At 40.9% G+C, this 144,179-nt stretch overlaps 1 protein-coding gene across 2 annotated transcripts; it reads left to right on the top strand.

Annotated features, from left to right (window-relative positions):
- Positions 1-84,724: 84,724 nt before the first annotated feature.
- Positions 84,725-143,677, top strand: ACSL1 (acyl-CoA synthetase long chain family member 1). Of its 2 annotated transcripts, none has more exons than XM_063076553.1 (21): positions 84,725-84,852; positions 105,199-105,425; positions 116,808-116,922; positions 120,134-120,198; positions 123,027-123,128; positions 125,442-125,541; positions 125,871-126,049; positions 127,476-127,508; positions 127,670-127,721; positions 128,261-128,334; positions 130,699-130,776; positions 132,440-132,574; positions 133,982-134,116; positions 134,795-134,890; positions 135,851-135,923; positions 137,820-137,908; positions 138,535-138,651; positions 140,258-140,401; positions 141,363-141,464; positions 141,580-141,651; positions 142,006-143,677. In XM_063076553.1, the coding sequence occupies exons 2-21, from the start codon at positions 105,231-105,233 to the stop codon at positions 142,144-142,146; spliced, it is 2,097 nt and encodes a 698-aa protein (XP_062932623.1). In that variant the 5' UTR covers positions 84,725-84,852; positions 105,199-105,230; the 3' UTR covers positions 142,147-143,677. The 2 variants fall into 2 exon arrangements, with proteins under 2 accessions (XP_062932623.1, XP_062932625.1); XM_063076555.1 differs by lacking the exon at positions 84,725-84,852 and adding an exon at positions 84,894-84,972.
- Positions 143,678-144,179: the final 502 nt, after the last annotated feature.

Below are 144,179 nucleotides of genomic sequence, written 5' to 3'. Positions count from 1 at the left end.
TTGTCCTCTGTGTTTGGGTTTCTTGTCTAAAAAAGCAGGATGGATTCCATGAGCTCTAATGTCACTATCCTCTCACAGAGTGATGGAGATGCAAAAGATTACTCAGAGCCCATGTGTTCAGAGCAATGAGAAACCAGAAGGGACTGCACCAAGGGAAAACTCCTTCCAGCGAGGACAGCCCAGACACAGCCCCAAGTCAGGTTTTGCTTCAGTTTTTATTGTAAGGACAATAAAGTTACAGAAGGAAAACAGGTGGTTAATCAATCATAGTGAAAACATAAACAAACTGGTTATGTGACAATTAAAGCACGTGTAACTTAAAATAGTTCAAGCAATTTACCATGAAAAGGAGTCATAAAACTAAGCTATGTGACATACTAAAAAAAAAAAAAAAAAAAAAAAAAACCCACGAGATAATCACCATAGCGCTTAGCTCCCCAAGAAACTCAAAGAAACAGCTTAGGGCAAGATGTGGAATGTTCCCCAAGCACTAACTGGCAGAATATCCGTGAAGATTTTAGCTCACATACTTTCCCATCATTTAGGTTTAGCTGAACTAAGGGCAACTGCCCCCAGAGCAATCACTTTTTGCTGTTCTTCAATTCTCTTATCTATATAAAAGTCTTTAGTCCTATGAAAGTTTTTTGGGCTTTTCCAATCTTAGCATTTCTACCTGCTTTCCTAAAGAGTTGGGCTTCGGCCCCCTAAGCTAGGGGCTCTGGCCTCCTGAACTACAGGACTTTGGTCCTTCTAAGCTACACGCTTTGGCTTAAAACTACAGGACTTTGGTCTTTCTACACTACAGGCTAAACTAAGGAATTTGGTCCTTCTATGCTATAGGCTTTGGCCATGTGAAATACATGTATTTTATTTCTGTCTCATTAATGTCAATATCCTCCACAACCTAAGTCCTCTTTAATCACTCACATCTCATCATTCTTTTTTTCTTTGAGCAAGTGTTTGGTATGGGGATCCAAACCCATAACCTTGGTGTTATCAGCACCCCACTCTCCCAAGTGAGCTAATAGGTCAGCCCCCATATCTCACCATTCTTAACAGTAGCTGAAAGTACAAAACAAAAATTATACCCATATTTACTTTTAGAAGCAATATTTTATCATTTTTTGAAACCTAATTTATGATGATTCATAAGAATGCATAGAGGGCTGGCCAGTTAGCTCACTTGTTAGAGTGTGGAGCTGATAACACCAAGGTCAAGGGTTCAGATTCCCATACCAGCCAGCCACGGGGCAGGGAGAAAAAGAATGAATAGATATTTAAAAAGTTAGAAAAGGAAATTATTTTAATCCTTGGAGGGAAGTGACAAAATATGAAATAAATATTATTGTTGATTAATTTAACAAATATTTACTGAGTGCCTCCTATGTTCTAGGTAATGTACTAGGCACTGAAGATATAGGAGCAAACAAAACCAACAAAAATCCTTTCCCTGATGGCCTTTTTAGTGGGAGTAGGTAGATGATAAATGTACCTAAGTAAATAAAACTTGATGATAAGTGCTAAAAATAAAAATAAAACATGGAAAGGAGATAGAGAATGATTATGGTGTAAGGCCAAAAATTAAGGCCCAGTATCATGTGATGCCTTGACATCTGGTGGAACTGAGAGGACTCTGAATGGACTAACTTCAAATTCCCCTACCCACCCTGTTCCCATGGATAAGATCCCCTAGCCAAAGAGCCCTCCTTATTGAGAGAACCAAGGAGAGTAGTGGGCTTTGATTTCCTGCCAACCCACGAGATTATTGAAACAATCCAATCACATCCTCCTTCAGGAACCAGGGGTCACCTCACCCTCTTGCTACTACAAAGCCTGCCTCCTGCAGCCCCTGGTCCTTCACTCTGTTCCCAAGTGCAACGCCCACGTGCAGTGTGGTGTTCTTCTCCCCCAGGCTGTGACTAACAAATTGCTGTCAATCTCATTCTTCCAGTGTCATGTGTCATGCCATCCCCATAACCCTAGGGTAGGAATCCCCCTTCACTAACAGGGTGAATAGGAGGCAATCAAAATAGTGAGGAAGAACAGAGTTTCTGTTTGGGATGGTGAAAAAGTGCTGGAAATGGATAGAGGTGATGGTTGCATAACACTGTGAATGTACTTAATGTCACTCTTAAGCATGGTTCAAATGGTAAATTTTATGTATGTATATTTTGCCACAACAAAAATACCGTAATACATAATGATGAAGGGTGAGAGTAACATTTTGAATAGGATGGAAAGGAAAGACCTCTTTGAGGAGATGACATTTGAACAAAGATATGGAGAGGGAGCAAGCCATTTGGACATCTGTGGTAAACGTATTCCAGGGGAAAGTAAGAGCAGGTGCAAGACTGAAGCCAGAAGAGTAACTGGTGTGCTTGAGGAACAGCAAGTAGGACTATTCAGGAGTGGCAAGGGGAGAGTAGGAGATGAGCTGGAAGAAGTCATGGGGGAAACAAATGGTGTCACTGTCAAGCCAACTAGGCCTTTGTAAGAACTTTGGCATTACCTGGCTGAGGCACAGATGTGACATAATCTGACTCAAATGTTAAATGATCACTCTGACTGCTGCATTGGGTATAGACTGCAGGGGACATGGGTAGAACTGAGACCAGTTAGATGCTATTGCAAAATCCAGGTGAGAGTGGATGCTGGCTGGGGCAAGGGTGGTGGCTCAGCTGATGCTGAGAAATGGTTCTGAATGTATTTTTAAGGTAAAACTGACAAGATTTGCTGGCAGATTGGACATCTGGTATGAGAAAAAGAGGGAAGAGGATCAGTTGCCTTAAGAGAAATGGGGTTGGCAACAGGGGGAGCAATTAGTAGAGGAGAGATCAGGACCTCTGCTGCATTCCACCCGTCAGGAGTGAGTTGCAAAGTCCAGCCACACTCATGGGAAGGGGAATTAAACTCCACCTCTTAAAGAGAGGGTCATCCAAAAAGTTATAGACTTTTTTTTAAAAAACCACCACAACACAGGAGATAAAAACAAGACACATTAGCATTTTTCATAATAAACTCAGAGAACGGATGCCTCTAATGAATTTGCTGAGACCACCTGAGTCACTGCAGGTGGAGTGAACCATTACCTGCATGGGACAAGTCTGGCTCATCACTAGGTCCACTGTGTTCCTCTGACAGGGAATATGGAAAGACATGCACAAAAGGAGAGCCTGTAAAAATTGACCTGAAAATGTGTGTGAGTTCCTGTAGAACATATTTTGTGGTAAGGAAACCATTTTAAAATAATACACATTGAGAGCTCACTAGAACATTAAATAGCAAAATAATCTCTGACACCGTAAGCAGAAAAATAAACTACAGTGAAAGGAAGCCTCCTACTTGTTAATCAAGTCCACCATGGATTGAAAGAGAGATTTCAAGTTTTTTCTTATCTCCATTTCCTTTCTGTTTAGCTTCTGAGTAGTGTCTTCAGGTAGATATTTCTCAGTATTAAATAAAATAACTACAGAGCCTTATAACACTAAGCTCACAAGTTCAGATCCCTGTACTAGCCAGCTACTAAAAAAATAAAAATTAAAAATAAAAATAAAAACGCAACAAGTGTGGTTAATACATATAGAGTTCAAAAGAAGATAAAGTAGGTGAAAAATCGCTACTTTCAACTCATGTAGGATGGGAACAGAATTATACTGATCTTCAAGGACAGAGAATGAGAAACATCTCTGACCGTAATATTAACCACCACTACTATCACCATTTATTTATAACCCATGTTTCAGACTATACTTTACCATTTGTCTTAGTCCTTTTGGGCTGTAACAAAATAGTAGAAATTGGGTGGTTTATAAACAACAAAAATTTATTTCTCACAGTTCTGGAGCTGGGAAGTCCAAGATGACAGCACTGGCAGATTCTCTGTCTGGTGAGGGCCCGTTTCCTGCTTAACAGATGGCACTGTCTAGCTGTGTCCTCACCTGGTAAAAGGGGCCAGGGGTCTCTCTAGGACCTCTTTTATAGGGGCACCCTCCTATTCATGAGGGCAGAGCTCTCTGACCTAATCACCTCCCAAAGGCCCCACTTGCAAACACTATCACCTGAGGATTAGGATTTCAGCATATGAATTGGCAGAGGAACACAAACATCCAGATGATAACACTATTCTATTCTTTTTTACCCTGTTCTACTCTATGTGTTTTACATACAAAACTGCTTTTATTTTTCACCACAATAGTACAAGGTGGAGAATTAAACCCATTTCACAGATGGAGAATCTGAAGTGTAGAGAAACGAAGTGACTTGCCCTAGGTCACACACTGATAGTAGCATGTTATTATGAAAAAAGTACTGGAAAAGGACTCCGGAGACCCTGACTCGGGCCTGACTTTGACAATAATGAGCACTGTCAGTTTGAGCTCATTTAATTAAAGTCAAAGTTTCATTCCATCTCTGAAACCCTAAGCATTTTGTTGGTTTGCCCTGGTGCCAAACATCAGGCAGGGCTAAACCAAGATATGTGGATGCATGAGGCACACTGATAAGTTGATGTCCCTTCAAATTTGTACTCTCTAACTAGTTGTTCAACACTGTCAGCCAACCCTGGATACTGCCCAGGAGAAGAGCAAAGCTGGTGTGAGCGTTCAGCCTCTCCTTCCTTTTTCTGAACAGTTCCGCTCACACCCAAACTTGCATAACAGAAGCCTCAGCTCCCTGAACCCACCCTCACTGAAAGACACTTTGAAACAACCCTTGACTATCACTTCTTCTCCCATGCAAATTACCAAAGAAATTTTGACAATCACAGACCATCAGGAGAGTTCAATAAATACAATTTTTCCCACCTTGCTACATTTCTATAATGTTTTCATACCCATGATGTTTTAGGGAGAAAAAACTTTTTTAAGTTGGCTTCCATTAACATAGTTCTCCCAGGACATTTTAGGGAGATTCCATAAATATAGTTTCACAATTATAGATGGTATTCTCTATTCATTCATTGATCCATTCAGCAGATATGTGTCATTTCAATGTATTAAGGTCTGTGGTTGGCCATAAGGCAGTGCTCCCCAGAGTGTGGACTGTGAGTCACCTGGGGGTTTGTTACAAGTTCAGATTCCCTAGCCCTACCTCAGATCTGAATGAGCAGCTCTAGGGAGTGGGGCCCAGCAACATGTATTTTACCAGGCTTCCCAGACCGTACTTATATTCTGCAAGGTTGGAGACTCTTACTGTAATGGAACATGTAAGACACCAGATTTTTGTCCACAAGGAGCTCAGTCACATCCTTCCTGCAACTTTGTGATGAAAAGTCAGATCCTAAAGTAAGTAATGGCACTGATTATGCAAACAGTTTTTGATGTTTCTCTTCCTTGAATTTTTTTTTTTTTTTTTGGTCGCTGGCCCGTATGGGGCCTCTTTGAATTTATATTTTAGTTTTGAAATTGTTTTTAAGTTTAGAGGCAATATAGATGGATGCCAAAATCATTACGGATAATAAGATAAGATTAATTTAATATCAGTGAGGACTAATAACTTGATGTCCCTTCCAATTCATATTACTATCCATAAATCATAACATTAAAAGATTGAAATTAAGAAATTAAAATTAAAAGAATGGATACTGATAAGATTATAGATAATAAGTTTACTGATAATAAGATAATAAATTAAAAGAAATTTATGATGCAGAGATATTATCAGTGACAGAATAATTGATTGAATGTCCTCATTTGCCTCATTTTGTAGCCATGAAGGTAAAGGGGAAAGATGAAAATTGGTGTTTCTCACAGAAGACATAATAACAACAGATATCTGTAAAATAAAAATGCAGCTTTCCCTTACTGCCAACTTTCTTTATTACTGCCTTGCTAAGCAGAAAATGGCATGCTATCATTTCAGGAAATTTTGAAGAAAAAAAAAAGAAAAGGCAATAGTTTATATTCACTTTACAATTTGCAAGGGACATTTCATGCATTATTATCTCCTGTAATCTTCACAAAAATCTCTGATGGTGAAAGAGATTGAATTAACATCTATAAAATGTGTCCTAAATGCTAAGAGCCCTATTATAAGGATATTACACAGGGCTGGCGCCATAGGCATGGGACAAGTATGGGTCATTGGGGAGGTCAGCTTGGAGCCTGGGCTGACGCGGTCCCACGTGTCCCCTCCCTGGCCAGCAGGTGGATTGCTTCTGCCCTCCGGGGCCTGGGCCTGGGTACCAGGCAGGCACACCCCATGCATGGACTTGCAGGGTGAGGTCCTGGGAGCTTGTGGGGGTCTTCTCTCACACCTGAGGGAGCTTGTCACCAAACAGTAAACAAAAAACAGCACGACAGATTAAAACAGCAGCCAGAGGAGAAGAAAAAAACTTTTTTCCTGCTTTTTGAACAAGAGGCCTGTAGTTTTATTTTGCGCTGGCCCTGCAAAATATGTAATGGGCTCTGACCTTACAAATACTGTCTCACATAACCAATTCACAGTTACAGGTAAAAGAGGGTCTAGAGCTCTGAAAAGTTAAGTAATTTGCCAAAGTACACAACTGACTGTTGGAGCTAAAACTTGAACTCAAGTCTTCTAAATTCAAATGATTTTTTCACTTCACCTCACCTGCCAGGAAAAACATACATGAGAATATTGAATAGTAAGTGAATTTAATTTTAAACATTTTTAAATTTAATTTTTAATCTATATTCAGAGAACAGAGATATGATTCTTCTGACTTGAGGTATTTATATTGCTCAAGTGGTTTCAGTTAGGCTGGTTTTGTTCATATTATTTGGCAGTCTGTCTGTTGTTTAAATAAAGAAAATAGTGCGCCTATAATCTTGTAGACCATATCAAAGATTCAGGACTCAAAATAAAGTGACTTATTAGATTTTTGCCCAATATGCCTGGAACATATGCCCTGCCTCTGTGTTTTGTGTTTGACATCTAAAGGTATCTGCAACCTGGTTTACTTATTGCAGGATAAAGTCTGAGCCAGCTCCTGGGTTGCCCCACATTATAAGTCAACTTCAAATACTGTTAATTCTTATGTGTCAGTCTTTGTAATTAAGTTTTTTATTTTATTTTATTTTTGTTGTTTTCTTTTTTTTAACTTCGTATTTAAGGTTTTTAGAGATAAACATAACTGATTCTGATATCCAGAGGTTGGTAGGTTATTTAAGACCTGTGAGAATCACAACTATCCTGTTGTTTTGAAGGCACTAAGTTGAGTTACTGCTTAGTTTGTGAAATGAACCTCTTCAACCTGAGCACTGCTACAATTCTATTATGGGCTTATATAAAAAGTCAGATCACACAGAACATACACAAATTGTGGTTTCATGGGAAAGGCTGGGAACATTTCACAGAGGACTGCTGGTTGCCTTGGTAACCTGATATCCTTCTAGGACAAGGCTCCAAATAGACAGGAAGCGAGGACACCGCGACCAGGGTCTGTAGGAACACTGCTTTCTGTGCTTGAGGCTTCCCTGACAGCACTCATGTCTAAAACACCAACATCCTGAGGCCATGTTCAGGAAGCTTGTGTAACACTTAACATGGCACCAAATCACGGATCTGGTGTGATTTGCCTGAGTAGAGGAACACACAGCCCTTGTTTCCTATTACACAGCCCTACCATTTGTAGGAATCCAGAAGAAGAAAGCACTCGGAATAATATCGTTCTTGTCCAGTGGACTTGCTGCCTCCCTGAAAAGTATGATTTTAAAAATCATGGGAGATGATTCTTTTAACAAACACATCAGAACTTACCTCTCCACAGGATGGCTGTCCTTCAAAGAAGTGGGGTGGGGTGGGGTGAACGTACAGCAGCTGTTCAAAATATAAATGGTCTCAAGGTACTCCTATATGGAAAATCTAGTATGTGATCACTAGACATACAATACAATCAATCTGATTAGGTTTTTGTCACCCTTCAAGTGTACGTGTTTGTTTTTATCTACAAATTGAACTCTATCGACGCTCCTCTCCTCAGTGCCCAGCACATACTAGCAGTTCACTAAGTGTTTGAGGAAGGTCCATTGACCCATCCACTCCATCACTGGATTTCCCCCAAATCAAATCCACCTGTAAAGGTGAAGACTCACCACCAGCAGTTAGTCCAAAGGATGTTCAGCAGAGTCTAGACGAGTTTCCATAAAAGCATCCTAGAAAGCTGTAAGGAAGTGTAGTGGATTGAATCATGTCCCCCCAAAACTCCCTGAAGCTTGAATTGTGTTTCCCAAGTTTTATGTATTGGAAACTTAGCCTCCATTGTGACTATTAAGAGGGTGGGAAATCCTATTATGGTAATTGAAAGGTGGAGCCTTGAAAAGGTGACTGGATTGTTGGACCATGCAGTAGTGAATGGATTAAACATGGTGGTCAGGGGCCTGGTTCTGAGGACTTTAAAAGAAGAGGAGAGTCTGCCTTTTGCTCTCTCTGCTTCCACCATCTTGCAATATGAGACCCCTGGGTCACTGTCACCACCACCAGATGGACTTTGGACTTCCTAGCCTCAGAAACTGTAAGCAATAAATTTCATTTTCTTTATAAATCACCCTGTTTCTAGTATTGTGTTATAAGCAACAAAAACGGACTAATACAGGAAGGATAGTTACATGGTATCCCAGCGGGTTTCCATGTACCCAACAAGTCTGTTTCCATGGTCATACAACTAGAATATGATAGAACCAGGATTTAAACCCAGGCCTCCTGGCTCTGGCATCCCTACTCCAAACCACTATAATATTCTGTCATCTTGATTTTTTTATTAATTTCTCAGATTATATAGAAGTTTACTCACTTGTATATTTAAAAATCATTGCTTAAGTATATGCATATTTTCAAATATGATATACGTTTTCATGTTAGTCAACGAAGATAAACACAAGTATTGGGAATAGACCCAATAAAATGACTTTCAAAGTAAGTCACTGCAAAATTGTGAACCTGGGCCGGCCCCGTGGCTCACTCGGGAGAGTGCGGCGCTGGTAGCGCCGAGGCAGCAGGTTCAGATCCTATATAGGGATGGCCAGTGTGCTCACTGGCTGAGCGTGGTGCAGACAGCACCAAGCAAGGGTTGCAATCCCCCTACCAGTCAAAAAAAAAAAAAATTATGAACCAAGAAATAATCCAGCAGGACTAAATTCAGTCAAAAAAAAAAAAAAATTATGAACCTAAGAAATAATCCAGCAGGACTAAATTCAGTCAAAAAAAAAAAAATTATGAACCTAAGAAATAATCCAGCAGGACTAAATTCAGTCCCTTTCAAATGCCTATGAAAACAGCGGTGAAGAAAAAAAAGAATCCATCCTGTTTGGTATCCTGCAGGTGAAAAGAAATGAGGACAGTAAAGTCCCTAGTGCAGCCCCTGTGGGGTTATGGAGACAAGAGAGGCCGTTCTTCACATACTAGCTGATTATTTGTGGTTCCTGCTCTGTTGAGGCAATGAAGTGTGGGACCACAAGCATTCCCAGGTGTGTCCTCACTGCTTCCTGCAACTTCTATCCCACCTGCCTACCTGAACCCAGGTCCTATGGCACTTTCAGAGACGCCCAGCTGCAGAGAGAAGTTTCCTGTCGTAAGGGTCTAAACCTGGTTCCAGGGGAGCCCATCATGAGCAGACTGATGCCTGGTGTGGACAAGGTTTCTAGACCCAGCTCTGCCACCACCACTAATTGATTTTAAGAAAACTACAGACCTTATCCTGCCTCCATTTTTTCATCAGTCAGATGAGTAATAACATTTGTTTTTTCTTCATATAAAGCAGCTGTGAAAAACAATGTGATAATGACACGGCATTGCATGGAGGTTACAAGTATATTTTCCAAAATACATTGTTACGTCATCTGGAAACAGAAGTAGAGAGTCAAGATTATTGATTTGTTATTATTATTTTGTTGTTGTTGGCAACTGCCCCAGTATGGGGATCTGAACCCTTGACCTTGGTGTTACCAGCACCATGCTCTAACCAACTGAGCTAACTGGCCAGCCCTGATTTGTTAATTTTAAATTAAAAAAATATTTCATACTATTTTCTTTCTTGCTGCAGATGATTCAAATCTCATCAACATCACTAAATGGCTTCATGGTTCTCTTTCTTATGTGAATATATTAGCTTAATAGTTGTGGATATATCAGCTTAATCATTATCTAATCCTTGGGCTAAAAGCCTCAGGTTGGAGCAAATGCACCTTGTACACAGAATTGATTTCAACTCACTAAATTTGTATTAGCTGACAATAAAAATTCAGATTTCCAACTTTGTTCAAAGTATCAAAAGATTTGATTTCATTCCCACATTGCAACAATTGGCTGGTGCAGAATGGTAGCTGCCCCCTTAGATAGGGTACATATTCTTGAGTTTGCCACAGTCTCCAAAATTCCCTATTACAGCCCTCTCACTGAGGCCAAGTATCAATTGTGGTTTATCATCTACACTTGCAAATCTATTCTCCTTCCTTAAATTGCCTGCCCCCCTACCCCCACCAAAGTCTTTTGAGTCTATTATCTCTTCTTTTCAAAAGTGCCAGACTAATGTCTTAGCCAATGCACTCAAAAGCACTTGTTCTTAGGTTCTTAGGCTTGTGATAACCCCAGTGCTCTTAACTGAGTTGGTTCAGGAACTAGGATTTGTGTGCCTGAAGGACTAATAGGCGATTTGCAGTCTTTAAGATTCAACTTTGAGACATCTCAGATATACTTGGATATACTGGTTGTTTCTGTTAGTTGATGGCACCCTAAAGCAATCATCACATGAATGTCTTTGAGGACAGTGCTACCTCAGGATAATCTCCCGAGCCTTGCTCTGTTTCCTCATTCCTATTACCACCAGCCATAATTAACGCCCTCGCCTTGTCCCTCTACTATTACATCACTGGTCCTTTTGTCTCATCTCCAGTCCATCTGTTTTACTGGAACTTAAGTTAATCTTCTAACAAAACAAATATAATCTGCTCTTTCCTCTACTTAAAAACTCCTAATGGTTCCTGCTTCCTAAAGGATGAAGTCTAAGCTCCTACAGAAACCCTCCTTCCATCTAACCTTAGACTGCTGCCCTGTCCCCATCTTCCACCACACACTCCATTCCTCCCAGATCTCCACGTGCACCGTGGCCTGTCCCAGCAGGACAGCCTTTGTACCAACCATTACCTCGGGCTGGAATGCGCTGCCCCCAGTTCTCAAACCTTTGGATTTCAAAGATCAGTGCGTTTTTTAAATATGGGAAATATGTGTTGTTTTTATTAGGCCAAGTATGAGAGAATACAAATTTTAATAATGCCATCTATTTTCACCTTGATTTCATAAGAGAAAGAAAAAAGGCAATGCTCCCAAAACAGAATACGTCATTTCAAACCAAAGTTCCTTTAAATTGGATAAATTAAGCTTTTTGAAAATCTCACTGCCTTGCCCTTGTATTCCTCATGTCCCCTCAAACCAGTGCAAATTTAATTACTAGCATCTCTCTTGGGCTTGCTTTTTTAATTTTTTAAAATTTATTTATTTATTTATTTTTAAAAGATGACCAGTAAGGGGATTTCAATCCTTGGCTTGGTGTTGTCAGCACCACGCTCAGCCAGTGAGCTAACCGGCCATCCCGATTTGGGATCCGAACCCGTGGCCTTGGTGTTATCAGCACTGCACTCTCCCGAGTGAGCCACAGGCCGGTCCTTGGGCTTGCTTTTGAGACCCATCTTTTTCTTTCTAGAAAATTTCCACCCATCCTTCAAGATCAAGTTCGAATGCTGCTTCTTGAGTGGAGTTTTTCCTCATTCCCCAAGGCAGAGGTAGTTCCTATCCCTTGTTTATAACCTTCTGACAGTATTATACACATGGGATTTTTCTGTTTGTTTGTTTGTTTGTTTGTTTTGGCGGCTGGCCGGTACAGGGATACGAACCCATGACGTTGGTGTTATCGGGCTGTGCTGTAACCAACTGAGATAATTGGCCAGCCTATATATGGATTTTTAATGGCGGTTTCTTGGGCATATGGAAGAGGGAATTATACCACAAATCACTAAAACTCCTTTAAAAATCCTCTTAAACATGCTCTCTTTTCCCAAATTTCCATTCCCCATGGCAGCAGCTCTCCCCTCAGTCTCTCTTAAAAATTTCTTCATCCTTTCTGGGCACACTCCTACATCCTCCTTACCTAAAACTGCACTGGAAGAGAGTTAGTGAAACCTAACACAACAACAACAAACAACTGTACCTAAGTGTGCCCTTAATCCAGGGTGACATTTACCCATCTACTTAAGTAAACTGATTTTCTCAGGGCAGAAAGATCTAATACCTGGCACACATGCACACATGCACAGTACGTGTGTGTATAGGTATATGAGTATATTTAATGAAACACTGAATGAATGAATGAATAAAAGTTATACAGCCAGTAGTGATGCAGTCTATGAGATGCCACTGTTCAGTTCTCGGGGACATCCCTGGTACCTTCCCCAGTTTGATACTTTTCCTGTTATTATAACCACAGTCTCTACCTTCTCTGGAATGAGAAATAAAAAATTTTTTAACATGTCTGGGTGACTTCGCTGTGATACCAGCATTTGGCATCGTGGGAGCTGTGATGCTGAAACATGGATGAGTCAGGCTCTCTCCTAAGTCTAAGTAAAAGGCAGGGGTCTTTCATGGTGGAGAAGAATGGACCTGACGTGCTTGCCAAATGGGCTGATGTACACAGACTGCGTCAACTGCATTTGTTCCTTGTCCCTATGACCTGTTTGGCCTGCTTCCCTGTCTGTCAGTGTGGCTTGAGAGGTCAGAGAGGAGAAGGCAGGTGGCTTCATGCCCCCCGTTGGTGTTGGCCTGGGGAGCTGAAAATTGACACAAAATTGTGCTCTGGAGTTCCTAGAGACTGCCGACTGCTTAGCCAGGCCTGCTGGTGTGCAGAATCTCGTGCCAGGTGCACACACCAAGACAGCTGCTGCTTGGCAAATGAGCAATGAAATTCTGGGAAAACATCAGGCCCTCTGTGTTCTTTCTTCTCTTGCAAACAATGGGCACCATTTGGGGCTTCTTTGGTATGTTAAACCTGCTCTTTACCATGAGGGCTGCCCCAGCCATGCCCTGCGGCTCTGTGGTAAGATGCAAAGGAGCAGAGTGCGCATGGCATGTCTAGCCCTACTCTGGTCTAGCCCTTTCAGCAGGTTCTTTATGCTGGTGATTTAAACTACCAGGCAAATTGTTCTTATTTAATTCTTCATGAGTACTCTCCTTCCTGGGGTTCTTGGGCCCCAGCACGGAAGCGAGTCAGGGCACATCAACTACAACTTCCCACAGGCTCAGAGCCCAGGGCCCATCTTGCTGCAAGTGTGGCTCATTCAACCTTCTTCCTTCCACACCCGCAGGGAGTTAAGTCTTTTGGGGACCTTGTGCTCAATCCCTGCATCTTTCAGGACCTGCTAAGCCTTTCAGACATATCTACATATGTTAGAATCCAACCTTTGGATGGGATTCAAGTTCCTTCCCATGGAGCTTCTGGTAAATGAGGACTGTCACTAGACAGTTGCTCAAGTGTCTCCTGACCTCCTGTGTATCTGGACTGTCTCTGACCCTCCACCTCTCAGCAGATCTGAGTCTAAGCTTTGATCCAATCAAAACTCTTGCTGGTTTCTATGTTTATGTGATAGAAGAAACTGTCACCCTCCACCCACCTTTTATAAGAAAAGGCTCCAGAATCCTGAGACCATCCGCAGGGGGTAAGAAAGCGGACATTAATGGGGAATAAGGCCCTGTCTTGATTCCTGCAGGCCTCAGGAGGAGAACCTCAGAAACCAAACTCTCCTCTGTCTAGTGATGGGGACCCACTGACTTCAAGAGCAGAGCAGACGCCTTGCTAATTAAGGAATTCCTCACCATGGACTTAAACTATTTTCTCCAGGAAAAATGAGCAATACTTGTCTTTGGGAGATGTGTTTGTTTTAGCAGACCAGCTAATAGAAAGCCCAGCTGGCCTTCAGCCCTCTTGGCAGGAGGGTGAAAAGGAAGCCCTTACTGGATCACGCTGTCCACCCTGGCTCCCCAAAGAGCTGAGCTGTTCCTCTCCCCTGGGGCCTTTGCGCCTGGGTGGTGGCAAGATCCCGAGGCACTTGGCTGCAGCCAGAAGCAAAGAATTGGGGCCCTGTAAGACAGGAAGAATCCAGGAGTCCAAGAACATCCTGTGCAGAGGGGTGGAGCATTCACTCTCTTATACTGTAATTCTCTTTTTTTTTTAGCTTTTTAAAAATTGTGGTACAATATACATAACATAAGATTTGGGCTGACTGGTTAGCTCAGTTGGCTAGAGTGCAGTGTTATAACACCAGGGTCAAGGGTTTGCATCCCTATACCAGCCAGCAACCAACAACAAAAAAAAAAGATTTATCATTTTAACTATTTTGAAGTGTGTAATTCACATTCACCATATTGTCAACCATCACCTCTGTCCATTTCCAGAACTTTTTCATCATCCCCAACAGAAACTTTGTCCCCATTAAGCAGCAATTCCCCATTCCTCCCACCCCCCAGGCCCTGGTAACCTCTACTCTATTTTCCATCTGGATTTGCCTGTTCTGGGTTATTTCATATAAATGGAATCATAAAATATTTGTCCTTTTGTTTTTGGCTTATTTCACTTTGTGTATTTTCAAGGTTCGACCATATTGCAGTATATATTAGAATTTTATTCCTTTTAAAGACTGAAAAATATTCCAGTGGGTGTATGTAGCACATTTTGTTTATCCATTCATCTGCTGATGGATATTTGGGTTGTTTCCACTTTTGGAGTATTGTGAACAATACTCCCATGAACACTGGTGGGCAAATCAGTGTGATTTCTTTTACAATTGCCCTCACCTCGCAGTTTGCTGTGCTGCTTTTGTAGAGATTAAGAGAGTCAGGTGACAAAGGGGAAAGGAGACCTGTCCCAGCCCTCTGCCCCACCCAGCACCCGCTCCCAGGCTCCAGCTGGAGAGAATTCAGCTCAGAGTCTCCCACACCAGGATGGGCAAAGTTGGAAGCCCATGATGGCCGAGAAACATCCAGGACGGACATTTGCAGGAGAGAAAGTGTAACCAAGCTTCCAATTACTTGTCTGTGCAAGAGACAAGGAAGCTTGGTTACTGGAGAGAGGGTGTTGGTGGGGAGATCCTACATCTATTTGGCGATTGCGTATATAGTATATAGAAAAAGGTCTGGGAAGACACAAACCAAAATGTTTAAAGTGCTTATTTTGGAGATAAAGTTATTGGTGATATTTACTGTCATATCAGATAAAAATAGAACTATTTTTTGTTTGTTTTTTGTTTTTGCAGCTGGTCGGCACAGGGATCGAACCCTGGACCTTGATGTTAGCAGCACTGCACTCTAATCAATTGAGCTAAACAGCCAGCCCAAAATAGAACTGTTTCTATGTTTAAAAGATGGATGCCAGGTTTACTACTCAGATAAAAAATAACACAATATTATATTTTAGTGTTTGCACTCAAAATATAACCATTGTGAACACTTCTGTTCAACCATTCCTTCTTTTAGCTCTGTCCAGGAGAACATTTTTCTGCATCAAAATTATCAAAAATTTTATTGAGGGTTTTGATTTTTGTTTTTTGTTTTTGGCTGCTGGCCAGTACAGGAATCCAAATGGCGGGAGGGAGCTGATTATTGAGGTTTTTTAATGCCAGTCTTAAACACAGAGAATTCATGGCATTGAGTATCCATTGAAAACATAATGTTATGCTAAGAAACTACAAATAAAATGGGTATGTATTTATACCCTCCAGCTACTGCAACCAAAAAGAGACTTAGTTCATGTAATATACATAAAAATGTAAGATCCAAAATCAAATTTCCATCAATCTCAACAGAAATGCTGTGTACCTTTGGAAGGCAGGAAGTCTTATGCACCCCCATGAGCATAGTGTCCTTGGGGTGCAGTTTTAAGGAGACCCAGGAGGCCCAGCTGCTCCTAATCCCTGCAGGCTCTGGAGACCACTGCCCTAGAATGGGCAGGAGCAGGCATTGTCACCTAAAATGCCACCATGACAGGTAACTTAGATGAGTGAAGCAGGTGGGATATAGGATGATGACCAAATCGTTTATCTTCCAAATGCAAACATTTTTAACTGTGAAAAGAGGGTGCTCTTACTAATCGCACGGGGACAACTGGTATAAACCGGGACCATCTAGGCAAATCAGGATGTATGAGTCCCTCATATAAGGCATTCAGAATGATGGGACATCTAGCTCCAACTAGACAGTGCATCCTTTTTTTTTTTTTTTTAAAGATGACCGGTAAGGGGATCTTAACCCTTGACTTGGTGTTATCAGCACCACACTCAGCCAGTGAGCGAACCGGCCATCCGTATACGGGATCCGAACCCGGGGCCTTGGTGTTATCAGCACCGCACTCTACCGAGTGAGCCACGGGCCGGCCCCTAGACAGTGCATCCTTATCTAGAGGCAGTGAGACACAATATTTTTCAAAATCAGGGTCAGGGCCGAGCCCGTGGCGCACTTGGTAGGGTGCTGCGCTGGGAGCGCGGCGATCCTCCCGCCGCGGGTTCGGATCCTATATAGGACTGACCGGTGCACTCACTGGCTGAGTGCCGGTCACGAAAAAACGACAAAAAAAAAAAAAAAAAAAAAAATCAGGGTCAAACCATACACACATCCCCTCCAGCCACTGCTTTACAATATTTGAAGGCAAATTCACGCTCCATAGTTCCCCAAGAGAATCAGAGCAGGGCATCTAGGCACATGTTTCTTCTAGGTGTGCTGCAGAAGCTTAGCAACCGACATGACTCTCCCTCTTCTGTTATGTTTAAAACCAGAAATACCTGAAATGGCAAAAATAAGACATGATTGGGGAAATTGTAGTCCATTCTTATTAGCTTTTCTTTTCTTTTCTTTCCCCTTTTTTTCTTTATTATTTGTTTTTCATTAGCTTTTACAAATAATGTCCTTAAAGATTTTTCAGTGTGATGGGCAAAAAATCTCATGATATAATGGTAAATGAGAAAAAAGCAATGACAAAATGACATATATGACATATATAACATAATATTATATATAAATGAAAGCAGAAAGGAGATTAAAAAGAGATTAAAGTATAATTTACCTCTGGGAGATGAAGTGAGGAATGATTTTTATCTTTTTTTCTAAATTTTCCTTAAGTTTTTTTTTTTTTTTTTTTTACAGAAAGCATACATTATGTGCATAATCAGAAAAAAAGCACTTTATACTATGGTACTTCAAAAAGTTCATGGAAAAATCGAATTAAAAGACAATTCTATTCTTCATAGTATCTTTTAATTCTATGTTTCCATGAACTTTTTGAAGTACCCTCATACATGTATATGAAGCTGAATGTACCTATGTGTGTATATGTGTATACATCCAGCACTACTCCATCTGGCCAGAGAATCCCATGTCATCTTCTTACAATGGGCCTTGGGTGGAAGCCCATGTCAGGATCATGAGGGGCCCATGGAGGAGCCAAAAAGAATTATCAAAAAATATCTGCTCTCTAAATTTTCTGCACAACCTAGTGCCAGGAAGAAAAGGGGACAGAATCTTGGTACCATATTAGCAGGAGTAGCTGTGCACGTACTTGCAGTGAAAAGCTTTCCTATTATTATGTTATTTTTTTAAATGGGGCTTTCTTGTCCTTAATCTGTTTTATAAATGACCCGCCTCCCTGCCCCTTCTTACTTCCTCCCCCCTGCCTAAAGAGAGACATTTGCTGTTGTTTGTATTAATGGCAATTCTGCTGGTAAGGCTGGATCCCATCACTTGGACACAAAGGGGAACCCATTCCAGACCTCTGTACCCTGTGGTTCCATGGGTTGGGGACATGCATAGGAGAGCAGTCACCACACAGTCCAGGAAGAGAACCTAACTAAGTACTATTCAAAACAAACCACCGAGACCCAGTTTCATCCCATCAGGAGCTTGTCAAATCACTCAGCAGTTACTGAAGTCTCACTATGTGCATGGCTCTATGCTAGGCTCTCTGGGGACAGAAGAATTTAAATAGACGCATTTCAGAGGAACTCGCAGTCTAATTGAAGAGAGAGAACCTGAACATATAAAAAGGTTAACAACAAATTTGTTCAGTAATAAGCTATCTTCTCTCTGTTTAGCTATTGGCTTGATTATATTAAAAAAAAAATCATGAGGCAGACAGGCTGGCAAAGTTGTTGTGTTCTCTTTGGATTCAACAGTAATATATTTTATTTTAACATATTCATTTATGCATGTTGTACTTCATTAGAAAAGGCTTTGAGATAGTATACCAGCATTTCTATTTTTTTGTTTGCTTTCCTTTCTTGAATTTATAAGTTTACTGTATACTGCGATAAGATGTTTAAAATAATGAAATCAGAAAAAAAGAAAAAAAAAAATAGAAGAAGAGGTGGCCAGTGGGAAACTAACGCACAGAATGACTGCTGTAAGGTCCTTCAGAGTCACATATGTTGGGTGAGAAACTCAGCTGGGAGCTTCCTAATGGCTAGCAGGGATCCCAAACAGAAGATCACTTGATAGCTGATTCAGTGAAGAGAGGGCCATAAGCACCCTTGCTTTATTGGCTCGAATTGTTTTAAAACCTTATCCACAGAGCACTGAAAGCTCATCCAAGGTCCAATAACTGCCATGTGTAGACACAAACTCCTGGGGTGGCTGCAGAGGGCAGAGACATATCCAGGCTGCCAAATTCACTGCTGCTACCTTCTGAAAAAGCTTGGAGTTAAAGCTATGCACAGAACAGTGCCCAGAGAACACCAAATGAGAGTGGTGTGGGGAAAATAGGATAATTTAATCAGGCTCCCTCAACATTTCTTGTAAACAAGCTGTTTGTGACTGGAGTTAGTGTGCATGTACACCAATGTATCTTTCTAGTTTTTGCTATTGTGTGCTCTGCAGTTTGTGAAGCAGAGCTGGCCAGCAGAGCTCCATCTAAAAATAGAGCATGTTTACTCTGCTGGCAGCAGCTCAGTTTAGCAGTTGAGTTTCTGAGTTTCTCTGTGGACTGCTTAGCTCATAGTGTTGTGTGTGCTGAATAAAAACTATTCCTTCTTCAACCAAGCCTCCAAGGGCCATTTTGTCTTGTTACCTAATTCACAGACCTGTGTGTGAAGGGTTTGTGAATGGGCTCCAGGAGTCTGTGAGCTCCAGACCCTAGCCCTAGAGGTGGGTTTTAAGAAGTCTTTGCCCAACTTTATTTAATTTTTTTAATTAATAAATTTATTATTATTATTATTATATTCTAAGATGTTGCAGAGCAGTTGAGGTGGAGGGGGAGAGAGGTAAGGGGAGGGTAGATAGGGTGGGAGGATGGGGAAGGGGTTGTGTGGTCGAGGCCTGTGGCACCCCCATCATTTGAGCAGAGGAACCCAGGGGGCTTCCAGCGGTGGTTCAGTAATGGCTGGGCTGGATGAAGACGTCAGAGGGACATTGCTGAGGATCTTGGCATCCCCTGCCCAGCTCAGGAGCCCAGGGCTCTTCCAGTGGCGGCCTGGTCATTGTCAGTACTTTGCCCAATTTCAAATCTAGATGAAGAGTCTTTGGTTTTATCCTAAAATGTTGGTAAATTTCTTAGCCTGGCATTCAAGCCTGCCAAAACCCAATGCCAACAAAAAATTCTAGCCCTAGTCCCACTTCTCTGCATAAGCCTCTCATTTCAATCAAAATGGTGGACTCAGGTTCCCAATGCATGCTATGTGGTATTTCTTTCTCTTCTTTGCACAACTCTTTCCTTAAACCTCAAATGATCTGTAGGCAGAGTCTTTCAGGGCCCAGGTGAAGTCCCTCCAAGAAGAGAATGTTAGAGCATTGGCAATGACCACCAAAGTTCTTTGTAAGGCAACTGATTTGTTTCTCTTCTATTTCCGTTTCTTCTTCTAGGACCACAGCTACATTCCCTAACTCCTTTGTGGTTAAGTGTGGCCACATGCCTGAATTCTAGCCAATAGAATGTGGAAGAAAAGAAAAAAGGTGACTCGTCTCCCACGCAGGATCCCCTGCAGCTTCATCCCTTCTATCAGTTTGACACAGAAAAAACACAATAGTCTTGGAAACTGCATGTTGAAGATGGAAGAGCTAAAAGATGGCAAAAGACTGGGACCCTGAATCACCACCTGGAGGAAAACTGCCTACCTATCAGGAATTTTTGTTACACATTTGAGAGTTTGTGTATTAGAACGGTTAACCTGGCTGAAGTAATATACCCTAAGAGGGGAGCTAATTACTGCACAAATTCGTTGTTACATTTTTATATGTTTAGGTTCTCTCTCTTCAATTAGACTGTGCGTTTCTTTGGAACACATCTGCTTGAAATTCTTCTATCCCCAGAGAGCCTAGCATAGAGCCATGCACATAGCGAGACTTCAGTAACTGCTGAGTGATTTGCCAAGCTCCTGATGGGATGACACTGGGTCTCTGTGGTTTGTCCTGAGTCGTACTTAGTATAGGAATTTGTGCTATTGGCCACTTTTAATAAAAGTTCTTGCTGTTCAGGAATTTGAGACCCAATATACTCTTAAAGAGTGGAGATGTAGGGGAAAGAAATAAAGCAAATATGTCCAAAAATCCACATGCAATGTCATTGAGAGATATTACCTCTTTAATCCTGGAGGTTATTGAATGTAATGGAAGCTTCAGTAGAACTAAAACTGGACTGTGAGTTGAGAGGAGGCTCGTAATCTCTTGGCCCACCCCTCCACAAAGAGTGTGACCTTCCATTTCCTTGCCTGTAGAATGAAGTCAGTGGTTCCCAAAGGAAATTCTATGGACTCCTGGTAAGTTAGCTAGCATTAGATCGAATATCTATTTGTTCCCCATTTGATGTTGATGCACAAACCAGATTTGGGAACCACTGGGCGAGGTGATCTTCTCCTACGAGTCTTTTTTAACGTGGAAAGGTAAATTTACTTTGCTGAAAGAAGTTGGGAACTTAGAACTGGAAAAAGACATAGAACTGAATACTCCATCTCCATGGAGAAAAAAAATGAAACATGTTTAGCTGGTCTAAAGATGAAATGGAAAAATAAACATGTTTTAAGACAATTTGGTAGAGGAATTATTTTCTTTGACAGGATATTAGAGATACTAGAGAATTTGTCAAGAGTTATTAAACAGGGACGTCAAAGTTTCCATTGTAGGAACTTAATAAATATTTGTTGATTAACTGATTGATGTGCTAATTCAAGCAGAGAAGGAATTTTGTCTCTCTTTTAAGGTCAGGATTTCTAATTGCCCATTCAGGCTAAAAATATGCTTTGTGTTCAGCTAAGCAACCTAACCTGTCTATTCCATTTATTCAAACAAACACCAAAAGGGATTTAATGTATCCTTTGGCAACCAAAGATAGAACTCCCACGTCAAGCTTCTTTCAGGCAGATATTAATGGTTCCTTTAATTATGAGAAGTATTACATAATCCATGCACTCTGCTTGACAAAGTAGGTTTAAATTCTGGGTCCCCCAGGAATTTCAGAAAGAAATCCTTGCCCTTGGAGGGTCGCTTTGTTCCCCGCCCATGGGTGTTTATCATGCCTCTGAGTGAAGCCAGAGGATGACAATGGCAGAGCTTTTCAAAATAGAAAGGATCCAAGGCCCTTTCAAAAGTGCAGCAATCAGAACTATTGATTCTGAAATTGAGCCATTTTCAGTGGTTCCAAAGAGTTGGCATATTACAGTGATTAGAATGTCTTCTATTCAAACAGATTTCAAATTACTTTCTGTTCAAATATATTCAAAATCTATTTTTATTCAACATGTTCATCCTTCATAAAGTATTTCCCAATTAGCCAGGATTCTCCCTCCCCAGTCAGTTGTTCCCACCTTTATTCTGCAGACTCAGAAGTCATTTGACTGCTGTTTGCTCTGCGGAGGTGCCAATGCACTCACATTTCATGTAAATTTGAACTGTGCAAATTTTAAATAATGCTACATAAAATAGTAACAATATCACTGAATGGGCATCATTTGAAATAGTGCAAATTTTCTGAAATTGTATCACTTGTCCAGAATGACATAACAAAGCCAGAACACCAACGGAATAAATTTATACTACATTTAGTCCCTTGTCTGGTGGACGCCCCACGTTAGCAGTAAATGGAAAACCCCACAGACCTTGGTCAGTATGATTGGAAAACCATACTGAGAATACGAAGCAGAGACTTCTGTGTGATTTTGGTGAGTATAGTGCTGTTTTTCTAAACATTCCTTGTTTTAATAATTTAACATCTTTTCTAGCCTATGGCAGTATCATCTAAGCCTTTATAAAGTGCTAGTGCTGAAAATGTGCTGTAAATGACTGTAAAATGACCTTTGATGTGACAGACAAAGAAGGCGTGGCCCTGGCCATGATCCTCAGTGCCATTAACTTAGGAGGAAGACTCTGCAGAATAAAAGGGATAGTGCTAAGGCTTTTTTTTTTTAGCATCACTAAAGCAAAAATATGCTACTATGAGTATAGATTTGTGCACTCTGAGAACATATCCCCTCACCCATTTTGTGATTATATCAATAGGAAAATGAGAATTGAATTAAGCAAATTTTGCATGATGCAGTTCTTCAGGAATGCACTTGTCTTTAAAACATTTTCATATGAATATAGTGTATATCCGTCCTAGATTGTAATCTCTTTAGAAGGAAGCAGAAACCATCTGTTATTTTTCTATTCCACTCCCCAATTACCTAATACCAATAACGGTGACATTGTGATAGACGTTTACTATTTACAAACTGCTGTTGTCTCAATTAACCCTCATGACGTCCCTGTCCCTGCCAGGTGAGTTTTCTTGTTTTCCCGACTTGACAAGCCAGGACCCAGAGGTATAGAGAGAGACATTGATTTGCTCCTGTCATTCAGCAATGAGTGGTGGGTAAGAAAAGGATGGGATTTTTCACTAATCAATACAAAGGAGGTTTTGTGAAAAAAAAGAAAGAGAAGGATGGGTACGAGCGACGCCTGGAATGGGGACCTACAGGCATCGGCATGGACCAGCCACACTGGCCTCACTTGGAAGCGCTAAGGCTGACTCCATCCTCTGTGCACAGGCATGCTCTGGCGACACAGAGGATGGAAATCTCTCCCCACTCCTCCCTCCTGCACTATCTGTGACTGTCATCCCACACTTATTTCCCTGGAGAATCACTTAGTTAAGGCAACACTTTTGTTTGGGGCTGGCTTGTGATTAAGATGGGTTCCTCCTGTGCACTGATGTTCAATGCATGGAAATGTGGCCCCAGAGATGAGAGGAAAGGAGGGAAGGGGCACAGGCCATGGCAGAGCAGAACTGTCATAGCTACGAGTCCCCATGAGAGCAGCCAAAAAAGCCAGGGGACCACAGTCTGTTTCCAGCCGTAATGAATCATGAGATCTGAGACAAGCCCTTTAACGTCCCTGGCCCTTAATTTCCTCATCTGCAGAGTAAGAGCAACACTTGTCCAAACTACCTCACAAGACTGCTGTGAACAATGGGCATGTTTTCTCTCTGAGGCATGCCACAGTAGAGCCGGACAGAGCCAAGGGCCTACCATGAGTCTGCAGAAGGGAAGCCCCTTCTTCCCCTGCCCCCAACACCTGTCACCCATCCAGACCACACATACACACAGACTCTCCATATGCAGGACTTTTTTGTTGTTGCTGAGGAACAACTTTGCTTTTCGAATTCAGAGCACAAATAATGTGATAGCTAGTCAAAGAAACTGAAATGCATATTTATGTGCTAGGAGATTTGGCAGGGAAGTTGTCCTTGTCATACAGAAAACAGTGTGGCTGTGCAAGTAAGACAGGGGAGAAGGAGGTGTACTCCTGCGTGGCCAGTTAGCTCACTTGGGGGATCACGGTGCTGGTAACACCAAGGTCATGGGTTTGGATCCCCATCCCAGCCAGCTGCCAAAAGCAAATAAATATATACAACCCTGGCAAGGGGCTGGATGAGAAGCAAGAACACCCCCTTTGCCTGTCCCCAGTCTCCACCAGCCAGCGTGTTGTTCCTTGGTGGCAGCCCTGCCCCTTCCCAGGCTGCCTCTGGTGCATGTCTGATTTCACCTGAGTTAATGTATTTGCAGGCAATGGTTATTTGCTCTGGGGAAGAATAGCAATAATTTTATCTTGTGATCATTTGAGCTGCCTGGAATGCCATGCTGAAAATGAGTCTCAGGCCAGATCCGGCTGGGGGCAGAGGGTAAGGAGCACCCACTCCTTAGGGTGGGCTGCACATTCCCTTGGGATGGTCTTGGCTGGCCTCCTATGTCAACCAGTTATTTATTGTGTAAACGTGGAGTTTATAAAATCCTCAAGTTGCAGATAAGCTGGTGTAGTTCTAGATTCATCCCTCCTCCCCTCCATTTACACCTTTAGTAAACAGACCATTCTGAGGTTGAGGAGGGAGGTTCGGGGAAGTCAAGTGACTTGCCTGAGGCCACACAGCCAACTGGGGGAAGAGTCAGGACTAGAGCCCTTTCTCTGCACTCTCCTGTCTTGGGACATGGCTAGCATGAAGTGGTTATTTGTCAGATGGGTCAGACCATGAGGATCAGAATCTGGGACTAGTTGTACCTACTTGAATGAGACAGGCACATGGAGAACACACTGAGAAGCCTTTACCAAGAGCAGGTACAGTCTGGGAAACAGAATAAAATCTTTGAAGGTTGTGACTGCAGAAAGAGGTGGTATAATTGACAGCTGTTGGAATCTGAGAGGAGAAGCTGGGAGCAGGTGTTGTTGGGAGATTGTGCAGGCAGATGGTGTTTGGTGCTCAGTCCTCAGGCACTGGTCTCCATTTTGGGGAAACGGTCTTCTGTCTTTGGGAGGGTGTCTGGAACCGGAAAGCAGAATCTCAGCCCTGCAGGTACAGAAGTGGTTGGTCAGAGACAAAAATGGATATTCAAGTTTAAGAAATAGAGGTGGAACCTAATGATCAGGTCAAAGATGGGGTTCCTTTAGGGGCACAAAGCAACAAAGCAGGGGCCAGAAAAGGGTGCCAGAGTGTTGGGTTAAATCCACTAGACAGTATTTGTCCCAGAGGCCAGATGGGTTGAGTCTGCAGATTTGGGATGTTTAAAGGAGATGGTGCAGGGACAGAGGTAAAGGCTGTTGACCAGACAGAATTTTGCACTGACTTTTAGCCCAGTGCTCTTTTCTATTAAATATCTATCTGTGAGAAATTCTGCAAAGCTGGAGACTTTTCACCCTTGTACCTTCTATGAAAGGAAGGGTGAAGGGATATGCGGTTCCAATTTGCTCCTGATAGCTTGGGGAGAGCAGTTGTATTTACCCAGATTTGGCAATCACATATTGGATAACTGAAGCAAAGAGAAGTCATAGCCCTCAGATTCTTCCATGGCCAAGCTTCAAGTTCTTCATAAATACCGGGAAAATGGGATTGTAGAAAGTGTAACATAGGTCACCCTACTAAAAAGTCAGCTAGGGAGTAAAATGTGCAATTCAGTCACTGAGATGTTTGCCATGTACACTTGTGCAAGAAGAGGGGGGTTGAAGCTTATAACCAGAGCAGGATAGAAGAGGCGGAAGAATACTGTTCTTGGTGTCAGAAAGGCTGTCCTGACTCTGTCATTCCATTGCTCTGGGTGATGTCCTCATCTATAATCTGGGGATTATACATCCCAGAGAGGGACAGGATTAAACAGAATCATATTTCACAAGTGCACTGAAGGACTTGCAGAGGATCATTCTCCTATAATTTAAGTCTACCATCCCTTCCTTCTTTCTCAGTTATTCAGATATTCTTGGCTGAGTTGAGGTATGAGTACCCCACTTGATTTGGCATGTGTAGACTGAGCCTAGTGACTAACTCCACCATCCCTCAGGAGCTTGGTGGCTGATCCTTCTAGTAAAACATAGGAGAAACACTTCAGGATGTAGGACTGGGAGAAGACTTTATGAATAAGACCCCAAAGCACAGGCAACAAAAGAAAAAATTAACAATCATTATCATATCAAACTAAAAAGCTTCGGTACAGCAAAGGAAGAGAAAGAAAGGAACAGAAAGAAAAGACAGCCTACTGAATGGGAGAAAATATTGGAAAACTATACATCCAACAAAGGATTAATATCCAGAATATACAAGGAACTCAAATATGTATAATCAAAGGAGCTGAATAGACATTTTTCAAAGGAAGATATGCAAATGGCCAACAGACACATTTCTTTGTGTTGAGGACATTGGATCTCTTCTCTTCTAGTCATTTGATAACATGCAGTAAATTATTGTTAATTATAGGTGCCTAGCTTGACTGTATCTTTCTTTCTTTTTTTATTGAAACAGAGTCGATTATACATATTTGTGAAGTGTAGAGTTGAATATCAATACCTGTGTACAATATGTGATGATCATATCAGGATAATTAGTATATTTATCATTACAAAACATAACCATTCTCTGTGTTCCAGTTTTCTAGTTTCAGTTCTTATTTTTAAATCTTTAATCCATATTGAGTTGATTTAGTGTATGGTAAAAGGTATGGGTCTAGTTTCATTCTTCTATTCATGAATATCCAGTTTTCCTAGCACCAATTATTGAAGAGGCTGTCCTTTTCCCAATATATGTTCTTGGTCCCTTTATCAAAAATCGGTTGGCTGTAAGTATGTAGATTGATTTCTGGGGCCTCTATTCTGTTCCATCGGTCCATCTTTCTGTTTTTATGCCAGCACTATGCTGTTTTGGTTACCATAGCTTTGTAGTAAAACTTGAAGTCTGGTAGTGTAATGCCTCTGGCTTTCTTTTTTTTCCCCTCAGGGTTGCTTTCGCTATTTGGGATCTTTTGTTGTTACAGATGAATGTTAGGATTGTTTTTTCTATTTCTGTGAAGATTGTCATTGGTGTTTTGATGGTGATTTCATCGAATCTGTACATTGCTTTGGGTAATATGGACATTTTCACAACATTAATTCTTCCAATTCATGAACATGGGATGTTTTAACGTCTTTTTGTGCTCTCTTTAATTTTTTTCAGCAGTGATTTGTAGTTCTCTTTGTAGAGATATTTCACCTCCTTAGTTAAATTGATTCCTAGGTTGTTGTTGTTGTTTTATAGCTATTGTAAATGGGCTTGCTTCCTTGATTTCTTTTTCTGCTAGTTTGTTGTTGGAGTGTAAAAAACACTACTCATTTTTGTGTATTTATTTTGTATCTTGCAACTTTACTGAATTCATTTATCAGTTCTAAGACTTTTATGGAAGAGTCTTCAGGTTTTTCTATACATTGGATCATATAATCTGCAAACAGTCAATTTGACTTCATTTTTTCCAGTTTGGATACCCTTTATTTCTTTCTCTTGCCTGATTGCTCTATCTAGTACTTCCAATACTATGTAAAATAGGAGCAGTGAGAGTGGGTGTCCTTGTCTTGTTCCTGTTCTTAAGGGAAAGGCATTCAGCTTTTCCCCATTCAGAATGATATTGGCAGTTGGTTTGTCATATACGGGTTTTTATTGTGTTAAGATACTTTTCTTCTATACTTAACTTGTTGAGAGTCTTTATCATGAAAGGATATTGAATTTTGCCAAATGCTTTTTCTGTGTCTATTGAGATAATTGTATGGTTTTAGTCCTTGGTTTTGTTGATGTGATGTATCATATTTATTGACTTGCATATGTTGAACCATCCTTGCATCCCTGGGATGAATCCCATTTGATTATGATGTATAATCTTTTTGATGTGTGGCAGTATTCTGTTTGCTAATATTTTTTTGAGGAGTTTTGCATCTATGTTCATCAAGGACATTGGCCTGTAGTTTTCTTTTTTTGCTGTATCTTTGTCTGATTTTGGCATCGTGGCCTCACCCCTTCTTTGTGCCTTTTCTCTAATGTCATGTCCTCAGTCTGCTCTTCCCCACCACTTAACCTAAAATTGTATTACTCTTCCTTCTTGGCACTCTTACCCTTCCTTGCTTTAGTTTTCTTCATAGTGTTTATTATCATCTGATGTAATTACATATTTATTATATGTCTATCTCCTGCAACTAGGTTATAAGCTCTGTGATGATCTGGATTTTTGTCTGTTTTGTTTAGTACTGTGTATCTAGTTCCTAGAACAGTGCCTAGCACATAGTAGGAATTCAATAAATCTACGATGAATTAATAAATGAAAGATAGAAAACTTGGTCAGGGAGAAGGATGAAAGGAAATAAAAAGAACAGTAGTAATACTTTTTAATTTAAAATATTATCATTTCAGCTATTATCAAATAACCCAAGTTTAAACTCCACCTTCATTTAGAAAGATTCCCCTTAGCTTTGTTTCATTATCTGTCTTCCCCCTTTCACCACTGTCTGAAGATAGTGTTGCTGTTCAGTTGACAGAGAAAAGGTGTTTTAGATGATGTTATGGGTTGAATTGTGTCCCTCCCAAAAGATGTGAAGTCCTAACCCCCAGTACCTCAGAATGTGACTTTATTTGGAAATAGAGTCTCTACAAAGGTAATCAAGTTAAAATGAGGTCTTTAGGATGGGCCCTAATCCAGTATGACTGGTGTCCTTATAAAAACGGGACATTTAAACACAGAGACATGTCGGGTCCGCCAGCGGCTGACCTGAACAGCCCTTAGCCTCGTTCCTTTTGGTGGGCGAGCAAACGGCCTGGGATTCCTCTTTCCCTCCTGCCCTCTTTGGAAGGAGACGGGGGAAGAGAGCCCTGAAGAGAAGTGAGCACAGCTGCCGGCCCCCCAAAAACAGCCCGGTTAAAGGACACTCAGACGTGGCGGGGGTTCTGTCGAGCAGTTCCATTTATTATCACAAAAGCACTTGCTTTTATAGGCAGATAGGGAGGGGAGGTTTTAACATAATCCAATCAGCTTAAAGGTCAAGGGCATGCATCCTGTCTCAATGCCTAGCTATTGCAAACACGCAGTGTTCACGAGCGTGGAAGCGTGTATTTGGCCAATAAGGGCTAAGGCAAGGTTCCCGCAGACACCCCCACCCTACTTCCTCCTGGCGCTGTCTTAGGCTGCCACATTAATACGCCCTTGTGGGCCTATAATGGCACCACTTGCAATGTCACTTAAGGTGGCGTTAGTTTTTAAGGCCCGACAGAGACAGACATGCACAGAGGCAAGACAGGTGAAGACACGCACTAGGAGGAGACGGCCACGTAAAGATGGAGGCAGCAACTGGCATTGTGCTGCTACAGCCAAGGAACTCCTGGGGCCACTCCTGGGGCTATGAGATTCTCCCTCACAGCCTTCGGAAGAAAACAGCGCTGCTGACACCCAGTCTATCCTGGACTTCTAGCCTCCAGGACTGTGAGACAAAAACAATTCTGTGTTTAAGCCACCAAGCTCATGGTTCTCTGTTAGAGCAGCCTTAGGATTTTAACACAGATGGGAAGCTTCCTCTTTACCAGGCAGTTAGCCTGATTTGGGTAGAAAATAGGAAATCCAGACCTCATCTTGCCCAGATGGTGACAGGTGGGATGTGGAGATGAACCAGGGTAAATGCAGCAGGACACAGGCCTGACAGGCAGGGGGGCAGATGCACAGCAGGAGGGCAGGTGGGGCAGAGCAGACTGAGGTCTTGTTTGGTTCCCGCCTTGGCCACTGCTATGCCCTGTGCTGGAAGAAAATCACCCACCATTTAGGCCTCCATGTCATCACCTGCAAAATGAATTATTGGAGTGTATCTTGTCTACAGCTCCAGCTAGCGTTCCACATTCCATGGTTTCATGGCATTCTCAGAGGTCTGAACATCGGCAGAAGGCAAGAGGAGAGAACATTTGATGAAACAGTGACCGTGGAAACATTTTCAAAATAACTATTACTTTGCAGAGCCTAGTTAAACAATTTTAAAATGTTGTGTGTTCCTCTTAGCTGATGTTTCCTCAGTGCTTGTTTCTAGCTTGGGCTGATGTCATTGATAAAATGAATAGATGGTGAACCCACCGGGGTAACTGGGGGAAAGGACGAGAGAGCTTGTTCCACAGGGAACTGAGAGACAGCAAATGCCCACAGATAAGGTAGCATTTGCTTAGCTTTTCTTGGCCTATCCATTAACAACCGTAGCCAGAATAGCTTTGGCTGTTTTGGATACTTTGCTAATTGGATACTTTTCTGATTTAGGAGCCCCTTGTTCCTGTATACCACTGAAAAGCCTCCAGAGTTAAGAGTAACCAGTAACCTGATTGTTGGTTCAGAGGTCCAGAACCTTATCTAGAACCCAAGAATAATCTGAGGGAAACTGTAGGCCATGTTTCTGCTTAACTCCAGGGTGAAGTTAGAGGTCCGAGGAAAGAGCAAAGTGCATATAAATGGAATCCGATCCAAGTCTCTTAGAGGTCATCAGAAAGGGAATTTTTGAGTCTTGTAAAGCCTAGCTGTTCAAGTTAATATACAATCATTTTAGTCTTCCTAATAAAGCTGCTTTTATTGAAAAAAAAAGAAAGAAGTGCTTGAGTAGGTACTAAGTGACAAATACTAAATAAAGCTAGCCATAGCTTCTCAAGTTCAATTTAAAAGCAGAAGTTGGAAAAAAAATCACAAAAAGGAAGATGCCCAAAGGAAAATAATTTTTGGTCTGTTAGAGAATAGAGTTGTGCAGAAGGGCCCAAAATAATACATAATTGGCAAGCTCTTGTCAACTCTGCCACTTTAGTCCCAGAGGAATTACATGTCAGTTGTATAAAGTGCTATAAATAATTATTGGTTTCACAAAAATTATATCCAGACATAAAAACTAGTGTCCTGTGGGAGCTACATCTGTGAAATATCCAGATTTGGAAACAATTAACTGCCCCCGAAGTCTGCAATCCCCTCAGTGTTGCAGCAACACAAGAGGAAGCACTCCCCTCCCCCAAAATGAGTGTGGTGGGGATGGGGGATGGACTGTGCCTAATTAGTCTGGACAAGACACAGATGTTGTTTAAGCTGGAAACGGGGACTTTCAGGTTATCCATGCAGCTCCCCCCTCCCAACTCAAGAAATAAGAACATGACCAGATGAAAAGACTTGTTCAGCAATTCATTCAACACATCCTTTCCTGCACCTCCTGCCTCCCAGGTGCTAGAGTCTGGAGATACCAGAGAGACACTGTTCCTGCTTTCCTAAGCCTACGATTTCAGATAAAATACTGGAAATCATGATAAGAACTGTGAAGAAAATAGAAAGTAACAAGGACACTTTACTTTAATGGAGTGATTGGGCTTTGGTAGAAGGCCTCCTTGAAAAGGTGAAATTGAGGGCCGAGCCCGTGGGCACTCGGGAGAGTGCGGCGCTGGGAGCGCAGTGACGCTCCCACCGCGGGTTCGGATCCTACATAGGAATGGCCGGTGCACTCACTGGCTGAGTGCCGGTCACGAAAAAGACAAAATAAATAAATAAATAAATAAAAATTTTTTTAAAAATTAAAAAAAAAAAAAGGTGAAATTGAAACCTATCAGATGAGGAGGAGTCGGCCCTGTGCAGATTAAAAGCAAAGTCCATCCAAGCAGAGGCAAAAAGCGTGTGCAAAGGTGGGAAAATTAAATATCTGCTACTGAAGGAGAGGGAAGTATAGAGAAAACAAACCCATTACTGTATATATTCTAAACTTTAGAGAGGCTCATGACCTTCTCTAAAAGTCTCATGGCAAGTCAGTGGAAGAGGGGAACTGGAACCAGAACTTTGGACTATATCATATTACCAAAGCCTCTTTCCATACATTTTCTTTACAAAACCCTATCTAAATCTGCAATTCACTTGTTGCATGACACATAGTTTCTCATATTTTAGAAGAACAGGAATGGGGTAAATTCAAATTGCTCTGTTTGGTTGCTCTCTCTCTCTCTCTCTCTCTCTCTCTCTCTCTCTCTCTCACACACACACACACACACACACACACACACACACACACACACACACACACACACACTTTCTCTTACAGAAAATGTGCTCTATAAATGCAAAATGACCAAACACTCTCTCTAGCTAAGCAGAGCAATTTGAGTTTACCCCAGCCTTGTTCTTCCAAAATATTAGAAACTCTGTGTGTCACATGAATTGCAGATTTGGAAAGGATATGAAAGATCATTTTTATCTTATTTTATGCATTGATCAATTGATGCACTCACTCAGCTGGTCAGGGATCTCCTCAGGGAAGCCCCCGTGCCCACAGCTCTGCCACTTCTCTGGCAGCTGCTCTTTGCCACACCATTTTTATATCCTGTGCACTTGTCTGTGTGCCCCATTAGACCAAGAGTTTCACAAGGAGGGTGTGGATCTAACCTGAATACCAGAGAGTCCCCCATGCTTAGCACGGTGCCCAGCCTGTAAAAGTGTTTGGTTAATATTTGCGAAAGTTGAATGAGTGACTGAATGGATGGATGAATAAATAATGAAGGTTGAATACTCTCAGCTCTTAACTGGAAAACTCACTTCTGAGAAGTATGCTCCAGTCTTGTCTTCACACATTGCTGATAGGGAGTTCAGATACCATTAAATGCTTATCTACCATTAAAGACCATTAAAATCCAGCAACAAATCTTACATTGACCATGGTGCTCCAAACATCTTCTAAATTTTATTTCTTGTTGTTTTTAAATAAGCAGTACGTGTGCAGGATCCTAAACTCAAAGCAGTGTAACAATGTGTACTTTGTGAAGTCTCACTTCCACCTGTCCCCAGCTACTCTATTCTCCAAGCCCATCCCCTGTCCCCTCCAGGTAGAGCCACCACATGTTTGACTGGGACCAGTCCCAAGCTGTGCCTATTGTCTTGATATAAATATTAATACTGGCTCTCAAAATAGCCCATTTAGTGAAGAAATAATATGGTTACCCTGTTTATAGTTAACCACTTTCACTACTTCCTTCGAGCTTTTCTTTTTTATATTCTTAATGTATACTCCTATTTCCCCCTCTTTCTTATGTATCCTTTTTAACACCTTGTTTTCCTTGTTAACAACATGGAGTCCTTTCCATAGAGAAGGTCCTCATCTTTCCTTTCTTTTTTCTTTCCTTCTCTTTCCTTTTCAGCTACATGTCACCCATTGTGTGGACAACTGTTGCTTATTAACCAGTTTGCTATTAATGGGAAATTGGGTTATTTCCAATTATTTGTTATTACAATCAATGTGGCAGTGCTGTCCATTTACACATGTGGGGTTGCATATGTAGAAAAATACTCAGAACTAGGCTTGCTGGGTCAAATGGAAAATGCATCTCTAACTTTGATAGATACTGCCAAATTTCCTTCCATTGCAGTTGTGACATTCTGCAGTCCTAAAATAAGATAGGAGAAGTCATGTTTTCTTATAGCCTTGCTCTTTTTTTTTTTTTTGTCAGTATACAATGTGGTTGATTATTGTGGCCTATTACTGAAACCTCCCTCCCAAATGGTATGGAGGTTTCTCAAACAATTGCAGATAGATCTACCACATGACCCAGCTATCCCACTGCTGGGAATATACCCAGAGGAATGGAATCATCAGGTCAAAGGTATACCTGTTCTCCAATGTTCATTGAAGCACTATTTGCAATCGCTAAGAGTTGGAACCAGCCCACATGTCCATCATCAGATGAGTGGATACAGAAAATGTGGCATAACCTTGCTCTTAAATGTCTCATAGACAACATGACTTGATTCAAAATTAGAAACTATCACCCAGAGGGGAACATTCTTGGCTTATCCCTTCCCCAGAAGCAGACCTGGCTCCCTAGATCTGCCAAAGAAATGCTAGCACATTAATAGCTCATTCCAATGGTGATAGAGTTTTTAAAAACATTCTTCATGTCAAATGATTTCATTGACACTAAGAACTTTCAGTATTTTCCTATCCTTTTTTCGCAATGATTGACAGTTAGTTTTTCGATTAACTCTCCTAACAGGTTTGGCTAGTTAGCTCAGTTGGTTAGAGTGTGGAGTTATAACACCAAGGTCAAGGGTTTGGATCCCTGTACTGGCCGTTTGCAAAAAAATATTCTAACAAATGTTTGCTAACCATATTGTTAGAAAGAGGTGCATAAAGAACATTAAATTCTTTAGTCTGATGCATAAAGAACATTAAGAACTATGGAAGATTGTTCTGTTGATAAATGTGCTGGGATTGCAGTAATTAGGGATGTAGTATTAGGGAAGTACCTACCTCTCATCATACTTTCAAATCATTCGGGCTAATGAAGTAAGCTGAGTTAATTGCCCACCTTTTGCTGTTAGAGGCCTTGCTAGAATAAAGGAAATGAGCCTAATTGGAAACTAGAAATGAGGCTAAATTATATAACTGTTTAGTGAAGAGTTTCTGAAACTGTGGTCCTTGGGCCACCTACATCTGAATTATGTGAAGTGCTTGATAAAAGGGTGGGTTCCTTGACTGCACTTTAGATCACTCAGTTTCTCTTTGCTAGCCTCGTCATAGGCCACTATTCTGAACATTGTCACTGTTGTCACCATCATTGACCAAAACCCACATACAGGACACCAGACCAATGCTCTGTGGGAAGCTCCTAGCTTCTCTCACCCTGATTTTTACAGACTGTTTCATTTTATTTCTTTCTTCTCTCCCCCACTATCTCATGATTTTTAAAATATGTTTTGTTAGGAAAACTTTCAAACATGAGTGAAAGTAGAAAGACTAATATAGTAACCTCCATGTATGTATCATCGACTTTAACCATGATCAACCCACGATCAATCTTGTTTCATCTAGATCCCCACCCCCCTGAAAATCCTAGACATCATGTTTTTATCTGGAAATACATTTTAGTATGTGTCTAGAATTCCTCCTGATCCCACAGAGGAGCAGCTGATGTGAGAGGGGGTCTGAGGGGCTCCAGGAGTAGGTGGAGGGAGGGCAACTTGAGGGAAGGAGGGCCCAGCTGTGTGTCTGGTGCATCTCCTCTGGGCTGTGTTATCCTGCTATGAGGAGTTTGTACTAGAACATATAACATCCCTCTTGGCTCTAAAACACAGGTTCTGTCATATCTCCTGAAGGGGCTATCCCTGCTCAGTTATTACCACTTAACTATTTTGCTAGATTTTTTTCACCCTTTGATAGGTTTGGCTTCTGAATTCCACCAGCATTTTGCCCTTATTCCCATGCCCTGTATAAGCCTTTAAATTCCCAAAAGCACCCACTCCCCTACAGTCCTCAACCTCCTGCCTGAATTGGAAGTAGATCTTTTTTCTCCCTTTTAAAGAAACAGATGGCCATATGCAATATAATAATTCATTTCATAGAGAAACCCAAGCACTTCATTAACTGTTATAAAATGTTACTTTATGATTTTATAGCTGTGATAAGCTATTGTTCCTAATCCTCTAAAGCCCTAAACGCCTCCAACCGGATTGTGTTATCAACCTAGCTAAACTTTGAGGAAGAATAGACAACAGTGAAACAGAAGCACTTGATCTAAACAGATGCCCACATCACTTTGAATCAATAAGCAGAGATGACAAGGAGATGGCAAGAAAACACAACACAGCAAAACTGCAGGCACTACAGAAGAAACTTTTTAATCATTTCAGAGTTCCAAAGTTTCCTACTAAATTGTTAGAGAGAATGTTGGAAGATTAAACGCGAATGATCTTTGGCCCAGATACCAAAGTGCTTCTTACTGTTGAAACTGCTTTTCATGAAACTGGCAATTTCACATTCTTATTTCTACAGATTCTCTTTACTCCAATAAATTCCCATTAGTAAAGATCGTTCATTACTAGGTGAACCTCTGCTTAAAGGAGATAAATTTCTTCAGTCTTAAGATGCCATGGATGTCTTGCGAAAGACCTTGGTTTCGGGGCAAGAGGCAGAGTTGAGACACAAAGCTCCCACTTCTCAGCCTGGCTAGTGCCTTGCTTTGTGACTGCCTGGGCACGTGGGTGTTAAGACCACTTGGTGGAAGCCTGTTGAATAAAATCAGTCACTGTAATAGGAATCCTGGACAAAAGAGGCACTGGGTTCCATTTTCCTTATCGCATCTTTAACAACTTGATAGGTTGGACCTGAATAAAACTGTGAAAAACGCAAGCAAAGAAAAGTAAATTCCAGCAGCAATCAGTTACCTTTTTAATCCATAGATTGACAAATATTTCAAAGAATGATAATACCCTAGGTTAGCAATGGTGTCGGAAAACGGGTCACTGATAACAAGAGTCCAAGTTGTCACAATATTTCTGAAGAGTAGTTTGGCAGTACATGTCAACATGCTTTTAAAATGCATATTCTTTAATGTAATAATTCTTTTTTTAGGAATTCAGCTCAAGAAATCAGACTGGAGTTCAAAACTGTCTACAGATGATGTTTATAATAGGAGAAAATTAAATGTCCAAGAATGTAGATTAGATTAAGTGAGTTGTTGTAAAGTCATAAAATGGAAATCTCCAAAGTCATAAAAAAAAAAAAAAAAGAGGTGGAGCTACATTGATTGGTATAAAAATATTCTACAGTACATTTTTCTTTTGCATATATTTCTTACCTGTTGTTTGTTTGTTTTGTTTTGTTTTTTTCCTTGCTGCAATGATGCATGCTACCATCAACTGCTGCTAACATCAATATACAGTCAGGTGCACTACTCCATTGTGATCTGAGTAGACATTAGAATTCTGAGAGGACTGTGTGTTGTGAACACTTACAGTAAAATAGTACAAGGAAAACTGCAGGTTCCTTTAATGAAATCAAACTTGGAGGTCATCACGGAGATCAAATCTCCATTCAGGAAAAACTAGCTGGATGGTGCATGTAGCTGTGACTCTCATCTTTGCATAGTCACCTCCCATTATCATCCTTGGAGGAGTCCTTGGAGGGAGTATTTCCTTATTCAGTATTTTCCAGAAAAAGGTGTTGATGGAAAAGTGAAGTTAGTGCAGCTGGAGAATTAGAAATAAGACGATAAAATGCTGACTTAATATTGAGGTAGGTGAAAAGGAAGGATGTTCCTTATTGTTTGAATTCAAAGGCACATTTGTAGGCATTACTTGCAAAAAGAGCAAAATGGAGAGCGAACATCAGAGGCGGGTGGAGAATGTGCTTCACAACAGTTGGTCTAAATTCTCCCCAAACAATGGAAAGTTTATTCATAAGTTTATAAATGTATTCATTAAACAAATATTTATTGGACTGATCAGTTAGCTCACTTGGTTAGAGTGTGGTGCTAATAACACCAAGGTCAAGAGTTCAGATCCCGTCCTGGCCAACCCCCCCCCCCCCCAAAAAATAAACAAAAGAACAAATATTTATCAAGCACCTATTGTGTGGCAGCTTGGAGATATAAAAATGAGCAAATACAGTCTCTTTTCTTTGACAAGATCCCAGCCGATCTAGAGGCAGTGAAAGCAGTTTCAGAAGTACAGACAGGTTGCAGTGGGAACAGGAGAGAGGAAGTGGCCCCTGGCCGAGGGAGGCAGAGGGTGACACTCGAATGTAACTGTCAGGAGAGGTGGAGGAGGATGGCTTGTTGGCAAACAACGCACTGTTTGTGTCAGCTGAAGGCCAGGAGCCAGTGAAGGAGAGAGTGGCCAATGAGACCACAGGGAAAGGTAAGGATTGGTTTGTAAAGGCCTCTGTATATCAGCCAAGGGGTTTAGGCTTCATCCCGTAGGGAACAGCCAACAGAGTTCTTTTTGGCAGTGTTTATTGTTATCCTGCGTAAGAACATTATTTCTGCCAGTAGCATCAACCATTTAACCAAGACGTGATTCTGCCTACACCAGGAGTCAGAAACTTTCCAGTGACCCTAAGGCAAGCCTTCATTTATTTCCTTCTGTGAGTAGGGTCTGAGAACAGGCTATGGCCATCCCAAGAAGTCAGTGATTTGACAAGTGTCATTGGTAAGATATAATTAGTTATAGGTGTCTTAAGCCTCAGGTAGTATAAGACTAGATTTATAATTCATTCATTCATTCATTTCTTCAAAGTAATATTTGTTGACACTCACCAAGTGCTAGGAACTGTGCTAGAGCTTGGGGATATAACAATATGGTCTCTACCCTTTCTCAGCTTACAATCTAATGGGAGAAACAAATGAAACAAGTAATAGAAATATAGTGGGATACTGTTGGGCTCTAATCAACCTTTCTTCTCAACTCCACGTGAATCTTTCCCTACAGCCCTGGGTTGAGACCATCACTAAATGAATGTAGACCAAGAAGCTCCCTATAAAAATATTAACACTAATTCTTACTATCCCAGAATGGTGGTTTTATTCCTTTAAATTGCAAAAGATATTTAGTCTTCAAACGTTCCCCGATTGGTATGGTTGATGCCAAATGGAAGCAAAATCCTTGGTAGATTAAAGTTTTATGGCTGAATAGGTAATAACTAGTCCTATTTTTGCATATTTTTGATAAAATAATTATGATTAATTAAATACAAGTTCATTTGAAAATGTTACTGAATTCATTGCAACTTTTGATTATTTTGCCATTTTTCAATCACCAGGTTCCAAAGGTACAATTACTAACTTTGGGGTGAAATTCTCAAGTTTGGTTTCATGTTAAGCAGTGACCTTTCTTCATGTAAATGTTGTGAATTACAGTATGAAGGATAAATTCTTAGTGGAGTGGGAAGGTGTGTTATCAGTCAGGGTTCTCCAGAGAAACAGAAGTAGTAGGATATGTATAGAGAGAGATATAAAAAGAGGTGTATTATAAGGGATTTGCAAACATGATTATGGAGGCTGATAAGGTCCTTGATCTGCAGTCTGCAGGCTGGTGACCCAGGAAAGCCAATGGTATAGTTCTAGTTTAAACCCGAATGCCTGAGAACCAGGGGAGCCAATGGTGTAAGTTCCAGTCTAAGTCCAAAGGCCTGAGCCCCAGGAACACTGATGTCCAAGAACAGAAGAAGATGGATGTTGCAGCTTAAGCAGAGAGCAAATTCACCCTTCCTCTGTTTTTCTGTTCTATTCAGGCCCTCAGTGGATTGCATGATGCCCACCTGCATTTGTGATGACAGATCTTCTTTACTCAGCTTGCTAATTCCAATGCTAATTTCTCCCAGAAACACTCTCACAGATACACCTGGAAAAAAATGTTTTACCAGCTCTCTGGGCATTGTTTAGCCCAGTCAAGTTGATACATAAAATTAACCATAACAGGAGGAGAAAAGGAAGAGGTAAGAGTGTGTAGGAAAGCAGGATTCTTAGGAAGGAGAAAACAGGTGTTGTGTTGCCGCCCAAAGCTAATGTATTTAATACAATTATGTATCACTTAATATTGTGGATACATCCTGAGAAATGCATCTTTATTAGTTTGTTTCTGTTGCTTATACTATAAATACTCTAAACTGGGTGATTTATAAAGAAAACAAAATTTATCACTTAACGTTTCAGAGGCTGGGAAGTCCAAAGTCCAGGAAATACAGCTAGCAAAGGCCTTGGTGGTGATGACGGTGACCCAGGGGTCTCACATGGCAGAAAATGGCAGAGCAGAGAGAGACTAACCTCTCATGTGCTCTTTTAAAGCCCTCAGAACCACACCCCAACCATCATTATTAATCCATTCACTACAGCATGGTCCTACAATCTAATCACCTCTTCAAGGCTCCACATTTCAATGACCATAATAGGAGTTCCCACCCTCAACAATTAGCAGAGGGGATTAAGCTTCAATGAAGTTGGGGTGGGGCATCCAAACTACATCAGCATCATTAGGCAATTTTGTCATCATATGAACATCACAGGGCATACATACACAAACCTAGATGGTATAGCCTATTACACACCTAGGTTATATGGGATAGCCTATTGCTCCTATGTGAGTAATGCAGTGCACCATATTATGACAGCAGTGATGTTACTGAGTGATAGGAATTTTTCAGCTCCAGTATAATCTTATGGGACAACCATCATATATGTAATCCGTCATTGACTGAAACATCATTATGTGGTGCATGACTGTGTTTTTATGCCAGACTGTCCTAGATTTGCTAGATGGACTAGAAAGTGTTTCAGTTATGTTCTAGGTGGGCAATCCTCATTTACCTAACCTTCAATGATTCAATTATTTTTTTCACTAAATTGATTGAACTAATTTAAATAATTGGTTGCTTCAGTGTCACATAGATATAACCTGGCCTCCAAATGATGGGATGCTCTAGGAGCCAAGATCAGGCTGGCTCACTGCGTGTTATAACTCAGGTTCCCTAAACTCAGAGTTCCTTCCTGTAATGCAACATACTGCATGTCTGGGTGTCACCTAGTTCTCATTGTACTGTCCTGTGGGCTTTGGGGTTCAGGGGATTGGCACCAGAAAATGATGATACTCAGCCTAATGCTTTTGCTGTGAGTAATAAGGTCCCTGGTCCCTGACATATCTTCATATATGTTATAGCTTCTGCCAGCATCCATGAAACTGTGGCAAACTAACTAGTTAGATTGCAAATAGGGCACAATCTCAGATTCTTCACAGTTCTTGATATTATTCCATTATACTTATCCAAAGTCTCAGTCCTAACCATTTAGGTCCTTGAGATGGCCCCATTTAACCAACAGACCACAGTACTCATGGGGATGTAGAAAACGCTATTTTAGTCTATGAAATGTTCATCCATATTGAAAATAAAGTCAATTTTCTGTTGCTCATAACAAAATACCTGAAATGGGGTAATTTATACAAAAATAAAATTTATATCTTAAATTTTTAGAGACTGTGAAGTCCAAGGTCAAAAGGGCACATCTGGTGAAGGCCTTCTTCTTGGTGGGGACTCCCTATGGAGTACCGTGATGATGCAGAATATCACATGGAAAGAATGGGAAGGAGTGTTTAAATGCGCTCATGTGCTCTCCATACAAAGCTACCAGTCTATGCCCATGACAGCCCATTAAACCAGCAACCCCTTGCTCCTCATAGCCCTCATGATCCAATCACCTATTGTGTTAGTCCATTCCTGTTGCTTATAACAAAATACCTGACACTGGGTAACAATAAAGAAACAAAATTTATTTCTTACAGTTTTGGAGGCTGAGAAGTCCATGGACCAGGAGCGCATCTGGTGAGGGAACCTTGTTAGTGCTCGCTCTCTACAACAATGCAGGGTATTAAATGGTGAGAAAATGGCATGAGCAAGACAGAATTAACCTCTCTTGCCCTCCTCATAAAGCCATCAGAACCACACCCATTACTCCATGAACGGATCAATCTATTCACCAGGGCATAGCCCTCACAATCTAATCACCTCTTAAAAGCTCCACCTTTTAAACACCATAATTGGATTTCCCACCCTCTTAGCACTGTTACAATGGGGATCTAGTTTCCAAAACATGAACTTTTAGGGGACGCATTCAATCCATAGCATTCTTCCCCAGCCCCCAAAATTCATGTCCTTTCCATGTGTAAATTATATTCATTCCATCTCCATAGCCCCAAAGTCTAAACTTGTCCCAGCACCAGCTAAAAAGTCCAAACTCTCATCTGTGAAATCAAAACAAGTTATCTACTTCCAAGATACAATGATGGGAAAAGTATAGGGTACATATTCTTGTTCAAAAGGCAGAAACAGGCCAAAAGAAAGGGTAACAGGTCTTAAGAATATCTGAAACTCAGCAGGGCAGGTATTAAATATTATGTCTTGACACCATGTCTGACATCTTCTGTACACTGGTGCAGAGGTCAAGCTTCCAAGTCCTTGCATAATAGCCCTGCCCCGCTTTCCTGGGCTCAGTCTGTGCCTCACTTCTTCCAGATTGGTGTTGCACATTGGTAGCTCTACAGTTCTGGGGTCTTGGTGGTGGTTTTGCTGCCACAGCTCCACTAGGCGTACCCTTGGTGGGGGTTCTTTACTGCAACTCCAAGCCTACATTTCTGTTTGGCATTGCTCTAGTGGAGGCTCTCTGTGGTGACTCTGCCCCTGCAACAAATGTCTTCCTGGGGCCCCAGGCTTTACCTTGCATCCTTTGAAATTGGGGTGAAAGCTGCGATGCTTTCACAGCTCTTGCATTTCACAGACTGCCAGTCTGCAGACTTAACACCACATGGATGCTGCCAAGGCTTCTGGCTTTTATCTTCTGAAGCAGTGGGTCCAGCAGCACCTGGGGCCAATTTGTCCATGGTTGGAGCAGCTGGAATAGTCAGGGTGTAAGAGCAGCATCCTGAGGTGGCCCTGGGCAGCAACTCCATGGAGTGGGCCCCAGGCTTGTTACCCAAAACCATAGTCATTCTAGGCCTCTGGGTCTGTGATGGGAGGGGCAGCCTCAAAGATCTCTGGAATGCCTTCAGGGTCTTTCTTCCATTCTCTCAATGATTCCTTATCTCTGTACTATTCTCCTTAGTGGATGGTTGCTGGACTATATCCTTGTTTTCCTCTCCTGAATATACTTTTTCGCTTTTTACATAGCCAGGCTGACAATTTTCCAATTTTTTTCTCTCTGCTTCCTTTTTGCTGCTTTGCCCCCCATGCATTTGTCACCCCACTTCCCCTGGGTGATGGAGCCACAAAGGATTACTCAAAGCCCATCTCTTCTGAGCAGTGAGAAGCCCCGAAGTGGTTAACTTCCCTGGAACCCTCAAGCAAGAGGCATCCCTTCCTTGGGAAATTAACCCTGAATTGGGGTTCTCTTCCTGCATTTATTTTCCAGACCCGGAAGTTACAGGAAGAGAACATAGGTGGGGTTATAGTTTAACAATATAGGCTGGTAACTTTCAGTGAAACAAGTCAAATGACATTCCATTAGACAATTAAGTGATCTTATAGCAATTTCTCAGTATCTTTACATAACAATCAGTAACTAGTCTGTCCTTGAGCTAGCAACCTTGCTGTGCCACAAATCTTTATCATACACCAGAGACTTTATAGCCTGAGGAAAATTTCCAGTCTTCCACAAGGTCAATATTTGAAACTGCAAGGCTTTGGAAAACCAGGCCCTGTGAAGTACATTTGCTTTAAGAATCCTCTACACTTTTTAGCTATAAATTTCAGCTTTACTTCATGCCCTTACTGCCCTAATTCAGCATAGGCTGTTGGAAGTAGCCACATAGTTGCCTGAATGCTTTGCTATTTAGAAATTTCTTCCTCCAAATACCCTGGTTCATCACTCTTAAGTTCCACATTCCCTAAGGCCCTCAGGCATGGATACAATCTAGCCAAGTTTCTTGCCAGTTCATAACAAGGATGACCTTTGCTCCAGTTTCCAATAAGATTCTTCTTATTTACATCTGTGACCTCCTCAGAATGATCTTCATAATCCACATTTCTATCACCATTCTGGTCACCATCATTTAACAAATCTCTAAGACACTAAACTTTCCCAGGACTTTTTGCCTTCTAAGTCCTCACCAGAAACTAGTTTTTTTCTAGGCTTTTTCCTGCTCCTCCAAGTTCTTCCAGCCTCTTTCCATTACCCAGTTTCAAAGCTGCTTCCACATTTTCGAGTATTCATTATAAGCAACATTGCAGTTCTTGATACCAATTTTCCATACTAGTCCATTTCCTGTCACTGATAACAGAGTACCTAAAACTTGGTAATATATAAGAAGATGAAATTTATTTCTTAGCTTTGGAAGCTAAGAGGTCCAAGGTCCGGAGGATGCATCTGATGAGGGCCTTCTTGGTGGAAACTCTCTGAAAAGTCCCATGGCAATGCAGGCAATCACATGGAGAGGGAAACAAGAGTGCTTTCATGTGCTCTTCTGCTCTCCTTCTAAAGCCACTAGTCTATGCCCATGACAATCCATGAAACCATCAACCCATTACTCCATGAATGGATTAATCCATTCATGAGGGCATAGTTCTCACAATCCCATCACCTCCCAAAGGCCCCACCTTTCAAATACCATAACTGGATTTTCCATCCTCTTATAACTATTACAGTGGGGATCAAGCTTCCAACACATTAACTTTGGGGGGACACATTTGACCCATAGCAGTACATTACTGTGCAATTTATCTCTAAGAGCCTATAAATTGAGAACATATGCTCCCAATTCCTGAGCTGGCAAGTTTCACTAGAATAATTCTAAACCATCTTATTTCAATGGTGATAAAAGGGCTATTGTTAAGTCTATGTGCTATGCTTTGCATGATATAAGATAATCAGAATCTCCTAAAAAGGCATAACCTGCCACTTTTATTTATAGTGGGATCGATCTGCTACCAGTGCTCTTTTGCTCTTTTTTTTTTTTTTAATGTTTCTCTTTTTTTTTTTCTTTTTAAATTTAATTGAAATGGACTCATTGTATATATTTGGGGCACAGAGTTATATTTCAGTACATGTATCCAATATGTCACTACTATCAAATCAGGATAGTTAGCAAATTCATTACTCTTTTGACACTTTAAAAAAACAACTTAATTGACTTCGAGTCCTTGCAAATCCTCATGCTGCAGATGTTACAGAAATCAGAGTAAACGTTACATGTATTCATGCATCTGCCTTGGGAACGGAGGTCAAAACCCCTTCCCTAGAGACCCTTTTGTGGATCCATTTGTTCATCCCTGCATTTGTAGTTGCCCCTGGTCTATGAACTCTATTCGTCTACTAATAACCATGATAGTGGCCCTGCTTCTATTCCATCGAGCATTTCCTAAACGTTGGACTCTGCTCAACTTTACTAATTACCATACACAGCTACAACTTCATACCAAATTCTTAGAGTTCACAGCTTCCCTCCAAATCCTAGCTTTTCCAGACTTTCCAGTCCCTGAATTCTGTCTTCATGCCTACATAAGTAACATTTATTGATTGTGTCATTAACTAGACTCCCAGTTCTAGACAGTCCATGCTGTCCTGCTCTGCTTCCCACACAGGGACCAGGATGAACATCATAGATCTTACACAGGCTTTTCCTGACCACCATGACAACCATACAAACTGATATTTAAGTGTCTTTTGTTTTCATTTCTAATTTAGTTCACATACTTTTTTGTTAGTATATTTTAATTTTACATTCCATAATTTAAAAAGCCTTAATAAGAAGGACAAGTTTTACAAATAGGAAAACTAACTTTAAAAAATTCAATGCTAAGTACATCCTCACAAACTAATGTTAACCCTGGAAAATACAACTGAGACCTGAGAATATGAATTAAATAATAACTGATCAGAACTTGACCTTTTAGTCATACAGAACTAGATATGCCAATTCTACTAAAATAAAATGTCTTTGCTGATTTGATTGATGGAAAATGGAATATTGCTAATTGAATTTGCAGTAGATGGGTTACTTGACCTCCTTCAGACATATTCTGTAATATCTATGAGTTTCTTCATGGAACCCTCATGACACCAGCAGAGGGTAGGGCAGGTGGAGAGTGGCCAGTGTGGACTAGCTAGCTGTATGTATGGTTATGTTGGGGGTCTGGTAAGTCAGAGTATACCTGCATTTATAACATACTGAGCACTTCAGAGAATATAAATTAAAATCATGAGTTACCATTACACATTCACCAGTGTGGCTAAAATTAGAAAGACTCACAAAATCAAGGATTGATAAGAATGTAGAACAACTGAGATTCTCATATATTGCTGGTGGAAATGTAAATTGGTATAACCACTTTGGGAAAAGGTCTGATGGTCTCATAAAACTAAAACAAATGACCATCCTACGATTAGCAACTCTACTCATAGTTATATACCTCAGAGAAATTAATTCATTTTTATCATCCCTAAAAAGTTCTCTTATGCCCCTTTGCAGTCAATTTCCTTGGTTCCAGGAAACCATTGATCTACTTTTTGTCGGTATAAATTATCTAGGCTGACCAAGTAAAAAGAGAAAAGCCCAAAATTACTAAAATCAGAAATAAAGCAGGGGCACTATTACATTGTCATTACGGTTTTTTGCGGTGGTAGAATTTAGTTTCTTTCCCTTTCTTATTTGCATTTTTATTCTGCTAGTGAGGTTTGTTCTTTCTTGTTTATTTGTGGTAGTAATTATCATTTTTCAGATTCCAAGTGCAGGACTTCCTTGAGGATTTCTTGTAGGGCTGGTCATGTAGTGGTGAATTCCCACAGTTTTTTTATCTGGAAAATGCACAATTTTTCCCTCATATCTGAAGGATAGCCTTGCTGGGTATAGTATCCTTGGCTAACAGTTTTTTTTTTTTTTTCTTGTAGTATTTTGAATATATCATCCCATTTTCTTCTGGCCTGTAGAGTTTCTGTTGAGAAGTCTGTTGTTAGTCTGATAGGGGCTCCCTTGTAGGTGACTGGAGGCTTTTCTCTTGCTATTTCCAAGATTCTCTCTTTTTCTTTGAGTTTGCCAGTTTGACTATAATGTGCCTTGGACAGGACCTTTTTGGATTGAATCTGTTTGGGGATCTTTGAGCCTCCTGGATCTGAGGGTCTATGGCTCTCCCTATACCTAGGAAGTTTTCTGTCAATATTTCATTGAATAGATTTTCCATGCCTTTTTCTTTCTCCTTCCCTTTTTGAATACCTGTGAATCAAATGTTTGTGCAATTAAGGTTTTCTGCTAGCTCCCTTAGATTTTCCTTATTTTTAAAAATTCTTTTTTCCTTTTTTTGTCTGCTGGGGTTATTTCAAAAAGATTATCTTCAAGATCAGAAATTCTTTCTTCTGCTTGTTCTAGCCTGCTGTGTAAGCTCTTGGTTGTGTTTCTTATTTTGCTGAGTGAATCTTTCAGTTCCATGACTTCTGCTACATTCTTTTTCAAGGTATTAATCTCTTTGTAAATTTCTTCCTTTATATCCTGGATTTTTTTTTTCTCATTTCATTATGTTGTCTAATTGAGTCTTCTTGTATCTTAGTGAGTTTCCTTAAGATTGTTGCTTGGAATTCTTTTTCATTCTTTTCAAGGGTTTCCTGCTCTATAGGGTCTGGTATTTGAGAATTATTGTATTCTTTCAGTGGTGTCATATTGTCTTGGATTTTCATATTTTTAGTATCTCTATGTTGATATCTGGTCATCTGGTAGAGGAGTTGCTCCTTCTGTTGCTCTGGAGTGGGTTTTAAGGAGAGAGATGTCCTCTTTTTTTTTTTTTTTTTTTTCTGATCTCTGCTGTTAACTCTCCTTGTGCCAGTGCAGTTGAATGTATGGCAGGACACTTGCATGGTGGCTGTGGCTACAGCTGTGGCATTGAGCTGCTTTTACAGCAACTGTGGGCTGTGGCAGTGCCTGTGGTAGGCCACCTGCATGGAAGTGGTGTTTTCAGTGTGCTCTCTTGCCTGTTGCTGTGCAGAGGAGGCTGTTCTCAGCCAGAAAAGACATTTTAAATAATACTCAGTAAAATACTCAGTTGTCAAGAGTACAATAAACTAACTTTCTCATGCATGACTGGAAGAGTGCAAATAGGTACAACCTTTCTGGAAAGCAACCTGACAAAGAAATTGGAAAGAAAATATCAAGAGATATTGAGAATTTTATTTACTTTGTCACAGTGATTTAAAAAATAATAGCAACACATACTTGGCCAACATTTTGTGCCCCAGAATGCTGCAGCAAAAGTTTGAAATAACTTAAATATTCAAACATAGGAGAATGATTATATTACCAATTGTAAACCTATACTGAGACTCAATCCGATGAAATGTTTCCTGAAGAAAACTTAATAAAATGGAGAAAATCTCATGATATATCATAAAGTGAAAAAGGAAATGCCAAACTATGTACACTGGAATATAGCAGTACATACAACTAAATATTATTCAACCTTAAAAAGGAATGGATTTACACTATTTGCTACAATATGAATGAATCTTGAAAATGTTATACTAAGTAAAATATGCCAGAAACAAAAGGACAAATACCATGTGATTCCACTTATGCAAGGATCTATATATAATAGGCAAATTCATAGTGACAGAAAGTAGAATGGAGTTTACCAGAAACTGGTGGGAGGCAGGAATGGGGAAGTATTCTTTAGCGGGTACAGAGTTTCAATTTGGGATGATGAAAAAGTCTTTGAAATGATAGTGGTGATGGTTGCACAATATTGCAAATGTACTTAATGCTACTGAATTATATACTTGAAAATGGTTACAATTGTAAATTTTATGTTATGTATATTTTACCTCAATAAAAATGCATAGAATAAAACTGTGTACACAAGTTTACAAAAAAAAGTATGCTTTGAAATATAGGACAATGTGTAGTTACATATTGAGGTGTAATTTCTGGAGGAGAAGTGGTGGATTAATGGGTACAAAGATGCTATCTATTCTAAGTGAATCAATGTACCATATATGCATGTATTGAAACAACACAATATACCCCACAAATATGTACAAATAAACATTAAAATTTAAAAAAAAGAAAAAAGATTTCTGGGAATCTATTGATTCATGCAAAAAAGATAATTATATTGAGCACCTACTGTGTGCCAGTTACTCTTCTGGTTCAGGGGCTAGAGCCTGGTAAACAAGACACTTACTCTAGTGGAGGGTGTAACAGATACTGAGGTTATAAGAAAATTCTTTCTTGTTTGCTGCTTTCTGTATTTTATAAATCCCTTTCAATGAATATGCTATTTTATATTTAGAAAAAAACAAGTGGAAAAAGGAAGGCAATTATGAAAAGCAATATCAGATTGGGATAGCTGTCAACCTTTCTCTTTCTGTTGGACTTTCTCCTTTGGTGTAAACACATATCCCATCAACACAGAGGAACAGTTGTGATGATGACGGGTAAGAGGTAAGGGGGGATCAGAACTCTAGGAACCAGAGAGCCCTGCCATGCCTGCTCACTCCACCATCTTGCTCTTTGCCCTGTTATGTTTTGGGCTTTCTGGTTTCCAGAAGCATCGGGACTGCAGTGTCAACCCTGTTCACTCTGTCTGATGGTAGTTTATATCAGTGTCCAAAAGATTAAGAGCTTTTCTTTTTTGGTGCCAGGATTTTTATCTTTTAACAACAATTCTGCAATAACTCTTGAATAATTGTTTTGACCCTCCCTGTATTTACAACAGGCTGATAAACTTCTAGAAACTCACAAAGCTGATCTGAAAATATCAGGCAGAGGTTAATAAATGCATTGGCTCAGCACATTTCCTCCAAGAAATGGTTGCTAATTTTGGGCTCCTCTTACAACACAGAAAAATTGAGACTAATTTCAGGGCTTTGCAATGTAAAAAGTGCCCAGTGACTTCATTTCTACATCCCCTCTCCACCCCCAAATAATCAACCATAAGTTTTTGTTCATTATTGTCTGATCTTGGCTGGGATTAGGGGAGGGTGTCTGACCTAGATGAATGGAACTCTGCTTTCTTGATCCTGAATGCAAAAAGACCCCCACCTGCTCAGTGCAGAGACAGGAGGAATTACTCAGATCTCGTAGATCTCTCTCTTGTAATTCTTCTGTATCCTTTGGCCTGGGGATCTATTTTAGGCAGTAACTTCTACTCCCTCTTTGTCAAAAACCTTTCTCATGATTGAACTACATTTGGAGGTGTACGAACATCTGGTTTGGGACTGTGAGTCCCCAAAGGCTGATAGCATGTTTAATTCTATCTATTCAATGAATGTTTAATTTATGAGTATGTGATGAAAGGATAAAACTAGCTTTGATGGCTTCATTTTAATCTTATTCCCAAGACAATTTTACTCTCTGTATTTTCCCCACAAAAGCTGATATTTCTTCTTCTTCATTTCAATTCATTTTATCTCCCTCTCCCCCAAATCTCCAACTATAAATTCTTCCCATTAAAAATTCTTGCTCTACTGTTTCTTCCTACTTGTTCATGATCTGGTAGCTCTGCCCAGGTAAGACTGTGTGGTTTGCTGTTTATAAAGCACAGGCTGCCTGAGTTCAAACCTGATTCCTCCACTTGATGGTTGTACCTCCATGCGCCTCAGTGTCCTCATTTGTAAATTGGAGCTAATAATAGGAACTACCTTGAAGGGTTGCTGGGGGAGGGGTCATGAATATAAAGCATCTCATGTAGAACCTGGCAATTGAAGAAGGATTCAGTAAATGTTAATTTTTAATAATGCTACTTAAATAAATACAGGTTGTAACATAATCTAGGAAGGCAATTCTTTCTTTTTGTTTTCCTTTGTTTTAATTTCCAAATTTATTAAAATGATTAACCTCACTATTTGAAAAAATGTTTTTAATGAAATGTTAAAGAAGTTACCTCAAATGCTGAAAGAGCCCTTTTTCATTCTTTCAGTATAAGGAATACATTGTATCTCAAAAGTCTTACAACTCAGCAAAACATTTAAAACAGTAATTTGAAAAATGAATGAAAAAATACTTTACATATATACTGAAAAAAATTGAATACTTTACGTATACTTCTATGATCATTTCCTAATTCTTACAATGCCCAAATCTTTACCAATCATTGCATAAGCTCAAGCTAAATGTTTTGTTGAATACAACCTCTTCCAAACTGGTCGTCAGTGTGTGGATGTCACCATTCCACACAGAAGTCCTACAGCAGATCTAGAACAGTTGCAAGGCCTCCACCTTGAAAAACGGAAATCAGGTTTCCCTAGAAGGCATCAGCAGCAGCTGATAAGTGCTTGTGCATACCGATTCCTAAGAGGCAGTGGTTCGTTGCCAAATGTCACTGCTCTAAGACTCATGGGAAGGTCAGCCTCAAAAGACGAGGCCACAATAAAATTAAAACAAACATCATAAATAAATTACGAAAATTAAGCTTAAAAATAGAGAAAAATTGGAATTGCGTTGTTACCTTTTCCTTAAGATTGAAATTCCTGAAATGGCTATTGTTGAGATTCAAATAAACAATTCAAGAGTGAGTCTCTGAATCTCTTCAATACACCCCATGCTAAGGTGGGAATAAAAGAGGTGACCCACTGCCCTCCGGCGCTCTTCAGACACAAGGTCTAGCTTCATCTTCCTCAGTGGCACGGGTCTCACACTTTTCCTATGCAAGGGTTCCAGCAATCCTTTCTTAATGGACTTTGTCCAACTCTAGACTTCACCATATAAAGGGAAAATGCATCATTGTTTGTGCTAGAGAAGAGGTGACTGAGAAGTGTAACAATTCCCCTTGCCCAGGACCTTCCAGTTCCAAGAGCTCTTCCAGGTGCCTCAGCCCCTTCCACCCTCCAGCAACTCGATTGTCTGCTCAAAGAGTGAAATTTGCTAAATCACAACCTCACTGAGATTTGGCATCCCTGCTATGAGCTATGTTATTCCCCCCTCTAAAAGAAAGAAGCCGCAACCTCAGGATTACAAACAATTTCCCTGGGGTCAAATAACCAGTGAATGACAAAGCTGAGTTGAAACTCCAGGTCTTCAATCTGGGACATTTGGGAGACACAGCTGCAGGGGCTGTTCTCCATTTCCACTTCATCTACTGTGTTTCCACCAAATCTACCCTGCTTCTGATACCCTCTGCCCTGAGCCATAAATGCAAACATGCACCTCTCCACCCCTCCTCACGTACCTGCTGGAGCTTGAGAATAAACCACCAGCCCAGAGCTGGGTCCCATGGCCTGGCCACAACTGCTTGGTGCAGGTGACTCCCAGAGGGGCCTTGTGTCTGTGGCCTTGGCAGCCTGGCCTCTTCTTCCCTGAGACTTGAACTGACCCACAGTGTCATTCTTATCATAAACATACAGATTTCAGGGAATAGTCCCTCGTCCTCATGGCTCCTGAGCACTTGAAGGCTGTCGGCATCTCCCACTCACAGGCCTTGCTGGCCTGATAACAGACCCCTTTCATTACCTGCTGCTTCAGAAACCAGGGTCCTCCTTCCGTCTTAGTTCCCATCACCCACTTTGTCAAAGAATCTATAATATTTTGGATTCGGGTAACCTCAGTTTTAACAATTCATAGGTTTGCTCGTTTTTCTTTATGAACCAAATTGAACTGTCTACTCCAACTGTGACCTTGCCAGGCAAATCATTTTACTGCTCTGAGACTTTACTTCCTTCAGTTAAGACGAGGATCATATTATATGACATTTTTATGCTATAAAACTCTGCGAATTGAGAGCTGAGACTTTTTTTCTATTACCTGAGGACTATGAGGAGAAAAACATGGTTATGGAGTTAATGTCATTTAGTCTTTAGGTAGGTCTGTCTGTCTTCCAGGGAGAGATTCTGAAAATTTTCTCCCCCATAGATACAGACCTCTGGTCTTTTATTTCCAACCCATATCCCTCATGCTATTTATCTATGTAAGCTATATCATACTAGCCTTTTTTAAATACACACCTTAAAATCCACCTTTGAAATTTTTGGAAAATACCATCAACTTTCTACATTGAGCAACTGGCATGAAAAGCATGATAATTTCCTTCAATCTGAAAATGGTTTGGAGATATATAAGATAAAAATAACCTCTAAAATGAAATGTTACCCTGATGCTGTTATGAAACATTGATGTTACTGGATTTCAACTACTCCAATGTTCCAGTTTCCATCTCTCAATATGTGCTATTATTGACTAAATGATTAATTTTAATGGTTCCTTTTTCATTTCTACTACTTAGATCTTTTTTTTTTTTTTATTTTTGTTTCTTGGTGGGCAGGATTATTTCTCACCATATGACCATGAGTCACGACCTTATACTCTTCTTTCAGTGCAGGGGAAAGCTTCATTAACTTAGTAATGCATTTGGTCAATAAATAAACTTCCACAACCCTCATTTACTCATATGCTTTTACTGAAAAAGAAAAAGAAAAAAGAGAGAAAACCATATGCTTTTCAGCTCTTTGCAACCCAAAACATCTATTTGAAAGTGAAAAATAAGTCATTTCATGTTTACAGGCATGTCGGTTGGTAGAAAAATATAAATCATTACCTGGATTTTTTTAATCCAACACAATTCTATATTTTCCTCTAGAGAGATTGACTCACCAAGCCTATTTCCTTTTCCTGGAAACACAATCTAATTAATTTTCCCATCACCGTTGTATCTAGGTGGAGCCATATGATTAGTTCTCAGCAATGGAATGTAGTGGAAATGATACTTCTACTTAGAGGCTAAGAAAGCTTTCTTCCCTCTTCCACATTTGCTGACTGGATGATACCAGGATGATCTTAAAACCATGTGTTGAAGACAGAAGAACTGCATGAAAGGAGCTGTGTCCCTGGATTATTAAGTGGAAGGCCACCTGTCTAACACCTGATTGGACTCTGAGGTAAGTCATTAGGGCTCTGGGATTGTTTGATAGGGAAGTTAGCAGACCCTGACTAACACAAGTCTCTTATACTTTAAATTGAACAAATTAGATACTATGGAGTCTTTAGAGTAGGCTTGCTACATGGTATGGTCAAAGATGGTGCTTCAAAAATGATTTATAACACGCCTACTGCTTACTCTGCCTTCACTTTAAGTAATGTAATTAACATCTGCTCATCCATGGTGGCCAGTCATACATTCATAAGTTGTCAAGATCTCTCCCTATTTTGGCGTTTCATAAATACAGAAAAATGGGCTCCCTGGGGTGACTCAGTCTCAGAAACCAAAACAAAGCACCCATACCTAGCCCTTTTCTTTCAGATCATTCAATAAACATAGTCTGGTTTCTTTCCAAATAACATGGTTATCTAATTTCCTTCATTAGTACCTAGTTAGGCAATGCCTCTGGCTTTCTATGACCTAATTCGCTGGGTCCCTGAGCACATTTAAGGCTCTTCCTCTTCCTCCTGTGACAGCCACTTCTCTCTTCTTCAGTGCAACCTATGGTTTTTCTGTTTCAATGTGCGTCCTGGTTTTTCCTACATCCTTTAGAAACATGAATGCCTTGGGACCACCTCTTCATCATTTCTGCCCCCCCATCTTCATATCCGTTTATGTGTCTTCATCTTAAGTCATCTCTTTCACTACCATTTCCTGAAAGTTTATCTCAAATCACTTCCTCTTGGGTCTATCTCTTCTTTAAGAGAAGGAATTTTAACGTAAGAGCTCAGTAATACAGAGATATGTTTCTCTTTTCCTATACCACGGTTGGCACCAACTGTTTCCCTGAAGCTTCTCCCCGGTTCAGGCCTCTTACAGGATAATTTAAACACAAACCATCAATTGCCAGCTCAAATCAAACAGGACAATGTCCAATTTGCTTTTTTTTTCTCTCTCATAATTGTCCTAATGTTTAAATTTTTCCATCAATCAATGAGCCAATCAGTTTGGTACACTTTGCCAGGAGCTTTGAGAAAGAAGATGAAAACAGAAGATATACAAGCAAGCTCCCAAGTAAGTAATGAGACTCACTTACCTAAAATCTTTCAAGAATAAGATAGTATGTAATACTAGTTATCGGGTATATATAAAAAGTACATTCACAATTGTAGAAGGAGGGAAATTTAGATTAAAACTTTGAGCTTTAAGTCAAGAAAAGGAAGATAAAGAATTGTAGAGGGGAGAGATCAATGTGTGCTAGAGCAAAGGGAAGTTTAATGAAGATGGGATTTCGCCCTTCAGGACTGTTAGGCTGGAGCAAATAGGAACTGCAGGCATTTCACATGTGAGGCATATTATGAACAAAGGCACAGAAGCAGAAGTATTAGTAATAGTCACTATGGATCCTGTTTCTTATGCACCTATTACGTGCCTTGCTCCACGTCAGGCCCTTTACATTCATTACGTCTTATCGTCACAGCAATCCTGGGATTATGAGTAGGTGTTTTACAATTGAGAGAACTCAGTTTTACAGAAGTACTCAATGGCAGAACCATGATTCAGTGTCTGTGCTTCACCCACTACATAGGAAGTTGGGGGCAGTCGAGAAGGTACCAGCCTGGGGAGCAGAGGACACTAAACTAGACAGACTGGCGAAGCTACATTATGGACATTGAACGAGGATGCTGGACTTGACCTGGAAAGTAACAGGGGACTGTTGTCATTGTTAGCACATAAGTAGTGATAGAGTTTGGATATATTTGTCCCTCTGCCCCCAGTGTGGCAGTGTTGGGAGGTGTTTGGGTCATGGGAGCAGATCTCTCATGAATAGGTTAATGCCCTGGGGGGTGGGGGTTGTGAGTTCTCGCTCCATTGGATCCTGTGAGAGCTGGTTGTTGAAAGGGCCTGGCACCTCCCTCTCTCTCTCTTGCTGCCTCCTGCCTCCCTGCCACTTTCCACCATGAGTAGAAGCCCACGCCAGATGCTGCTGTCCCAGAATCATGAGCCAAATAAACCTATGTTCTTCAACCATAGTTAAGCTTGCTGAGATTTAGTTTTCTCCTTTGTAAAATGTGTCCAACAGTAGCATCAACTCATAGGGTTGAAAGGCTTAAATGAGATTATGTATTTAAAGCTTCTACTGAAGTACCTGAGGCATACTAAGCATTTTATTTTATTTTATTGGTGGCTGGCTGGTACGGGGATCCAAACCCTTGACCTTGCTGTTAAAATACCTCGTTCTAACCAGTTGGCCAGCCCCTTACATATATTGGTGGCTGGCCAAATAGTAAGCACTTTAAAAATGATAGATGTTGGTGTCGTTGTTACTACTACTAGCACTACTACTACCACTGCTACTACTATTCCCACTGCAACAGTGTTCAAGGAAGGTAATTTAGAGAAAAACAGCTAATAGACTATTTTCTGAAGACATGTAATGAGATGGCTTACAGTTCTTGGCATAAGGAGACATAAGTAGAAATGATTTTGCAAGCATAGGAAGGATGAGTCCACAGGACTTAGTGACTGATTTAAGAGAAGAAATAAAAAGAAACACCCAAGATTACAAATTTAGGAGAATTTGAGAAGTATAATAACATGACCAGAAATTAGGAAGTGAGGAAGGGTGGTAGTTTGGGGGAATAAATGATGAGCTGAGTTTGGATATTTTGAGTATGAAATGACAATAATATACCAATGAGTATATACTAGAAGCATTGGCAAAAAAAAAGTTGACTCTGGAAATATAAATTTGGAGTCACTATAATAAGTGAATTTATTGAAAAATAATGATGGGCTAGAGTCTACTATGAAGAAAGAAGACCAGAGAACTAGGATTACCTGGGGGTGCCTGCTCTTGGGGGACATTATATGGGAGAGGAATTACTGAAAGACATAAGGAAGGAGCAGAGGAAGAGGTAAGAAGATAATATGGATACAGAAGTCACATAACAGGAAAGGGATTCTTCAAAAGAAGAGGGAGATCTACTATGCTCAGGGCTGCTGAGGGGAGAAAAGACTGGGGACCAGGAAAAGACTTCTGCAGTTGGTGCAGTGACAGCATGGAACCCAGGCTGGGAGGAACCAGGTGAGAATAAAAGATACCAGGCACTGGTCATTCATTTGAGATGTGAGCATACAGAGAGAAGTAGTCTGTGGCAGCAGGAGTAGCAGGACAAACAATGGAGGTTATTCTTAGTTCTTGGAGAGTCCAGTACCACTGAGAATGCTGAGTGAGCTTCAGTTCATTTCTGCCCCTTACCATGGCACGTGTCTTCACGGACCAATTCCTGTACCTGCACCATTCTCCCATTGCTACTGTCTTAGTCTGTCCTCTGTTAACTCTTGTCTTCTCCTGCAGGTTTCACTATTGTCACCACACTTATCAGCCTGATCTGTTTGATCCCAACCCCACCATTCCAGACAAAGTTGTGGATCCTATGACCTTGAACAAATCCATCTCAGATTGTCTCTTTCTCCTTTAAAGGTGTCATCAGAAATAGAGATTATTTTACCTAATTTATTTTTCTTCTGGTTTGAAACAGGTGTCTAAAAAAAGATTGCATTTATTTTTATCACTGTGGGTTTTAGATTCCCTCCTCTCAAATACACTCAAAATCCTTCTCCTCTTTACCATAATTCTGTCATTAGTTGTACATGACTGTTTCCCAACTGTTTTTTTGGAGAATGCACCCGGAATAACTCACTGCCCCAGCTCACTTTGTAAGTGATTCTCAGAAGCACCCTTCCTTCATAAAGCCTATCCAATTGGATTCCTTTAACTCCTGCTCTGGTTAAACATAGGATTTCCATGATTATTTCTCATCTATCCCCTTCCCAAACATGCATTTCATCTCAAGTCACAAACATGTTTGTCAATGTAGATACAGTTACTGCATGGTATAAGTAATTTCATATTTTCCTTCTGGTTTTGGTTCTACCCAATAAGCTAGCCTGAATTAGCTTCACTGTATATCACCTGATATCACACAGGTCAGAAACGGTGTCTAATTCAGTGTGTCTAACTAGAGGTCAGGCTCCCCAATACAGCTTCCCTGCACGAGGTCATGTTAAAAATAGTACCTTAGAAGTGCTATTTGTTAATGAACTAATAGTGGTTGTGATCCATTCCTAGTCTCTACACATTCTTCTATTATGATGACACTAAATAGCCTCACTCTCCTTCTACTTTCTGCAAACCCACCCCAGTCATCATTAACTTTCTTAGTTATCGGTGGCTCTGGGTTCCAGTCTTCCTTTCAGAGATTTTCAGTAAAGACCCTCTTTATTAATACTAATATCTTGTTTTTCTGCTTTCCTTGTATCATGTATTCTGCCCTTGGGCAGGTACAACAATTATGTCCTGCTCCTCTGGTTTTTCAACACTGACTTCAAAGCACCCTCGCTCATCTCACTGGGAGAATCTCTGCAGTCAAGCAGAGATTTGCATAAAGTCCAGCCTCCACCAAAGCACAATACACAGACATAATTGCAGTGACTTTTGGGGACCATCCTCTGTGCATATATACTCTCCACCCTACCACCAAAAAGATCCCCAGGATCCCAAAAGGAATTGTAGACTCAAGCATTGTATCAAATAAGATGGGGTCTTTCTGGGAGAAAGGAGATGTTGATGCAAATGAGAGGAATGGGGATAAAAGAGGTTTATTATATGAAACTATAGGGTTTCAAGCTTTCCAAAAAGGGGATGAGTCACAAGTTACCCATGGCCGGATACTGATAAAGCTTAAAATGCTAATCTAAATTATAAATTTCTGAAAAGGGGAAGAGAAAACCTAATGGGATAAAGTTTAACAGGATAAATCCTGAATTTAGATTTAAAGAAATTCCATAAGTACAAGAAAGCAGAGGTTGGCAACAGTACATGCCCTCACGTTTAGTTGACCACTGGGCAGTATGAGATAGCTGTGGGATGTGGCCATGTAAAAGTGTTGTGGGGCAAATGCACAGAGGAATCCAAGACCAGCATCAGTTGTAGTTTTATAGCTCTTTATTTTAGTGTTGCAGCTCTTTGTTCAGTGTTATAGAGCTTTATTGCTTGCAAGCAAGGAGGGCACTGGAGGGCAGGAAACTCCCAAGCCAGTGTCTCCCAGAACAAAGGGAATGACCCCCTTATATAGCCTAAATTCCTGCCCTTTTCCCTCCTAGGTTCTCATTCAAGTCCTCTTATCTAAATGAGGGATGCTGTGCTGCTAATTTGGATTGGCTGATTGTGGGACACAGTCCATTGGTCACTTTAGGAGCCTAATTTGCCTCTGGCCCCTGGGGGAGAGGTGTGAGACTGCTGTTATCTCATAGGGGTGGGCCCAAGAAGCAAGCAAGGGGCTCAAGTTTCCAGTGGAGCATAGAGTTTCTAAAACAGTTTCTCAAGTGGAAAAGGGAAAGGCTCAACCATTAAAAATGCTTAGGGTCCCCTGCAACAAAAGCTATAGAAAATTTATGCTATGTTTAATACTAGTAGTAATAATTTGAAGTATGTTTCAGTTAAGAATGTGTTCTGCCCAGGAAAGTGACTTGCACCAGCTTCAACAGTCAAAAAGCAAGAAGCATGGAGACAGGTGGCGGCTGGCTTTGATTCAGCAGCTCAGCACTGTCTCTAGGATTCTCCTAGCCTCCCGCTCTGCTTGCCGCCTCTCATCACAAAGTGGCTGCCCAACTCAGGCTAGTGTCTAAACTCAGGGCAGGGAGAAGGCAAAAATGACGCAGCAGCCATCATTATCCCTTTCCCAGGCACCCCCAGCAGATTTCTCATTGTCTAGAACTGTATCACACCACCTCTCTCAGCTACGTGGCTGGTTGGGGAGTCAAAGTTTGGGTTTTCCGATACCTTCATCGGGTGTGGGCAAGAAAGAAGGGAGTTGGGTTTAGGAAACCAGTACTGTCAGGCACTTTACCTGTGTTATCTCTAATCCCCACAGCAAACCTGGGGGTAGGTATTTATTATCCTTATTTAGCAAATGAGGGAAACTAGAGTCAGCAACATAAATAAACATTGAAGAAAGGTACAAGTTTCTTTCATTTTGTTATTGGTACATTCTGGGATTTTGTTAAATTTGAGAAAACCTCTATTAAGTCTCCATAAGATTTTAGAGTATGTTAAGTTGCTTTTGTAATGGTTAATCTTAAATGCTCTTTGAGATGATTTCACTCATTAACCAGTTTGTCATTAATGTTTTCATAGTACTATGAGTTTTATTGTATATTTGCTGTGGCCAGTGTTCCATGGCAAATCATCAAGAGCCTGAAATCTTTTCCCAATATATTCCTATGATTCACTCCTCTTCATTAACCAGATCATCAAATAATCCAGAGGAGCCTATTAATTATTTCTATTCAAAATGTATCTCTTTCTGCTAATGAATTTCTGATTTCTGTATGATTTGAAAATTCTTATTGATGCAATTCACTTCTTGCAACATATGTAATAAATTTATTTCTTGTAATATACATAATCACCTTCTTGGTTACGTATGGAAATACATGGGAATACTTGTATTATAAGGTTCATTTATAATTATGCATCTGCATTATTTAGTATGTTCCTGGTAAAAGAGAACTGCTTTTTTGACTAGGCATTATCTTCTGCTCAGAGATTTTAAAATTATTATTTTGAAGAATTTTCAAACTTACAGAAAAATTACAAGAATAGTTCAACATATTCCCATATGCCCTTTCCCAGATTCATTAAAATTTTGCAACATTTGTTTTTGTCTTATTATATGTGTGTGGTGTGTGTTTGTATTTTTTTTTCTGTATCATTTGAAAATAAATCATATACACCATTCCTTTTTAATATGTATTTTCTAAGAAAAAGGACATTCTATTACATAACCACACTGTCATCAAATTGGAAATTTAATATTGATTCAATATTGTTATCTAATCTAGAGTCTACATTCCAATTTCATCAATTGTGCCAATTACATCATTTGTAGCAATTTCTTTCCATTCTGGATCCGATCCAGCATCATAGACTGCATTTCATTTTTATGTCACTTTGGTCTCCTCTAATCTCGAGCAGTTCTTACCTTTTTTTTCCTTTCATGATATTGATATTTTTATAGAGTACAGGACAGTTATTTTATAGAATGTCCCTCAGTTTAGTTTTATCTGATGTTCCTCATGACTACTCAGGTTACGCACTGATGTTGGCTTGTCCCAGTACTTGATGTTAACTCTGATCACTTGGTAAAAGAGATGTTGCAGGTTTTTCCATGTAAAATTACTATTTATTTTTGCAATAAATTCCTTGTGGAGAGATACTTTGAGATTATGTAAATATCCCACTCTTTATCAAGCTTTCAGTCTTTAGTTTTAGCATCCACTGATGATTGTTGCCTGAATCAATTATTACTGCAATGCTGTAAAATAGTGATATTCTGACTCTATCATTCCTTCTACATTTTAGTTTCATTTTTAATATGAGAAATAACCCTTCTTCCTTCCTTCCTTCTTCCTTCCTTCATTTCTTTTCTTTTCCACTCATATGCACTTGCATACATGTATGTATGTGCGAATATGTGTGTATGTGTGTGTGAGAGAGAGATAGTTTAAATATGCATGCCCCCACCAAAACTCATGTTGGAATCTGATCACCAAAGTGGCAGTGTTCTGAGATAGAACAGAGGTAGTTTAAGAGGGAGGTGTCTGGATCATGGTGGCGAATCTCTCGTGAATAGATTAATGTCCTTCCTGTGTATGGTGAGTGAGCTCTGGAGGGAATGGATTAGTCCCTGGCAGAGCGAGTTGTTGAAAGGAACCTTGGTACCTCTCCTCTTTCTTGCTTCCTTTCTTACCATGTGATCTGCTTGTACCTGCCAGCTGCCCTGCCACTTTCCACCAGAAGGAGAAGCAGCCTGAGGCCTGCACCATATACAGCTGTCCCAGAATTGTAAGCCAAATAACCCCCTTCATAAATTACCCAGCTTCAAGTATTCTGTTATAAAAAACAGGATTAGTACAGGGTGTATGTATGTATGTATGTATGTATGTATGTATGTATGTATGTATTCTCAGTATGGAAACATAAATTCCTATTTCATCCTATGGTTTATAATCCATTACTGTCATTAAGGTCAAATTGTCTCAGAGTTGACTGGTGGGAGCCCATTTAAGCTGCCTCCTGTATCCAACATATCCCCATCATTTTTTAATTTAAGTAAATTATTTATTTATTTATTTATTTTGAGTCTTCATTACTTTCTAGCATGGATGTTCAAGGCTCTTCTTGTACTTTTCTGGCTGCAGTCTTAGAATCAGTCATTTCTCCAAGATTCCCTGGTTCCTTTTGGTGGGGAAAGGTATTTAGAAACCAAGATCTAGGGGCTAGGTGTGCTCTTTACTACTGGAGTGTGGCATTCCTGGGCCTCTTAGTAGCCAGAGCTAGATTACATGAGTTTATACTTTTTTTTTTTAACATGAGTTTATTCTGATAACTCAATCCCTATCTAACCTCACAAGGTTCTTCCTTACCTTCTCTCATTCTGTATTGGCACGTCCCTTCTTCCACAGTGGGGACACTGGCTTCCAGTGTCATTACATGTACTCATTTCCTCAGTCCAACAATACACATAATATAGTTTTAGCATTTCTATACTCACAAAACCCTGAAAAACAAATCTGTTAGGTAGAGTTCAAGATTTATTTGTAATACTTATTTTTTCTTCTGACTAGGCATTTATAGTCCAAAATACTGTTTTCAAAACATTTAGAGATAAGTTTTCCCCACATCATTTTAAGTAGAATTGGGCTCATTTTGTCTATCTATAATACATTTTAGGGTTTTTCCTCATTCATTTTTTGAGCAAATTTATTGGGATATAATTCACATACCATATAATTCACCCAATTAAAGTGTTCAATTCAATGGCTGTTAACACATTCACAGTTTGCATTCTTAATCACAACAAATTTTCAAACATTTTCATTATCCCAAATAGAAACTCCACACTCCTTAGCCATCACTCTTCAATTTCCCCATTCTCTCAACCCTAGACAACACTAATGTACTTTCTATTGCTGCAAATTTGCCCATTGTGACATTTCTTATAAATGGAACTATACAATAGTCTGTCCTTTGTGCTTGGCTTCTTTTACCCAGCATAACATCTTCAAGCTTCAACCATGTTGTAGCATGAATCAGTACTTTATTCTTTCTACTGCCAGATAATATTCCATTGTACAGGTATATCACAGTTTACTTATCCACTCATCAGTATATGGACATTTGGGATGTTTTAACATTTTGGCTATAATGGATAATGCTGCTATAAACATTCACGTATAAGTTTTTGTGTGGACATATGTTTTCATTTCTCTGGAGTATACACATAGGTGTGGAATTGCTGAACCATATGTTACTCTTTGTTTAACCATTTGAAGAACTGGAAGACTATTTTTCCAAGAAGTTGCACCATTTTATATTTCCACCAGCAGTGTATAAAATCTCCAGTTTTTCCACATCCTCAACAACTCTTTTTATTCGTTTCTTTAATTATAGCCATCTTAGTGGTATCTCATTGTGGCCTTGATTTGCATTTCCCTCATAGCTAATGATGTTGAACATCTTTTTATGTGCTTGCTGGTCATTTGTATATCTTCGGAGAACTGTCTATTCAGATCCTTTGACCATTTTTATTGCTGAGTTGTAATAATCCATTATTTATTCCAGATACAAGTCCCTTATTAGATATATGATTTGCAAAAATTTTCTCCTATTCTTTTCATTTTCTTGATGGTGTTCTTTAAGGCATAAAAGTTTTTAATTTTGATTATGTCCAGTTTATCTATTTTCTCTTTTTGTTGCTGTGCCCTTTGTGTCCTACCTAAAAAATTAAGTCCTAAATATGCAAACCTATTTTTTCTTCTAAGAGTTTTGTAGTTTTAGTTCTTTGGTCCATTTTGAATTAATTTTTGTATAGATTGTAGGGTAGGGGTCAAAATTCATTTTTGCATATAGATATCCAGTTGTCACAGGACCATTCTCTGCCCATTGAATCGTCTTGGTATCCTTATCAAAAGGCAATTGACCCTTAATATGGGAGGTTATTTCTGGACTTTGAATTCTACTCCATTGATCTTTTTGTCTGTGCTAAGGCCAGTACCACATTGTTTTGATTACTGTAGCTCTGTAGTTAGGTTTTGAAACTGGGAACTTTGAGTCCTCCAACATTTTTCCACTTTTTCAAGATAGTTTTGGCCGTCCTGGGTCTCTTGAATTTCCATATGAATTTCAGGATCAGCTTGCCAGTTTCTTCAAAGAATCCAGCTGGGATTTTGATAGGGATTATGCTGAATCTGTAGGTCAACCTAAGAAGTATTGCCATCTTAAAAATATTAAATCTTTTAATCCATGAACATGGGATGTCTTTCCATTTATTCGGTTCTTCTTTACTTTCTTTCAACTATGTTTTGTGGTTTTCAGAGTATAAGTTTTGCATTTCTTTTGTTAATTTATTCCTAAGTATTTCATTCTTCTTACTATAAATGAAATTGTTTCCTTAATTTTTTAAAATTTGCTCATTGCTACTGTATAGAAATACAATTTATTTTTTGTATGTTGATCTTGAATCTTGCAATCTTGCTAAACCTTATTCATTTTAGTTTAAGTTTGTTCTATGAATATGTAAAGCATTAAAAATATTTCAAGCCAAAACTATACAAAAAGGTATTGGTATTATAATTTTATATGTCTACCTATTGGAAGAATTCTCCACAGACTGGATTCTGTCTGTGTGCATTTCAAACCTTGTTTTTCCTCCACTACCCATACATTTTTATCCTAATTCTGGAAACCATAGGACAGTTATATCACAGTATGACCTCTAGTCCTGGTCTTTAGTATCATGCCATTTTGATATCTTCCTCCTCTGAAATCTTGGGGAACTTTGTTTCTATTATTTATATGGTACTTATTGCCAGGATTGATAATATTCAGCACATTTGTAATCTGGCAAGGCCAGGAACTGACCACTCTGAAGGGAAGCATCTTGAATTGTCAGTCCCATGAGTGCCCTCTGCCTTGTAGCAAAGATGGTTCCACACATTCTCAGCTCTTCTTCTAGCCTAGAAGCAGCTCAGGGCAGGATAGCTCACATATTTTTGTAAATATCCCCTTTCCCCATACAAAACATAGGGGGTTGCATGTAATAAACTTTTACATTATTTTATGAATAATTTGTTGCAACTTAAAAAAAAAATCTCTGATTAATAAAAGAGAAGGTCCAGAGAGAATTCTCAGGGGGAAAAGCTTAAATCTTAAATCTTTATAAGTGTAAATGACTGACAAATAAGATAATTTTTCTTAAAGCAGGATCATGAAATCACAGGATTTTTTATCTGAGAGCTTAGAGATCATTTAATTGTTTCTCACACTTTCGTGTGCAAAAGAATCACTTGAGAAAGATTAGGGGAGGAGGGATCGTGCAGATTCTGGATTCCACCCCCAGACCTTCCGAATAAGTAGTTCTGGGTGGGTGTAATGAAGTCTACTTCTCAATGAGCTCCCTGTGGACCACACTTCCAGAAATCCAGGTTTGGTCAGGTGCCCTGGTTGGTGTTCAGCTTGTTCCCTCATGCCATAGCCATGTGCCCTTTCAACTGGCCGTGGCTGCAGGAGGAGCCATGGAGTGGGAGAGGGAGTGTGGCCAAAAGGAAAGATAAGCAGGGAAGCCACAACTTTAGGGCTGGCTTTGAAGGAGAAATCACTGCCTTTTAAATCCTTGGGTGGTGCCAAAGACAAACAAAACACTTCACCAAGATCAGCAGGGAGGTGAACAGCCTGGTTGGGGCATCCTCTGTCTGGAGGTGTCCTCAGGTGGGGTGATGTGTTTCCTCACAGTTGAGTAAATTGTTAATGGTGTGAATCACTCAGCTTGAGTTCAGTCTCCACCCTTGGCTACCTGGTTCCTACCAGTCTAACTTTGGTTACTCACAACCCCAGGGCTGTGCTGAGACTGACATGAGATCATCTACTGCCACCCATTTTTTCAGCATAAAATCTACCCAGTTCTGAATCCTTCGAGTATTTAGAAATAAACCCATGGAGTCTCCTCAGTCTTATTCTTCCAGCTCCACTCTCCCCATCTTCTAGAATCCTTCACAAAATGGGCAAATCTGCCCTGAGATCCAAGTCTCCAAATGAGGTCTCAGAGCCACTGCCTATGCCTGTGATCTCACCCCATAATCTCTAAGAGATTGCTCCACAGCCTTTCAAATCTCAATATTTCCCCAGCATGAAAACTGAGGGGAGGGTGATCCATAAACTAAAGCGGCATGGCCCTTTTCATCACCAGTGTCTTCTTCCTCTTACAAGCAGAAACGGAAAGAAGCTGTGGGCAGCAGTAAGAAGCTACCACTGATTCACCATGAATTATCATCAGCTGGTGAATTATTCAGGAGCTGCAGAATAGCCATCTTTTGTTTAAAAAAAATTTTTTTAAAGCCTTTCTGCAATATTCTTTATCTTCCTCAACCCTTGTGCATTTTTTAATTTTTATAAATATCTTCCCAGAACATAGTTGAGACAACTGGCATCTATTAGGTGACTGAGACCATGTAGAATTTGAATGTCAGAAAGGCATGCAGTATTGTACAAACATAACCACAAAGACAGACAAATCCCTATCATGGCCACAGACCCTTCTTATACTAAAATTCCAGAATTCCTCTCATTGGTCTTTAATAATGATGCCTTGTTGATTTTGTTACAACATGAGCATTTGTATCAACACTGTACGAAGCACTCTTTATCACATGAGTTCATTTCACTCCACACAACACTGTAAGATGGGTATTATTTCAAGATCAAGAAACTAAGGCTCTGAGAGGTTTAGTGACTCACCTAAGATCACATAACTAATAAGTGACGGATCAAGAACTTGACCCAGGACCTTGATGCCAAGTCCTGGGCACATTCCACCACGTCATGCATTGCTTGCTCTCTGCACCAAGCAGGGCCCACACAGCTTGCTCATGAGACAACTTGGACACAGGCCTGAGCAGCAGTCATGAGAAAGCACCTCAAAGGGTGCCAGCAGGGAGCATAACTGGCCCAGGGCACCAGCTGCTGCTCTGGGCTCTGCAATCCATCTCTGCCTTTGCCAAGGCCACGAGCTGCTCCCTGCCAGTGACTGAGCACAGCAGGGGCACTAAGGACAGGCCTCTTCCTGAGAGACATGGGACTCCTCTGGTGACTTTGTCTCAGGACCCACCTTCTCCCTTGCTGAACTTCCCTTAGACGGCCCAGGAGCCAAGGAACCTTCCACTCAACGTCCTTCCTCTCCTTCACTCAAGGTCAGACATGCTGCAGTCTAACGGCAATCCCTCTGGTCTCCAGCTTCCTAATAAAATCCTTGGCTGCCGCTTCTCGAAGGACCCAGATTATCACAGCTTGTCCCATTTCTTTGCTGCTGATGCCCCTGCAAGGCACATCTCCAGGCTCAGGAACCTGAAGGAGAACCTAGTGTTCAGACTCTCTAGTGAAGAAGCAGATGAATCAAGAAGGCAAAAGATAGAAGAAAGGTCGGGCAGACTTCAACACACATGTCAACGCTGGCCTGAATCCGTCCTTAGGCATAGAGCAATCTCTGGGAGGAAAGTTAGGCAGAGACACTGACACGGCTATGGGCATGTTTGTAGGAGAAGCCTTCTTGAAATGGCCAGGAGAAAGTGGCTGTTTCTAAACAGTGTTCCTCCCAATGAAGCACCATCTTGCTGTGAAGACAGGTCATTCCTGTTTGATCTTCTGCACCTTCTCAGGTTTCCAAAAGCCAACATCCTCCAGGCTTGTTTTTATTGACCTTTAAACTTAGTTATAGGGAAAAGGCAACCAGCTATTATGCGTACTGGTTAAAGAAGGAAACATCCATGTTGATTCCTCCTGATAGGAAGATGTCAGAGAAGGCATTAGTCTCTGTCTCTATCTGTCATTTGAAGAAGGAACCAATGGCAAAAACATAATCCCACACACTCTGCTCCCCTGAGTCATTGAACAAGCCTACCTACTTTGCCTAGGTGATGGAATTCAGAGAAGAAATACTGTCTAATGGAGTCAACACCCAGTTCTGGGGAAACATGACAGAAGGGGTTGTCTAGGGACACTTCCGGATTGAGACAGATTTTACTGAAAACTAATTGTTTTTTTTACCTTGCTATCAAACATATTTACCTCAGTAGCAATGCTCCCAGTTTTAAAACATGCAGCAATTATCCTCTGGTGTGTCACTGATTAATCTAGGTGTGGCTAGGGACAGTTGGATACTGATCTGCATCATCAGGCTTCCATTGCTGGCCCTTCAGGCAGTGTGAACTGGTGGTTGTGCTTAGGGCTGTGATCCTCTGAGTTTCCACTTCACCATTTTATAGCATGCTGGAGCTCCACACAGTCCCCCCAATGTCCAGAGATTACCAGTGGGCAGAAGGGAGGGGTTTAGACGTCAAGGAGCAAAGTTGCACAACATTGTCTAGATCTGTGCTATCCAATGGCCACATGTGACTACTGAGCCCTTGAAATGAAGCTAGCCTGAATTGAGATGTGTTGTATGTGTAAGATCCACAATGGATTTTGAAGACAGTACCAAAAAAAGAACATAAAACATCTCACTAATAATTTTTATACTGATTTCCTGTGGAAGCAATACTATTTTTGGATATATTGGGTTAAGTAAAATGTTATTAAAATTAACTTCACCTGCTTCTTTTTCCCTTTTTAATGCGGCTACTAGAAAACTTCAGCTGGCATATGAGGCTCACATTCCTTTGCACAGTGCTGCTCCAGATGCTGAACTCAGTGAGTTCAATGACCATGTCTGTTCTTGCTTCTCCAGTCCTTAGAATTCAGTACAGTAGCTGGCACCGAAAAGCTGTCAATAAATATCGAGAAACGAATGAAAATATGAATGAACAAATGGATATCAGTTATTCATTTCTCTTAAGAAGAAGTTCTACACCCTTTTTATCTTAACCTAACATCTGAGAAGTTGGTAGGACATTTGCAAAAATCTATATCCCAAATTTGAATTCCCATCCCTGAACTTCCCTGAGTCTATATCTAACTGCATTCTTGCAAACTCCACTTAGATGGGTAATAGGCATCCCAAAGTGAACATCTCCAAAGCAGAATTCTTTATTTTTCCCCACAAACCGGTTCCTGCCCAAGTCTTTCTCATCTTAGTAAACATACCATGATCCACCCAGTTTTTTAGGGCAAACACCTGGAAGTAACTCTTGAGTCCTCTATTTTCCTACTCTTTTTCCTTCGTTATCAGCACCATCCAACCCCATCCAATCAAGAAACAATCCTATTGGTTCTATTGCAAAGTGTATTCCAGAGATAGCTGCTTCTCACTCATCATGAGCCACCTTCGTCTCTCACCTGCCCTGCTCCAAGTGTTGCTGCCACCACCATCAGAAATGCTGTGAGCCATTAGTGTACCTCTGACATAGACAAAGAGTGGATGCCTGATGAACGTTCCTGGGAGATGATTTTTGTCTGTATTTAACAAATATGCTTCAAGAGAGCACAAAACTGTGGGATGGAAACAGCTGGGGTGTAGGGCCGGCCCGTGGCTCACTTGGGAGAGTATGGTGCTGATAACACCAAGGCCATGGGTTCGGATCCCTATATAGGGATGGCCGGTTAGCTCACTTGGGAGAGCGTGGTGCTGACGACACCAAGTCAAGGGTTAAGATCCCCTTACCAGTCATCTTTTAAAAAAAAAAAAAGAAAAGAAAAGAAACAGCTGGGGTGGTCATCTAAATACGCACCCGCCTTCAGGCCAGGCCTCACTGAGGCTAGTCCAGACAGAAATCTGCCCTTTTCACAAAGTTCTCACAGGTGTGGGGTCCAGAGCCAGGCAGGCCTAGGCTTTGATCATACCATTTATTAACCATACAGCCTTCCCCAGGGGGCAGGTATGACAGCCACAGCAAGCATCGCTTTCCACCCCAGTGCTTTTCCTGCTGCCTTTTTGGGACCTCACCAAGTGCGCTCTCCAGCTGAGAAGCAAGCAAAGAAGAACCTTAAGCCCCACTTAGAACATACAAAACATGAAAAACAGTCTTCATCTGCAGGATCACAGAAGAAGGAGGGATAAATCAAACACTTACATAACAAAATCACAGACACGTGTTGCTAATTAGGTTATTTAATGAGCTTGTATTGTTACAGAATTGCAGGGAAAATTAGCTTACAGGAAGGGGGGCCAGGCTGAGCCTGAACCTTTCACATGGGACCAATGGCTGCTCCCTTTCAGGACCAGAGAGCAGCTTTGATGCTCGTATCTGTGATTAGACTTGAGCCTCTACATCTTCATGCACTTCTCCCCCTGCCCCTAAATTTCACCTTCTCCTAAGACAGTCCTCCCTAAACATCCACCTCTCTTACAGCTCAAAAGGGCCCCACAAATCCACTACCATTCCCCTGTTCCTTGGTATCATCCTTGACTCCTCCTTCTACTTGGTCACACAAATCCCTCACCAACTTCTATGTATTCCTTCAAATGTTTCTTAGACATGTGGGCACCATCTGGACCAGATCCACATCACTGTTCTTCCATGTGACCACAAGTTTCCCAGGACATGGGCCTCTCTTCTCTCTCTTCCCTATCTAGTCCTACTCACCACGCTGATTGCTGCCAGGTTCATCTTTCAGAGGCACCGTTTTCTTTAAGTCATTCTCCTAAATAAGAATCCACAGTAGTTCCCTAAGGCTTATTCATTCATTTTTTTAAAATCCATTTGTCTAACACATATTTATGTGAAGCCATATGCCAGGTGCTGGGGAAAATGATAAATAGTCTAGCACAAACTCTGTAAGTTTGGATGAACTCCATATTCTTCCGTATGATTTTTAATACTTTGTCAGCTCTCAAACAAGCCTTTGCTGCCATTATTTCCCCCATGTGGAGTTCCTCCTCCATTTACTTTTATCCTCTGGATTTTGCTCATCATGAAATGACCAATTCAAAGCGTCCCTCCTCAATACTTCTCTGAATTCATATCATTTACCATCTACACACCATTCATTTGATTCCTATCCTCCACCACCTTATTTTTTTACACTATAGTTCCATTTTAATTTGTGAGAATCTTATCCCCACAATTATATATAAATGTAAACATATTGAGGAGGGTTCTCCCACAGCGTCTAGTTGAGAGATTGTTCTGCAATATTGCTTGATTAATTGATTGATCTAGATAGAAATTTACTATTTGGGGGATCTACTCTATTATGTCAGTGAAAGTCATAGAGGAAGAACTCAGAATATTACTTTATTATTGCTATCACACCAAATTGAATTTCTATTATTTGAACTTTACATTAAATCATTTAGAAGCAGATATTTAATATCTATTCTCTACACGGAAAAATTATCTACAAACTTTACTTGTGAGTCAGAAGGATGATATTTCACCTTTGGTTATTACTCATTATGCCTAATATGGCATAGATAGCTAGTTCCTTATTTAAAAATGATGGATATTTCACTATATTTGAATGGTTGATCTCCTGGTCTAACTTCACCATTGCATTCTGATCTACTCAGAAGCAGGATTGTGTTTTGGCCACTGCTGTATCGACAATGCCCAGTATTAGGCCTATTACCTATTAGAAGGGAAAAGATCAATGAATGAGGGGGATGGATGGAAGGATGGATAGATGGATGGAGGGGCAAATGGATGGATGAACAACATAGAGCAGCAGAGATTTCTTCCAGCCTGGGGTATTAAAAATTTCCTCAAGGAACTAATGTTTGAGCTGTCCCTGAAAGGTTAAGGAAGATAGATTCAGACATGTGAGATGCTAAAAACAGCAAATTCAGGCAAAGCAAACATCTTGAGCAGAAGCTTAATGAACCAGGAGAGTTTGACTAAAGTTGTCAAGATACGGAGTGATGGAAACTAAGATAAATGGCTGAAAATAGGAGGGAACCTCAAAAAATTCATGGAAAGAGTCATGTTATCTTTCAATTCTATTTTTCCACAAACTGTTTGAAGTACCCTCATATGACTGCTCTACTTCTGAGTCCACTGGAAGGGTTTTAAGCTCCTTGAAGGTGTGGCCAGTCCATGGTTATGTTCCCAGAGTCTAACACAGTGTCTATCACGCTGAAAGAATGGAATGATGAATGAGCCATGGAGAAAGGTTGGCCCCTGGCCACTTCTCTGAAGTCATCTGCTATCACTCTTTTTCTGGCTCACTCCATGACATCATATTGATACTCTTGTCTTTTCTTAAACATGTCTCAGAGCTTTTGTTTGCTCTTCGCTTTATCTGAAAGGCCTTCCATTGTGCTCCACTCTCACAGACCTTCCTGCTCTTGCTTAAACATACCCCCTGGAGACATTTGCACTTGTCATTTATTTTATCTCTGCTTGGAAAATTCTTTCCAAGAATTTTCACCTGTCTCCATGAAACTTGATTCCCTCCCTTCATTTAAATCTCTGCTCAAAATTTCTTTCACTTTTTTCCCTGCCAGCCACTGTAAAGAGCACCTCTCTCCTGTCACTCTCAATCCCCCTAACCTGCCCTATTTTTCTGTATAGCACATATCACCACCTTATATTATTAGATAGTTGTTTCTTTATTGTTGGCTGACACCAACTCCCCACCCCATGATGAAATATAAGCTCTTATTCTAAAGACTTCACATAGTGGTAGGGCTTTTCTTGTTTGCTGCTATTTCCCTGAATCCTAGAACAGTGTTTGGCATGTAAATAACACTTGGTAAATATTTGTTGAATAACTAAATAAGCAGTTCAAATACCTTATCTTGGAATTGAAGGCCTTTTATAGTCATATCCTTTAGTCATGCCTTTAGAGTAATGAACTCTTAGAACCTTACAGGTGGAATGGACCACATTACAATTGTCTTACTCAACCAAAGCAATTTAAAAGATGAGAATGCTGAGGCCTAGACAGGTAAAGATCAAGGTGGAGATCGTTTCCAGTCAAGATGGCGGAATAGACAGTCCCAGCTTCACTCTCTCCCCAAAATCAACAAATTTATAACTATAAAAAAGCAATGACAGCCAAGCTGGGGCTGCTAGACCTCAGGGGAAGAGGAGGAGAGACCTACAGAGTGCATGAAGGTGAGAGAAGCCACAATGAGAGAAAGAAAAAAACCACTTGGACCATTTTGAGCCCTGGCCGCATGCAGGCTGGAGCTGCTGAGCGCACTGAGCAGGAGCTGGTAAAAGCTGCAGCTGTGCCATTTGGATGAAATTGCTTGGAGGCAGCAGGGGAGAAGAGGGCCTTGGTGGCTCCTAGGCCATCAAGACCACTAATAGGGTTCCCATGGACCCAGATAAGAGCAAGGAGCCACTCAGAGGCTGGTGAGTCATCGCAAGGGACTGGCACATGGCCCGTCCCATGGGAAGTGTTTGTAGCATGGGCAGTGGGAGAGACGGGCCCACCAGAGGAACACTGGGGCACAGCAAGGACAGCTAACTGGCACCCCAGTCAGTGAAGGACCACTCAGAGGAGACTAGTCAGGAATATAGAATTGCATGTGGTGCAGTTTGATGAAAAGACACATGCCCAGATCAGAGTTTCTATACAACCCAGGCTCACCGGGTCTCTGGAGAGATGGAAATATCTATAAAGTCATAAAAACCTGAGCTGCACAAAAAGCCTTCCCTAGGGAATCAGCAGCAAAGCAGCAATTTAGCTCAACCACACAGCTCAAGTACCAGTCCCCACAGGAAGTTCCCCCATTTTAGAAGTAAGCAAAGGACAAAAATTAGTTCTGGCCCAGGCACACTGCCAGCACCTTGGGGCCCACCCCGGGACCTGAGGTACAGAGCCAGGGTTTGGACCCCCCCCCCACAACCAGGCACACCACCAGCACCAAGGAGCATGCCAAAAACATCACCTCCATGAGAGTGGCCCACGACAGCCACCAAAATAACCACAGCTGCCATGAAAGCAGCTAGATGCCACAACCACTACACAAATGGTCTGCCAGCCACTGGAGTGCATTGACACAGGGAGAGTCACCAGCAGAGACCAAAGAAAAGAAGAGGATGTTTCTCTTCACAAAGCCCATACCAGAGTGACAGAAGAAGCATCTGCTCTATGATAATATTGGGGGACCTGAACACACCTCTCAGCATTGGACAGATCATCTAGGCAACAAATCAATAAAGTAACCATTATTCTTTCAGAAGGAAAGAAGAAATCTAGGGTAATTGGGGGGGAGGGCAGATGGAGAGGGAGATGGGGAGAGGGACAAGGGGCATAAAGAATAAGTATGATTTGTAGCAATATATATGCAAGTGATATTGATTTGATCATCATAGTCAACGTTGAACCTCCAAAATACGTATAAACAATTATGATTCAATAAAAATTAAAAAAAAAAAAAAAAAAAAAGATCAAGTTGGAGGCCAAATCACACAGCTGATTGGTGAAAGAGCCAGAATTAGAAACTTGGTCTCTACAGGCCTACTCCAGGCTTACCCCACCTCACACCAGCTCCTGTCATCCACTCCCCATAGAGGGACAAAAGTGAACTTTCTAAAATGTAGATGTGACCTCCCTCTGTTTAAAGCTGTGCAGTGCCTCTCCACCAGCCAGTCCGCTGGCGGCAAAGCTGGCTGGGAAGAGCCTCCAGCTCTGCCTTGTCTTCTTCCTCTATTTCTCCAACTCCACCCTCCATACTGCTTCACAGGAGGAGTCTTCAGAAAGCTCATGGAAAAACCCCTACTATCTTTTAATCCCATTTTTCCATGAACTTTTTGAAGTACCCTCATATATTCAGACCTCTCTATACATGCTATCGTTTATGCCTGAACTTATTATTATTTGCTCGGCAATTCTTATCCATTTCTCCTTCAGGACTTTGAGGGTCTACTCCACGGTGAGGCCTACCATTGCTCCCCATGCCATTTCCCCACGAAATAATTAATTCCTCTCTTCTTAACTAATTCTGATTCTAGTACTTGCCTTATCATTGAATGCAGAATGTGGTGGACATTTGTCATTTTTCACTATCCAATATTCAACCCCCTTTCTACTTGGGTGGTCACATTACCCTGTCTGCAATTGTAGATGACAAAGCACAGAGATCCTCTTTTTCTCTCTATCCCTGGCATCCAAGGCAGAGGCACAAGACCCAAGGCTGGCAACTAGAAGCTCTTGCCTAGAATTTTGATTCTTGAGTGAATGTAACAGAGATAAAGGGAGGGTTGGAATTTACTTATGGCAGCGGCTGTGGTGTTCAGCAGTATCCAACATGGTGGCAGTTATGCAGCTGGGATGGCAGTGTGGTGACTGGACTACTCTTGTTAAAAGATGGCTGTGGTTCTTCCTGTTTCCTGGCCCATGTAGAGGGTCAGATCTTTCATTCTTGGAAAGTCTCCAATTTCCTTCCAGTAAATTCTATACCTACTCAGAATAGTCATAGTTGATTTTGGTTGCATATAATTAAGAAGCCAACTGTCTTATACTCACAACAGCTCCTGCCCCAACACTGCAAAATTGTAGGTGCTTAGTAAACGTGAGTTGATGGTAAAGTTGAGTATACTTACAAAGGAGACAAGTTGAAACAGACCAATTGGCCTAAAGTTTAGACTAGACCACTGTGCTCTTATTTTTTCATTTAACATGCAAATTATGAAAACTTTATGGCACATGGTATTTCAGTAGGAACAACGCCCAGGAGACAGAAATTTCAGAAAATCACAATTATTTAAGTCTTTAGTGACCTTTCCAGATTATTACCAAAAAGCCCAGTTCTTGGCAAAGTGGGAGCTTAGTACATTCTGGCAGGTGGATGCACTTGAAGAAGAGACCACAACAGCAGAGGCATCCAAATGTTTTCAATAGTGAGTCTAAGTGACCAGAAAAGAATACCATGAACTGCCAACATTTCAAATTGAGAATTATGCCAAAGAACAGTTTAACAAGTATAAAAAAATACAGATTTTTAGCCATGGTATAAAATCAGTCAACCCAAAACACATTTTACTAACCTTTAGCTATGCAAAGTGAAGCATTATAATCAATTTTATTCAGTCAGTGAGAACATTGATATTTACCATATCGAACTAATTTCAAAAGCCATGTATTCAATGTATTCAGGCTGAAGAGATCTCACTCAATTTTGACTACACAAGAATATCCCTGATGGAGACTCCTGGCTTTGAATTTAACAGAGTCAAGGAAGAGCATGTATTTTCACAAGATGGGTGGGTACCAAACCTTTGTCAGACTTTGTCTTTTTAGTGAAATAATTAGGTAAAATATTTTGTGCTAAAAATTTTAGGAGAGACTGCATGGTAGGGATAGACAGGCACTAGAACATCATACTGTGAGCTCTCTGAGGTCCAGTATTGTATTCAATTCTGTACACCTTTTATGGCGAGGTGTCTATACACACACACACACACCTGCACAATCCAGCACCTACCACTGTGGCTAGCACATAGTAAATGCTCAGAAAATGTTTTTAAGTGAACACATGAAGACCTGAATTTAGAATGAAACTCCAACCCATTACTGACTATATGTGCCAAACTGTTAATGCCAGGCACTTGCAAATGGTTGCGACATATCTGGGAAGCTGGGTAAGGGAAGTTAGAATGAAGGATCTATTATATGGAAGGCCCCTGCCGTGCTGGCTATTATTATATGAGGAGTCTTCAAAAAGTTCATAGAAAGATTCGTATTATCTATTTTTCCACAAATGTTTTGAAGTACCCTCATGCCTCATTTTCGGATGTAGAAATCGAGGCTCAGAGACATTAGTCACATAACTAATAAGAGGTACAATTAGGCCTTGAACTTAGATCTTCATACCTACAAGTCTAGTACGCTTCTAGCAGGGACTCATAATGAGGAACATTAGGAAACACATAGAAAACATATGGAAAATGTTTATGAGACAAGGATCTGTGTCTTTCATCAGATTCTCAAGGTGGCCCTTGGCCTGCAAAAGGCTAAGATTTGGGCTAATGGCCACCCGTAGGTGCTGGGCTGGCATTTGCCTGGTGCAATGGAGGAGGAGAAAGTGAGAGCTGAAGTGGAGGAAGGGTGCACGTTGCTTTGCTCTCCCAGTTTCAACAACCCTCTGAGTTGATATACAAACCCTAGTTGTTACTGGTGTCCTGCCCTGAGCGGCATAGGTTGACAAATGACGTGGCCCAAGATCCAACCACTCCTCATGGTGTTTACAGATACATTGACTCACTTAGAGGAACTTCCACAGTGGTGTGTAAGTGCGCATGCATGCGCGCGCGCGTGTGTGTGTATGTGTGTTTGGGTGGTGGTGGGTGTCAGAGAGTCCACAGGGACAAGGACTACGCTTGAAATTATTTCTCAAGCACTTGGTGAGATAGCTGTGTTGTGATCCAAAAAGGAGAGGAGAACCAGTGAAGCTCAGACTCTAGGAGTGAAATAAGAACTATCGATGAATTAAATACTAAATATAATTTTACTCTGGACTTCTAGGCCACAGGCCTTCCTGGGTGTAAGACAGAGACTGAGTTCTCTATTTATAGAGTTTTCATTGCTACCACTAGGCATGGTGCAAGGGAGCTCTGCATAACATAAAGTTTAATAGGGCACATTCTATATGTGTACATGTTACATAAACAAGTGATTACAATTCAGTGTGACAAGTCCTACACTAGAAACATGATAAAGAATTGTGGGAGCACCTCCAGAGAAAAGAAAGATTATACCCAAGGGAATGAGAAGATGTTCTATTAGAGGTGACTTGTCAGTTCAATTAAATAAACATGTATCAAGTGCCATGCACTGCATCAGCTTGGGGGTGGAAAGTGTCTAGATGGAGAATATCTTCTGTCGAAGAGCTCAAAGCCAGGCCCACAGGCCTAGAAGCACTAAAACGACAACAACAATTTCTATAACGAGGCAATGTGTCTAAAGTACAGAGCAGCACAGCTCTGGGAGCAATGAGCTGTATGTGTGCATGCCCTGGGGAAAGTGATGTCTGAGGTAGGTTTTGGAGGATAAATAAAAATTTACCAAGTTTCAGGTAGAAAGAAAACTAAATACAAAGGCTTTCCAAAGATAAGCAAAAATAATAGTAAGATTATTTAAAGAGTATTCAGTAGGGGCCAAGCACTATACACACTATACAAAGTGCTTTACAGACATTACCTCATAGAGCAGCCCTTTGAGATAAGCACTATTACTACATTCTGTGTACTCTCAGGTGTATAGTTTTTCAGACTTTAACATCTATGAAATCAGGGTGTAAGGGTGCATTGTTTGCAAAATGGCCACCATATTAGTCCGTTTCTGGTGCTTATAATAAAACACACAGAACAGAGTATTTTATAAAGAAAATAAAATTTATTGCTTACAGTTTCTAAGTCTGGGAAGTCCAAAGTCCAAGGAACACATTTGGTGAAGGCCTTGGTGGTGACCACAGTGAGGGCAGGGTACCACATTGCAAAAATGGCAGAGCAGAGAGAGTGAAAGAGACACTAACCTCCTCATTCACTCTCCTTTTAAAGCCCTCCAAACCATGCCCATGACCACTATTTTTAATCCACTCACTACTGCACAGTCCTACAATCTAATCACCTCTTCAAGGCCCCACCTTTCAGTTACCATAATAGGACTTCCCACCCTCTTTACACTGTCACAGGGGGACTAAGTTTGGGGGGGACATTCAACCCAAGACAGCCACCATAATTCCCTTCCTTGTATCCATGTGCTTGGGTAGTCCTTTCCCATACTGATTCTTGACTTGGTCATGGGGCTTTCTTTGGCTGGTGGAGCAGCAGCAAACATGATGCAAGCTGAGGTTTAAAAAGCAATTGTACATTGAGGCTTATCCCCTTTGCTGTGCTTGGCACCCTGAGACCACCATCTGAGCACACTTGAACTAACTTGCTGGAGTGGCCATGTGGAGAGCTGAGGGACCTCAGCAAATAGTCTGCCTACCTTCGAACATGAGAGTGAGTCTATCCTAGAACATCTAGTCCATGTTGATCCACCAGCTGATGGAAGATGCAGGAGAGAGCCCAGGAGAGACCAGCAGAGGGACCACCCAGCTGAACCCCAAGGGCCAATCCACAGAATGATCTATTAAATGACTGTTGTTTTAGACTACTAAATTTTGTATGATTTGTAAGGCTAATTGATATGGGGGGCATATTCCAACTGATGATGTCTTGCTATTATAATAAGCACCATTTTTTTCTTTCTCAAGGATACATAATAGTGCATCTCCCACCTGATCGTGATTTAGATTTGATGCAATACAGTGTTATACTCACTTGACAGATAAGAAAGTGAGGGATTTGAGAGTTACTTGTCCTAGGCCTGTACCTAGTAAGTAATGGAATTTGAATGCAAGCAGCCTGACTCCAAACTTTTGGCTCTTAACCTGCAAATAGCTCTATCTAGCTGGAGAGGGGAATGATAGATGAAGTGGTTGGTAAAAAAGCAGGGGCAGGTTATGAACACTGTCTTAAAAATCCCTTCTAAAGAGTTTGAATTTTATTTGTTGGGAATGAGAAGGCAGTTGAGGTGGAAAGATGAAGTATTTATAATTTCTTTTTGACATTGACTAAGCAAAATCTTTTTTTTTTTGGTGGCTGGCTGGTGCCAGGATCTGAACCCATGACCTTAGTGTTTTAAGGCTACACTGTAACCAACTGAGCTAACTAGCCAGCCCTGACTTAGTAAAATCTTCATACCTCTTCAAGAAATAGAAAGGCAGGTGCTGTGGGGGCACAGGGTTGGGTCTGGCAGCCGTGGCCTCATCAGCAGCTCTGTGTTGAAGCAGAACTGCAATGCCAGGAGAGGGCCTGAGCAGTGAGTCTAGCAGAGCTGGTGGAGCCAGAAGGAAGAGGGAAGTTCTCAGGGAGGTCATTGCCTAGGCAGCCGCAGACTATCTCTTCTTCATAACGTTAATGAAGCCGGTAGATCAAGTGCACTTGAAAACTTAAAGGTGTGTGGGGGAAAGGGAGGACTATAGCTTAGCGCCACTGAGACCATGTGATAATTAACAGTGTCATAGAACAGTGTCAGCTTGGTGGAAACATCCCTTCTTCTGGAAGCCCAAAAGAGTTATACTAGCAAATCCAAGCAGTAGCACAATAATAGTGCAAAAACTACTGCCAGCTGGAGTAAATTCACTGTGAAGCTAACACAGCTTAATTTTCAGGGCTGCTGACTTTCAGAAGCCCCTGTGAGACTTTGGGAGGGGCTCTAGCAACATGTTCACATAGTTAAATGTTTCTGCTAAATTTGCAGAAGGAAGGCAATTTACCTGCAATCAGTCGATACAGTTGTCATTCTCTATTCCAAATCTCTTCTGTCACCACCCCTTCCCTTGGTGGTGCTTAAGAGACCAAGGTTGTTTGGAACCCAGCTAAAGGGGAACTGGAGTTGGAACTCACAGTGACTCGCATGTTATCCCCAGCCTTCCCAGCACAGGAATGCCTTCAGGACTATTTCTCCACTCTCTCTGCCAACTCATATAGCATCCTGGCAGGAGGTTCAAGGCCAGAGGTCATATTTCCCTATCAACCTGTCCTAAGACACCTGGAAGTAGAAGCATGGAGTGTAATGTATATAACCAGAAGGAATATCACTGAAAATTCTTCCAGTCAGCACTTGGTTAAAATGGATAGTGATGGATTTTGTTTTTACTAACATCCAATCAAAAATATCAAATAAAAAAAAAATTCATCCATCCTGTTAGAGGAAAGACTGAATTTTCTTCCTATTCTCTCCATATAAAATTGTATCGTGGGGCTTGCTGGTTAGCTCAGTTGGTTAGAGCGCGATGTCAATAACATCAAGGTCAAGGGTTCAGACCCCTGTACTGGCCAGCCAACGACAATGAAAAATTATATTATAAAAATATCATATGTGGTCTTCCTCCCCAAAATCCATAACCCCAGTGTAATCATGAGAAAAACATCAGACAACAGACAATCCCTATAGAGGGATATTTCACAAAATACCTTACAGTAGTCCTCAAAAATGTCAAGGTTCTAAAAAACAAGGACAGTCTGAGAAACTGTCACAGCCAAGAGGAGCCTAAGGAGACATGACAATTAAATGCAATGTGGTATCCTAGTTGGGATTCTGAAACAGAAAAAGGATATTAGGTAAAAATTAAGGAAATCTGAACAACGAATGGATTTAGTTAAAATAATGTATTAATACTGGCTCACTGCTTGTAACCAGTGTACTAAACTAATGTAAGATGTTAATCACAGTGGAAATTGGGTGAGGGGTTTATGAGAACTCCGCAATTTTTCTCTAAATTGAAACCTTCTCTAAACAGTAATGCTTATTAAAAATGTTATATGAAGAAGCAATGAATGAAAATGCAATCCAAAACAAAGGAAAAAACTTATGATGGAGGTAGAAAAAAAGAATTGATAAACTTTTTAGGTTATTTTTCTGGATTTTGTGAAATTTATGGTGCAATTTTAATGGGTAGCATTGTTTTTTTCTTCCCTACTACTAGAGGCCTGAGAGAACTCAAACTTTTAAAATTTGTATTTTACTGTGATTTCTGTTCTCATTCTAAAGAGACATTCACTTTTGTATCCAAATTAGTATTCGTAATTTTCTTAAAGAGGTTCCCTAAATTGTATAAGCTTCAGGCTCCATTGATCACATGTGAATAGCTAGAGAAACGTGTCCAGTACAACAACAGAGTACCTACTATGTGTAAATACAATGCTAGAACTTTCAGGGGAGTAAGAAGAGGTGGGATGGTTTATGAAGATTCACGAGACATAGTCATGAGGATTCATGAATCACATGTCATGGGGACATGGATATATGCCTAATATAGATACAGCCTCAAAGCAGATTGAGCGAGAAACGCTCAGTCACTGAAGCCAACCCTTTCTTTAACCATTCAGTTACCAAGGTCTGGAATTAATTGACCATTACTAATGGATGTGGCTATACTTCAGATGATCATTCTCAAAAGTGATAGATGAAGAGATCAATAATAATCACAATTTTGCAGTTGGCAATCATAAGTGGGAACTTTTGAGACAAGGCCATTGTCAACCCACAGATCAGCTTGTCCCAAAAAGGACTTTGACTCATTTATTGTCTCTAGAAGATCGATCAATCAATTTTAGACACATGTAGATTTGGATCTAGCCAGAATTAGCTGCAAAATTTTAATCAAGCCAAAATGCAAGGGGCGGGGGTGTGTGTGTGGCTAGAGCAACTGAAATGAAATTCCATTAGGAAATTTGCTCCACTACGACATCTTATTGGCTCTTGTTCACTTGGCTAGAGGGATGCTTGGAAAAAAGAAAGTAGAAAAGAGGGTTAAGATTGGTTTCTTACCTCTCTCCAAGTCACAAAATGGAACTCCCAACTATGGAGTCTGGAATTTGCATTTAATAAGAAGACTGAGGGCATGGGCTGCCAGTCCCATGGCATCCTTCTATGGTAGTCCTTATTCCTGTTTTACAGAGTATGAAATGGGGCTTAATACAGATTTGCCCAGCCCCAAAGCCTGTGTTCTTAACCACTGTGCAATATGCCTCCCATCAAAGTCTGTCTGATGGTCACAGGACAACCCCATAAACTGCATAGCATTTTTATTATTTATTTATTTTATTGAAAGATACTTGATTATACATATTTGTGGGGTACAGAGTTGATTATCAGTATTTATGTACAATATGTAATGATCAAATCAGGATAGTTGGCAGATTTGTCATTACAAAATGTAATCATTAGTTGCGTACATTAACCAATTTCTCATTAACCCTCCTTCCCTTCTTGCTTTCCCCCTCTAATAACCTCAGTTCTGTTCTCTCCTTCTGAAAGTTTGATGTATTATTGTGCTTATTGTTTGTTTGTTTGTTCGTATCTTTATTTTTTAGCTCCCACTTATGAGTCAGGACATGAGGTACTTCTCTTTCTGTGCCCGTCTTATTTCACTTAACATAATTTTCTCTAAGCTCATCCATGCTGCTCTGAATGGCAGAATTTCATTTTTTTTTTTTTTTATGGCTGAGTAGTATTCCACTGTATAAATATTCCACATTTTCCTTATCCAGTCATCTGGTGATGGACAGTTAGGTGGTTCCATAACTTGGCTATTGTAAGTAGTGCTGCAATGAACATGGGAGTGCAGGTATCCCTTCGACGTGATGATTTCCATTCCTTTGGGTATATACCCAGTAGTGAGATTGCTGGATTGTATGTTAGTCCTATCTGTAGCTGCGTAAAACTTTTTTAAAGGATTAAGGAGAAAGTTTCATTTTGTTTTGTTTTTTTTTAAGTGTTAGTGCTGAACGGGGACCTGAGAGATTATTTAATCTAGCCCCCTTTTTCCAGAGAGGAAAACTGAGGTTCTCAGGAAGGAAAGTGCTTCCCAATGTCACATAGCAGCTTCTACCAGAAGGAGTAGGAACTCAGATCTGATTCTGGGTTGTGTGTATTTCCCACCCAAAAGCTGTAAATCACCTGCATTAAGGGCTATAGCCCAGGCAGAGGCACCTAGTTTGAGAGAAAAATGTCTTGGTGGGGGAAGGTATAAGGTGATATAACCAGAGACAACTGTCCACATGTTAAGGGTAGAATTGTGACTCCCGCCCCCCCCCCCCATTCATATGTTCAGTTACCTCAGAATGTGACTTTATTTGGAGGTAATCAAGTTAAAATGAGGTCATTAGGTCGGGCCCTGTAATGGATTGAATTATATCCCCTCAAACTTCCTGAAGCTTGAATTGTGTCCCCCAAGTTTTATGTATTAGAAACTTGGCCCCCACTGCGACTATTAAGAGGGTGGGAAATCCTATTATGGTAATTGACAGATGGAGCCTTGAAGAGGTGATGAAATTGTAGGACTGTGCAGTAGTAATGGGATTAAAAATGGTGGTCAGGGGTGTGGTTCTGAGGGCTTTAAAAGGAGAATGAATGAGGGGGTTAGACTGCTCTCACTTTCTCTCTGCCCTCTCTGCTTCCACCATCTTACAATGTGAGACCCCTGGGTCACTGTCGTCACCACGAGATAGACTTTCGACTTCCCAGCCTCAGAAACTGTAAGCAATAAATTTCGTTTTTCTTTATAAATGACCCAGTTCCATGTATTTTGTTATAAGCATCAGGAATGGACTAATACAGGCCCTGATCCAATATGATTGATGTTATTAATAGGGGGAATTTGGATACATTTGCTATAGAGAGGTGGTGTGAAGAGACCCCGTGTGAAGACAGTTATCTACATGCCAGAGAGAGTCCTGGAGCAGGGCTTTCCCTTACAGCCCTCAGAAGGAACCGTCTCCACCAACACCTTAATTTGGTAGTTGTAGTCTCCAAACTGTCAGATAATAATTTTTTGTTGTTGAAGCCACCCAGTTTGTTACCGCAACCCTCAAAAACTAATATACCACAGAACTTGGAAAGTGCCTGAGGAGGTACTGGAGCTGAAGGACTGGTTGGAGAAGTATGAGGAAAAAGGAGAAGCTAAAATGTTGAAATTATGGGTGGGGAGAAAGAGATCTGAACAGAGAAACCAAGGATTAGCCAAGTGGAAACCAATAAAAATGAACATGGAGTCCGTTTTTTCTTTTAAATGGGAGAGTCTAGATCTGGAAGATATAGCTCCAGAGAGAAATCTAGGAGAGGTGCTGTAGGGGCTGCTGGCGTGTGGGTTGCTCTCACACCACCGCACCACTGTGTCCAGCACACTGTGGAAATATGCACTGCTGACACCTTCGGGTGCCCTGAAAAAGTGAGAGACACCCAGGGAAAGTCCTTAAGACATTGTTAGCTTGAGGCCTTCAGCGAACACAGGTTCAGTGTCACTGAGGCATAAGCCTAAGGATGGGGGGGCTGTTATGCGCATGCTCTGGAGGCAGACTCAATTTCAAGTGTAGTATCGCCCTCCCTAGCATTTACCCTCTGTGCCTCAGTTTCCTCTTCTGTAAAAGGAGAATAACAACAACACTCACCGCATAGGGCTATGATGAAGATTAAATAGGATAATATGTGTAAAATGTTTATACCAGTCTGGCATCAAGCTTAGTAAACGGTATCTGTCATTATCAGAGGTGTTTATTCTAACAATAATTCCTCTAATCCCTCAAATTCAAAGCAGTACTAGACAACAGTCTTCCAACCAATGCTGGGCACAACAGACGCCACTGTAACTAGACTACGGTTATTAGAGGTTGAGGACGCTGACAGGTCTCAAGAGGAAAAGTAACATTCGGGATGCGAGCCCGAAAACAGTTGCATTGGCTTCTGGAAGCCCCCAAGCAGGCATCGCACGGGCCGCACAGTCCAGGCTGAGCGGAGCAGAATTTTGCAGGCGAGTGTTGCTCTTGAGCAGTGTCTAGACTGCTGTCTGCTCTGTCCACGCGGGCCTCGTTTGTCCACGGTTGCTCCATGCCCAGGGCATTGCAGAAGTCCACACAAGAGTCTTCCCGGCCAGGAACTGTGGCGAAACCCCGTGTGGGACCGTGTTGAAATCGGGTTTAAATGGGTTGCGCATGTCGCTTCCAAAGACAAACGGAAAGGAAAATTCTTTGGCCACCGGGGCCCCTCCCAGCAGGACCCCCCCCCCCCCTTGCCCGCCAAGAAGTCGGGCGGGGGGCGGGTTACGCGGTTGAGGGTGGAAGATGCGAGAGGGCGCCTCCTGACCTCCAACTGACCCCAGGGTCTGTGGGGCTTGGGGTTGAGGCACCACAATCAACCCTCTGCTCTTCCTCAGATCGTTACGAAAGCCGAGGGCAGTCGGAGAGACTCCAGCGGCGTTTGCTCGTCCCGTCCCCGCACCTGCCGGCCAGGCGCGCGCGCGGCGGGGCGGGGCGGGGCGGGCCTGAGGGGCGGGGCCCGCGGCACGCGCACTAACAGCTGCCCGGCTCTGCAACGGCCGCGGCGGGGGCTCCGCCGGCGGGCGGTGGCGGCGCCTTAAATAACATCCGGAGCCGGCGTAGGGCACGGAGCGGGCTGCAGTGACAGCCGGCGGCGCAGTGGCCCGGCCAGCGGAGGAGGTGAGTGCGCCTGCCGCGCGGAGCCGCGTCTGTCTCTGCTGCGGTGCCCTGGCCTTGGCGGAGGCACCGGGCCGAGGTGGTCGCGAAGGGCCGAGCCGGGAGGCGGCGGCCGCAGCGGAGGTGCGTGAACCGCCCCTCGGCTCCCGGGGACGTTCCCCTTTTCCGGCCTGTGCTCTGCGGCCCAGCTTCCCCCGGCAGCGGGAGGCCTTCAGGCCGCCGGAGCCGCCGCCGCTTCCTGTCTCTCAGCCGGGGGTGGCCGCCCGCCGCATCCCGCGGGCGGCGCGGGCGCGGGGCCGGTGCACGGCGGGGGCCGGGTGACGCGCGCCGCGGGACGGACCCGGCGGGGCAGCAGGACGCCGAGCTTCAGACGCGAGGACGCAGTCCTGCCGGGCCGGTGACGGCGGTCTCTCGGCCACGGGCGTCTCCCCGGCCCGGAGGCAGGGTTTTTGAGGCGCGCTCGGACCGCGCGTGGAGCCGGACTGAACTCGTGCCTGGGTGTGATGGTGGCCCCTGCGCCGAGCGCGCGCAGGAGGGTCAGAGGCGGCATCAAAAGCCCGTTGCCACAAGGAGTAAATCTCGCGGCGTCTCCAGAGGAGTACCTACAGCCGCTGCACATCGCCGTGATGGGGTCATTGATTAAGGAGCACTGGCATTTTTCGAAGTAGGAAAGCAAGGATATCTGTCACCTTGCAGCCTCGACAGAGAGTGGTGGTGGATGACTGGAATGAACACGTGGATTAGAATCTAGAGACAAACGCTCCAGCTAGTCAGTGTGTGTGTCAGGGCTTGCAAACCCCTCCCCGCTCCACTCAATTTCAAGGTTACGGAGCCTAATTAAGAATAACCATTACAAAAATGCCTTTCAAGTGCCCTGGTTAAGACTTTTAAGCTTCTTCTTGGTGCAGGAAGATCCACAGTACCCCGACTATCAATACCCTTCCTTTCATTTATTGACCTTTGATTAGCATGAGAGAAACTGGTTAAATCTCGCAGTTTCTGACACACATTTCACAGCTTAACCTGTGATCATCCCAATGAAAACAGTTATTGGCTTAACACAAACAAAAAAATCAACCCCAAATTTCTGGATGATTCTATTTTTGTTTTTGTTTTTTCAGGTGGATGTGGCAGGTTAGATTGGCTGAAACTTAAGTTTGGGTTGAAGGTCTGCGCTGGTGGGCTTGGGAAGGTGGAACTTTTAAAGGAACCGTTGCTTCCCATCGGTTTGGGAGCCAGACAGCACAGTGTGGTATAGTGGAAAACAAACAGCACCGGGTCTTGAGAGACGTTCTTTCTTTTTCTAGCTCTATTGGAAAAATCCCTTCTTAGTCTGAGAGTGACTTCTTATTTGTGAAAAGACTGCATTAGACTAAAATCTTCCATGAGCTTAAATTCTATGACTAGAGAAAGAAAATCTTTAAAAGCAGCCCATCTTATGCCTCTCCTTTTCCTCTTAAAATAATGTAAACATATTAAGGACCTCCGTTTTCTTTTTAAGACTTTTTAAAAAAATTACACTTCCCTCACTGTTATGAACATTTTGACATATTTTCTTCCTATTTCTGTTATTCATATTTTGGCAGTACTTTTTATTATTATTGCAGGAAGCCTGACTAAACAGAAATCTCTGGGTTTTTTAATTTTTGACATTTAAGAGGGAGATACATGTGACAAATGCAGGGACAGGTATCTATTTATACCATACAAGTAGAGTTTTCATAGCTACCTCTTTGCTATTGGTTGAAGTTTGGGATAACTGAAAGTGTACTGGTAGGCACAGTGTCATGCTTAATGTCTAATTCTTGCTACATCTTCAGCTTTAATGTAGCTGTGTTGTGGAAAATGGTTGTGTGCTTAGGGGAGGAGCTCTGGAAAGATCAGGTTGTCTTGTCATTATGACTGGGGATTTCTCCTTCTCCCTTTCCAGTTTCACTTTTCTGGAAAGAGCAAGACTGTAGGAATATTAGTAATTTCTGGGTATTTATTACTCAAGAACCTTAGAGGAACATTTAGTTTTTAAGATCAGTTGAATTTATTGTGCATGGCCATTTAAAACAGATGTCCATTATTCCTTTACATTTACTGTCTCTTATAACCAAACTCTGTTAAGTTAGAATCCATTAATGTTTTATGGACAGTCTTGTTTGGATGATGCAGTGCCTGTGGCTCCTGTGCCACAAACTACAAAAAATTTCCTTTAAGGCAGCTTGAAGCTGTTGGTATCCTAAAGCTTCTTTAAGCCTTACTCGCTGACAGGCAGTGGTCACTCGGGAGGTAGATTAAGGTGCCAGAGTTTTTAATGAAGATTGTCAACCCAACTTGGTAGTCAGACAAGCACGTTAGGGTAATAAAGTGCGTTTGACACTCATATCTGGAGAAGAAATCTCAGTGAACAGAGCTGATCTATAGCTGCCAGTGGTTGAGTTTGAATTTCAACATGCTAGCTCTTCAAGGGCTTCTGAGAACTTTTAAAGTAACATAAGCCCTAAAGTAGTACCTGAACTAGAAGATAGAGGCAGTTTACCAGTGTTTGTGGCAACAACTCTGAGATTTTATGTAGAAAAAATTTTATTTGTCATTTTATGTAAAATGCTGAATGTCAACTCATAAGAAATTTTAGTTGGCCTGGAGTGATACGTAATAGTGACAAGAGAAAACTATCATATACTATGAGTTATGTTAATTTTTCTGGTTTTTACATCCTGACATGTACAAGTTCTTGACTGTATTGGAGATAGCACAGTGTTCATTCAGTTCTAACCTTTGTGGAATCTAGAGGGGAGGATGAACTATGGTGGAGCCTTCCTTGAAGTGTGGTTGGCTTGGAGAGATGTCACCTTTGGACAAAAACTTACATGGAGGTAAGTTACAGAGGGCTCTACTCCTCTGGGCTGCCTGCCTCAGAAGAGGCAAATATCTTGTCTCCTAAACTGGTGGCTCCATGTAGGCATCTGGGCTAATTCTCTTCATGAATTATTTGCTGGTCTTCAAGTTTTAAATAAAATTTTGAAAGCTGCCTAATATCTAAATCAAAACAATTTGTCCGAGAAAAGCTATATTTACATTTTTTATATTATACTAGTAATATATGCTTATTGTAGAAAATTTGGGAAATATAAAAAATGTGGGTCTTTCAGAGATTAAGTACTATTAACATTTTAGTATATTTCCTTCCACTTTTTTTGTCCTAAACAAATTTTTAAGCATACATTGTTAATTGAAGAGAAAAATTTTGACAATGTAACTTTAATCACTTAAGTTATGTTGTGAATTTTTTTTCCATGCTGTGATAAATTCTTCAAAAAATGAGTTTTGAAGATGACTCCATTGTGGGCCACGTGGGATATGCTGTAATTTACTCACTTCTTCCCTATTGTTGGATATATAGGAACGACTGCTTATTTCAGAATAGCTTACCAAGCTTTCTTATATATTTACATACATCTTTAAAAAAAAAATTAGGGCATGTTCTGCTTTAAAACTGTTGAAACTGACAGTGATTCGAAAATTATTTTTATTAATGAGTGGATTTTAATGGACTTTTGGTTTCACGTATTCTAGTGAAAGACTCTTGAAATAAGGATTTTATGGTTTAGAAAGAGAAATTGAAATTCCGCATTACAGGAGGAAATATGGATTGGCTTTAGACCATTTCCTCATTCTGGGAGGGACTTCTGATAAATGTATTATCTGTCCATTTGCGCAGTTTTGGCTGTTGTAGAAATTGGCACTTTCCTTTTAAGTTTGTTATGGGAGAGATGTCTGCATAAATAAGGCCAAAATACCCTACACATCTTTTATTCCTTTATTAAGCAGAGTTGTTCCAGGAACTATTTCTCCCCCAAGCATCAGCTGTCAAAGCAGGGCTGCGGTAGCTGACTAAAGTGGTGGCCACAGCCTGGGCACTCCAGGCTTAAGAACGGGAGAGGTGACGACAGCAGCTAACAGTGCAAGGCACTGTTCTCCATGCTTCTGATGAGTTAGCTCCTTAATCTCCCCAACAACCCTGTAAGGTAGGTTCTACTATTGTCCATATACAAAAGATAAAGGAACAGGTGCAGAGATTAAGTTGCCAAACCAGGATTTGAACCTAAAATAGTCTGATTTCAGGGCCTGTGCTTCTAATTGCTTGGCTCTACTGCTCCTCTAGAGCTAGAAGGATTCTCAGTCCAGAAGGGCCTGAAAAGTTCCAGGTTATCCAGGTGGTGGCAAGACAGGACAGAGCTGGGTCTCCTCCCATGTCATTGCTCCTTGATTTTTCCCAGTCTCATTTGCACTGTACCTTGAATTGTCCTCGTGTACCACCAGAGTGCTGAAAGGGACAACACATTTTGATTCAGCTTGGTTCAGTGAGTGAGAAGATCACTTGCTACACAGCTATGACTTTCTGGAGAATGAAGAAGCAGAAGGCTTTGCCTGCCCTGGAAGTTGATCTTGTAAGACTGGAGAACAGTTGAGACGCATGATTAATGCACCAAGTGTGCAGGAGGAAGAGGATGTGTTCGGGTAGGAACAGGGATCCAGGCTTAGCAGAGATGGAGCCACACTCACTTATGTGGGAGACTGGCCTCACCATGGCACATAGGTTTGCTTTCTGCCACATGTCTTTGGATACTTTTACCAGAAACAGACCTTCTCGACGTGTTCTAGATCATGTTGAAACTCTTAATACACAAGAGAATAGAATTGCGACTTTTGGGGGTTTGAAGGCACAACAGTATTGCCTAGTGGTATAGGTTTTTTTTTCCCAGTGAAGTTTTAGGTATAACCCCAATATATGAAATAAATCAAAGCAGGGCTGCTGCAGTTGAAGGGGAAGGGGCGGGTATGGGTGGGAATCCCAGATCACACAGAAACAATGGCTTCCTCTGTCTCCCTTGTTGTCTCTGAGGCACTTCAGAACAACCCAGGCGTCCCCAGAACTCTGAAATAGCCTGACTGATGCAGTACTTGTAGTGCAGGAAGATGGGGTGACTTAGCCAAGGTTACACAACCTGCGTTCACCTCTGGCCATGGCACATATGTGGAGTTTATTTCTGGGCCCTGTGCCTCTTTAAGGAATGGCTGAACCTCAGTGTTTTCCTTGATTTATGCCCTGAAATCCAGTCAGTTAGCATATTCTGCTTATTCTGACCTGCTCTTTATATCCTACTGCCCAACATACACCCATTCCTTCCTTTCATTCTATTGCCACCCTAATCCAGAGTCTGTCACCTCCAATTTAGATAGCAAAGGCCCTTAGTTAAAAAAAGTGGGGGGGATATAAAGGGATGGTTACTTTTTCTAAAGTAGAAAGCCTGAGCAGAAGCCTTCCAGGGCTTCCCTTTGTACGGCCCCAAGTCTTTATTTGGCCTGTCATGGGCTTCTGCAGCCTGGTTCCAACCTTCAGTTTCCCATGCCTCTCCCAAACCACCACGTGCTGGGGCTTCTTGAAAGCAAACTCTGGTGGCACAGGCTGAAAGGGTCTGTGCATCCCAAGACTCTGCACTTGAATGTCCTGGAAGGGCCTCCCAGGCCCTGCGTGCCCACCTTGTCTTGTCTGGAATGCCATTCCTCATCCCATCCTCATTCCTCACAGCCCTGCTTCTGAGAGGTGCTTTCCTGGAGTGACTCCCCCCTTTCTCAGATTCCACATCACTCACTGAAACCCTAGGCTCACTGACTTCAGCTAGGATGCACCAGCCACAATACCAGTGGTTAAAATATTGAAATATTCCTGTATGGGTTAGAAAATAGCTGCTACCCCAGGTGCCCCACCCCTAATTCAGAAACTGAAGGGTTAATGCCTGTCCCAGCAAAGGGTCTCCTGAACCCTGTTCTGGTGCATTGGCCTATGTCTTTTCTGATTGGTTGATGGCTGACCACACTGGTGGTTAAGTGTTTTGACTAGCATTCCTGCCTCCATCCTTCATGTGCCTTTTCATGTGTGTGTATCTTGCCTCCTCAAATAGGCAGCCCATTGCTTCTTGGTCTTTTGGCTAAGATCAAGTGTAGTGTCAAATAGGCAGCCCAGCCACATTCTAAGCTCTGGGCATATAGGAGACCTAGTTATTGTCATTTCTGTGTTTTCAGCAGCATTTAACACAGGTCCTTATTGCTAGTCAGCACTTAATATTATCTGATGATTAATTGAGACTAAGAGACTTTCAGATGACCAGATAGCCCATAGAAGCGGTCCCTGACAAGAACATACATTGTAATGTTCCAGGGTTGTCCATTACGTTACTGTGCAAAGCTTAGATCTTATAGCTAAGGTCAAGAAATTGAAAATCTCTAGACCAAAACCTGTGCTTTCATTGGGGTGAACGTTATGTTTAGGGGAGTATATCTGAGGTATTTATTTCAATGTAATTTCAGTTATGTTTAATAAGCAGGTGGCTGTGGGCTTTGTAAGAAGTGGGAGGGAAGATTAGTGTCAAGTTCTAGATAATCTTACATAACTGTACTATAGTCTTTGTTTACCTGAAACAGATTGAGCATCTCTAATCCAAACATCTCAAATCCAAAATGCTCCAAAATCTGAAACTTTTGAGTGCCAACATGACACTCAAAGGAAATGCTCATTGGAGCATTTCAGATTTCAGATGTTTGGATTAGGGATGCTCCACTGATATGTATTTCTGCAATATTCCAAAATCCAAAATTTGAAACACTTCTGGTCCCAACCGTTTTGGATAAGGGATGCTCAACCTGTATTCCTACTTTAAAGTAGTGCCCTGTTTTTGTGCCACTAGTGAAATGGTCAAATAGCTCTTTGTTCCTTCTGTAGGACAATTGCCCACATTGTGAGTCGGGCAAGCTTCTGAGGTGTCTCACAATGTGGTGCTGGCAGGGACCTTGTCTCTCAAGCAGTCTACCCAAACGTGTCACAGAAGATGGATGTGTGGTTCAGGGGTGTGGCTGAGCAGCCCAGAGTCACAGGTTAGACTCTGAAGACTGTGCGGGTCTGTGTTTTTCTCTTCTGATATGACTCAGAGATAAGCTCCATGGAGGCCAAGACCTCTTCTGAGTTCAGGCAAAAGGAAGGTCTGTGGCCCTTGGGATAGGAGCTGGAGCTGTATGGTCCCCAGGGCAGACTCCTCAGATGAGGCCAGCCCCTGCGCCTGCTGTGGCCCCACAGCCTTGACTCTCCTTCCTCCAGAACAGCTGACACAGTCCATTCAGCCCATCCACATGGCCAAGTGACGGTCACCAGCAGTGTCCTGCCCTGTCTAGCATGCTTCTTTCTATCACCAGGTGATGTTGAATATCTTTGTCTTTCTCCTTGATGTTAAAGTCTCTTCATAGCCTTTGGCAGGCACTGTTATCCTTCCTAGGTGTGGCAAGCTTTCTAGGGGGGCTTCAGTTAGCAGTTTTATTTACAGCTGCCCATAGTAGGGAACTTATGGAGACTCTAGTCAAAGTGACCAAGAGAGGCTGCAGGTACTGCTTAGGAGATTGAGGGGTAATCTCCAGATGAGATATGTGCACCCTGGGGGGCCAGCTAGGACCATCCATTAGGGTGCAGGATGGAAATATTAGAACTTCTGTATAGATATTTATTTTTTGCTTTCTTTTTAAATTCATATTTGTATATTTTATAATTTTCAGAAAATATTTGTTGAGTGTACGTGTATATAGTTTAAAAGGTATACATTTATTATCACTGATTGGGATGCATTATCAGAAGTTTAAAGAACCAGAAAGTTAACTCCTTCTCTACCACCAATATGGCAGGAGACCTTTGAATGCCATTTTTAAAAAGGAGAGAACTCAATATGTCAGTTAAAGGGGAATAGAAACTGACTGCTCTCTGAAATTAGGTTGTGATGTGTATGTGTGTCAAAGCGGGACTCTCACTTCAGGAGAGGCAGGTTAAAGTCAGAGTTTGTTTTGCCTTTGGCCTTAAAACTTGATAGGGTGGAAGCCTCATTAAGATAAGTATTTCATCTTTTGCTCTTTTACTCACTACCATGTCCCCTGAGGCTAGAGCTGTGCTTGGTATGTAGTGAGTACTCGATGAATATTTTCAGACTGAATGTATGGACCTTTTTCTTGATGACAATGAAATATTTTGCTGGGTTGGCTGCTTCAATATTTATGTTGGATTCTTTTGTTTAAACCCTTGGGCAGTTGGTAGGATGCAATATATGTGGCAGTTACTTTTACTATCCCACGAATGACTTCCTAAAACTGTAGAATTATAAAGTTGTTGGGACCTCAGAAATGTCACCTGAATGATAGGATGTTTAGGATTTGCCTTAAAATCATTTTTTAAAAAATGGGTATAGTGAAACAATATTAATAAAGTGATGATCATTATTTAAGCTGAAGCTGGGGTAATGGATACATGGTAGTTTTATTATACTATTCTACTTTTGAATAGATTTGGAAATGTTTACAATAAAAATTTAAACAAGGGCTGGATGGTTATCTCAGAGCATGATGTTGTAACTCCAAGATAAGGGTTCAGATCCTCATATTGGCCAGCTGTCAAAAAAATTTTTTTAAACAAAACATAGTGTCACCTATTCCAAGCTGGTAATGGCCATACCATACAGTCTCTTTTTCTTCCTTTCTCTCTTTTAAATACTAGGTCATTATTCTATAATCTTTTGCAGCTTGGTAGATTTGTTTTGTTTTTAGCCCAGGGCCAATCATCTCTTCTTATAGTTACCTGAACTCTGTTATTTTAGCTTCATGTCCCATGGTTGTCACCAGTACCTCTCTTATCCCTCCTCATTACAGTGGGCTAATACTGCTTAACCTTTTCTCTGTTTCACATGCTGCTTCCTCCAAAACTACTAAAGTCTGCCACATAGCTGATAAAATTTAGAGGTCAGCACAGGTCCCATGTTCTTTAAAAGCTCCATTCAGTCCTGAGGAACCTCACAGCATGAGAATATTTCGTAGATTCCATTCGTCTCTGCTTTTTAAAGTAACAGCAATTACCTATTGAAATCTGTAAAAACTTGAGTGGACTTCTCCAGACTTGTAAGTAGCTGGTCTTCCTCACTCTGGGTAGAAGTCTATCTTTGTGTTCTATCTTCGACTTACCCCTGTTCTGCTAAGCTATTTCTCTAGTTTATCAGTCATTCTCAAACCTGGATCTATTTTAAGAGGTGTGAGTAACTCTACCCAACCTGTGTCCTCTTTAGCCTTCTTATCCAGGTCACTGGTATTTGATAGCTGTGACCTTGTGAGCTGCTCAGCAATTGTGGACTCCTTAAGGACAGGGTCTGTGTCTTGTTCTCCAACTCCCACACTGGGTCTAGGCCCGGGCTGAGATCTGGAGAACTCCATAAACTAAACACCACTGGGCAAGGGTAAGCCTCCTGCATCCAACTGGTTCTGTTGACAACAATGCTGTCATGGGAGAGGGGATCAGAGCCTCCTGCCTTCTGCTCTATGACACTGCTTGTCACTAACTGATCCCTGCCTCTACCTGTTTAGATTTAGGTGGTTCCACCCTCAGCTCTCTGGATGGCCCTCCCTCACATCTGCAGCCCAGAGATAGTGTATTCTCCCTCTTGCAGATGTTTGGAGCGCTGGGCCCCTAGTGCTTACTTCTGTGTTTATCATAGTCTGGCTTCTATAGTTCGATTAACTCTTGCAGGTATATGAGGGGTCTTCAAAAGTTCATAGGGATTCATAGTATCTTTTGATTCCATTTTTCCATGTACTTTTTGAAGTACCCTTATATTTGTCTTCATTGATATCCAAAATGTGCTGAAGGCAGAGAAAATTCTAAGTGCTTTATTCTCATTGTGACTACCTTCTGTTTGCAAGGTACCAAGGAGAGTTTTTTTTTTATCCCCCTGCAATTTTCAGAGTATATCTTGTTATTTGCAGTGGGACCCTTTTTCAAAGGGACCCTTATGTGGAAGTTGCTCACATAGGTGGTCAATGGTGGATCCAGGGCCCAACACAGGCAGAAGGTGAAGGCTTACATGTATATTTTCTGGGAAGGGTTTCTATCCCATCTGTCATTCTGTTATAAGGATAGGTTGTCACCATAAATGCTTTGTGGAGCAGGTGGGAAATACATAAATACAAGAGGGAATTAATTGATCTGACCCAGTTATATGTTCTTTATATTGAGAACTTTAAAAAAAAATGCAGTGAGTGGTTAATATGATACATTTTATGTTATATGTATTTTACCACAGTGAAAAAAAATATATAGCAAAGTACAAAGAATAATAAAATAAAATAAATAATAAAAAATACCCGTAGGCTCACCACATAGAACTGATGGTTTTTAACACTGATTATTTTCTTTATATGTTGCTGTTTTCTGGGGCTTCTGGGGGTTGTTGGGATCCTGTTTATTTAGTGCTGGATGCCAAATTTGCCTGGCTATCTTTTGCCTTCTCTTACATAGTCTTGAAGATGCTACCATGGTGTTTATGATGGGAGGGTCGTAACTGTCCTCTGTTCCCATCCTTTCTTTATTCCGTTGAAGCCCATGCAGGCAGAGGAGCTGGCTCAAGATTTTGCAGCTCATCAGGGGCACAGCCAGTACCCGGAACATGATCTTTTTGCATCTGAGTCTAGGATTCTTTCCATGTTTCTGTTCTATTTATTTCCATAGTCACCACTGGAAGATATTGGCTTTGTACAAAGCACCTAAGAGGACCCCAGGACTTAGGTACCTTCTTGGTGTGCAGTTTCTCAAACAAATGGACCTTACTCCGCATCCCAAGGCCCTCAGTGGAGAGGAGCTCTGGACTAGCTTGGGTTAGTTCTGGCTACTGCAGAAGGATATTTGATCCTCTTTCCTTATTAAGTCATTTTCTTGGCAGGGCCTTTTGCTGCAGGGTTTACTTTGCAGTTCATCCTAATCCAGGAAGGTGGAGAGTCTATTCTTCTGGATCATTTTAGTGGCATAAAGAATTTTATTTCCCTCTTTAGCTATTATAATAACAGGCTCTGCTTGTCTTGCCTAATCTCCTTAGACCATGGTGTCATGTTCGTCAATATGCAGTCTTATAGACATAATTAGGACTCTTCCCTGTGCCAAATGTCAACTGAAATAACATGCCTTAATAGATCCAGTTCGTGAGTGGGAAGCTTAATCTACAGAAGCCTCTCTGTCTTGCTTCATGCAGAAGGGTTGGGTCAGCCTAACAAACAGGTCTTCTTGTCTCCATCAGCTGAAGGAGAGCTGATTGACTGGGGCTGTCTGTTCTGTCCAAGCCTGCTCCTTTCTCTAGCTCCTATCAGTCAACTCCCCTGCCTTGTCATGGCATGTATACAGAAATCACTTAGCAGTATTAAATCAATATTTGAAGACAATTGGAATAACCTTGCTTCTCTTAGGAATTTTTTTTGAATGGAAACTTGCCCTCTAAAGTGCATACCACTGAAATTTAACCTGCTGTCCCAGACAGAGGCTTCGATGTGACCTGGATATCTTCATCGGGCATGCCCTAACTATCTATAATTATCATTTTCCAAGGTGGATGTACATGGCAGGTCTTTGCTTCTATGTGTGAAGAGAGAAGGGAGGAGAGCTGTATGTTTTCCCCCCTCTGGAGAATGTCGGACAGGTCCTGTCACCAGCATTCTATATCTCAGATGGCCATCCCCCAGCTCTCAGTGTTTCTGGGAGCATTCTCCTCCTGGGAGACCTCACATGGTACTCCAGCTCTTGTGCTGGAAGAAGGCTGGTCTGTTTCTCTGGGTTGGAGGATTCTCTTTTCTGTCCTAGAACACTCACTTACAGAAGCTGGTGCCAGCCCTGGTGTGGAGCTCTGGGCTAGAGCCCTTCTGGCATTTGCTGTTCTAAGAAAGGTACTTGTTTGATCCCTTCCCTTCCTCATAGGCAGCTTTGATTTGTTTTAAACTAACCATCAGTCGTATGTCTAAATGTGTGTCTAAATGTCTTCTAAGGCGGAAAGAGGACCCTGGCCCTTCACGTTGACAGGATTCTTGGGATAACATTATACATAAGTGTATAATTTGAGAACATCATGAGAATAGGGGAAAGAGGAGAATTTTTTATATTGCCTTTAAATCAGTGGCTTTTAGCCTTTTTTCTCTTTTTTTCCTCCAAATCACCTGGGAGATGCTTTTCACTCCCTTCTGGTACACTGACAGCAGCTCCGTGGGGGGGCAGAGAAAGGAAAATACTGAGGGTTGAAAATGCTTTGAATACCCCCTTCTTTTTTCAAGAATCACTGCTCTATAAATACATCCTCTGGGGGCTTGCAGCAGAGAAATGGTCAGAATCACAGAGGGTCATTGTGACTCAGTAAATGTTTATTAAGCAACTGTTCTGGGCTGGGCACTATGTTAAACACCAAAAGCATACAGATATAGATGGGAAGAGGCCCTGGCCCAGAAGGAAAGAGAAGTGTACATAGGTACTAAGTACCATTCTCCATAAGTGTAAAATAGGAGGTGCTAAGTACCACAGAAGGAGTACAAATAAAGTATTTCTGGAGTTCAGAGGAAGGACTGATTGCTTTTCCCTGAGGGGATCATGTAAGAACTTATTAGAGAAAGTGACTTTTGGCCTATTGGGGTAGGATTTGGACATCTTAAAACAGGGCCCGGGAAAGAGCATGGTGGCCAAGGAGACAGTGGGGAGGGGCACACAGAGCAGGCACGGGTTGTAGGGAAGGCTTTCTGAGGCAGGACTGCGTGTGGTGCACCTGCCTCCATGGCTGTGTGGAGGCAAGGAGCCAGCAGGGTAGCCTGCCCAGAGAAGGGTAAGGTGACTGTGGAACCTTCTTCTCTTCCCACGTGAAGGAGGGCTTTGAGGACCCTGGTTACTTCTCTTGTTTCCATTTATATCTACTTAACTACCAAATTCTGGGCTTTTTTTTAATGGTTAATTTTTTTTTTTTTATTGTGGTAAAATGTATTTAACATAAAATTTGCCATTTTAACCATTTTTAAGTATACAGTTATACAATAGCATTAAGTACATTCTCAATGTTGTGTAACCATTACCGCTGCCTAGTTCCAGAATTCTTCGTCATCCCAAACTGAAACTCTGTGCCCATTAAGCAATATCTCTCATTCCTCCCTCCCCTCCAGCTCCTTACGGTAACCTATACTGTATTTTCTGTCGAATTTGAGTACTCTAAGTGCCTTATATAAGTGAAATCAGTCCATATTTGTCCTTTTGTGTCTGGCTTATTATTATTTAGGATAGTTTTCTCAGTGTTCATCCATATCTGGCATGTATCTGAATCTCCTTCTTTTAAAGGTTTGATAATGTTTCATTGTTTGTATATACCACATTTTGTATATACCTTCATCTCTTAATGGACATTTGGGTTCATATCCTGACTTTTTAAAGCGCTGTGTATCATAGCTTTTTGTCATCATTAGCATTGCCTACCACTTTTGTCTAGATTTGAATAACTGCATGCCTTGGGGCAGCACTTGCCTCTCGAGGTCCATAGACTTTGGCTTTAGACCTGGGCTCTAGTCCTGTTCTAGTGTGCAGCAGGGGCAGGTCATTTAGCTCCTAAGCGCAGTTTCTTGATCTTTGAATTAAAGGCCATAAGAACCCCTTGCATAAGGACTAGTAGGAGAACTACATTTAATCATATGTATGATTGCTTAGCACAGTGCCTGACACAGGGTAAGTGCTTCACGAACCGTGGCTCTTAAAGAAATCATAGCTAATCTGATTTCCCTGAATGTCTTTCTTCCCCTCTCCGATCCAATTTGACCCTGTCATTTGTTCCAGATTAATTTGCCAAAACTGTGAGTGCTGGGGTGGGGAGGTGCTTCTAGTAGTCTTGTTTCTGTCCCTACAGCATGGCGTATAGCTCATTTTCTTGGACAACACTCATCCTTTGAGGACCAGCTCAACTGTGCCTTCTCCCTGCACCTGTCCCTCAGACCGTATGCTTCCTTTCATAATTTCTTTCGCACTTACTGCGTCCTTGTTATGCATTATTTTGTGTATGTATTTGTGCTGTGTATTTTACTTCCAAGCCTCAGCAATGGGGTTCTGCATGTTTTTCTCAGCTTGTACCTCCTCTATCTGAATATGAAATAATTCATATGCCCTAATATAAGGTGAGAGTTTCCCCCAAATTCGCTTTCAGTCCTCATATTAAAAGCTTAGTAAGGCTCTCATGTTATGGGGCACTCTCTCAGCCATTTTATTTTGAACAACAGCATCAGGTAGCAAAGGTACCTTCTGAAACCATCTCTGCCAAGCCCTGTCTTGGGTCCTTGTAAAGGTCAGCTAACTGAATCTGACTGTTTGTAAGGCAAAGAAATAACAATAGCTGGATAATTATTTCTTGGGGTTTGACCCTAGGCAAGTGTTGGATATTATTGTAAAAAGCTTTTAAAAGTCAGTTTAAAAAGCAATAAAGTATGGATGTAGACCCACAGGACAAATTTATTTACATTATACATATGTGTTCTTGTGAGTTGGGAAAGTTTTTTCCATAGTAGCCACATCCTGACTTCAAAAAATGCTTTATCTTAACTTAAATTGGAAGAGAAAAATGTGAAGATATGTTAGATGTCTCTAAAAGTAGCTTTAGAGATGACTAAGAGCCTGTTAGAAGATGCATGTTTAAAGAATTTGAATAAGATATTAATGAAATGTGAATTTAAAAAAGCAATATTTCTAGAGTATTTTAGTTTGTCGTGTGACTTAAATATATATGTAATTTAATGAACACAGAAACCACTGTAAGTAGATATTGGACCATTTCATCTACATCCCTAAAAATTTATCTGTTCAAATTGGACATGTTACAATTGGGATCTCTCTATTTTGGGGGACATATATGATAGTTGTGACAGGTGGCCAGTATGAAGATATGGCCCTAATCTTACTGGTTAAAAATTAGTATAGCTTCACGCTTGCTTTTAAAAGCTTTGTGTCCTACTCCTTTTCTGACAACTTTAGTGGGGAATGGGCAGGAAGTAGTTTAAGTGTAGATGTATTCAACTTGACTCGGATATTTTAATAAATCAAGTTGATAAAAATGGGGCATCTCTTCTTTGTTTCTCCTTTTTAATTTCTCTTGGAAATTGAATTAGTAATCCATAGGATCACTTTAATGACAATTAAGTGGGTTTAAGATTTATTTTACTTAGTTGGGAAGAAAAGCCCCAAGGCAGTAGATGGGAATAATTAATTCCCTGCAGAACCACTTATTTGTGTATGGGATTCCAAGTTACCCTAGGGTCTTTCTCCTTCTCATGCTCAGAGTGAGGAGGTAGGCCAAGGGCAATAATCATGGTCAGGGATTCCCATGTGAGGGTTTGGACAGTGACCTCTGCTTTCCTAACTCTCTTTGGAGCTTCTGTACCTCTTTCTCTCTATGGACAGCCCAAATGCTCTTTTGGTTTGAGAGGTGATGGCTTAAGCAAATCTAGCTTTTGATAAGTTGCCAGCCAGGGTTAAGGAGCATGAATCCAATAGTTTTGGAGTGGCAAACTGAAGGAACAGCAAATGGTCTGGCTGGTGCTGTCTTGTTGCTCCCCAAGGCCTGAGCTCTGCCCAGCTAGTGCAGACAAAGGGGGCACTTTCAGCCTTCTGTAAATAGCCTATTGTACAGGGGGAGGAGGTGGGGCAAGGAATGGCAGCATCTTGCCAGCTTGGCTTGCTGTGTTAAGGAAAGATGTCAGGATTTCTTAATTTGCTGCTGCCGGGGCAAGGGTGCTATTTATGTGGGTTTATTTGAGGCCCGCATTCCTAGTGAAATATTCCATCAAACTGCTGTTATTCGGCTTGATGAAAGCTTGAGGAACTTTAGATGGAGAGAAACATCAGATCACTGGTTTTTTGGTTTATAAATGACATGAAGAAAATAAAATGCTAATGTAAGTATAAGTTTGTGGGGTTGCAGGAGCTGTGTGTGTGTGTGTGTGTGTGTTCTTAGAGAATGATGCCCTTGTGAGTCACCTCTGGCCCTGAACCACTTGTGTCGTGGTGCTAACAGTACGAGGTGAGCCTTTGTGTTCAGTGGACCTTGAATCCACATGTTCAGAGGCCAGGGTCTTGGATAAGTGCTAGTGTTTATGTAAGACATCCAGAGTTTAGATGGGTTTCAGATGCGGAGCTCTTGTAATAACCATGGAGTGGTTAGCACTGGAAGGACCCTTAAAAATTTGGTCTCATGGCTGAAGGGGACTTGCAAGCTCCATGTGCAGGTAATTATGTGGTGTTCTTAGTGAAAAGGTCAGTGGCCTAGCAGAATTAAGAATCATTTGTGTAGACCGGATTTAAAGTCAGGCTGGTGTTCCATTCTTGACAAACACCTTGGGAAAGCCCTTTAAGTGTCTGGCCTTGGTTTCTGCATCATCATTTGGCTATTGTTGAGATTCAGATAAGACACAGGATATAAAAGCTTTTCCAAAACACTGAATAAATGCTAATTGAGTTGTTAGCTGTTCTGTTCAAAGTTTGGGTACACAGGTACGAGGATTTCTGTTTTCTGACAGTCACACAATCCAGTTTCTATTGCCTTGCTCCGCTACATTTATTTCTACCCAGGTCTATTTAAAGGCATCCTCTGCGCTGATTCTTTACGTGGGACTTGTGCCAGATTTCCCTGGCCATTTTTACGTTCCCTGTCATTCTGTGGTTTTAGACTCCAACTTTATAGGAAATTCAGAAGACCCAGATGAGCAAACCCATTTTTTGTAAGTACTGGGAGGAAGGGTGCACAGGAGTAGCTGTAGAGGAAGAAGCTAGCTGTCAATAACCTTATGTGTTCTCCACTGAGAAATATTGGCTTCTTAAGCCTTTAAGCCAATTGGCTCATATTTTTAGCAAACAGCAGCATGATTTATATGCCCAGGCTATAAACCTCCTTAGTTGATGATGTGGAAATCTGCTTTTGAAAGAATAAAAAAATTCCAATTAGGATACCATAAGAATAAGAACAAAATCTGTCTCTGAGTTTTAACCATTTGTTAGCAAGTACATGAGTCTTTATACTTCTTAGAGACCCATTAGAACTGAAAAAGCATGATGTTCACGTACAACATTAAAGGCTATTTATTGTCTATTTTCTTTAAATGTAGGTCTACCTCCATTTTTCAATGCACAAATACCTTTTTCTTCATAGCAGTTAAATAGAAAGGAAAAGATAATGTCATCAATTTTGTATTTGAGTTGTTCTTTACATGGACCTAAATGAGGTATTGTCTTCATTCTTTATGTATAAATTATAGTTCTCCTCAGTTTGCTCAATGCAGTTGGTTTGCAGCTTGTTACCTGGCTGCCAGCTAAGAGGCACGAACTAAATTGCTGTAGCTTGTCATTATCACCCGTTAAATATGGGAATTTGTCTCAATTTAAAACCTTAGCCTTACAGAACTGTATCTAATAAAATGCTCTTGCATGCATGCTACTAAATCTGTAATTTTCTGAAGTTTTTTAAAAAAGCTTTCTTTGTTTGACTTATTAAATGTTCTTAGTATAATATAGTCTATAACTTGGCTACTGCTGATGCTTAAACTAGACAGATTAATCACCTGTCTATGACTGTATTTGTTTACAGATGAATTATTTAATATACTCACTCGAGGGTGATTCTCTTGGACAACCCCTGTGAATTCACACAATCTAGGCTTTATGGAAATTACTTCGGTTACTTCAGGGAGAGAAGAGAAAAGGGTATGGGTGTGTGTAACGGGTGGGTAACTCCTATTCAGACTTGGAGTGCTGCATGGTAATGAATACAACTAGAAGGTGGAATGATTTGAGGGCAGGTTTGCAAGTTATATTCATAAGGTTGCTCTGCGTTTGTAGAGTTGCAATACTGTTTATGAAATCTGATCACTTGATGCCAGTAGGGTCTGGACTGGGTTTGTGTGCTTATCTTCAAAGTCTCAGCATAAGCATCCTTTCCTCAAAAAGGCCTTCCTGATACCTTGCAGACATTGTTCAATTTTGTGTCTTCCCCACTAGATGGTTAGCCCATGGAAAGCCTGGGCCAGATGATTAGCACTGTCTTCCCAGCTCCTAGCACAATTCCTGGCATACACTAGGTACTCAAATATACAAAGTTATGGGAGCAGCTCAATTCCTATGAATTCATCTAGAATAAATCTGCTGTGAGCATTGGGAATCTATTTCTTTCTTGGTATGCTTTACGTTGGTTAGATATACCACCCAACATCCGATCCTTCATTTCAATGGTTTAAAAAAAATATGCCATTGTCTCTTCCTATTGGGAAGCTGAGCAGAAAGAAAACAGTGTCTGAAGTCAGAACTGGCACTGGCAGCGACACTCACTGATGCCTGTCCTTGCCCATGGGTGGAGTAGTGGGGTGACTCTGTTCCCAGCTCCTCATTGGCCTGTCCTCCATCCTCTGTTCTCCTGAGAAGTCAAGTATGGATTTTGCCTGCTAGTTACCTTTAGCCCAGTGGGCAGCAGCGTAGGACTCGGCATGTGACTAATTCCCTGAGAGACCTTGGCAGGCCGGGTAAGCACCGGCTGAGCTCTTTTAACCCCACCCCACCCCTCTTGCCACCCTTTTCTGTTTCTGCAGTAGTGTGTCACCTAGCAATCAGCTGTTGGTGGCACAGGTGGTGAGTGTTTTGTGAGTGCTGGTACTTTCTCTCCAGAATTATGACCTGAAGAAATCTGCTTATCTGTTCTTTCTTTGTTGAACTTTTGTGTGTGTGTTTGTGTGTGTGTGTATACACTTACACAGAACTGTTGTAGGACAAGATTGAGCCGAGTAAATATTTTGTTGGTTTAGTAAAGTAAAAAAAATAGTTCAAGTAAAACAGCTGGATAGTCTGCCACTCTGAAAAACTATATAATTGTACAGATTTAAATTTAAACAGAGGATTTCTATATTTGGAAAAAAAATATTTTCAGTCTTATGACATAGCTATTAAAAAGAATATATAGTAAGTAGCTCACAAATACCCTCTGAACTTAAAGGTAAAATGTTAACACTTGTTGAGTTGCCAGGGAGCTTTTGAGAAAAGTCTTTCAGATCATTTACTGTTTCCTTCCCTTTACTGCAAAACTTTACAGCAGTTGTTCAGCAATAATCTTCTAATTACAGTTATTCTTATTATCTGTACTGTATATTTTTAAAAATACTGATCTATAAATTGTAATATTCAGTTTGGGGCTTGATATATATCAGGTTTTCACCTAATTTTCTTCTGTGTATTTTGGCTTCTTAATTTTGTTTGTGAACTGCTTGTACGCAAGCATCATTTTTTATTACCTGTGTGCCTTACTGTTCTGCATTCAGGACTAATCAAAGCACATTGGTAAAGAAAATAATATCTAACATTTATTGAGCACTTTCTGGTGTGTGGCACCATCCAAACCTTTTTATACGAATTATTTAGTAGTCATAAAAGCCCTTTGAGATAGCTACTATTTCCATTCCCATTTGTAGATAAGAAAACTGAGGCACAGAGAGGTGAAATCACTTGTCCCAAATCATACAACTAATAAGTTGCGGAGGCAGAATTTGTCTCTGGTATCTAGGACCTTAAATACTATTCTGTATTTTCTCTGAAATACTGTGCTGTCATCTTTGTCGGTATCTGGTGGTTGGTTTAAAGTTTATGCACACTGATTAATTTATCTATTTTAGCTATAATGTCTTGGGAAATATAAAAGACAATGATCTTAGAATAGCCGACTACAGGTTTTTCAGCATTTACATCACCACTTTCGTGGTGGTATAAGGATTATGGGGAAAGTGAGAGACATGTTGAAATTTGGATTGGTCTGTTTTACCAGTTTTTCTGAGATCTGTTGGAAGAAATAGAAACTTATTTAGGTGGTTTGGGCTTATTTGTTCCTCTTTAGTCATGTCCCCGCTAGCCTTGATAATGAGAGTTGAGTGTACTTGATTAGATGGAAGAGAACAGACATATAATATCAGGGAAGAAAACAGAAACTTATACCACTTAATTTCAGAATTTTATGGCAAGAATTCTTCATGAATAAAATCTTTAAATGTAGGGCTAGCCCGTGGTTCACTCTGGAGAGTGCGGTGCCGATAACACCAAGGCCGTGGGTTCGGATCCCATATAGGGATGGCTGGTTCACTCACTGGCTGAGCGTGGCGCTGACAACACCAAGCCAAGGGTTAAGATCCCCTTACCGGTCATCTTTAAAAAAAAAAAAAAATCCAAAAAACTTTAAATGTGATTAATAAAAGGAAGATAATTTTTTTTTCTTCACAAGGTAATGGAGAAGTAGAACAAAAATGAATTCTCAAAGTGTTTCTATAAAACTGAAGTTCAACAGCCAGGCGAAGACCTGTTCTGTGCAACTGGGTTTAATGCAATTGGGCAGCCAACTGTCAAGTTAGACAGTTGTCTTTTGGGAATTCTGGAGAGGTGTCCTGCTTCCCTGGAATGAATTTGACATTTTTCTCTTCCAACAGAATTCAGCTTAGGGAATCAGCAACACAGGACAATGCAAGCCCACGAGTTATTCCGGTATTTTCGAATGCCAGATCTGGTTGACTTCCGACAGTTCGTGCGCACTCTTCCCACCAACACGCTTATGGGCTTCGGAGCTTTTGCAGCTCTCACCACTTTCTGGTATGCCACGAGACCCAAAGCCCTGAAGCCACCATGTGACCTCTCCATGCAGTCGGTGGAAGTGGCGGTAAGTGGAGAGCCTGGCCTGCCTCCTGGGTTTTCTCTGCATTTCCCCAGATTAGGTAGGTCCCATTGAATGTGATGTTGATCAAGATCACAATCACAATCAGATATCTGTCTGTAAGGACACTTTGTAAACACAGAACTTATTGATGATAGTAAATAGAGATGGAGGTCAAAATATAGGGTACAGAGACAGATGAGGTGGTGTTGGTTGAGTGTCTATCCACAGACACACAGAAGATCAATCCAGAAATCACATTGAGCTTCTACTTTGTGCTAGGCACTGTGGTAAGCCCAGAAGATTCTGTGAGTGGAAAAGGACAGCACAGAGTCCCTGTTCTTACAGGGGTCACGTTCTCGTAGGAAAGAGAGTTGCCAAAAAATATAGAAAGAAGGGTTTCACTTGTGGTATATCTCATACTTAGAACACATCCTCAAGCTGTTGAAAAGGACTCTGGGATTTCAGAAAGGATAAGGCTAGAGTAGGAACTGGCCAGAATAAAATGGCTGCAGAATTTAGTGAGGGACATGAAGAAACAAGAGGTTTCTGTTGTTGAGTTGTTGAGTGCCATGGTTGTATATGACTTGGGCAAACTAAAGGTCATGCTCTCATAGTTATGAAAGTAAACCAGTACATACATAATTAGGGCTTAATGGGTGGTATATCATAGGGAAATCTTAAGACCCTTTCAGGGAGATTCTTTCTTAGTGTTCCTGCTCCATCTTCTCTCGCTTCTTAACCTCTGTTCAAGGTTAGTAAAAAATGTGAGGGGTTAAGAAGCAGATGAAGAAACCAAGTTCTTAATGGTGCATTTACTCTTCACCTGTGCTTTGTAGTTGCTTGCTTCCCCTACCTAAGCCAGAATTAATTTTCAGTATTTATCACTTTCAACACTGTACAGAAGAGTGCTGTGAAACACAGAATCCCTTCATTGACTGCTTTTAGCTGTAGGGTGAAAGGGAGGAGACTGTGTGCCCTTCCACATAAAGCCCTGGCTTGCTTAATGGCTTTTTGTTATTTATGGGATTTTATTTCTTTGTTTTATTTTAGACAAGTTCTTGGATTCATTAATGTGAAACTCTTAAAATATATAAAAGATGTGTCAGTCTAATTCATGCCAAAATATAAATATAGAATGAACTACTGCTGAGAAAAGTTGACTTTATACTTTATTCCTATGTCAAAGGTAAAGGTACCTTAATATTTCACCTCAGCTAACCACATACTGATAATGAGTAGAAAGTATTTAACTTTTTCTAATAGATTTGTGTGAGGTTTCTGGCATTCCTTCTCTTTGGCAGAATGCCCAGCATATTGCAGTAGTATTGTCATCTCTATGAAGACTAGTTGGCAAGTGCAGTGTTGAGACATTTGTAATTTGGAGTAACTATAAAAAGTGCCTAATTTTTATTATATGAGAAATCGTGAGGGCACTTACAATGCGGTTTTTAAGTTGTAGCTTAGCATAAAGTCATTGTGCCTTATTAAAATAATTGTACATGTTCTCTGTAGAACAATTTTAAACTACAGATACGCAGGAAGGAAATTAATATTTATAATTCTACTGCCTGTTATATGGGCATCTTGATTCCTCTTTTGCATACAGAAGTAGATTTAGCTCTGATTTTCAGAATTTGTAGGTTTTAGGAATAGATACTGAACTTGCTTTGCCTTTTTAAAAAAGAATTTAAAAATTTGAATTTAAAAGTAACTCTGGAGTATGGTGCCTAATAATTATAGATGCTTTGATATAGCTAGATTGTCGTACGGACTTCTGTGGCAGGCAAGAGGAACTTAATGCATTTCGTAAAGTATTGGTGAGGAGCCTGTCTCTGTGGCACTGGTGTAGGGGCTGATGCCCAAAGTGAAAAATTGTTGCTTTGTCGCTACTTTGAAAACAGGTGAACACCATTCGCCAGTTCCCATCCTCACCCCTCCCCTCCATCTCACATACACAATTTTTATCACCCACCTCTTACCATAAAGTTTACATGGATGTTAAAATAAAAGAAATCACACTTTTTGGTGTGGCTGCTTCTCATCATAACACACACTGGCTGTTTCCCAGCTACAGCAAGCAGCACAGAGGTTATGAGTTACACCTTCTAAAATTTCCTTTTAAAGATCAGGGCTGCAAAGATGTTAGCACTCATGCACTCAACCTGTGCAAGAAATGCAATGAAGACCTAGACTGTAGAATGGGACAGAGGAGTTGGACTTAAGGAACAGAATCCAAAAAGTCTTTCTTAAATTTTTTTTTTTTTTTTTTTTTTTTGGTGGCTGGCAGGTACAGGGATCTGAACCCTTGACCTTGTCTTACTTGAATTTTTGTGCATGTTATCAGGACCCTATTTAGAGAGCTGTGTCCCTGCATCTGTGGTTGCAGCTCATGAGCCCGCAACAGTGACTAGAAGGCCAGCCTTTCTCTGCATGCCAGGAAAGAAGTTCCATCCGCAGAAGGTTTTTGCTGCTGCTGCTCTGTGACTTTGAATAGTGGATAGATAGAAGGAAGTTTTGTGGTTTTTGTTTGTTTGTTTTCACATCACTTTCACAAGCGATGTGCAAGATTTCCTGTTTTAGCTTGTTTCAGCCTGTTCTCTCAGATTGAGAGCCCTAGGCCTGCTAGTGAAGGTGATCTTCACTGGAGTGATGTGAATCCTTTTGGGATTGGTCAGGGACTAGATGCTGGGGGTTGCAGTTAAGGAAGGTATGAGTGTATGTTGGAGCTGTATGGGATCACGGAGGCAGAGAGGCAGGGCAGAGTCTGGGCCTGGCTCTTCTGCTTAGACCAGGCAGCCTCGGGGTAGTTCACCTGACTTTTCTGACTTTCAGATTCCTCATCTAGAAAACAGAAGCGACTATACCTTCCCTCCTTCAACATTCCTAAGAGGACTGCATATATACGCAATGTCTGCCTGGCCCTTAATAAGTATTCCATACGTGTTAATTTTCTTCTTCCTCAAAGATCTTTTCTTTTAACACTTATATTTTAAAATAGAAGAGAAAACCGAGTCCAAAAAGGTGAAATTGTATTAGACAGCTGGTGGAAGACCTGGAACTCTGTTATGCTGCCTTTGTTATAGTAATCAAAAGTTGTATATTATGACTAGGCTGGAGGGACAGTGATAAATAAAGATAGAAAGGAAAGTTTGGATCTGTCCAGGTAACTTTTAACTTAGTAAATTTGAACCTAGGAGCAGGCTCTTCTGAAAATGGATATGCAGGCACATGAGTCTGAAGGCAGTGATGGAAATGGAAGAAGGAAAGGGGACAGGTAAGATGAGAAGTGGAGTGTAGATTCTGTACACAGGTTGGATATAGTATTAGAAACTCTCAAGAAGCTGGCAAGGAGTAAGGACCAGGGGGAGGAGAGCATAGGGCTTATATTTTAAAATAGAAGAGAAAACCGAGTCCAAAAAGGTGAAATTGTATTAGACAGCTGGTGGAAGACCTGGAACTCTGTTATGCTGCCTTTGTTATAGTAATCAAAAGTTGTATATTATGACTAGGCTGGAGGGACAGTGATAAATAAAGATAGAAAGGAAAGTTTGGATCTGTCCAGGTAACTTTTAACTTAGTAAATTTGAACCTAGGAGCAGGCTCTTCTGAAAATGGATATGCAGGCACATGAGTCTGAAGGCAGTGATGGAAATGGAAGAAGGAAAGGGGACAGGTAAGATGAGAAGTGGAGTGTAGATTCTGTACACAGGTTGGATATAGTATTAGAAACTCTCAAGAAGCTGGCAAGGAGTAAGGACCAGGGGGAGGAGAGCATAGGGCTGTGAAAACCTGAGCCGGTCTGCCTGTCCCTCATCCTCTCTACCCCTGAATCAGGTTGGACACAGATGGGATCAGAGCAGAACTTGGTGCTGATGGGGTTGTTGGCCCACCTATGAGGGATCAAGAGATTTAGGCCATGAACCATTATGAAGTGCAGATAAGAACCATTGTAATTGCTGAAGGAGGTAGTAGAAAGAGCATGTGAGTTCTTCTCTATGAGAGAGGTGGTGTGGGCATTGAGATAATTTGCTGTCAGATTACGTTGGAAATATTTTTGACAACTACTGCTCGATTATAAAGTATTTAAATGAAAACCCACATTGTTTTTTTATGTTACAGAAGGGAATAAATTGTAGCAAGTAAAAAACTTTTTTTATACCTGCAAGTCTAAGCCTTTCTAAGACTTAATTTTAAGAATATCAGGATATAAATTAAAATTTACTTCTGATGACTAACCCAGTTAGTCTGTAACAGATTCACTGTTTAGACTTGTTACTGGACCTTGGTTTTAGTGTGGGTTCATATCTTTGAATATGCAGAACCCGTTCCTTGGGCATAACTCATCTCATTTCCAAGTTGGATGACTTAGTTCCACACCAAATGATCTGAGACATTTAGGTACCATGCTGGCTGGTGACCCTTTTGCTTAAGAAGTTGGAACTTGGACATCCACATGTTGAGGTATATATGGTTAGCAACTTACCTTAGCATTTTAATCCTCTGCTCTGGAAAGTTTAATATGGAGGATGTGAAGCTTTGGATTTAATTCTCCACAAGTTCCAAAGAATAGGTATCAGATGTGTATTTATTCAGCAACTACTTGAGCTTCCGCCATGTGATGTGCACAATACCAGGGCAGGACAGGGGACGTACTGCTCGGGGCTCCGTCTGTCCTTGGCAGAGGGTGCGAGCCATCCTTAAACTAAGAGCAATGCAAACAGCTAGTTTTTATGTCGTAAAATTAGAACTGTGGTTCATTCTCAGTTAAGGACTTGAACGAAGCCAACTGAGTGTAGCACTTCCAGCCTGTATGGTTTTAAAATTCAAAAGTCACAGTCTACCAGAGGCTTTCCCAATGTCATGGCTTGCACTGACGAGTCACAGACCCCAGCTCACGGGCACACTGCAGCAAGCACTAGTGTTCTTAGTCCACGTTTAAGGAGTGTGGACGGAGCATATTTCCAAGTAGGATCTTCCCATGCAGAAGGTAGAATCATTTCCACATAATCAGTCCTCACACGCTGTGTGAATAAAGGCCCAGTTGCAAGCTGGTACAAGCAGTTTCTGCAAGAGAAGAGGGCAGGTCATTGATTCCTACGTTTTTTAAGTCTTCACTCACACCAGCCTTGGGGAGAGAAAACAAGTGCAGCCCGATGGGGGTGTTGACGGGGAAGACAGAGGATGGTGATGCCCTTCTGAACTTGAGTAGCAGGGCTGGCTCTGAGCAGGGGAGCTTTTGTTGAGTTGGACGGGATTAAATGCTACTATGAGGCAGACAGTTAGGGCCAAGCCTGAGGGGAAGCTGCTAGGGAAGGGCAGGGAGAGAGCTGTCCAGGAAGGGCAGGTGGAGTTGGATGGTGGTATATCACTCCCTCTCACTGACACCAGCCTGGTGGCTCTGTAGGAGTGTCAGAGCCAGCAGTAAGATGGGGAGATTTAACTGATGGATTTGAACTAGGTGGGAGGTAGCGGGTGAGTGCTAAGAGGAAGGGAGAAATATTAGGCACAGCAGTAGCTTCTGGTTGTTTCTGTGGTCATTTGTAACTGTGATATAATAAATATTGTGTCTGTAGTTATTGGTAAATATAAGCTTAATTCTCATCTCTGGGAAGCTTTGGATCACAGAATAGTTATCAGGTATGTATTTGACTAGAAGTGCATGGGAAACTTTGGAAGAACCTCCTGGTCTGATGCTCTGGCTTCATTTCTATCAGTGGTCTTTGCGTAAATCTTATTCATTGGTAATTGCAGCTTCCTGATCACTATTCCCCATGGCCTGTTCTTTCCTGGTCTCGATTGCAAAATAATTGTACATGTTGTCAAATAAATATGTGAGCAAAGATTTACCCATCTAATTCTACCCCTAGCAACTTCACTGAAAAGGTACTCAGAGAATTCTTGGACATATTTTCTGGAATGTTCCAGCATTTGAGGGCATTTTCAACAAGCAATTGTAGCAGTTGGGACAGTGAGGATGAGATGGAGAGAGTGTACTTAGAGTGGGTGTTTTTGCTTAAAAATAGTTTTCTGGCAAACATCAGTATTTTCATACTTTTAGGTAACCTTAGCACCTTTTCTAAAACTTGATGGGCTTCTTAATAACAAACTACGCAAAACCTTGCTAAATTACTTTTTCTTATGACACTCACATTATCAGAAACTTAACTGAGTTGCTCTTTGAAGTGTTGTAAGAACTGTCTGCTGACTTAGAAACACTTCTTGAAAGTGACTAGTGATTTGAATTAGGTGGTAAAAGTATCAGCTCTGGAAATGAGCAGCAGTGGGATGGGGAGCTCTGCAAAGAGAAGGCAAGAATTACAGAGAACCGAAGGCAGAGTTTCTCGTCTTTGTGCCAAGATCACGCCATAGAAATTTTAAATAGCTGCCTTACGAACTGTAGAAAAGAAAGGAGTTGATTGTTATTTTTTAAAAAACTATTTCTGGGTTCCCTTTAACCAGGAATAAAAAACTAAAGTTCGCTATATAGAAATACAATAAAGCAGGTCTGAAAACACAATTTGATTTTGTACAAATGATTCCACTTCTCACAGGCTTTATTAAACAAAGAACATGTGTACATATAAATGACAGAAAAATGTGCTGTAATATTTATTTAAGCTTAAAAATAGCCAAACGGGACCAACTGGTACCAAATGAAAAATGACAAATATGGGCTCTCCATGCTTCTCAACAAAATTCCTGCTGCACAGCAGTGTCGAAAAGGCCGACAAAAGGTAAGAGAGAGAGTGATGAGGTTCCCTTCAGGGTAGGCAGAAGGGAAGCAGAAGGCCTCACATATTCTAAATGGCTGGCATGTAAACATTCTATAGGCAGTCTTATTTTACTGCAACAGCATGTATTTGTAGGAAGTGGGATTTTGTGACTTCAGACTTTCTTCCCTTTCGTTGAGGTGGGAGGGCAGTGTTTTCCCTCCTGTGGTTGGCTTGATTCTTTCCTGTGACGAGGTATTTTGCTAAGTACCATGTCAGCCTCCTACCACCCACCACCTTCCGCAAGTCCTCTGATTGGGATAGTGGGGAGCTCAGGAAGTTGGAAACTGGAGATGAACTGGGGACAGGGAGAAAGAAAAAAAGTTCTGAGGATTAGAGGAAAGCACTGAAGAGACAACCCAGCTGGCACTGGTGATCTGGACCCTGTCCCCTTAAGGATGAAGACAAACAATGGGTAGGCAAGTTTGGAATCTGCTTCTGAACCACTGAACAACAAACCAAAACTCTTAATATAGCTGATGTCCTGCTGAGCTGGGTTTGAAGCTCCCCTCCACACACTATCGTGGACTGAGAAGGGAAGGCATCCCCCTGAGTCTGAGTTTCCTCATCTGGAAAGTGGCTGGCCTTTAGCGGTGCTTGGTAAATACTCACTTACCTCCCACCTATCCTGCACACAGATGTCAACATGCAGCACTGACAGTTGTGACAGTTCTGCCCTTTCTTCACTCACTTGGAGGTAGAGGAGCTACCCCCATGGTTAAACGATGTGCATGAATAGTGAGCCTGAGGGTTCACAGTTGCACCGTGACAGTTACAGTACAGCATGTTGGGGGAGTCTAAAAGTGTTTTTAAAATATCCTGCCCATTATCATTCAGAAATTATTGCTGGGATGGTGGTGTCTATAGGCTGGCCTTTAAGAGAACTAGTTTGATATATCACAGATCTAGTGTTAGTGGGTGTGGGAATTGATGGCCAGATATCCTCTCTGAGAGGTCACTGGATGGAAAAGTACTTTTGTGCCTGTTTATAAAAAGAAGCAGATGATGGTCATCTGGGCAGCTAAAATGCGTGTAAAATGTAAACGCTGGGAAGAACATACTCCACATGGAAGGTATTGGAAAGAGCCAAAGGAGTCAGTTTTATCCCCTTAGGACTGTGGGTCCACATGCTGTTTTTCTCCAAAGAGATGGATTTAGCATTAAAGTCCAGCCACGTCTCCAGCAGTCTCTTTAGAAATATTTGTCTCTACCTCTCCCTGTTCTCTCTCTCCCCATCCTCCCTCTTTCCCTTGTCTCCCTTCTTCCTGCCCTGTCCCCCTCCCCCTAATCCTTCCCAGAGGGAATAAACAATAATAACACAATGGGTATTAACTGTATGGCCTATAAATACCCATTTTATAGATTGAGATGAATGAGACCACAATTTATAAACCTTGGGCCTTTCTACCCCAGGAAATCTTCAAGGATGTAGTTTGCTTTTAGATTTAAATATGCAGAGGGCACAAGATAACTCACCAGAGTCTTCCGATTTATCAAGATTTGTCAAAATTTGGCAAGAGTCCTAGTCTTGCCAGCCTGCCTCCACTTTCCCTCCTTCCCTCCCTCAAGGGGAACTTGAACTTTTATTTCCTAAGTCACCCCGTGTGGGGTGACTGACCTCCAGAGGAACCTTACTTAGCCTGTGTAGATGTTGCATAGTGTCCCATGACTGCTGATTTCACTGCAGTGTGACTGACTCACCATCTTTTTTTTTTAAATCTGGGAAAACTACATAACCACATTAAAGAGTTCTGTAGCAGCAGAAATAAAAGACCCATCATCCCTCCTCCCTCACAGTCTTCATGACTAATTTCCTGCACATTCAACTTGGGTTGTCTGCTTAGCTCGCCCTGGTTCTTGAGGACAACTGAAACCCTCACCTCCACCTGCCATCAGCAGATTTCGTCAAAAGGCCATAAAGGCCAACTTTAAGTAATTGTATTTAAGTAGCTGCTCTGCAGACATTTTGGACTCCAGTTGTTGTGGCTGTGCTGCCCAGTGCTCGGAATGCTGTTCCACGCTTTTGTAGGAATAACTAAGGTTGCTGACACCCAGTGTTTACATACAGCATTTTTGTTCAAGAAAAGTGGTAATGCTTATGCACATTGAAAATGATGATTTTTTAGGGGAATGTGTGATCTTTTTATAGAGCAACAAATTTCAAAGCGCAGACCTTTTTGCTTAGTGCCCTGCTCCCTATTTTATTCAACTTCCTCTCTTGAAATTACAGACTATGTCTTACAATTAGGTGCTGTTTACCCAGTTTCATCATGCCTTAAATGAGTGCCTCTTTTTGGCATATATCTCATTTACTATTTCACTTTCAAGCTTTTGCTAATTATTCTCATTGCTAATTAGAATCATAATAAATATCTTGTCCTCAGGTTATGCTGTCAAGATGATGGCTTTATTGGGGATATAATAAACTTCTTTAACTTTGATTTGGCTATTTTACCAACATGTTTCTCAAAATCTTGAAGATTATATAGCACCGAAAACTTAAGCCTAATAAAGAATACTTAGCTTAAAGTTTGTTATAAAATGATCCTCGAGAGCAGTGATTCTTAAAATAAGAATTGGGAAACTGACCAAGATGGTTGACCTATCTTGAAAGGATATGTTCTCCATATACCCTAAGCTAAACTTAGTCTCTTTTCTGAAACCTACCCTCAATCGCCAGTCTTCTATTGGAGCAAATGGAACTGCTATCTTCTCAGCCCTCTGACTCTCCTCTCCTTTTCTCTTGCACCCAATTCCCTGACAAATCCCATCCACCAGTGCTTCCAGCATGGGGTTCTTCTCCCCTCTCCACTGCCACTCCCCTAGTCCAGGGCCATATAAATTGGTTTCTCTCTCATCTCTCTTCCTTCTACCCTGTTCTACACACTGCTTACCCTCCTTATAGATTTTCTTTGTAAAGCATTACCCCAGGCTTCACCACTTTTCTAATGAGGACCTTAATGTCTCTAGGATGATGCTTCTCACACTTCAGCATGGACCAGAATCCCCTGACAGGCTTGTTAAAACGCAGGTTGCTGGATCACACCTCTGGAGTTTCTAATTCAGTTGGTCTGGCATAGAGCTTGATAATTTGCTTCCCTGACAAGTGCCAGATATTCCCCAGACCACGCTGAGGACCTCAGCTCTAGGAAGAGCCTGTGCCCCTTGGGTACCAGGCCTACTCCTGTCTGTTCCTTCTGACTTCCTCCCTGCTCTTCTGTTCCTCCGGTGCTCCTGTAGTCCCTGTGGTCACTGAAGGATAAGACTTGGGCTCCTTCAGAACAAGCGTGTGTCATTCACCTGATTCCCATCTGCCCCATTTACAGCTATGAGAACTCCTCTGCAGAATGCAGAAAGTGGTATTGCTTTTGAAGAGATACCATTGAGAAGTGCCATGAATGAATGAATGTCATGATAAGAGGTATAGAAGGCCCCATCCTAAGCAGAGTGTCCTGAGGACCCACCTGTGGGCCGACCAGGCTGCCAGTACCTCTAGGCCAAGGTTTGACAGGCATAGTGGGTTGGGCCAGTAGCCGGGAGGCAGTTACTTATGGCAATTAGCCCATGTTCATCATACATGCCTCTTACTTTTCTTATCTCCTTTTTACTCCTTCTCATTCTCCCTATTCTGTGTCATTCTGTCCTCCCCGTTTTCTTCCTTCCTTCCTTAGCCTTGGTGCCCTGGGTCTTTTTGGTGGCTCAATGGGCTGAAGAAGCTTCTGATGTTTATTATAAAGCCACAAAATGGCTTCTGAATGTTAGGCTTTTTGTTGGAGTAAAGATACGGGTTATGGAGGACTTGTAGTTAGGGCATGTTATTGGTTGTGTGAGTAATATTCTACACATTCATATACAGCAGAGTTCTTGTTTAACTAAAAATAACCCTGGAAGTGGACACATGGTATCTCCCTTTTACAGAAAAGAAAACAGACTCAGAGATTAAATAAAAAGATTTTTCCATCTTAGGCACATGAAGAATAACTTCTTTGCTTTGTAAAGTAGTATGTTTTTGTTAATAATTATGTTTGGAATCATGGCTATAGGTTTTAGAAAATTTCTGCCAAGATAGAGAAGATGGTGTGACGATTAGAAAATGTGATCGATATTTACTCCAGGAAACTATTTGAAGTTTTAGATCAAGAGTTAAACACAGATTTGTAGCACAAAATAGATATTGAAAGAATGTATATTAGTGTATAAGCACAGAAAAAAGTTTGGGAGGAACTTATTAAACTGTTAATAATAGTCATTTGTTTTCCTCAATATACTTCTGTACTGCTTAGATGTTTTAAGAAACATCATGTAAATTGCAACAAGAGGGGAGACAAAAAAGCAAAATAGATTGTAGAAAGAGGAGCAAATAATCTTAATTTTTTGAAAAAGGGATGCATGACCACAGATCTGGCAGTCATTACCTTATAAAGGGTCTCCACATTGGTTCTTCCCATGAATACATGTGTTCTCACCACCAATACATGATAAATACGTGAGGGAACAGACATGTTCATTAGCCTGATTTAGCAGTGTATATGTATATCACATCATGATGTTGTGGGCTTTTTATTTTTAACGCTGTCTTCTAACACGCTCCTCTGTTTGTCTGTCTTCATCATAGGGTAGCGGTGGTGCTCGAAGATCTGCATTACTTGATAGTGACGAGCCCTTGGTGTATTTCTATGATGATGTCACAACATTATACGAAGGTTTCCAGAGGGGTTTACAGGTGTCAAGTAAGCATTTTACCGCATTTGTGTGACTAACACTTCTGTTTTTCATTGAGAAAGCATGGTCTTCCTTCCAGAAAAACACATTTGCTCATACCTTGCTCCTGCTTAGTATCACTCAAGCCTCTGCCTCCTCCCATCACTTTTCCAGAGTCAGTCCCATATCTCACTGGACCCTCTATATGTTTGTTCCCAGTGGCCAAGGGGTCTCCACGGGCAAAGATGTTTTCAGCATGTCCTGTATTTTATGTAGAGTCACATATGCATTAGCTCATGATGGGCTCTGACATGTCCTGTGATAGAGACCTGTTTAATTGGGCCTAGTCCAGCGTTTTTCGAGTTTACTTGACCATGAGACCCATATTTTGAGAAAGACATACTGACATCCCAAGGAAGCAGTGTTCTGTCAGAGTCATTTTGGAAATGTTGGCTCATGAGATTGCCCTTAATTATTAACTGTGGCCTAAGAGACCCTATGATATCTGGCACCTTCCTCCAGCCTCTCTCCCTTCCAGGTCTTCCCTGTGTATGCCCCTTAAGGCACACTGAATTTCTTGTGACCACCCGTAGCCAGGGTGCTTGATGTGCCCTGTATTGCATTTCACGTTTTCTCTAAAACCTTCCTGGTCTGCCATTTTCATCCCCTTCCCCCAAATGAGGCATTTCTCTGCATCCCCTCCCAGCATCTTAGAGCTACTTCCATAATGACCCTTTGTGGTACAGAGGTGTTCACATAGCATCCTGCCCTGCAGCCCATGCTCCTCGAGAACAGGGCAGCCATCAGTTGTCTCTTCTCCCAGCACTGACACTGTGCCTGCCACAAAGGAGGTGCTCCGCTAATGGACCCTCAGTCAAGGAGGGAACATCCTCTGGGTCCGCCACCCCTCTCTTTGTTTTAACCACTTCATTTTTGCTTATACCACGTTCCTCTCTAGAAATGGTCTTTGGGATCCATGCTTTGTTATTTAAATCTTTTGGTGGTTAGCTTTTATCTTTGCCACTGCTAGCTAGACTGTAATTTCCTTATGGTCAGGGACTGTGTGGTTGTGCTTTTTCTCTCCCGCACACAATACGTTGCATGTAATGTGTTTAAGAAGTACCCATTGTTTTTTACTTGATACTGGTAAAATTGGATATCTCAGCTCAGTGTGTTTGCCACAGTATTCCTATAGCGGGTTCATTAAGCCTCATTATAAAGGGAAAGCATACTTGCATATTATTTAATTTATGAACTTTTTCAAAGTTAGTATCAGGGCCAGGGTTCATCTGTGGTAGTAAATATTTATAAGATAATGCAGCCTAACATAAGGCCACATGAAAGAGTTTATGTGTGTGGTGGGGGGAGTGTTCTTTACCACTACCGCAAAGCATGTATCTATATGAATATATGTGTATATACACTATTGCCATTGTCAGCAATGGGTGAGATTCATATGGTGACTTACATTGTACGAGGGTACTTCAAGAAGATTGTGCAAAAGTAAAATTAAAAGGTAATATAAATCTTTCCATGAACTTTTTGAAGCACCCTCATACCTCTGACTCTTTCTGATCTCAACACAAGTCACTTTTTTTTCAATCACTTGCTCTACTTACAAAATGAAGGTTCTTCTATGAATATTTTAGAGAAGGTGAAGGGAGCTGCTCTCCAGGTCATTGTTTTCTTCTTTTCTTTCCAGAGGAGCTTTCTATTCTAAGCTTTCATTTTCTTAGGCTACCATAGGATTAAACTTTTATAGAAGAACAAAACCCAGTATTTGCATAAGGTGGTCAGAAGTTTGTTGAAAGCCAGTCTAGATTTTTTAATCCTAATATTTTAAAATGGCACGTAGGAAGTCATTTATAAAAACTGAGTTCTCTTTTTATCAGTAGCTCTCATCCCTAGCTGGGGAACTTTTAAGGCTCAGGCCCGATCTCCATCTAATTATATCAGAATTTTTATTAGTAGGGCATGGGTAAAGTACATTTTTTAAGTTCCCCAGGTGAGCCCATGGATTAATTATAGTGTTCTAGAGCTGGAGTTGGCAACCTTTTTCTGTAAAGGGTGAGATAGTAAATATTTTAGATTTTGGGGGCCATATGGTCTCTGTTACAACTATGCTACTATAGCCTTAGACAATGTGTAAATGAATGAATGTGGCTGTGTTCCAGTAACACTGTGTTTACAAAAACAGGCAGTGGGCCTGATTTGGTCTTTGGCTGTAGTTTGCCAATCTGTGTTATTGAGGGATAAGGTAGCGTCATTTCATGCAGCTAATGTTTTTTTTCCATCTAAAAACATCATCTGATGAAACTTGTCATGTACACCCCTGTCTTTGTTACAGTCTCTCTAAATTGAAGACGGTCTGAGAATAAGGCTCTTTCTGTTTTTGTCAGGACTGTTTTTAGGGTAGCAGAGAAGTCAGTGTGTCTGGCCTCTGAACTGAGGGTGGGTGAACTGTCCCACCCTCATGATTCTTGAATCTGCACGCACATCACGCTTGTCTTCTGTCAGGTGTAAGTCTGTGACATGTAGGGCCATCCCCTCCCTTCCTTCCCAGTTTCCCCACATCCACAAACCAAATCAGAACAACTTCACAAACACTCAAACCTAAAATGGTGAAGTCAGATGTGTAATGGTACCTAAATTGGAATCGGGATGCATCCTGATACTTCTTAACTTTTGCTTTCACAAATGCTCTCTTATCTCCCCCCATTTTGTATCTTTTCTTCATTTTTGTTTCTCTGCAATCAAGACTTCACCCATGTAATTAGGATTCCAGGTGATTCTTGATATCTTTGGTCATCAGAATGTGGCATAAAATGTTTTCCTTTTCGTGTTGTGAGTCAGAATAAACCTCTTTAGAAATTTTGAGGGATACCTCTTCTGAAAACCTACAGCAGGATCTTTTTACCACTTAGCTACTGACTCCTGCTCTAAACCAATAGGGCGTTAAAGAGGAGTTTGCAAATTGAGTGTCCTTGAAAGTTGTATTTTCCTTTTCTCCTATATTTATTCCCTCTCCGATTTAATAAACAAAACAAATACACAAGCAAACAAAAAAATCAGGGAGAAAACATCTCCAATCTGAACTCATCATTTCTAATCTGAGCACTAAAGTATAGTTTACCTAATATTTTGTAAAATAAGATGGGATATACATTAAGCTCTAGGAATATTAATACACATTAAGCCCATCCTTTGTTTTTTGTATTTTTTTTTTTTTTCTTTTTTTAGATAATGGCCCTTGTTTAGGCTCACGGAAACCAGACCAACCTTACGAATGGCTTTCATACAAACAGGTGAGTGTTCTGGCTCTGGGCTACTCACGCAAACAGTGATGCTTCCATGCAGTAGTTCTTGGAGCCTTGCATGTTAGGGCTGGAAGGTTTCTACAAAGAGTGTGTGCTGGACTGGCTCAGAGCTTCAGGATAAACGTGGAGCATACAGAGAAACTTGATACAAAGATTTGGGAAAAACAAGCTAAGTAATTTAAGTGGTGGTTCAAAACACTTTATTTTAAAACTGATATGGATGCATTGTAGAGTATAATTTTTAGGATAAAATTCTAGAAACAGCTTGAAACAGGTGACTCTCATCTAGTCCTCCTGGCGAGATAGGATTACTCCTCTCTGCCTGAGGGACACTAGAAAAACTTAGACACTCCAATATAGAGTGTTCCTCTCATTTCATAGATGAGGAAAACATGCCCCAGGAAGAGATGTGACTCGCCCAAGGTCACAGCTGGTTAGAGGCAGAACCAGGACCAGAAGTGAGATCTGAGCAGTCTTGTGAAGGGCTCTTCCAATGCATCATACTGATCCTTACAGCTGTTCTCAGCCAGCTCACCTCCAGGGTGCTGTTTAACCCTAGGTCAGCCATAGGGAAAAATGCAGATATTTGGAAAAAACACCTATGTGACTGTATAAACACAAGTGTCACTCTCCAGTCCCTGGTGAGGGATGGCTACAGCTGTTTAAATAGCCATTTGTGAATGGCAAGTAGCAGAGCAGGAAGACATTACTTTTTATTTTTATCACGATTACAACAAATCCGCATCCCCGGTCCCGGGGTACCCTGAGGACAGGCAGGTGCAGCTGAAAGTTTCAGCCTTGTTGCCTTTTGTTTCCAGTGCAGCTGTCCGGGAAATGGCTCTGTCCCCAGGCTGCTGCTTCTCCTGATCTGGGGGCAGGTAACCCTGTGGCATTCATGAATAAAAATTAACTTCCTCCTCCTGTGTTTTGTATGAAAGGTATTTTTAGTAGTTGGGGTATTTGGGGGTATATATGCGAAGGGAGTTGTCATTTGGGGCCACAGAGCCACACTCATGCCATGTTGGTTCTTCTTGGGCTGAAACACATGATTTCTTCCCTTCCCTCCTCAGAGGGTAGACAGAGTGGAAAAGGCTTTGCCTGAGAAGCGTTTGTCTCACTCTTGAGAGAGTAAAAGGGCGGAGCTACTTATGCGTTGCCTGTGAAGGAGTGATAAGCTGTAGCTCAGGTGACCAGAGGGTTTTCCCTGCCAGGTAGTAGTTTCCTACCCAAACAGTAGTTTCCAAGATCCCTCATTTTCACAAGTGGTGGAAAAAGTTTGTATGTGCTGGACACATAACAGTACATGATAGTCCTAAGGCCTTCCAGAATCCTCAAATGCATTCCAAACTACTTCTGTTACATTTATTGCCTGGAAGAGAGAAAGCACGTCCATTGCAGATTGGATTTTTCAAGGCAGATTGAAAATCACAGAGGGTTCTGAAGGTGTTCGTGTACTATTTGTACATTTTAGTCGGAGGCTAGTGATGATATAAAACTAGCCTTAACTGAAGCCAACTCTGGACTTGTACATTTAAATCTTTTTTTTTTTTTCTGCCCAACGAATCTGACCATTTGGAGGCTAGGAATCCCTTTGAGTTATTTTTGAAGGATATGGACCGTCTTTCTAGAAATAAAATGTATGCATATGATCTCGTTAAGCTCTGCAAACAGTTGCAAGCATTTCCCAGGTTCTGATCCCTTAAATGCAGCCCAGAGTTGTGAGCTACTCCATGGAGTAGAAGGTAATAAGCCTGTTCATGTTCTCCTGCTGTCACCTCACCAGTGTCAGTCTAATTCCCATAGGCAGGGCTGGGATGACACCATGTGCCAGAACCAACAGGATTTGGGCTGGGGGTGGGTGTGGCTTTATTTCCTACAGGAAGTAGTGTGCTCTAAGAGTACTCTAGAGAATTCACCAACTAAGCATAAAGAAAAGAACTTCAAATTTTAAGGTGTTTTTAAATTTTTAGTTTATTTGGGGTAGGAGTGGGGAGAGGATGGGAATGGGTATGCAGTCCTGCCTAATTTTGTGAATCTACCTATTTTTATTTAGTTGGTATAATAATGTGCACTTTTGTATTTACTGATGTTGCTTATCATTGTTAATAATATTATTCTAAGTTTGGTATGGTTTTCATAATTGTAGTATTTACTAGCTATTAGCATTTTCTCAGATTTACTGTTATTTACTTAACCATCCACTCTCTGGTATTTTTTCCCCTAGAGTTTTTTGACTTTAGATAATTTTGAAATATATATCTTTTTACATAGTCTTTTTAAAACCTCCTGCTAATATGGAATTATTTCCTAAGAATAAGTTCTCAAAAATGGAATTGTCGACCCTAGTGATAAAAGCTTGTTCTTATTTTTTTAAAGGTCTCTCAAAAAGCTTGCTATTTCTGTGTTTATAACAAATGACAAATTTTGGCTGCTGTGCTGATCTTTGTAAATACAAAAAAAAAAAAAAGCTATTTTCCTGTATTACTTTTATAAATTTATAAAACTAAAATAGAAAACAGAAATGTCTAGGAAGCCCTGACATATAATCATCTGTGACCTGCAGCTGTTAGGGTGAGATTAATTTGCTTTGCAGGAAGAACCCTAAGATCAGTTCTTTTAATAGTAAGTTCTGGCAGATAAAAACCTTGTATTTCACAAAAATTTGTAAATAAAGCAATATTGTTTTGTTCCTTCTCCCCTTCTCTGTGTAGCATAGTTTGCTGGCTTGCTGGCTGTGATTACAGTCTGTCATCCAGTAAGCTTGGCTCCTTGAGATGGGGCCTGATGCTGTTTCTGAATCTTTCTCCCCATTTTAGGTTGCAGAATTGTCAGAGTGCGTGGGCTCAGCGCTGATCCAGAAGGGCTTCAAGACCGCCCCAGATCAGTTCATTGGCATCTTTGCTCAGAATAGACCTGAGGTATTAACCTGTAGGCACTTACTACATTGAGAGTTCTCAGATACAAGAACCAGTCACAGTTCACACCTACTTCTGCTTGAGATCAGATTTTGTGGTATGATTTCTACTGAGAATATGGTTTTGTCTTATTCATGAGAAAGTTACACCTATGAAGACCTGAGCCAAGGCGCCTTCTTAGTCTTTAAAAAGGGGGAAAAATCACTTTTAAAAAAATTGTTTTTGTTTGTTTGAAACCAGGTCCTTGAACAAAATCCTGAGAACAAATAACTAAGATGTCTCTCACTTTAAGGACTACTGCTATAATTAGAAAAATAGCATTAATAAATCAAAGAGAAATGTAGGTGCATTTTTGTTAATAGCACACTCTCATCTTTTCTTTCTGAAAGGTATGAGGCTTTACCTCTGTTCAGATTACAAAGTTTAAAATATCACCTGCAATGGGGAAAGTACCTCGTGAAGGACAGGGCTTCATTCAGATGCCTGTCATTTGGCTATCTAAACCCAGCATGGTACTTCTGTAAACAATTGTATGAAAGTGAATTTAAGTGAGAAGCTCTTTTGTAGGTGTTGCTTATACTGTTAGTCAACAGATAGTGGCATAGCTGGCTTGGAAAAATTTAAGCATTTGGCTTGAAGAAATTGAATTTATTCTTATACCTACTTGTGTCCAAAAGACATGTTTGTTCAATCCCGTGCTGCTTACTATTTTATAAATTAGAACAGCTTCTTTAAGTTTTATGTTCTGCTAAGGGGAAAACAGCATTTTCCACAGCTGGACTATGACTAGGCTCATGGAATTTAGTTTCTTTCATGCCAAGTGAACACATCCAAAATTTTCATTTTAGTGGAATTTTATCACTAACCTGTAACTGTAAAACATATTTCTTACTTCAAGGAGTAGACTCTTTCCTATACAGAGACTTAGTTCAACATTTGTTTATTGGGCACTTACTATATGCCAGCCATTGTGGCAGGCACAGAAGCACACAGTGACTTGGGTCTTCTTCCTGAGGTACCACGTGAAGGAAGACAGACTATAGGCTGATGCTTTCTCTGTAATGTGGTATGTGTAGACACTGGCCAGAAGAATTATGGAAGCTCAGTCAAGGTGGGATTCCTAGAAGTGGTACCTAAATAGTCTCAAAGGAAATAGGGGTGGGGAGGCCAATTAATGCCAGGAGCAACCACATGTTCACATCAAACAGCATGTCTGTGTCAGGGAATGAAGCATTTTAATATAGTGGAGCATGGACTGTCAGTGCCCTGCCAAGGAACTGGGACCTGACCTCCATGTTGGTACCTCAAACATCTATCTGTTCCAGGAGAGAAAAACAAAACACAAAAACGTAGTACCAGCCAAGTGAGTGGGAGTGGAGCTGAGCTCCCTTTCCATGGTAGCCGTACTTTTATCTGTGCCATGTGTCAGAGTTCTGCAGGAGGATTTCATTTGAAAAGTGCAGAAATAATGGGATGCCCCTGAGGATTATAAATGAAAGAGGGATCTTGCCACATTTGTCTGATAGGTAGCTCAGTTGCTGTGTGGCCGATGAGTTTAGAGGCAAGCTGACCAGTTACTGTATCCTCATATTTCTTTTCTTCATCCCTTTCTTGGGTATTTTACCAAAACAGTTTTCCTGTTAGACAAGTATGAACCCTCCTTCCCCTATGCCCAGGCCATACTGTACCCTGCCACCAGATTGAGCTTCCTCAGACCCCACTGCCATTGTGTCACCTAGAAGCCCTCAGTGGCTCTGCATTGCCTGTGGGATACAGTCGGGTGCCTCCAAAGACATAGGCTAGCCCAGCCCACCACTCTTTCTTGTCGTTCTCCACATCCCTGCTGGAACCATCCATGCCAGCCAGGTTGCTCCCTGCCCTCCCCCCTGCTTTTGATCATGCAGTCCCCTCTGTTGGAATCTCTTCCTTTCTCTCTCTCTCTCTCTCTGTCCACGTGTGCTTCTCTTGTAAGAGCAAACTCAGTTACCTCCCCCACAAAGGCATCTCAAACTGCCTCAGCCCATGGGGGCTCTCCTGTCTCTAAGTCATCGGAGTTGGTCACTATCTTGTACTGTTAATTATCTTTTCACATATTTGCCTCAATTCTTTAAGCAGATTGTAATTTCTTTTTAAGAAGAGGGAGTGTTTTGTTCTCATTGTGAATCCCTCATGGTACCTGGCACATAGCAGCTACACAAATGTTAATTTGCTGCATCAAATGTTTTCACTTTGAATCTCTCTTAGGGTATTGTTCTCCTTACATTAATTCCATTATGACATCTCATTTTCTCTCCCCAACATTTCCTGTTTGTTCAGTGGGTGATTATTGAACAGGGATGCTTTGCTTATTCAATGGTGGTCGTTCCACTTTATGATACCCTTGGAACTGAAGCCATCACGTACATAGTCAACAAAGGTACGTCTCTGATCTTTTTTTTTTTTTTGGTGGCTGGCTGGTGTGGGGATCTGAATCTTTGACTTTGGTGTTACAAGGTGGTGCTCAACCAACTGAGCTAACCAGTCAGCCCTTGTCTGTGATCTTTGGATGGACATTGGCCCAGTTATTGGTTCGATTCAGTGACTTTATAATGGTTTATATTTAATTTGATAGGGATTTTATGTTTAAATGTATATCTACCTTTCTTTTCAAAGAATGTAGTACTTAAAATAACCTTGTGTCAGATATTAGAGAGTCAGGATTTAACATCCCAGAGCTTATTCTTCATTGTATCTCTTCATTTATAGCTGAACTCTCTCTGATTTTTGTTGACAAGCCAGAGAAGGCCACACTCTTATTAGAAGGTGTAGAAAAAAAGTTAACACCAGGCCTTAAAGTCATAGTTCTCATGGATGCCTATGGCAGTGATCTGGTGGAACAAGGCAAGAAGTGTGGGGTGGAGATCATCAGCCTGAAGGCCATGGAGGTGAGTCATTCCTCTCTTCCCACTGCTCTGAAGGGTTTCTGGGGTCATTTTGGATCAAATGTCTTGCCACCGTGCAATCCCACCTCTGGCCAGTCATCTCAGCAACCCATAAAAGAGCAGAAATTTCTGTGTTATTACTGGAAACAAGAATTCTACGTGCATGCCCACTGTTAATACATCACATCTTACAGAAGTACTTTCTCAAAGTGGGTTACAGTGCTCACATATTTATTCCAGAGCACTGACAAGCCATGCCAATAAATGCCAGAAATGTGAATTTCACTTTCAGACATATAAATCTAAGTTTATATGTCCTCTTTAAGCCGTAATGTCTTTTATTTACTGATTGTCTCTAAAACTCAGCTAGATGTAGAACTCTGCCTCATCATTCTTTTTCTCAGGTTGCTTTTGTAAAATCCTGGTGATTTTCCAGTGTAGATGTCTGATTTGGTTTGTTTTCTTACAAATTTCTTAATATTCACATTAATCATCACTTTAAAGGTAAACATTCTAGGAAAATGAGTGTGGTCCATATTTAAATTAGTTGTTTGATATCAGATCATATAAGAAGCTGATGTCCCCAGTTGGACTTGGATTAGAGTTCAATCCAAGGAAGCTGGCAAAATGAGGATCTTTTTAACTGCACATCATAGGAAGTAACAGGCTAGAGTAAGTCATTCTCTTTTTGAAGATGTTATATTTTTCTGAAATTTTATAAATAGGGTTTTTAAATTATATTTATAGTTCTCCTCCTTCTACAAAGAATTTGAGGCTATAAGAAAGGATCTATAGAACTTTTCCTGAAGAACGTAATCATCATAGGGAAACTGCTGTTTGTTCTAACAGAACCTTCTGCCCTCGTGCACACACACGTACACACACAGAAGCATAGAACATGATTCCATCAGCATCAATGGGTATGTTTCATTGTTAAATTGATGTTTTAGCTAACTTTTTACCTAACATTTCCCAAATTTTTTTTTTAACTTTTAATCCCCTTTCACAATAGTATACAAATGGTTCCTGACTTCTAATGGTTCAACTTATGGTTTTTTGACTTTACAATGATGCTTTAGCACAGTATTCCATAAATTAGAAGAGATACTCCACATTTTATTATTAAATAGGCTTTGTTTTAGATGATTTTGCCCAAATGTAGGCTAATGTAAGTGTTCTGAGCACCTAGAAGGTAGTCTAGGCTAAACTATGATATTTGGTAGATTAGGTGTATTAAATGAACGGTATTTCCAACTTACAATGGGTCTATCGGGATATAACCCCATGGTATGCTGAGGAACATCTGTAACTTCTTTTTTCCCCACCTTCTCTTCTCCTCCTGGCCACAGACTTGGCTTGATGTGACCTTATTCTTTGAGTTGGAAAACGTTTCCATTTAAGGTTTTTTTTTTTTTCTCTTCTAATTAAGGACCTGGGAAGAGCCAACAGACAGAAGCCCAAGGTAAGTACACTGTTTCAGACCCTGCTGTAACCCTCTATGTAGTTTTCAATATCTACTATCATTGGAGACCAGTAGAAATCTTGGGCAATACCTTATGGCTTATAGTTTTCTTTTCCATTCAAATTTATACCAGCTTTATTAGTTTTTTTAATCTTCTTTAGCCTCCATTACCTGAAGATCTTGCAGTAATTTGTTTCACCAGTGGAACTACAGGTAAGTTTTGAAATAGACTTGCTTCTAAGTGGTATCTGGAAGTCTATATTCTCAGTCCCCTTTTCTGGATGACTTTTTAGCTAGCTGTAGATGGACTGAAAACAAAAGAGGTGGAAGTGATTCAAGTGTTGTCTTCTTGTTGCTCTGTTAAGGTAGTCTCAGAATCTGAGAGTACCACATATTTCCTCAAAAGTTTATTGAAAGTGACGTTAGATTCACCCATCTTTCTAGGACAGACTATATCAGTGGTTCTCAGGAATAAAATTCCTGAGTTTTCTTCTCTTATTATTACACACACCCTCTAAAATTTGCTCATATTAATAAAGATTGTTGTAGGTAATTTTTAGATAGTAAGTTTCATTGAAAGGATTGCAAGTTACTCAGGAATTTAATGTTACTCAACATCTGGCTTTCACAGGTGTACCTAACAGCAGAGGTATTTGAGGCTCTAATTGTGTAGGGTTTCTGGGCTTCCTTCTGTCATTCTGTGATGGGGTTTCTTAAATCTAACTTTGTTCTGCTTCATATGTGCTCCACAGGCAACCCCAAAGGAGCCCTGATCTCTCATCGAAATATAGTGAGCGACTGTTCAGCTTTTGTGAAAGTGACAGAGGTAACTTCTTGGGATATTGTCGTCTTTCTTCATATTTTTTGGTTGGTATTAGTCCTCAAGAATCAACATGGTAAAGGCAGCACTGCCGTGTTATGTCCATGTTGTATTTAGAACACCGTCTGGAATATAGATAAGGTCTGAACTTTAATACAGCCAAAGGTCACGAACTTCTCTCAAATGATTTTTATTGTGGGCCTGATCTCCAACTTTTGCATGTGACCCTTAAGGTGACTTGACAGATGGAATTTTCTACAACTTTTATATAGCGAAACTTTATTTGGATACTGCCCTATAAATATTTCCAGAAAAGGACAGAGAAGAGATGACTCTTTAATGCTTTTATCTACCATTCTAGTGTTGGGAAAATAATTTAAGTTAGCAATGAAATGTTAAAGGCTGCTGAAGGTTTTTGAATTATTATTATTTATTGTGATCAATTTGACTTCCATTGTATGAGAAGGATTAAAGCCTTGAACTTCAGTTAATTTCCTGTCATCGTAAAGTTTGCCATCCAAGTGTCTTAGTCTGCTCAGGTTACCATAACAAAATACCACAGACTGGGTAGCTTAAACAACAGACATTTATTTTCTCACAGTTCTGGAGTCTAGAAGTTTAGGATCAACTGCCGGCAAATGTGGTTTCTGGTGAGGGCTCTCTTCCTGGCTGGCAGACGGGCATCTTCTTGCTGGGTCCTCACATGGCCTTTCCGCTGTGCATGAATGGAGAGAGAACTCTAGTGTCTCTTCCTCTTCTTATAAGGACACCAGCCGTATCAGATCAAGACCCCTCTCCAAATACATTGGGGATTAGGACTTCAACGTGTGAATTTGGGAGAACAAAATTGAGTCCATAGCACCAAGAGTATATTTCAAACTTGCCTTTTAAAAAGGTATTTATTAAACAATATAATGCCTTTCCCTCGTACTCTTTTCACATTTGATGTAATTTGCTTTTACAGCTCTTGGGAGTTTTCTGTAGTCTGCATTTTTGTGACAGGAGCCTGTGCTTACTGGTCTTGGGGAATGGACAACTTTGGTGGCTGTAGATGATTGATCTTTGAGGGATCTTGCCACTTATTTCACTCTACTCATACTTTCTTAGTCCCAAATACCCTTTTGGGTGTATACTTTGTAAATAGAGTTCAACATTTAGTACCTTACCAAAGTGAAATTTTAATTTCCTAATTGGCCTTTAAAGAAAACTTGCTGGCTCATTGGGAAATTATTATAGAACTTTGTTTAAAATCAGTTATAATATAAAGGAACATTCTCAACTTTGTAAAATTTCTGATCATGATAATAGACATTATTTTTTGTACTAAATGAGAAAATTGAAAAATATAGATATTATTGAGTCTGACTTCTCATTATATAACAATTTCATGCTGAGAAGTACTAGTTGGGATGCAGGTCACATTTAAATAAAATCAAGCTAAGACTATAGCATGCTCAGCCTACATCCAACACTTCCAGGTTTCTGTGTCTGCCCAGAACTGGGGCTTTTATCTCTTGTCACATAATTATTAAGGATGACCCAGCTTTGGGGAGGGCATGGGCATGGCTCAGAAGTAGGTGCATCACCCCCTAGGTAACTTGACAATATACTCATTTCTTAGTTGGTGTGGTTGCACTTCCTGTTGGCAACCCCCTGTTTTAGCCAAAATTGTTTGTTAATAAATGAACATTCTATGCAAACTTACGTTGTGCCTGCCACTATGTAAGGCCCATTCTGAGGGAAAACAGGTGTCCAAATTTAATCTTCCTCTGGACCCATCACAGTCAGCAGTATATAGGAGAGCAAATCCCCCAGTGCCTGAAATGAGGTTATGTTAAACAAATTCAGATATTTTTCATGGGGCAAAGTAAATCTTTAAGGTAAAATGTTGATCAAACTCAAATACTCTAGATACATTTATACTGTAAATAAAAGTACCTTGGAAACAAAATTTCTCTTTTCTTCTGTCTCATTTTCCCTTTGCAACATAATATGCTATCTTATGTTGGAATGGATCTTATATTTCTTACCTTAAGGTGGAATTGAACTTGCTAGGTAGTGGGGTACTGTAACTCTGAAATACTAAATGGTCAGAACACATAATCCCTTACCAGTTAAATTTGAGCAAAATTTTCTTTGTTTTGATTAAAGTCCTAAAGTGAATTTACTTTGTCATTAAGAATGACCACTCCTCTACTAGAATAATTAAAGTATTACTTTTCAATTTATTCTTTGGTGAGAAAAAATTGCAGACCATAAGCGAAAAGCTGTTTCTCCTTAATGGTAAGGTACTATGTGCTCTCTGATGTAAAATGGAAAATTGCTGGAATTCTTAATGCTCTTCTGCTATGCTGGTGTCTTTGTTTACAGAATTCAGTCAATCCTTGCCCAGATGATACTTTGATATCTTTCTTACCTCTCGCCCATATGTTTGAAAGAGTCGTAGAGGTAGGCATTTAGTTTTGTTGTGCTTGCTTGCTTGTTTGTTTGTGTTCTGCTAAGTTGTTGTGTTTTACAGAAAATACTTGCCTTGAATACCAGTGACACACACATTTCGTTTTTACCACTTGCACACATGTATGAGCAACTATTGCTGGTAAGTTTGATGTGTATCCCCGTAGAGAATTATTTGCTCAGCCCCATTTTAGAAATGGTGCAAATGATTCAAAAGAGTGTAAATTCTTTTTCTGGGTCGGAACTGTAGATTTGAACTTTAATCATTCATTTTAAAATTAGAAGCTCCAACTTTTGGAGGGTACAGAAGAATTCTGGAGGAATATGGACATGATTCCAGGAAGATTAACTGTGAAAGTAAAATTTTTATGAATTCAAATCTTACAAAGCCTAGTGAGGCTTCTGTGCTGTAAGAAGTCTTTATTTTTGATTGTGCTTTGTTCATAATGCACAAGTTGACTTTAAGTTTTTCACCAATATCCTAGTGCCCTTGGAAAAGGAGGATGATCTTTAGCTTAACTATGCTCCCTGTACACAACTGTGCAACTAATTTATAAACTGACCAAGAGGCTTCTTTTTATCCTTTCTGAGTAATTTTGGATTTTATACTATAAGAGAAACAGTGGGCACCATTCATTCCTTTCGTGAATATTTATTGAGTGCCAGCTGTGTGCAGGCACTGTGCTAGGTGTTGGAGACAGAGAGGCTTTGGTTGGCTGCTGCCCTGTAGGATTTACTTACCCCTAAAGGATCAAGGGTCATTAGATCCTATCTTCCATGTGTTACTTCTTACTTCCCACACACCTCAGAATCTTGTGAGTTTATAAAGTGATCTCCAGTGAGTTGCTAATGGACCATATGTACCTAACTGTCCTTGTAGAGGTATATCTGGGAGGCGAGCCACACCAAACAAAAGCCTCCTGAGTTTTAATTTTTAAACAGTGAACCATAGTGTACCTTCCTAGTGGTTTCTGCTTTCAAGCCGGGGACCATTTATACTTCCGTTGCATCAACTTTTGAATCTCCTTTTTTAAATTTAAAATATGCAGACTATGTGTCAGGTCCCTATGACTGACCAGTGCGGTTTGCACTAGACAGGAAAAAGAATCATGCAATACATTATAGCTGAATGGCAAGCCACTCTGGTATTAGATATCCCATGGTCTCAACTTCAGCATGTCCAGCAGCTTATCAGAAATTCTTAGTTAGATTCAAATAAAAGAAAATGAAACTTTAATAAGATTGGACTATAGGCAGGTAGTTACATTTTTATTTTGAGAATAAATTAGACCTAAAGTTTCTGGAATGCTAAAAATATTTAGAGTATAATTCCATGTCACTCATTCAGTAGATATTTATCACAAAGCTAAAATAGTAGAACCTCTATAATCATGACTAAAAATAACATACCCTGGTTTCATGCTAACTCCTGTACCTTCAGCGTGATCAAGAGAAATACCACATTTCTATGTTATACAATGACTAGTAAATACAAAAACAATTTTTAAAAAGCTACCTATACTTAGGAACTTCAAGATGTCTGGAAACAGGCCTGAAACGCTAAAACTGAAGTCTCATGTGTTGTCTGTGTGTGTGTATGTGTTGTGTAACCCCTGCAGCAATGATAAATGTTTGCTGTTTCTAATTACTTCTGTAGTGTGTAATGCTGTGTCATGGAGCTAAAATAGGATTTTTCCAAGGAGATATCAGGCTGCTTATGGATGACCTCAAGGTGCTTCAACCCACTGTCTTTCCTGTGGTTCCAAGACTGCTGAACCGGATGTTTGACCGAGTAAGTTACAAGCGGCAAAGTGTGGGGGACAGAGCGCTGGACTCTGAGTCAGAGGCTTAGGTTTGAACTGGACTCAGTCCTGCACCATCTGTATGGCCATCAACAGTCCTCTTAATCTCAAGAACTTCAGTTTACTCATCTGGAATATTAGAGTCCATTTCCCTCACAGAGTTGTTAGCAAGGGTTATGAGAGAAAACACGTGAACACGCTGTGCGAACCTTAAAACAAAATACTATAAGTAAGGTGGGAGGTCATTTTATTTGATCTCTTAATGAACTCTTTGAGCCTCTGCTTTCTCACCTGCAAAGTGGACTGTTCCCTCTTCTCCCTTGATGTCTGTCTCATAAAGTTGCTAGGTGGATCACATGAAAACAATAACTGTGAAATGGTTTTATCGATTGTAACGCTCCATGCATATGTAGAATCATGCTTACTCGGCCTCATTGAGAGAAGCAACTCAGCTGAGGTGGGGACCGAGAGAATGCCAGCCCCTCTGTGGTGGCCAGGACAACATGGACCACACAGCTGGGGCAAGAGGCGGGGGAAGGTGAGAAGGTATTGGTGAACAGCGTGGGCGATCTCCAAAATGAATTTCCATTGGGCAGTGTTACTCTTTATTTTGAGGCAGGGCTTCTCATTTCTGAGAACCTTCTTATTTTTTTCAAAAAGCTTTATTGAGATATAACTCACATAGCGTACAATTTACCCATTTAAAGTGTACAATTCAAAGGTTTTTAGTATAGTCACAGAGTTCTGCAACCATTGCCACAGTCAATTTTAGAAAATTTTATCACCTCAAAAAGAAACCCTTTACCTACTCTTTAGCAATCATCCCCCACCCTCTGTCCTCCTCTACCCCTAAGCAAATACTAATCTACTTTCTAAATGTGTAGATTTCTCTATTCTGGACTTTGATATCAATGGAATCATACAATCAATATGTGTTCTTTTGTGACTGGCTTCTTTCATTAGCATGTTTTCAGAGTTCATCCACACGGCACATGTCAGTACTTCATTCCTTTTAATGGCCAAATGATATTCCACTGTATGGATATAACACGTTTTATTTACTCATTCCTTCATCGATGGGCATTTGGGTTGTTTTTCCCTTTTGTTATGAATAATGCTGCTATGAACATTCATATGCAAGTTGCCGTATAGATGTGTATTTTCATTTCTCCTGGGTATAAACCTAGCAGTGGAATTCCTGGGTCATAACAATAACTCTGTGCTTAGCTGTTGGAGGAACTGCCAGACTTTTTTAAAGTGGCTGCTCCATTTTACATTCCACCATCACTGTATGAGGGTTCTCATTTCACCACATCATCATCAGCACTTGTCACTATCTGACTTGTTGATTCTAGCCATCCTAGTAGTTATGAAAACCTTATTTCTTGCCTCATTAGATTTTTGGACAAGCAAACACCACCCTGAAGCGATGGCTGTTGGACTTTGCCTCCAAAAGGAAAGAAGCAGAACTTCGCAGCGGTATCATTAGAAACAACAGCCTGTGGGATAAACTCATCTTCCACAAAATACAGGTAACAAGGAGACTCACAGCTACCATTTCTCGTAAAACTAATTTGGGTTTCAAAATTTCCATAGGACTTTTTTTTCCTACCGCTCCTCCCAAGGCTTTTTATTTCTTTAAAGAGAGCTATGAAGGTAAGGAAGAGAAATGACATGTTTTTATTCATTCTGACACGTGTCTAAAAATTAAGGACAAACTATTAAGTAAACTTCAGTCTCCAAGATAAATCTGAACAATATGGTAGCTATCTAGGAGGAAAAGGATTCAGGGTACTGTAGCCTTTCTGATTCTCCATCTTGTTGAGCTTTGCCGGAATAAGTCACTATTGAGGTAATTTATTTAAGTGTGAGTGATAAAAGAATGTGTAATAGTGTCCCCCAAATGCCAAAATTGTGGTAGATGCCACGCATCCACCACACTCTTGTTTGCTAAAGTACCTGTAAGCAGAGGTGCTGGCTTACCTTCATGCCCGTTGAAAAGAAATGGGGTAGTTATGGGTAGAAACAAACTTAATCCCTGTGCTCCTGTTATGAATATGTGTGCATCGTCCCCAGTGTAAGTTTGGTGCAACCTGCAGAGGAGCTGGTGGATTAGGGACAGGGGTCTCCTGCAGGTATCTTTGACTGAGGAGCCCACCGACTCCCAGATATATACTGCTCACTTTCTCCCTGTCTCCCTACCTCGCAAGTCAAGCCTGGGTGGAAGAGTCCGGCTGATGATCACAGGAGCCGCACCAGTGTCTGCCACAGTGCTGACGTTTCTGAGAGCAGCCCTTGGCTGTCAGGTGAGGTAGATTCATATCACTGGATTATCCCAGACTTTATAATGCTGAGTCCTCTTTTTTACCAAAAGTCATTTTTATTCTTTTTGTGAATGTCTATCTCTTTTTTTTAATTGACAAATAAAAACTGTATATGTTTACAGTATACAAAATGATGTATTGATGAATGTACATATTGTTGAATGGCTAAATCAAGCTAATTAACATGTGCATTGCCTCATATTTTTTGTGGTGAGAACACTTAGAATCTACTCTCTCAGCAATTTCCAACTGTGCCATACACTGTTATTAACTATAGTCACCATGTTGTAGAATAGGTCACTTGAACTTACTCCTAACTGAAATTTTGTGTTCTTTGACCAATATCTCCCCAATCCTCCTTGCCCTCCAGTGTGTGTGTGTGTGTGTGTCTTATTTTTATTTGGAAGGTATGTTATTGCTAGGTTGCTTGAAGAAATAAGCATGTATACTTATCCTAGGCAGGGGTGTATGTGTGTGTGTCCACCATTTTCTCTAGAGTAAGGCACAAGATTCACCTTTAGAGTCAGGCATGCAGGTATGGGAATGGGTCACGAGTGATAACCCACCTGCAAACCATGCTGAGAGTCTCTTTTAAAGGGGGTAGGAAGACTTGGTGACAGATAGGACATGTGTGGGGTGCACCCATAAACTGACAAAGCAAATGCGCTCCTAGGTGGGGAGTGGCCTGTCATGTGGGTTCTCCCTTGCAGAAAGTAGAAAATAAACACAACAGCTGCTGTTTGGCGTGGGGGTGAAGATGTGTGGATGCTATCAGCAAGTGTGTTGTACTATTGAATGAACTTACTAAACAGAAGATTTGAAAAGACATTTCACCATAGTCAGCCGTTACTCAGGAATTAGTGGAACTTAATTACTTGCTCATTTCCAGCAAAGGTGTGACTGTCCCCCCCTTTAATAACATTTCATCTCTTGGTGACCCAGTTTTATGAAGGCTATGGACAGACGGAGTGCACTGCCGGGTGTTGCTTGACTGTGCCTGGAGACTGGACAGCAGGTATGATTGGAAGGAGAGTCTTTTTAGGAGTCTTATTTTTCAAATTGGGTTATTGGAATTACTGGAATTGGGTTAATCATTGGTTGATTCATTAACCAACTTAAATAGTATCATATCTCAAATAATTGGGCGTTGGGGCAAACAATCTTATAAATCAGAGAGCTATATGGAAAATGCCTTCAGTGGCCAAGTGTGATGGAATTTGGGGGATCTAGCTGTAAAGCTGGGTGGGAGTAAAGATTTGCCTCCATCTTTAAGGCAACATCTGAGAGAGGATGCCCTTTATACCAGATTCAGAGTGTCTGGCCCAACAGAGCTTTCCAGTAATTGATTGGGGTCTCATTATTTGCTGGTAATTTTAATTCCCAAATAGTTATTAAGTTTATACTATGTGCTTTGCTAGGTGTTGGGACTACAGTTAGAAATAAACACAAGTCCTTTTTCTCAAAAGGAGGAACGGGGAGGACAAACCCAAAAATAATTGACTGGGCACCTGTCATGGATAAAGTTCTATGATGGTTGCTTATGTTGTACGTTATGGTGGCTGGCCGATTAGCTCAGTTGGTTAGAGCATGGTGCTGATAAATCTAAAGTCCAAGGTTTGATCCCTATATCAGCCAGCTGCCAAAAGAAAAAGTACATTCTGTGATTTTAATCCCAACCACACCCCTGTGAGATAAGTACTGTTACTTCTGTAACAGTACTTACATAGCATGTAAGTGCTTACATAGCATGTAAAAAATGTATAAGCAGTTACACAGCATTATGCTTCTGAACCAGGATTTCAGCCCAAGTCTAACTGCAAAACTTCTGTGCTTTTCTCTATGCTGCATGGGTAGTATATTCTATACTGTGATAAATAAACTTCCCTAACTTATTTGATGTATTGTAAATATTAGCATTATCTAGTAACCTAATCCTACTGAGATTGACACTGATAGTTTTTGAATCTTCTTCATGGTGCTTGTTTAATTTTTTTTTTTTTTTTGTAAAAATAAAGCCCACTTTATTGAGGTTTAATTGACAAACAAAAAGCTGTACATATTTAACACATACAACTTAATAAGTTTGAAGCTTGTTTAATTTTTAACCGCAGGTTCCTTAACAGCCAGAGAATTTGGAATAGTGATCTCTATAAGCTAAAATTATTAAAACAAAGGAAGAATTATTTTTCTTACCAGCAGAGAATTTGGAGTAGTGATCTCCATAAGCTAAAATTATTAAAAAGTAGGAAGAATTATTTGCAACGCTTTTAGAACACATCTAGTATCTGTTTTTGTTTTTTGGAAAGAACCCAATCCTAACACCCTTTGGCAAGAGAGTTCAATTAGCTGTGGAAAAAAGCACCGTCCTACCTTACCAAACTGAAATATAAAACACACTCATCCCTACTAAAGGAAATAAAGACTGTATTGATCAGAACCAGGTGGTGCATGAAAGAATAGTCAAGATTTGCTGAAGCTGCATATATGCTGTCTTCTCATAGAGAGTAGGGACATTATGAAGTCCCTATGTGGGAGGGGTGGCTAAAAAGGAATGGCATATAAAGGGTGGGGTCAGTCAGATCTAGAAGCCAGGCAAAAGCTTTTAGAAAGCTTGCTTCCGGGTATTTGTAGGAACCGTTAAAATCAGCAGCCAAATTATTTATACTTTGAAAAATACAGTATTCAGAGCATCAAACTTGGGACAGGTCCTGAAGAGACTTGTGAATATTTTCATCTCTATTCTATAAATAAACTCTCTTAAATTATTTTACCAGGGAGAGGATGGCTATAAGTGCGGAAGCCAGAAGTTTATACCGGCTGTTATTATGAGGAGGCTTGTCTGTTATAGTAATAAATTGGCCTGAGGGTAGTAGTCCCCTTAGGAATGATCATTCTCTTGTTTAATGTACAGGCCATGTTGGTGCGCCAATGCCTTGTAATATTATAAAACTCATTGATGTGGAAGATATGAATTACCTGGCATCCAAGGGCGAGGGTGAGGTGAGCAAAACCCCATTAGTCATTTAGCCTCATTGCCACTTCCTATACTAGCTGTCCATTATGACGCAGCTCAGTAAAGCTATTGAGCTGACTTTATTGGTGATCCTAGAGTCAAGCAGCTTCTTTCTGAAGGTGCATTTATGTTTAACTCTCGAGGGGCGGGGAGGAGGGACACAAATGCCTGCCTGCCTTCTGCCAGACTTGAGAGGGATTTGGGCCCAAGAGCATGCAAATGTTCCCGTGGCCTAAGTCCTTGGGGCACATCTTCTGTCTGCTAATTGCCCTGGATACCTATTAGTGAGCTACTGGCTACTGGATAGAACCCTAATTACTTAAAAGTGATTTCATCCCCTGTGGGGCTTTCCTAAGGCAAGCATTAGCCTGGCATTTTGACTGCAGATGAGGTCATTAAGGAAGGGAAGTGGGGACATTGGAGGTACCTGCAAGATCCCGATGGGGCTCTGGTAACTGCCTCTAGATCATGGAATTCAGGGTTTCTGGTAAAGGCTGGGGCACGCACGCGCGCGCGCACGCACACACACACACACACACACACACACACCCAGTTTTCTTTGGAGAAGCCCCAGTAAATGCTGTTAACAGATCATCTTTTTTTCTTTCTGTAGGTGTGTGTGAAAGGGCCAAATGTATTTCAGGGCTACCTGAAGGACCCAGCAAAAACAGCAGAAGCTTTGGATAAAGATGGCTGGTTACACACAGGGGACATTGGAAAATGGTTACCAGTAAGTCATTGCCTCCCCTGTTCACAAAGAGTTTTGTTGCACTGTAGGAAATAAAATACTCTGTCTGCTATACAGCTGCCATGTGCCAGTGTACCCTAAATTTTCTCTTTCCCTTGTCCTTATTGAGTGGTGTAATGTTGACTGTTTCATTTTCTGCAGGGGAAAGGCTTATGTTCTTAGCCCACTTGTTTAGGATTGTCACTTTAACATTAGCAAATACTTTTTTTTTTTCTGCTTAATATTAACTCTGGTTGCTACTTCCCATTTGGAATCCAAAAAGACTATGTTTCTATAATATCAATGCTGTGCCTTGATGTTGAAAACTTAGTTAAACAAGGTCTGGGGGAAATTGCGATAGACTGCCAGGAATTAATGATGGGCAAGAATTTGGGAATGAACATGTTTTTTGGGTTTGTCATCTTATTAAAAGTAGGGTGTTTCATGGATTAGACCAACTCCTGTGAGTTTAGTCTCAAAACCACTTACTGTAGAGAAATTCCAGAATCCTTCTTAGGAATGAGAGGCTTGTGCAGGAAGCTTTATCTGTCCTACCCATAGGTTCGACCAGATTTTATTTGTTGTGGTGACAACCACTGCTTTTTTAAAATTATTACTATGTTGAATTGCAAGCACTAAAGTAGCTAATGTAAGTTTTATTAATGTGTATTGTCAGACTTTTGTAGATTTAAGGTTCTCGTTACTCTGGAATTTTTCTTCATTAGAAAAATGGCCCCCCAAATTAATTCATATTTCATGATACCCAAGCTATTTAGAAATAAATCTAGTCCCTCTTTTCAGGTTCAAGAGGGATTAAATATCAGTTCTAATTCTAACTCTGGCTCTAATGAACACATATTGTAACCTCCCTGGCCTCGGTTTGCTCCTTTTGAAAATGGACGAGAACTGGTGTGGAATGAGAGAGCCCTAGAAACTTCCCAACGGATGACTTTTGGGGTTGGCCCCTCAGTGGGGATAGGTTGAAAGTAGGTTGGGGTTTTGATTACCAGAGGTGGGCACTGCTGGGATTTGGCCAGTCTGGTTGAAGGACGCTCACTAGTATTTCCACAGTTAATATGTGAGGAAGTTAACTGACCCTTCCCAAAGGGTCGGGAGTACCACCCCTCACAAGCAATGATGAAGGAGAGGGACACTCTGCCTTTGTGTGGTAAACATTCCCTGAACCCTTACTCTGTGCAGAGCACTGCGGAAAGATAGTCCGTGTCCCTGCTCTCAAGGAACTGAACTCACTCAGCAGAGCCAGATATGTGTGTACCTAATTCGGATAGGAGACCGAATGAAGTGTGCTGAAACAGGAAGCATGCAAAGCACTGCTAGGTGGCTGACCAGTCAGTGGGGCCAAGCCGTGAAGTGGAATGGGCTCTGGAATCCCTTCTTTATCTCTGCCTGGCAGAATGGCCTTGGGCCAGTTACTTCATGTCTCTAAGCCTTAGTTTCCCTCTCTCTAAAATGGTCTAATTACTGACCTCTGTGAGATGTTATTAGGATTAAATGACAGTGTATATCAAATACCTTGTACTGTGTTGTGATTGACACTGGGTGGAAACGCACCAGGGCCCATTCATAGCCCCCTCCCTCTGATAAACAGAATGGCACCTTGAAGATTATCGACAGGAAGAAGCACATATTTAAACTCGCACAAGGAGAATACATAGCACCTGAAAAGATTGAAAATATCTACCTACGAAGTGAACTGGTTGCTCAGGTGTTTGTGCATGGAGAAAGCTTGCAGGTATGTGGTTTTTTTAGGCTGTGAACCCTGTTGCATAGGCATTTCTAGTGCTTTGTACTTCAGGGGCTTTAAATGTAATTGAAAGTTTGAGATGAGTATAAACCAACTTTCAAGTCTGACATGCTAGCATATCATTAATGCATTATTGCTTTTTGCTGCTTAGCATTTCCTACCGAGAAAAGTGTTTTTCTCTTTCATTACCATATTTTCATTTTACCTAGAGTGGTCTGGTATACCAAGGGAAGTAAATACCCAGCTTATTTATGATGTGCCTCCTAAATCATTTTAAGCAAATGATGGTTGTGAACCACGAATACTCAAAAGTTGAAAACCAAAATCAATATTTCAGTGAAATGTGTATTTGCCAAAATATTGGAGAGATGATGGCAAGGAAGAGAAAGGGAATCTTAAGATTTTAAAATTATTTTAGGAGGATAGTTTCTTGTAAGAAAATGCACTTATTTTCCTTTGAGATTGCATCTATTTTTTGATCTAGAATATTATCATGTTTTTGATTTTTATTTAATTTTGTTACTGGATTGTAAAGAATAAGATACAGTATTAGATATTTTTATAATATTGAATCTGTATAAATTTTTTCTCTTTTTTTTTAAAGCAGTCATCTGATATCTATGACCTTGTTTGCTTATCTGACTTTGTTTTATAAAAATAAATATTCACAAAAGTAACTAAAAGTTAGGATTTTGTTAGATTTTGGTTTCCAATGGTTCTTTTAAAACACTAATTGCAAAATTCCTGATGCCATCTATATTTTAGAGCCAGGAGTTCTTAATGTGGCTCAGTTAACTCCTGGGGGGAGGAGTGTAGAGTGTTCTGAAGAGAGGGTCCATAACTTTTATCGGACTCTTCCAGGGTTCCACAATGCTGACAAATAAAGAGCCACTATTTTAGCACATCTGGATCAAGCCATGTTACAATAACTTACTTGTCTGTGTTAAAGGCATTTCTCATAGCAATTGTGGTACCAGATGTTGAGACATTATGTCCCTGGGCCCGAAAGAAAGGATTTGAAGGATCCTTTGAGGAATTGTGCAGAAATAAGGTAAGGTTCTGAACTGTCCAGTCTGTCTTCTGTTTCTTAACTTTGCATTAAGTGCACCTACGGATGTGCAGGGACCTCCAACAGAGGACCTATCTTATTTTTCTTACCCTGTTAGGATATCAAAAAAGCTATCCTAGAAGACATGGTGAGACTTGGAAAGGATTCTGGTCTAAAACCTTTTGAACAGGTAAGACTTTCATCTAAATGCATGAATTCCTGTAAAACAAATTTTTGACTTGAAGATTTTTTTACAAGTAGATTACAGAAGAGGATGAGATGACCTAAAGAAATACATGAGGAATGAATAATGGAGTAGTTTGACAGGGGAAGGGTTTTTTCGCCAAGGGTATGGTCTCCCTTTTTCTGGAGGCCAGACTGTGGTCCTGAACTCTATCCTAAGAATGGAATAGCTGTCCTTTGCTGAGAAAGTGCAGTTGGGCTGAAGTAAGAGGCTGGATTAGATCATCTTTATCCCCTTCAGGGGCTTACATGCTTCTTGGACTCAGGTTGCATGTGTTTCTTCCCTCCTTGTTTGTTACAGGTCAAAGGCATTGCCCTACACCAAGAATTATTTTCTATTGACAATGGCCTTCTGACTCCAACAATGAAGGCAAAAAGGCCAGAGCTACGGAACTATTTCCGGTCACAGATAGATGAACTTTATTCCACCATAAAGGTTTAATGTGAGAAGAAGGCTCAGAAGAAGCAGCACACCTCCACAATCTCTTCTTCTACTCATGGCTTTCGTGTTGGTAATTCTGACGACAGCAAGCATAGGGAAGGAAACGTTCACGTTTGACTTGTCCATTTCGGGCTCTTGTCATAGGAATATTAGAGGAAATGGAACACTGCCTTACAGTCACCTCATGTTGCAGACCATGTTTATGGTGATATACAATTTCCAAAATGAGCCTTAAAAATTGTAAAGGAGAAACTACAAATGTGCTAAGTTATTTGAGACTTCCTCAGTTAAAATGGTGGGTGTTAAAACTTCTGTCTCCCTGTTTTTCTAACCAAGGAGTTAGGACTTTGCTGTTTCTGAGATGTCTGCTACTTGCTGCAAATGCTGCAGTTGTCTGCTGCTCTGAGGAGTACAGTGCACTGGAGGGAAGCTGTCCCTTTAAAAACAAAAACTGTCCCGGCTGGAGAATGGTGCAAGAGGACCAGAGATTTTTTTTTAATCCCTGCCACCTTCCCTTCCCCACTCACACAGCCCTTCTGATTCATAAGGGTTATGAAACTATGCTCTTCTCCATAGTTCCTTGTCATTCCTGTTTCTGAAGGATAGATCTAGTCGAAGGATAGATCTAACTTAGAACAGTGCAGATCCGGAGTCTCACATGAATGGCAGCAACTCATCAGAGCAAATGGATCCTCACACACAGCAGAATGTCCTCAGACTCTGGTCGCCAGACCTGATTCCCTCCCTCCGTTCCTTCCCAGGGGTTATTAAAAAATCTGCCTTAGATCCTACAGTGAAGACAAGCACTTCAAGAAAGAATTACCTGGATCAACCATGCCTAACTGTGACACCTGAAGAACTATCCACTTTATCTTCACTGAACCACTCATTCTTTGTAATAACAGCCAATGGATTTTTAATGTGGTTTTCATATCAAAAGATTGTGATGCAGTTAACTTGCTTTTTTCCCCAAAATAAACTCTCAGGCAAAGCATGTCTTTAAAAATATTAAGGGAGTAGGTATACTTGGGTACTTATTGAAATGGACAGTAATAAACACATGTTCTTATATCATACTGCTACCTGATTTCTGTGAAATGTATTTGACAAGCCAAAATTCTAGGATGTAGAAATCTGGAAAACTCATTTCTTGGGATTAACTTCTCAAGGGATTTTTTTTTTTAAGTTAATTTGGGAAATTAACAGCATTTCACATTATTGCAAATCTTTGCCATATTTGACTGAATTAAGCTGTCATTTATACATTTAAAGCAATTGTTTCTGGAAATAAGAGTACATATATTATACAAGCACAACAGGGTTTGCACTAAGGAATTGTCATTGTAATAACACTGTTTGGTAGCCTAACTTCAAATATGTATTATTCTTAATTGCACAAAAAGTCAAAAATTTGTCACATTGGGGTTTTGAATGTTTGCTTTTAAGTGTTGGCTATTTGTATGTTTTATAAACCAAAACAGAATTTCCAAAAACAATGAAGGAAACCAAAATAAATATTTCTGCATTTCAAGTGAGTGAAGCATCTCTTTTTATGCCAGGTTAAATATTCGGGACAGCCTGTGATACACACAAGCAAAGAGCAAGAGCGGCCCTCAGCCTCAAATCATCCCAGTTGTTCCCTTCCCTTCTGAAGTCTCCTTCCTCTGTGTCAGTTCTGCTCTGACACTTATAGACACTGCCCCAAGCCTCCCACCAGGTTGTCTCTGGCAGCAGTCCTAATGTGTTGTGGAGAAGAAATTCATGGTGTGAATAATAGGGAATTCCTGAGAATGCAACTTCTTTGCTCAGCAGCTACATTTCAGGAGACACTGGCTGCCATTGGTGGGTCTGTGGTGGATTTACCTCTAATGTATTTCAGTAACTCTCTTACTATACATCTATTTTAGATGTTTCATTTATAGCAGCCAACTTTTTCTCTCTTTTCTCTATTTCCACGCTACTCCCTGTATTATTTTAAAGATCTTTTTTCCCCCATAGGTAATAATTAATCATCTCCAATTTCTTCCAAGCCT

The sequence above is a fragment of the Cynocephalus volans genome, chromosome 13 (assembly GCF_027409185.1).
Source record: "Cynocephalus volans isolate mCynVol1 chromosome 13, mCynVol1.pri, whole genome shotgun sequence".
In the NCBI taxonomy this organism is placed as follows: domain Eukaryota; kingdom Metazoa; phylum Chordata; class Mammalia; order Dermoptera; family Cynocephalidae; genus Cynocephalus; species Cynocephalus volans.
Note: the sequence above shows the minus strand (reverse complement) of the source record. Positions and strands in the feature narration are given on the sequence as shown.

Coding starts and splice junctions, on each gene's coding strand:
- ACSL1 (XM_063076553.1), top strand. CDS start 105,231: ATGCAAGCCCACGAGTTATTCCGGTATTTTCGAATGCCAGATCTGGTT. Junction 134,117..134,794: donor TCATCTTCCACAAAATACAG/GTAACAAGGAGA, acceptor CTACCTCGCAAG/TCAAGCCTGGGTGGAAGAGT. Junction 135,924..137,819: donor GCCTGGAGACTGGACAGCAG/GTATGATTGGAA, acceptor TTTAATGTACAG/GCCATGTTGGTGCGCCAATG.